Source organism: Malania oleifera, chromosome 10 (assembly GCF_029873635.1).
Source record: "Malania oleifera isolate guangnan ecotype guangnan chromosome 10, ASM2987363v1, whole genome shotgun sequence".
NCBI classification, from domain to species: Eukaryota; Viridiplantae; Streptophyta; class Magnoliopsida; order Santalales; family Ximeniaceae; genus Malania; species Malania oleifera.
The window spans coordinates 22,047,152-22,163,256 of record NC_080426.1 but is presented as its reverse complement, the minus strand read 5'-3'; the positions used below and the strand labels follow the sequence as shown (position 1 = coordinate 22,163,256).

Genomic DNA, 116,105 nt, shown 5'->3' with positions numbered 1-116,105 from the left:
TTAATACTGAAAATTTTCAGTTCCAGGGTATTGATTGGGAACATTGGGAATTATCCCTAAGTTGAGGTAAGACTTTTTAAGTCGAATTTGACTTAATGGTAGTTATAGAAAATGTTGTACGTACGAAAATACTAAACTTTAATTCTGCGAGTTTTTATTTTCAGGGTGTTGAGTTGAGAACCTTGTGGGTACGGGGAAGATTTTCTTAGGGGCTTTTCAGGAATCAAGTAAGGGGATAAATTAAGTTAGTTTTGTTTTGAGAAAATGTATGTATATATATATAGCATCTGGTTTCAGGAAAAATAAATATATTTATATATATGATTTATATTTGGAAAATACTGTTTAAATGATGATATGTTGAATACGTAGAAAATTTGTTTAGTGTGGCATGAGTATAAAAATGTTGTGAAATACTGTTTTTTTTTGGAATGGGGACGATATGGATTTCTATGATGGAAAACCGGCATACGGGCCGAAATATTTTTATATGTATATGTGATTTGCCGGCGTACGGGCCGTGCTATGTGGTTGAGATTTGCCGGCATACGGGCCGTGCTATGTGATTTGCCAGCGTACGGGCTGTGCTATGTGATTTGCTAGCGTACGGGCTGTGCTATGTGATTTACAGGCGTACGGGCTGTACTATGTTAAAATGTGTAATACCGGCGTACGGGCCGATGATTTTCATGATACACATATATATGTGAAATGATATGATTGATGTGAAAATAAATGATATGAGATATTTATGTATTACGGTTTTAGTATATGTATATGATATCAGAACCTGGTTGGCTTAGTCTAGGCTAGCACTTGCACGGTACCGTTGCTATGTGTCCATGGTCCTCGTGATCATGATATTTGTGTTAACGCCGCTGTACGGAGTGGTGTGAGATTGGATGGTCGATGTGGTTATTTTCAAGAAGTGTGCTGTTATCGCCCCTGGTGTACGGACCAGTCTGGGTAGACCCATCGGACCTACAGACTACTGTTTGACTTGGCAGTGGTCGGTCAATCGTTGTCAAGTCCAGCCTTCGGGCCACACAACCTAGTCACGTGGGGCTAATACATGACAACAGCCAGCTAACCTACTAGGATTGTTTTATGTTATTATTAGTGTATGAGATGAGATATGTTTATGAAAATGCAGTATATTCTGCTATGTGTTGATATATATGTATGTTTTCCCAAATTTGATAAACAGTATTGAATATGTTATGTATGGTATATGTAGAACACAGAATACTCATGTTGCCACACACTGGTATTAGTTTATTTCCCTTACTGAGAGGTGTCTCACCCCTAAATCTTATTAACTTTTCAGGAGCCCTGGATAGGAGAGCGGGAAAAGCCCCGCTGATATAGTACGGTCTATCTACCCTTTTTGAAGGGTAAGTTTTGTAGGGATAGTTAGATTTTGTGGGAAATGTCCCTAGGTTTTATTTTTGGGATGTATATATAAAAATACAGTGATTGTAGTAACTTTGGTATATTGTGATATATGGTATTGAGATGTACATGTTTGTATATTTTCTGCTGCTAGGGCTTCTTCTTTATGCTTTGATATAACCCTGGTTCCCACGGGCCTAGGTGGATTGTGACCTGCTGAGTTGGAATGTATGATGTGATGATAATTTATTTATATAAAAAAAAATATGTGAAAAAGGAGCAGGTCGTTACAACCAGTCATTAATACGATAAGGCCCGCCCCCTATTATCTGGTCTAGTTGGAGGAGGAGAGACGCAGTGCTCCCTGGCAGGCTCGGGTTGGGGCGTTACAAAAGCAGAGTACATGGCAGCTTCAGAGGCAATTAAGGAAGCTATTTGGTTGTAGGGTTTACTTGAAAATTTGGGAGTTGTTCAGAAGCACATTGTTGTGTTCTGTGATAGTCAGAGTGCTATTCATTTGGCAATGAACCAAGTCTACCATGCACAAACGAAGCACATCGACGTTCGATTTCATTTTATGCGGGATATTATTGATGGAGGCAAGATACTTCTTCAGAAGATTGCTACAACTGAAAATCCTACAGATATGTTAACCACGATTGTGACAACAATCAAGTTCAAACATTGTTTGGACTTAATTAATATCTTGCAAGTCTGGATATTTTTGGAAGGCGCCGATGATGTGGAACTCCAGAAAATGTTGATGATTGAAAAATTTGTTGAATTTATTGTCAAGGTGAAAATTTTTTATTTTTTGTCCCACATTGGTAGAATAGTTTCACATTGGTAGAAAAAGTTGTTTTGAATTTTTTCTTTATTTGTCTCACATTGGTGAGAAGTGTTTTTTGGACTTGAGGTTGAAGCTATATAAAGAGCTCAACTCTCTATTTGTAAAGCACACCTCAAAGTTGTGCTTTGTCAACAAGTAGTGGATTGATCGTCAGCGTTCGAGGACGTAGGTAATTCTATACCGAATCTTGTTAAATTCTTGTCTTGTTCTTTTTACTGTTTTTATTATTAGTGTCTGCATTTGCTTTAATTCTTTATATTTTCAATAACATTAGTTGTAGTATTAGTGTTTGGCACAAGTGGGGTGCTCGACACAACATATTATGTGTTGGAATAATCCCACATTAGTTGTGGAAGAGGCTGATGGTCAGTTATTAAGTGTGAGAAAAAGTATCATCCCACGAGTTAGCTTTTGGGATTGAGAAGACCCTAAATCACCCAATACTGGTATCAGAGTTGTGGTTCAACATTCTCCTCAGGATGCCGGGTACGTGGGGCTGCCGATTTGGAGCCCAATGTGTGAGGGAGAGATTGTTGGGGTTATCCATTATCGGTTGTGGAAGGGGTTGGTGGTTAGTTATTAAGAGTGAGAAAAAGCCTCATCCCATGAGCTAACTTTTAGAGTTGAGAAGATCCTAAACTACCCAACATTATGTGGAATATATTATGTAATATATTAGTAATTCATATAAAAAATTATTTCTTCAATAGGAGTTTAAAACTTCGATTGGTGAATTTTATGTCAATTTTTTTTTTCCAGAATTAGAACTTGAATCATGTTATTAATCTAATTTAGGATCCTGATTTAAAGTTTATAACTCCATGAATTGTTATTGGTGCTTGAATAAATTTATAAGCCTATCATAAAGGATTAATTTATAGAAATTTTAAGTTTTAAATTAGTTTCTATGGTTTGATTTAGTTTGGTTAACTATTGAATATTTGTCTGAAAACTAGTTAGCTAAATTTCGGTTAATCATTTGAAATGTTTTAGATTCGATTCGCATTTTCCGACAAATCGAAACTACAATTTAGTCAGCAGATCAAACCATGCCTAACCTAATTTCAATGATCAAGATTTTTTAGATTGAACTAGAATAAATGTTATTAAATTATCATTACCATGCATTAAGGATTGACTAATCATTTAAAAGATCAAAATGCCCTCAAATTAAAAAAAAATAATCTAACAAAAAAATTGAGTGATAATTTAATCTTTTTATTTCTCGGTAATTCTTAACCCATGAAGTATACTTGGTCTACATTTGAGATGTATTTTAGGACTTAGATTTGGATATTTATGTGAATATAAAATAAATGTAATAAAATTTTATATGGTATTTTGTCTAAATTTACACTAATCCAAATTCAAGTAACAAAATTTATGCCCTCATTTACTACCTTAGTCCAACCTAACCTAACCTAACCTAACCAAAGTACTAAAATAAATACACCCTCAGCTTCTTAGCTTATGTAGGCCAGTAATGGTGGGATCGACTGGTTCCATCCCATGTGAAAGGGTTAGGGAATTTAATAGAGAATTTATTAGTAGTAAAATTAATTGTATTAAAATTGAAATACAATTCAAATTGGCAATAATTGAATATTGTATTAATGTGATAAATTTATCGTACATTAGTTCTAAAACTCACAATAAAAACATAAAAATATTTTACTATATTTAATAACAAATTTGTTTTTGAATATTTTCAACGAACTCTAGGATAATTTTTTAATGTTTAAAAGATATGCTTTCACTCGTTCAAGTGCTCTAAAATTTTCAGTGTTGACTCAATGATACTTTTTTCTAATTATGAAGTTTTAATATCGAGATTACTAAATTTTAAAGTACAAATGTTCAAATAAATAAGATTTTGAATATATTACAAATATATTCTTACCAATTGCAAATAATAAAAAAAAATTTCATGCTTCGCAATTTGTTCAACTTTGTTGTATAAAAAATATTATAAATGCAATTGTTTTCGTGTAAGGGTAACTTAGACTTTGCTTCCTTCCTTTTTAAATTTAAAGTAATCAAGAAAGTCACGTTCTATTTTTGAGACTAATCGTATCAAAAGTTGAGATATGTTCATTTTGTGCTGGAAATTTTCAAAAAACAAAAAATTGAAGAGTTTTTCAAATTTATATTACGATATAAAATATCCACACAAGTTATTCAATTGAATTATATGTGTTAATAAAGTGCAATTGATATTTTAAATTCATTTTAATCTATCAACCATTTAAGATCCCTCAAATAAAAGAACTATTTAAGATCTACAATATTATGACTAAAAAAACTATTAATTTATCAGTCATTCAATATTTTTTTTTTGTTCAAAAATGCTCAATGACATGGGCCCACATGATAGAGTTGCACCGGGTAAACTAAGGATCCTACATTGGTTCACCCAATGAAGTTTTGCAACGTGGGCCTATGTCATCACGGACTTGTATTGGTGTAGCCAGACTATTTTTATTGGGGATAATTAGATTAAGATAATACCTTAAATAAAAAGTTAGTAGTACACATGCCATGCAAAGAATGAGCTAGGAATTACACTAGGCCCACACATGCTTTGTGTCACTGTATTAAGCATATTCTATGAAAAACTTGGTCAATACGTTTTAACACGTTGCGAGTGATCATTTGTGAGGTAAAAATGTAAGTCTCAATAGTCGAAATCGATAGTTATTCACCAAAATTGGATTAAAATTGTTATATTTAAGATGACAATTGCTTAGGAGGTATTGTCGTTTGAGTTAGTCTCACACAAATGTGTAAGTTAATTTGGTAAGGTATTAAATTTTATACAGAAAAACTTGTCACATTCTATAATATATATTTAAGAGCTATGCTAAAAAGTCATTCAAGTTTGGGTTGGTGCAAGCTTAAAAAATGACTATTCCAAATCTAAACCTAAAATTATAATACGGAGCTTGCATCCAATGTATCTTTTTAAGGTCTATTAAAGGTTCATTAAACTTGAGCACTTGGGTTAAATGCAAATAGTCCCTTTTTTTTTTTTGTATTTTTTTTAATTACACTCAACATTGGAACATGAAATCTCAATATAAAAGTTTCAATCTCTAATTATAGAGATGTTTTTGTGGGACAGGAGAATAATAATGCTTAATAGTTAGTAAAAGTTAATTGCAACTTTTTTTCCTTACGTTGAACAAGGAGTTAAATTTTGTGATTAGAAATCGCCATAAGATCTCAAAATAAGTTGTTTATAAAAAATCTAAATTTTAATTTTTTTTTCAATAATTTCCTATCGCAATAGAAATATCAATTATAATTTGAATAGCAAATGTCCAGTGGACGACAAGTATCAAGTGTAACAATTACTACAAACACAATTGTAATACCGACTAGACCCTAAATATGATGTAATGCTTAATTTTATTAATATAAGCACCCCTTTTATAAAAAAAAATAAAAAGAAAGAGAGAGGGGATTTGTTTTATAACCAGTTAATTAACTATATTGTATTTTTGTACTCCCTACTTCTCTTTTTCTAAAAGAGTAGGAATTATATAAAAATAATTAGGGTGTAATGGAATAATAATGTGATAGTTAAAAGTAATTTAATATTTAAAATTAAATTGTTTTATTAAATTAGTTATGCATTTATGATTTATAAGTTCCGTAAACAAATTGTGGAATATAAATGATATTTTAGGAATAACGAGAAGAAGAGAATATCAACAGATATCTACTTCCTTCTCCTTTAATTAATCTAGAGATTAGAGACATTGTAAATAAGTAATTAAGAATATTCAAACATAAATACTATATTAAATATTAATTTTTTTTTTCTAAACAATTAGGTAGGGTTGAATTTAGAAAACAAAAAGGGGCGAAACCGTGTATGTGCACGCGTATGCATATATATATATATATATATATATATATATATATATAAAAGAAGGGAAGTTTTGGATTCAAAAATAACATGCACGAACGTGCATATTGTTTCTTTGAATTATAAAATGTTTTCCTTTGTTCGCATGGAGTGCAAGTCTGCAGTATTTAATTTGAATATTTAAATAAAAAAAGAAATGGATGAAGGGAAGGAGGGATGGTGTTGAAAGTCAAAAATTCTTCTAGCATTAGGTGCGTTTCATTTGGGGCAGGAGAGAGTAAGACAAAGGAGAGGAGATGCTATCCTCCTCCTGTGATGGAGAGGAGAGGAGAGGAGAGGAGAGGAGAGGAGAGGGGCCTTCTCCCCGTTGGAATATTTGACTTGAGGGAACATCCCGCAAATCGCAATTGCGTTTTGAAGGCGCCAAAGGCATGCCAAATGTTGAAAGGACACTTACCCATTCACTATTCTATATAGACTTTTACAATCATATATATATATATATATATATAGAAAGAGAGAGAGAGAGAGAGAGAGGGGGTATAGTCGGTAAGGAGAAATTATAAACTGGTGTAATTATAATAAGTATATTGCTTATTTTATAAATTTATATTTAAAAATATTATAATTACTATTGATGTATGTTACTTATTATTTCGTTTAATCGTGTAGTAAGAAAATAAAAAAAATATTTTTTTCATGAAATTATGAATAATTTTTCCTTACATATTTTTTTTTCTAATGAACTGACACAAAAAATTATAATATTATTTATTTTATAGCATAAGAATAATTAATTATAATTTATTTATTTTTAAAAATTAAACCATCTAAAAGTCAAATTTAATATAAGAGTTGGAAAGATCTTAGCCACCCATCCAAAATTCCCATCATTATATATATATATATATATATATATATGTGTGTGTGTGTGTGTGTGTGTGTGTGTGTATGAAATAAGATAGGTAGGTAGGGTAGAGGGAATGGAATTCATTGGCTAAAGATAGGCGTGTTGGTTTCTCCCACACCCCACACGGTGAAATGAATCCGCACGCCACCTCTTTCCCTCCTCCTACATTTATTTTTTTTTCTCTCTCCCCTCTCTCTCTCTCTCTCTCTCTCTCTCTCTCTCTCTCTATATATATATATATATATATATATATATATAGCTTCTACACGTCCCTCCCTGATTGGTGAGAGAGGGTTAGAGGTAAGTTAAGTAGCTTAATTAATTGGAAATGAAGACCTCGTAGTACAAACGGAGAGAACTATTGTAAAATTCTTTCTCCCGTTGTACTTCTGTCCAATGAAATTGCAAGTATTGAGAATTTCACTAGTTGGTATAAAAAATTGAATAGATAATATGTATTCATAAAGATGTGCAATTGGTCGGTTCGGCCAATTAACCAAATTAATAGAATTTTTTTTTTGTTAACCCCACCCAATAATCAAATCGGCCGAATTGAGCTCTTTAACGAAACTGTACCCTATCAAATTGAATTATGCTCACCCCTAAGTGTTCATATATATAATTGACACAAAATTTAATAACGTTAAACTTTTGAATCAATATGATATTCACCCATGAAGATTATTTTGATTCTAATAGTGAGTGCTTAATGTCGTATAATTTATAAATACTAGTGAATGTTTCTTGAGAAAAGAATACTCATACATCATTTATAAATATTGCCTGAAAAATATAATAACAGTGAGTGATTGGTTTAATAGTATTAGCTAATTGATCTTATATTTGGTAGAGACATTGAATTTGAATTTGTGTGAATCTAAATATATATATATATATATATATATATATATATAAATTTGTGTTCAATTTTATGTAAATACACGTAAATTTAAATGTGTTGTTTGAAATCCATGCTTGCAACACATGAGCATGAATGTACTTTGAACTTATATCTATATCTATTTATTTTGATTATATCTTGTATTTTATTAAGTTCATGTATAATGAAGGTACCTACAAACAAACCCCCTTATGCATTTTCACGCCATTCTTATTCCAACTTAATCTTTCACATTGCTGCAACGTATTATAGAAGGGTCCAGAATGGCGAGGGGTAATAATAATAAAAGTTTGATGAAGTTGCCACTAACATGTTTTTTCCTAAATTTGGTTAGTTTACCTAATGATTACTTGTTAATTGCTCTCTAGACTAATCTTAAGACCAAGGAACCAATAGTCTTGATCTGTATTTACCAAAGTTAAGATCGGGAATATAATTATGTGAGGGGAAGGTACTAACACCCCCTACATACTCGTTCTACGAATGATACATAATTAATTATGAATTATCTTTAAATTGAATTGAATGGTTCTTAATTAACTTCTTAATAAATAAATAAATTTTAAATTTTTAAAAAAAATAGAAAATAAAAGTGCAATTTAGGAATGTATAATAAGACTTCTAAAATAGGCGATCTTATTAAATAAATTCCCCTCAAAACTAATATAGACAAGATCTAAAACAACTCTTTACCCTTTGTGTTTAATCATTAGGACGCACAAACATACCAAATAAAATATACACATATATAATATATGAAATGATAAAAAAAAATCATTAAACTCAAGCAAAAAGTCTTTAAAACATTCCCAAATTTTTTTCAAAATTTTTCAAGAACTTTTTTTTTTTTGAATTTTTTAGCATTTTCCTACAATTTTCTGGGATTTCTAAAGAAATCTCTCTCTATTATATTTATTTTTAGTAATTTATTTTTCTATTTTTTTGGTATTTGAGTTAAAAATAGCATAAATAATTTTTATTTATTTTTTATTTTTTAAATAGATTTTCTTCTTTTTTTTTTAAACTATTTTTTCCAATTTTAAAAAAATAAAAATGAAATTTTAAATTATAAAAATAAACCAAAGGTCCAAAGGGAGTCAAACTAGTTCAACCGGTCTGAACTAAGGTCAACGGATCAACTCAAGTTGACCCGGTTCAAGAAGGGACTATCATGTGTTAGTCAATACTGGTGACAAATGGCACCAAATCGAGTTAGTACGTCTCTTGGATTTTTAGGACTATGGTACCAACTTTGAATCTTTTCTTAGAGATTAATTGCTACGGTATCTTTTCTATGGATTTCTACCTCAAAACTAATTTGAACCTTGAATTGAAGCACTTTTTTTTTTTTCTCGGTTAGTATTTTTTAGTTTTCACACTCTTTTAATTTCGATGGTATTTTATGGGCAACATTCAGTTTTCTTATTGTGGGATAAGAGTATTTCAAAGACATCTCAAAAGTCATAGTCTTTGGGCTTCCATAGAAGTTATGTTGAATGCTTGATTCATTAGACCGTCCTAGGATAACTAAAACTATATTTCCTGTGCTTCTTTATATTGGTTGGATTTTTTTCTCTAGAAGATTTCAGGAGTCTATAGAATCTGATAAATCTCATTCACTTTCAATTGTATGCTATATCTATAGAGCACTGTAAGTTGTTAATTTAAGCTTTCATTTCTTTAATCATTTCCTTCATCACCCTATTTCAACTATCAATTTCTGTTAGTAAGGTTGGTATATTGAATTTTGGATGTACAAGTGAAAATTTTAATCTCAAGATGATAGGTTTTTCTAGTCTCAAAGTTCTTATTACTTTGTCCTAATTTGGTTGGTTGCTGGTGTTGATTTTTTTTTGAAGGGTTTTTCCGTACTCTCCCTTTTGTTTTATCTTGTAATTACGGTATTCCTCCGTCAAAAGTAAGGATATATTAATAAATAAATGGAGGTGCCGCCCTCTTTTATTAAAAAAAAAAAAAAAAAAGTTCCTATTACTTTTCTTTGTGTTCATATTGAGTGTTCCCACTGGTAATTTGTCTACAATTGAGCTCCACTCAAAATGCTGAAATATTGGAAAATCCAAAACCTTATGGTACAATTTAGCTAACTAGCAAATCAATTGTAAGCTTGATATTCTCTTATTAAAACCTAAGCATATTAAATGCAAAACAAATAAAACTTATGTCAAACATGATCTTAAGTTATGAAGTATTTGTTGACTATATTATTAAGACCTATTTTAATTTGTTTAAGATGGTCTAGATCCATTTTGGGAATTCTTTTTCCCTCTCTTTTTTCTCTTTTCCTCCTATTCCTATTGACCAGGTTGACTTAGGATGGTCCATAACTTATTTTACAATTTTTTTTTCCTAAATTTTTCTACCATCCGTGATTTTTTTTTTACACTTTTTTAGGGAGTAATCCAATGAGACGTTTCTTTTAAGAAAAGCAAGAACCCATCCAATGAGACATTCCATTTAAGAAAAATAAAAACCCAAAAGAAAACCAAACCATGTTGTTTTGAACATTCTAAATAGAAGGCAAATTTGTGTTGTTTAACCCTAAAATTAAATCATTTTGCAACTATTTCCTTTATACGAAAAATGAAAGCTTAAAATGATGTCATTTTGAAGTATATAAAAAAAAGAAAATAAACAATGGATCACATGTAGATACTATTAAGGAAATTGCTTAATTTTCTAGCAAACTATTGACGGTTTCAATATACCATTCGACGGCTGCTTCGACGAATTAAGACAAAATGGTTGCTGTGATTCAATCGTCGACGATTTTACCACATCGTCACCGGTTACACTTGTTATTGAATTGTCAAGATTCCTAACAGTTGAAGATTTGCTAATATTCGATTGTATGCGACAATCTGGGATTCCTTAGTTGTATCACTTCAATAGTTGTTTGTATTTGATAGTATAAGATCTCTTTAATTTAGTATTTAAATACTTTTGAATGTGTAACAAACATACCTTGCACAAATCCTATATATAGGACATCTTTACATCAAATGAAAGTAAGTTCTGCATTTTCTATATGGTATCAGTGCTCTTTCTCTAACGAGTTTTTTTTTTTCCTTTTCTAATGGTTGTTTCCTTTGAGTCCGTTGTTGTCACCACCCTTAACACTCCTAGCAGTGGCAACTCTCCTCTTATTGCCATTGATGCCGGCTCCCAGCTTCCCTTGAAGCCTACTCCTTCCAACTTCCATTCTTGGCACGCCCAACTGACATCATTGTTCATTGGCTATGACCTTCAGGGTTATCTTGACGGTACAACCATTTGTCCATCACGAACCCTTTATATCAGCACCTCCTTTGCTGGCTGATCGTCTACAAGTGTCTCCATTTCGGCTTCATGGCATTGGCTTCGGCAAGATAAGATGATCCTTCATGTCATCCTTGCATTTGTCTCCAAACTAGTTGTAACGCCCCAAACCCGAAAACCCAGTCAAGTGCGTTATACCTGAATAAACCATGCTTCGTGGCACCCCGAACCCGCTTGGTGAGACCCGGGTGCCACATAATCCATTCTTTTGTACATGTTATTCCATTAACAATTATGCCGCGGCAAACATAACTATAATCCTCAATCAGTATAATACTAGAGTTTCCTACATCTATCTACATTCCAAAATAAACCATTCATCCACCTGTATCCACATATATACATATCTCCAAAAATATAATCCATAACTTCCAGTATTCATAACTTAGAAGACTTAAAACATAAAATATAAAACATAAACTTATACATCCTAAAAGTATCATCATAGTTTATACCCTCTTTCTTTCTATATCCAAAAATGCTAGAATAACTCCGAGCTCTCTAAACTCGATCATGTGGAGGTCCTAAAAAAGATAAGTTTGCATTCGGGTGAGGCACATCTCAATAAGGGAAAAAATAATATATTAAATCAGCACGTGGCCAACATGAGGTTTGTAAATAACATATATATATATGTATTCATCATTTACAAATCATTATAATTTCTAAAATCCTTTCCTGAACTGATCAAACATATGCAAGAAATTTTACCCGCGAGATTACCTAAGGATTGGGGTGATTACCCGCCCATACAAGTAGCACCCCTATGCTCTGATACTTCAGGCAACCAATGGTCACAACTAAAGCATATCAGGGCACTCACCTTACTCAGTAAGTCTTCAGGTCAAAAAGTAATCTTGTACTCACACAGTTCATACAAAAGTTTACCAAAAAAGGCTCCCAAGAATAAGGAAATTCACCTGCCCATACAAGTAATTTCCCTCTGCCCTAATACGTTATGCAACCTATTGTTACATTTGATACCTACTAAGGCACTCGCCTTTCTCAACAAGCCCTCGGGCGAAGAGTTTGCCTCGCCCATAACACGTACCATGTTATACTAGCATATATACTGAGACTACTGTAATACATTATTCTATCTATCATTATTCTATATCTCTCATCTGTTCTTGTTCTTAGCTTTGACATTTCATAACATTTCACTTTACGTTGTTCTTTCCAATTTTACATTGTTCACACTTCACATTTCATTTTCATTTCATTCATATTTCATTTCCTGCATTCGTACTACAGCTCCTTTTAGCTGTACATCAGTTAGTCCACATAGATATGCGCTAATCTACTACTACAACTCCTTTTAACTATTCACCAGTTAGTCTACAGCTCCTTTTAGCTGTTCATCATTATCCATGGTTGCATTAACAATCACATGCAGCATAATCCATATAACATTTTCATTCTCATTTCATTCCTTGTATAACCTGTATCTCATACACATAATATAGTTCAACATAGAATTTTCATTTTACTCATACCACACAATTTAGTAATATATATTTCAAACATTTTATGTAAAATAAGTCAACCCTCATTTATCATTCTTATACTAAAAATATACATTTAATTTCTGACACAATTAACCTGAAAAATCTTTCTATTCATTAGTCTAATTTCACATATACATATCTAATAAAACAGCTCTAGGCTGAGAAGTAATAATTTAAACGATTGGCATTTTTAAACCCCTTCGGAAACATATACATATATAAATAATATAATCCATTTATCCGTTTAATTCATAAAAACCTGGTTTAATATATATTCCCCCTTACCTGCTTTCTTGAACTACGACAATAGGAACTTCAAATGATGCCTGTGGCGCTCACCCGAACCCTGAATCAAAAACCCTAGTTTAATCAGATAAACCCCAAATAACTTACTATTTCTGCATTTTCCTCAACCTATAAACCTCCAATAAACATTTAAAATCCCAAAACTAAGAATCTTAACCCTTACCTCAACTTTGGAGCATTTCCCGAAAAGCCCAGTTTATAAATTAGCTGCGCTAGCTATGTAGGGAATCTTACCTAGAACACCGTAGTGGTCTCCGTTTGTCAATTCAGGCTGAATTAGGGCCAGATTTGAAGAGAGAAGGCAGATGAGACGTTTTAGAGAGAGAAAAACGGAGGAAGAGTGAATTTCCTTGGATCTTTTATACTCGATGTTGCCACGTGGTTTCATCGACGAGAAGACAGGATTCGTCGACAAGTCATAGAAAAGACTTCGTCAACAAGAGGGTGCGTTCGTCGACGAAGCTTAAAATATAAAATTTGCTCACTCAGGATCTCTTCGTCAATGAAGGACTGAACTTTGTTGACGATTTCTAGAAGAACACTCGTTGACGAAGACAGGATATTTGTCGATGAGGTCTGCTGTTCTTCCTCTTTTAAATCTTCCTTCTTCCCTTATTCTTTATTTATCTATTCCATTTATTATTTTCTTAATTATTTAATCATTATAATTTTTTGGGTCGTTACATTCTTCTCTCCTTTATAAAATTTTTTCCTCAAAATTTCTTTACTAATCAATCATTTCCTCATTTCAGACATTCATTAATTCACTATATCCCAATATTTATATCAAAAGAATTCCTACCTTATCCACAACGAAATAAAATCATCATATAAACTTCTCAATCATCTATAGCCAAATTAAATCATTATTATCTTAATCATAAACCCATATCTATGCCCCTGAGATTATCTGACTTAGGCTGAATCAACGAGTACACTCGTGCTGGACAACCTCTTCCTAGTGGTACTTGCTGCTTCTGTGATGCCCCGATTTTCGTACAATTTTTTTTCAATAATAAATAAATAATTTACACGTCATCGACAACATCCAAAAATCAGTCACGTCAACAATCCTACTATCATTCATACAACCCGACCTGCACTGGGTACTAGGTAAAAAAGTTATTTTATTTATATAACCTAACAACGGAAGACAATATATTTATATCATTCAAAATACAATACCCAGAGTATCTACATACACACATATACATCATTATCACAAACTCAAAAACTACTCAACACTAGGGGAATTACACCTCCCCTAGTCCAGAAACTCACCTTGTGTGTTAGGGTGTAGTAACCCGGAAAATAATAGAATTTAAAGAAAGAGGGAGAGAAAATAGAAACAGAAACAGAAGGAGGTCATAGACGACGAAGGTCTTTAGAATTTTGTCGACAAACACAGGGCTTCATCGACGAGAATATACCGAGAGAGGTTTCTGGCTGCTCTGAATTTCGTCGACGAGGTGACGTGTCTCGTCGACGAATCTGACAGTATAATAGGAGGGAAACCGAGATATTTTGTCATTTTCACCACGTCTCTCTCTCTCTCTCTCTCTCTCTCTCTCTCTCTCTCTCTCTTCGATTCCGGCCCCACCAGTCGCCGAATTGACGATCCGAAGCTACCGCGACACTCCTGGCAGAGTTCTTTGCAAATCTGTCGGAGCGGATCGTCGAAAAATAGAGTTGGATTTCATCTCAAATTCAGGGTAAGACCTTTTATCTAGTTTTTGGCTTTCTGACAGTTATAGGAAATGATATAGACAGAAAAATGCTGATATTTTGTTCTGGCATATGTTGGTTTCAGGGTATTTTGTAGGAGGCCTTGCGGGTGTTAGGCTTGTATTCCCTAAGGGCTTTTCGGTAGTCAGGTAAGGGAAATATGTTATGCTAAGCATTTCTTAAAATATGATACATTTTATTTAATTACGAAAATTATGTATTTAGTATGGTGTGGCTTGTGAATATGTATATGATACGGGGATATGTTTTACGAATTTAGTTTCATGATTTTATGAATTTCAGTATTATGATTATTCAGTTCTCAGTATTACGTATGAATTACAGTTACAGTTTATGCAGCATCATGATTATTTCAGTACTTCAGAATCATGACAAATCAGAAATATATATATATATATATATATATATAAATATATTATATGATATCAGACCCTGTTGGACTTGTAGCTACAGAGCACAGTATCGTTGCTACGACTACTATGTTACTTATTTAGTGCAACCACCTATTTAGATAGTACATGGTAAGGTCGACCACCTAGGCCCTTGAAGATGTTAGGCTCCCAATCCAAATTTTGGTTGAGGTAGGCAGGTCGACTGACGGAGTTCAGTGATTTATTCCTAATTGGCCAACCAGGGTAAATTTAGCCTACGGGTCGCACAACCCTGTCATAAGGGGGGCAAATCATGACACACAGATAGCCACAGGGAACAGTTTCAGTTACTATTACATACGTACGGATTTACAATAACAGGGACTATACTTATGTACACTAGAAGTATTTGAATTATAACCATAATACTGTCATATTAAGCAATAGGGAAAAGGGGTGGTGTATTCTATTATTTATACTGTACTTTTGTACTTAGTTATTCATGTGTATATGAAAACAAATTTCATGATATATAGTAGCTCATTTGCCACACACTAGTAATAGCATATTTCTCCTTACTGAGCGTTGGCTTATCCCAGTGTTGATATATTTTTTTCAGGTGATCCAGGTAGGCGAGCAGACTAGGCTCGCAAATAGAGGGGCTTCAGTAGTGCCCTGCCAGAGAGTGGGTATGTTTTTGGGAGTGTTTTTGTACATCCCAATATAGTTGAGGGAATTTTTGGGAAAACAGATATATGTGTATATTTTGGGAAAAACATGGTAGCACTCTGGTATTGATATTGTATGATATAGACATGTTTATTCAGTTTATGCTTTTCGCTGCTTAGGTTAATAATTGGGTTTTTCTACAATATGGTATCAAAGCATGTTAGACATCATGGTATAAAAAAAAAGAAAAAAAACCCAGTTTATTTAGCAGGTCGTTACATAGGGTCTTAGCTCCTAATGGTCACGGAGCTCTATCGCCTGGCCTATCTCTGTCCCCTGAAAAATTTAAATAATTTGGGTGAAACACATCTCAGTAAGAAGGAATAAATTATTTACAGTGTGTGACCATATGAGTACAATTATAATACACTTTACTTTTCAAATCACCATTTCACTTGAGAAAATAGACTGGCAAATATATTCTCATAGTCATATAGATATACAACACAAGATTTTATAAGCTTTAAAATCATTTCTCAAATTCAATGATTTCTAACACATATTTACCCGTGAAGTTCCTGAGAATAAGGAAGATTACCCGCCCATACAGGTAGCTTCCTTCTGCCCTAACACGTTATGCAGCTGAGTATGACCACATCTGATACCTATCAGGGCACTCACCTTACTCAGTAAGCCCTCAGGCGCAGAGTTTCACTTCGCCTCAATTATTTATGTCATTACCTCACATAGTTCATTTCTTATATTTAACATTCTTTATTTCTCAATTTCCATTCTTTCTTTCATTTCTCATTTTAGCCAATTTTATCATTCTTTCGCTTTCCATATTCATTTTACTTTCTGGCTCATAAGTATCCTTGGTATCAAATACCAACATCGCATCTGTAAATCATGGCCACCCTGAGGATCTTTCTATCCACGCCATGCTTCCCCCTATGGTCAAGGTTGTGTGGCCCAAAGGCTGTATCTAACCGTAGTTGGCCGACCCGGTTAGATCAAAGTATCATATTACATATCGCGTTTGTAATACGATTGGCCGACCTATAACCCTGATCCAGACTCAGGGGGCCCAACAACCCTACAAAATGGCTCAGTCAACTGTCACATCACACGCTCCAAGAGTCTCTGTGGTTGCATTAACATCACTAGCAACGGTACCGTGCTCAATATCATAACCATCCATCAGGGTTCACTACCACATACCTGCAATCATTATGCGATATTGGCATTTCATCAATCATATTCTAGTATATCACAATTCAGTTTAATATAAATATTCCCGTCATTTTCTATGCACATTTCATCATCACGTAATAACATATATCATATTTCACGTATTTCACATTTTTCCAAAATACTCATACCAGTAATTTGCACAAACTCATTTCTCATGCAAATAATTTTCACTCACATATAAATACCACATTTCATTGTTTTTCACTAGTCACATCAATCATTCTCATTTCAATCTTTTCTCAGAAAATACCCATCGTTATATTTCACACTTTTCAACACATGTAATGTGCCACACAGTTTTCATCTAATATTCATAACATATTATTTTCACACTCAAAAATATCACAATTTAAAATCACTCAAATGCCACACAATTTATCTGATATTTATATCGTAACAATTTCCAGACAAAATACCATAAGCACATTTTCATATATTAATTTAAACAGTAATTTTAAAAATACAACTATAATTTATTCCCCTTACCTGACTTACTGAGAGTCTCGTTAGGACCCAGATTCTACGCCTTTGGCGCCCGAAACTCAAATCCTAAATTTCAAATTTTCCTAGATTAATTAACTCATTTCTCCCAAAACAATACTCAACTAATCTTCCCTAAACTCCATATACCCCAAATTATCATTTAAACTATTATTTAACATCACCACTAAATTTTCTGAATTTTGTCTACAGGTCCCAAAATTACACCCGCAGCGCTCACTCGGGCCCTAAATTCTGAACATTTTACTTCAACTCCAGATGCTTAACATTTTAATATTTCTAAATTATTCCTATTTAATTAAAAATAAGCCCCTTAATAACCCCCGTACCCCAAATTTGGGGTTTTACCCACGATGACTCCACAAGAATTCCGTTTCGCTAGACTTGTAGATAGTCATCCCTAGATTCTCGTGGTAGTGTCCGTTCGTCGATTGGGCTTATAAAGATAGCAAGAAATTCACTAGGAGATACGCTAGGAGATACGCCTACGCCGCTCCTACCACCGATCCGCTCCGGTAGAAATGACGGCAGCGGAGAATGGAGTCCAACGGTATCTTCCGATTTTCGATCGGGCAAAAATCCGTCACGAAATTGAGGAGAGAGGGAAAGAGAAAGAGAGGAGAGAGAGAGAGAGAGTTTGTCACGCGCAGGACAGGAGAAAGAAGAAGAAAAGAATAAGAAGAAGAAAGAAAAGAAAAGAAAAAAATAAAAACCAAAAGAAACAAAACAAATTTCCTGAAGCTAGAAGCTTCAGGAGAATAATAATAATAATATATTTAATTAATATTAATTATAATATATTTTATTTATAAAAATAAAAATAAATTTTAATTATTTTTTTCTTCTTTTTTTCTTTTTTTTCTTAATTCCGATTAATTAATTAATTAATTAATTTTTTTTTAGAACCACTGTGCTAATCTTCTATATCCGTTTTTGGGGTTATTACAGCTTCCCTCGGTCCTGGTTTGGTACAAGTACAATAGGCAACGGCTCCTGACAATTTTTTTTTATATGCTCTGATTTACCACACCTGAAACAATTAGGAGTCTCAAACCAGCATTCACCCCTATGCCTCTTTTTACATTTCTGGCATTCGGAGTAAAACTGATTACCCTGATAACCAGGATAGCCCCAATCTCCTGTCTCCTACCTCGAGCCCATAGCATTTTTCCCTTTCTTCCCCAATCCCTGACTGATCTTAGCCTGAAAACTAGATGGTGCAGGCCTCTTCTTTTGCTTGTAGGCTCTGTATTGCTCTGGATGCTCTTTTCTAGCACCGAAGTCTTATTACCAAGTCTAAGAAATTCTGGACTTGGAATCCCACCACCAGCTCATAAATTTTGCGTCTCAGGCCTTTTTCAAATTTCCTGGCCTTCCTTACCTCGTTCAGAATCAAGAATGGTGCAAAGCAAGATAGCTCCATAAATTTTGTTGCATACTCCCCAACAGTCATATTCCCCTAGGTCATGTTAGTAAACTCTTCAATCTTTTCCTCTCTCATAGATAAGGGGGAAAACCTATCAAAGAATAGCTCTTTAAATCACTCATAGGTTAGTGCTATCTTTACCAGTCTCTGCTCCTCTAGTAGCTTCACAGAAAGCCACCTGTGTTTTGCATCACTGGTCATCTTAAATGCGGCATAACCTTCTGCTCATCTGTGCAGTCGAGTACAGCCATGATCTCCTCTATCTCCTGTACCCAATTCTCTGCAGCCACTGGCTAAGGTCCTCCTACGAAGGCTGGAGGGTTCATTCTCATGAACTCCTTAATACTGCAGCCCTGAGTTGCAGGTGGACACTTCTGCTCTCTCATATTCTTCCTCATTTCTGCCTTGACCTGTTGGGCTATACCCATCAGCATCGTGGAGGTATCAATTTATTTTTCACTGGAAGTCTCCGAATCATCTCTTCCTTCAGCCTCTACATCCTCATCCCTAGGATCCATCCTAAAAATAGGAAAGGAAAGAGATAAGAATTCCATTATCATAATCCTAACAACACAATCATTAAATTTAAATCCAATATACATCCAAATTCTTCATATAAGGACCAGTCTCACAGCTCAAAAACAAAATTATCTAAGGGTTACCGTGGCCTTTCTATCGCTGTCAATTGCTTCAGAAAAATCACAGGAAATCGTCGACGTATTTCCGCCTCTAAACTACAAAACAAAATCCTATACTTCTCAACACCTAACCTATTCATCTAGTATCCTCATCCTAACTAATTCCTATACTCTGGTATAAATCATCTCTAAGTTTGCAGAACCCAAAACCTATTGCTCTGATACCAATATGTAATGCCCCGAACCCAAAAACCCGATCCGGTGCGTTATACCTGAATAAACTGGGCTTCGTGGCACCCCAAACCTGCCTGGTGGGACCTGGGTGCCACGTAATCCATTCTTCTGTACTTGTTATTCCATTAACAATTACGCAGCGGAAAACATAACTATAATCCTCAATCAGTATAATACTAGAGTTTCCTACATCTATCTGCATTCCAAAATAAACCATTCATCCATCTGTATTCACATATATACATATCTCCAAAAATATAATCCATAACTTCCAGTATTCACAAATCAGAAGACTTAAAACATAAAACATAAAACATAAACTTATACATCCCAAAAGTATCATCATAGTTTATACCCTCTTTCTTTCTATATCCAAAAATGTTATAGTAACCCCGAGCTCTCTAAGCTCGATCACGAGGAGGTCCTAAAAAAGATAAATTTGTATTCAAGTGAGACACATCTCAGTAAGGGAAGAAACAATATATTAAATCAGCATGTGACCAACATAAGGTTTGTAAATAACATATGTATATGTAATCATCATTTGCAAATCATTATCATAGTTTTTAAAATCCTTGCCTAAGCCTGATCAAACACATGCAAGAAATTTTACCCGCGAGATTACCTAAGGATTGGGGTGATTACCCACCCATACAAGTAGCACCCCTTTGCTCTGATACTTTAGGTAACCAATGGTCATAAATGAAACATATTAGGGCACTTACCTTACTTAGTAATCCCTCAGGCAAAAAAGTAATCTCGTACTCACACGGTTCATACAAAGGTTTACCAGCAAATGCTCCTAAGAATAAGGAAATTTACCCACCCATACTAGTAATTTCCCTTTGCCCTAATACATTATGCAGCATACTGCTACATCTGATACCTACTAGGGTACTTGCCTTTCTCAGCAAGCCCTTGGGCGAAGAGTTTGCCCCGCCCATAACCCGTACCATGTTATAACTAGCATATATACTGACATTTCATACCATTTCACTTTATGTGGCTCTTTCCCATTTTGCATTGTTCACATTTCACATTTCATTTCCATTTCATTCATATTTCATTTCATTCTCATTTTCATTTCATTTCATTTCTTGCATTCATACTACAGCTCCTTTTAGCTATACATCAATTAGTCCACATAGATATGCACTAATATGCTACTACAGCTCTTTTTAGCTATTCATCAGTTAGTCTACAGCTCCTTTTAGTTGGTCATCATTTATCTATTGTTGCATTAACAATCACATGCAGCATAATTGTAACGACCCCAATTTAAAATGAAATTTAAATAATAAGGAAAGGGAAATGGAAACCAGAAACAGAAGGAGGCCGTAGATTTCGCCGACGAACGCAGGAGATTCGTTGACGAGAAAATGCCGAGAGTTTAGCAGGATTTCGTCGAAAAATACGTGGGATTCGTCAACGAAGGCTTAAGATATTTCGTCGACGAACACAGGGCTTTGTCAATGAGAAAATGCTGAGAGGGGTTTTTGATTCGATTGAATTTCGTCGACGAAGGGTGGATTTCGTTGACGAAATTTGTGAAGGACTCGTCAATGAAGGTCGGACTCATCGACGAATCCAGCGGGTTTACAAATATGAAAAATCCGATTTTAACTTAATAATTAAGAAATTTTCATTCTCTCTCTCTCCTCTTCGGTCTTCTCTCCTTCTTTCATTGATTTCGGGCCAGATTTTCGCCAGATCGACAATCTAAAGTCACCACGACGCTCCTAGGGAAGTTCTCTCCAAACCTACCGGAGCGGATCGTCGGTGAAAGCAAAGAGGAAACCATCCCAAATCCAGGGTAAGGCTTTTTATCAATTTTTGGAGTTTTAATAGTTGAGATAAGCGTTCTACGCATGGAAATATTAAAGTTTAATACTGGGGATTTTCATTTCCAAGGGTCTTGATTGGAAACGTTGGGAATCATCCCTGAGTTGAGGTAAGGCTTTTAAGTTAAATTTGACTTAAAGGTAGATATAAGAAATGTTATACACGTTGAAATACTAGGGTTTAATTCTGCAAGTTTTCAATTTCAGGGGTGTTGAGTTAAGAACCTTGTGGGTGAAAGGAAGAGTTTTATTAGGGGCTTTCCAGGGATCAAGTAAGGGGATAAACTAAGTTAGTACTGTTTTGGAAAATGCTTATATATATATATATATATATATATATATAGTTATCATTTGATTTATGGAAAATGTATATGATTATATATATATATATATATATATATATATATGTCTTATATTTGCAAAATACTGTGAAAATGATTGTATGTTGAACATGTGGAAAATTTACTATGTGGCATGAGTAAAAATGTTGTGAAATGTTGTTTTCTGGGAATGTGGATGATATGGATTTTTATGATGGAAAACAGGCATACGGGCCGAGATGTTTTACATATATATATATATATATATATATATGTGGATGTGATTTGCCGGCTTACGGGCCGTGCTATGTGATTTGCCGGCTTACGGGCCGTGCTATATGGTTTGCCAGCGTACGGGCTGTGCTATGTGATTTGCCGGCGTACGGGCCGTACTATGTGACTGTGATTGCCAGCGTACGGGCCGTGCTATGAGATATGATTTGCCAGCGTACGGGCTGTGCTATGTGTAGCTGGCGTATGGGCCGAGCTATGATAAAATGTGTAATACCGGCATACAGACCGATGATTTTCATGATACACGTATATATGTAAAATGATATGATTAATGTGAAAATAAATGATATGAGATATTTATGTATCATGGTTTCATTATATGTATATGATATCAGAACCTGGTTGGCTTGGTTTAGGTTAGCATTTGCACGGTACCGTTGCTATGTGTCAATGGTCTTTGTGATCATGATATCTGTGTTAACGCTGATGTACGGAATGGTGTGAGATTGGATGGTCGATGTGGTTATTTTCAAGAAGTGTGCTGTTATCACCTCTGGTGTACGGACCAGTCTGGGTAGACCCATCGGACCTACAGACTAAACTACTGACTTGGCAGTGGTCGACCAACCATTGTCAGGTCTTGCATTCGGGCCACACAACCCAGTCATGTGGGGGTAATACATGATAACAGCCAGCTAACCTACCAGGATTGTTTTATGTTATTATTATTACGACATGAGTTGAGATATGTTATGAAAATGCAGTATGTTCTGCCATGTTGATTTATATGTATATATATATGTTTTCCCAGATTTGATGAAACAGTACTAAATGTGTTATATATGATATATGTTGAAGACGAATTGCTCATGTTGCCACACACTAGTATTAGTTTATTTCACTTACTGAGAGGTGTCTCACCCCTAAATTTCATTTAACTTTTCAGGAGCCCCAGATAGGGGAGCGAGAAAAGCCCCGCAGAATTAGTGTTGTTTATCTGCCCTCTGCGAAGGGTAAGTTTTGGTAGGGACGGTTAGATTTTGAGGGAATTGTCCCTAGAATTATTTTTGGGTTGTATATACTGAGAGTTAGTGGTTGTAGTACTTTGGTATGTGTTGGGCACATTATGATGAGATGTATATAATTTTATACTTTCTGCTGCGTAGGCTTCTGCTGTATGTTTTGTTATATCCCTGGTACCCACGGGTCCAGGTGGATGGTGACCTGCTAAGTTGTGATGTTTGATGTTGATATTATTATAATATATATATATATATATATATGTGTGTGTGTGTGTGTGTGTGTGTGAAAAATGAGCGGGTCATGACAATAATCCATATAACATTTTCTATAAAATAAGTCAACCCTTATTTATCATTCTTATACTGAAAATATACCTTTAATTTCTTACACAGTTAACCTAAAAAATATTTCTCTTTCATCAGTCCAATTTCACATATACATATCTAATAAAACAGCCCTAGGTTGAGAAATCATAATTTAAACGGTTGACATTTTTAAAGCCCTTTGGAAACATATACATATATACATATATACATAACATCATCCATTTATCCGTTTAATTTATAAAAACCTAGTTTAATATATATTCCCTCTTACCTGCTTTCTTGAATTACGCCAACAGGAACTTCAAATGATGTTTGTCGCACTCACCTGAACCCTGAATCAAAAACCCTAGTTTAATCACATAAACCCCAAATAACTTACTATTTCTGCATTTTACTCAACCTATAAACCTCCAATAAACAGTTAAAACCCAAAACTAAGAATGTTAACCCTTACCTCAACATTGGAGCGTTTCCTGAAAAGCCCAATTTAGAAATCTGTTCCACTAGATGTGTAAAGAATCTTCCCTAGAACACCGTAGCGGTCTCCGTTTGTCGATTCGAGCTAAATCAAGGTTGGATTTGAATCCGTTGCACCCTACAATTAAACTCGTTGGTTGCAAATGGGTTTTCTGTATCAAATGAAATCTTGATGGTAGTATTTGTCGTTATAATGCACGACTGGTGACCAAAGATTTTCATCAATAGTTTGTCTTTGATTATAATGAGACCTTCATCCCTGCTGTGAAGTCGGTGACTATTTGAGCTTTCCTCTCCATCACTGTTAAGAAAAATTAGCCCCTTTGATAGCTGGATGTCAATAATGTGTTTCTACATGTTCATTTTCAGGAGGATGTTTTCATGGTTCAACCTCCGAGTTTTTTTTATCCTATTATTCCTTCTCATGTTTGTAGGTTAAAGCATTCTTTGTATGGCTTGAAACAAGAACCTCGTGCTTGGTATCAAGCTAGAACTGAGTTGTAAGAACCCAACCCGTGAGATATGGAATAAATAAATAAGAAAAGGGTAAAACAATAATAAAGCAGGCTTCGTCAACGAAGGCCCTTCTATTGTTCAGCGACAAAATGCAGAGGTTCGTTGATGAGGAGAAGCCGACAGGTTTTGGGAAATCCTGAAATCTCAGGCTCGTTGACGAGGCCACCACTACGTTGATGAATTTCCTTTGCTGGCTCATCAACGAAGACGCCACATCATCGACGGGGTTGGCCGGGTGAAAGGTGCAATAAATATTATTTTGGGTTGCTTAGAAGTTAAGATATCTGAATTTCTCTCTCTTTCTCTCTAGAACTCGAAGCCTCACTCTCTCTCTATATTTCTTTTCCGTTCGTCGTTAGAATCGACGAACCGACGTTATTACGAGGATCAGAGAAAGAATCTCTACATGTTTTGTGGAATGGATCTTCGTTTTGAGGTCTTCAGATTTTGACCCAAAAATCGAGGTAAGGTTCGGTTTTCATTTCCGTTTCGGTAGATCTGTAGAGAGTAAGATTGTAAGTAATTATTGTACTGTGATTTATAGGTTTCAGGAACTTGGTTCTCTGTTTAGGAGCCGTAGAGTTTGTGTTTGGATTTTCGAGGAAAGGTAGGCAGATTCTGTTTATATAGGTTATTTTTGAAATCAAATTCGGTAGAACTGTGGTTCACGATCCTGTGTGTGTTTTGGTTAAGGTAAAATTATGGGTTTTTCATGCTACAATTTTGGGAAAAAGGGGGCATTGGGTTGCATCTCTGGTTTCGTAGGAAAATCGTGGATATATTGTGCTATATATTGTGTTATGAAGAGGTAGTGCCTTAACTTATTTTAAACTATATTTTGAAAATCATGATTTTGTGATTACCAAATGAGTGTGGAATGAATTGTTATATGAATATGCATTGAGTTGTGATTTTCTGAAATGAGATATAGGAACGTGAGTTCTGAATTGTTCCAAGTTGTGAAAGAGTGTCCGGTTCTATATTCGAGAGTGTGAAATACCACTTGCTAGTGGCAAGAGTGTGCGACTCTATATCCAAGGGCGTGAAATATCGCCTCTTATTGACTGATCACCGAAGGATGTGGATCCACCATATGTACCAGTACGATGCCATGGGAGCCTGGGGCTACGCTATGTGTGGGGGACGTTGTGTAATGCGAGCCGACTTTGTGCCGAAGGGTGTGACGACACCGAGTTGATTGATCATGTGTGTGTTGAAAACTATACTGGAACTGTTTTGTGGAAATATTGGAATTGAACTGTGTATGTTTTATATCATGATAACACTTATATGCCACACATTGATATAACCTGATTCTGCCTTACTAAGATGTGTCTCACCTCTATCGTACGTACATGTTTTCAAGTCCTTCAAGTAACCGGAACTAGCGTCCTTGTGTTGGGAGTGAGGTGGTTGGTTTACTGCATAAAGTACTTGTGTAAGTACTAGGACTATAACAGAGTTGTCGTTTTGGGTATTGCTAGCACCATGGGTTATGTTTTGTAATATGGAGCTTAGACTTTGTTTGTATAGACTCTGATATGGTACGATGTATGTATGGAATGAACTTTTTCGCTGCGTATATGTCGTGTATGTGAATGTGTATAGGGTGTATGGGAACCCCACAGGGTCATACCTCATTCATTATAGTATCAAGTGTGTTTTGTATGATACAAGGACAGGTTAGGTTACTACATCACCCTCTGAGTCCCTTTACCGGGTTCGGGGCGGGACTTGAGTGCTTGTCTTCTTCACTCGATTTTCAGAAGTCTAAATTTGATCCCTTTCTATTTATCTACACTTATGCTGATGTTACTCTCTGTTTTTTGGTATATGTGGATGATCTCTTAATCACTGGGAGTAATTTTGCTGCTATTTCTAAGGTTGTTCAACAACTCGGTCATCGGTTCTCTTTGAAGGATCTTGGTCACTTGCATTATTTTCTTGTTGTTAAGGTGATTTCAGTTACCCATGGACTATTCCTCTCCCAAGAAAAGTATATTCGTGATTTTTTTTCTCACACTAAGATGGATGGTGCTAAGGTAGTGATGACTCCACTTGCCACAAAGGATTTTCTTCAGCTCCACGATGGCTCCTCTTCTATTGATCAGACTGAATACCGCCGAGCTTTAGGAGCTCTCTAATATCTCACTCTAACTTGTCCCGACATTGCCTTCCTGGTCAATAAGTTGGCTTAGTTCATGCATAAACCATTTCAACTCCATTAGACCGCTGCCAAACATGTTCTACGATACTTAAAGGGCACTCTTCATCATGACATCCTCCGAAAGCACACATGGATTCTCACTCTTCAAGGATTTTCTAATGCTGATTGGACCGATGATAGGCATACCAGATCCCACACCTCTGCCTATCTTATTTTTCTGGGTGATTGTCCTATTTCATGGAGCACGCGCAAGCAACGTGCTGTGGCTCATTCCTCCACTAAGGCGGAATATCGAGCTCTTGCTTCAACCACCTCTGAGCTTGTTTGGATTCGCTTATTGTTTTAGGAACTCGGTGTTCCGATTACTAAGCCCTCATATCTGTTTTGTGATAATATTGGTGCTATCTAGTTGAGTCTTAATCCTGTTATGCATTCATGGATGAAGCATATTGCTATTGATCTTCATTTCGTTCATGATATGGTTACCAAAGGTTTGCTGTAAGTTTTGTAGACCTCTTAACTAAGGCTCTATCCTGTCACAAATTTCACTCTTTATGCTCCAAGATTGGCTTAACTGATGGCACACCTATCTTGCGGGGGTGTATTAAGGAAATTGCTTAGTTTTCCAGCAAACAATCAACGATTTTGACATACCATTCGACGGTTGCTTCGACAGATTAAGACAGAATGGTTACTGTGATTAAACCGTCGACGGTTTCACCAAACTGTTGCCAGTTACTCCTTTTACTAAATTTTTGAGAATCCTAACAGCTGAAGATTTGCGAAAATCCAATTGTATGCAGCGATCTAAGATTCCTCAATTGTATTACTTGAATAGTTATTTATATTTGATAGTTTAGGATCTCTTTGATTTAGTATTTAAATACTTTTAAATATGTAACAAACATACCTTATACAAGTCCTATATATAGGACATCTTTACATCAAATGAAAGTAAGCTCTTCATTTTCTATAGATTCATGCTCTAATTCTATCCCAACCCCAACCTCCCAAGTCCTGGCCTCCATGTTTTATATTGGTGGAAGGAGGTAGCAAGTCAAGTTAGCCACAATCGCATCCCTTATTTCCCCATGCCCTCCCCAATCACCCTCATGTTTTTTCCCCCACTTTTACACCCCTAAAAAATCCCTTCATGGCATGGCCAAACCTTACTACATAAACTTTAAACAAAATTTGGCAATGTCACACTTTAACTCGAATATTAGAGTATCCACTATGCCTTGTGTTTATTTATGTGATATACACACGCACCAATCCTTCTATTATCCTACATGGCTTCACACTAACATTTAAAAAAATAAAATTAAATCACAAGCATTGTAACGACCTGCTCATTTTAATTTTTTTTTTTTATTATCAACATTATAAAATCAATACTACATATCCCACAATCCAGCTCAGTAGGTCACCATCCACCTGGATCCATGGGTATCAAGGATATAACAAAACATACAGCAGAAGCCTACGCAGCAGAAAGTATAAAATTATATACATCTCATCATAATGTGCCCAATACATACCAAAGTGCTATAAACACTAACTCTCAATATATATACATCCCAAAAATGGAATCTAGGGACAATTCCCATAAAAACCTAACTGTCCCTACCAGAAACTTACCCTTTGCAGAGGGCAGATAAGCAACACTACTTCTACGGGGCTTTTCCCGCTTTCCTATTCGGGGCTCCTGAAAAGTTAATAAAATTTAGGGGTGAGACACCTCTCAGTAAGGGAAATAAACTAATACTAGTGTGTGACAACATGAGTAATTCGTGTTCAACATATATCATATATAACACATTTAGTACTGTTTCATCGAATCTGGGAAAACATATATATATCTCAACAAAGCAGAACATACTGCATTCTCATAACATATTTCAATTCATGTCAAAATAATAATAACATAAAAATCATCCTAGTGGGTTAGCTGGTTGTTGTCATGTATTACCCCCACATGACTGGGTTGTGTGGCCCGAAGGCAGGACCTGACAATGGTTGGCCGACTACTGCCAAGTCGATAGTCTAGTCTGTAGGTCCGATGGGTCTACCCAGACTGGTCCATACACTAGGGGTGATAACAGCACACTTCTCAAAAATAACCACATCGACCATCCAATCTCACACCACTCCGTACAGCGGCGTTAACACAGATATCATGATCACGGGGATCATGGACACATAGCAACGGTACCGTGCAAGTGCTAGCCTAAACCAAGCCAACCAGGTTCTGATATAATATACATATACTGAAATCGTGATACATAAATATCTCATTTCATTTATTTTCACATCAATCATATCATTTCACATATATACATGTATCATAAAAATCATCGGTCCGTACGCTGGCAAATAACATAGCACAGCCCGTACACTGGCAAACCACATAGCACGGCCAGTACGCCGGTAAATTACATAGCACAGCCCGTACGCCGGCAAATCACATAGCACGGCCTGTACACCGGCAAACATATCCACACACACACACACACACACACACACACACATATATATATATATATATGTACAAAAACATCTCGGCCCGTACGCCGGTTTTCCCTCATAAAAATCCACATCATCCACATTCCCAGAAAACAGCATTACACAATATTTTTACTCATGCCACACAGTAGATTTTCCACATACTCAACATACGATCATTTTCACAGTATTTTGCAAATATAAAACATACGTATATAAACATATACATTTTCCATAAATCAAATGATAACTATATATATTTATAAGCATTTTCCAAAATAGTACTAGCTTAGTTTATCCCCTTACCTGATTCCTGGAAAGCCCCTAATAAATTTCCCCGCACCCGCAGGGTTCCTAATTCAACACCCTGAAAATGAAAAATCCCAGATTAAAGTTCAGTATTTTGAAGCATACAATATTTTCCTTAACTGCCAAAAACTCAAATATTGGGTAGAAATTTTTCACCCAAAAGCATTCAAGTTTAACACCTGAGCGGTTTCCTGATCAATACTCCGAAACTGAAAACCCCTAGTATTAAATTTCAGTATTTTCATGCGTATGACACTTTTCTCAACTATCAAGACTCCAAAAATTGAGTAAAAAGGCTTACCCTGAATTTGGGATGGAATCCAAATTCGTTTCCCTGACGATCTGCCCCGACAGACTTGTAGAGAACTTTGCCAGGATCGTCATGGTAGCTTCGGATCGTCGATCTGATGACTGGTGGGGCCGAAAACGTAGAGAGAAGGGAGAGAGAACCGTAGAGAGAGAGAGAGAGAGAGAGAGAGAGAGAGAGAGAGAGAGAGAGATTTCTAAAAAAAATGATATTTCTCCCGGATTTTCGTATATATATAAAACAAGATTTCGTCGACGAGCCCGACCTTCGTTGACGAGTCCTTCACAAATTTCATCGACGAGACCCTGTATTCGTCGACAAAATTCAAGCTACCACAGAACCTCTCTGGGTATTTTCTCGTCCACGAGACCCTGTGTTCGTCGACGAATTCTCTTAAGCCTTCGTCGACGAATACAGGGGATTCTTCGACAAAGTCTACGGCTTCCTTTTGTTTACGATTTCCATTTCCCTTTCCTTATTATTTAAATTTCATTTTTAAATTCGGGTCGTTACAAGCATCCTCCTCCAAGTGTCAACTGATTAGTCATATGCCATTTGCCTCTTTTTTTTTTTCTTTTTTTGTAAGTTAACTTTTTGGATTACCATAGTATCACTTATTTGATGTATTGATTTGGAGAGTCTAAAATTTAATTTATCAATTAATAAACTAATTTGCATTGAGTTAAGCATTTGTTCAGGTTAGTATTCTCGGTGCATAGTTTGATCAACACCACACTATGCTTAATAGGATTATAAGTAGACCATAACTCATAGTCTTGAGGAAACACCAAAGATGTGACGACCCGAATTTTTTAAAATGGAATTTAAATAATAAAGAGAGAGGGAAATAGAAACAAAAACGGAAGGAGGTCGTAGACGATGTATCAAAGACGGCTTTCAGGACCAGGTATGGGCATTATGAGTTTTTAGTTATGTCATTTGGTCTGACGAATACTCCTGCAGTATTTATGGACTTGATGAATAGAGTCTTCCACCAATACCTCGAACAGTTCGTGGTTGTTTTTATTGATGATGTACTGGTCTATTAGATGAGCTATGAGGAGCATGAGACACATTTGAGGCAGGTTTTACAGATGCTCAGGGAGAAGAAGTTGTATGCCAAATTTAGTAAGTGTGATTTCTAGCTTGAGAAAGTTGTGTTTTTGGGGCATGTCATCTCAGGAGATGGAATTTCTGTAGATCCCAGTAAGATTGAGGCGGTGGTGAACTGGGCTAGACCGAAGAACGTTCAGGAGATCAGGAGTTTCTTGGGGTTAGCCGGTTACTATCGTCGTTTTGTCGAGGGGTTATCAGTCCTATCAGGGCCTCTGACACGACTTACCAGGAAGAATTCCAGATTTGAGTGGGACGACAGCTGTGAGCAGAGTTTTCAGGAGCTAAAGCAGAGATTAGTCACAACTCCGGTATTGATCATCCCATCTGGAGGTGAGGGTTATACCATATATAGTGATGCGTCCTTAAAGGGACTTGGCTGTGTGTTGATGCAGCATGGTAAGGTGGTAGCGTATGCATCTAGACAGTTGAAAGAGTACGAAAAGAACTACCCTACTCACGATCTTGAGTTGGCTGCAGTGGTACACGCACTGAAAATTTGGAGGCATTATCTGTACGGCGAGCAGTGCGAGATTTTCTCTAACCATAAAAGTTTGAAGTATTTCTTCACTCAGAAGGAATTGAATATTAGACAGAGAAGGTGGTTAGAGTTGATTAAGGATTTTGACTGTACGATCAGTTACCACCTAGGAAAAGCAAATGTGGTAGCTGATGCCTTGAGCAGGAATACCACGAGTCCAGTGTTAGCAGCTATGGAGATCCAGCATCCGATCATGATGGATCTGGAGAGACTTGGCATTGAGTTGATGGAGAGTAACACCCCAGTATGTATTGCCAGCCTAGTAGTACAGCCTACTCTGCAGGAAAGAATTAAAGTCGCCCAGAAGGAAGATCCAAAGTTAGTAAAGGTGATGGATAGAGTGCAGAGTGGCTAGGGAGAGGAATTTTGCATCTCAGATGACGGAGCCTTGCGGTTCCGTTCCAGACTATGTGTTCCTGCAGATGCTGACATTAGGAGGATGATTTTAGATGAGGCTCACAGATCCTTGTGTACAGTTCATCCCGATAGTACGAAAATGTACAGGGATTTGCGAGAGTTTTACTGGTGGAGCAGAATGAAGAGGGAGATTGCCGAGTATGTAGCCTAGTGTTTGACGTGCCAGCAGGTGAAGGCTGAGCACTAGAGGCCGACAAGGCAGTTGCAGTCGTTATTTATCCCAGAGTGGAAGTGGGATCATATTTCTATGGACTTTGTTTTAGGATTACCGTCGGCATTACAAGGCCAGAATGCCATTTGGGTGATTGTTGACCGTTTGACGAAGACCACCCATTTTCTCCCTATCAAGATCAGCTATTCCCTCAGTCGATTGGCAGAGATTTATGTTCAGGAGATAGTTCGTTCTCATGGGGTGCCTGTATCCATTGTGTCAGACCGAGACCCACGATTCACGTCACGATTTTGGAGGAGCTTGCAAGAGGCTCTGGGGTCTCAGTTATCGTTCAGTACGGCATTCCACCCTCAGTCAGACGAGCAGACCGAGAGGACGATACAGATATTAGAGGATATGCTCCGTGCATGTGTTCTAGAATTTGGGGGTAGCTGGACTTAGTTCATGCCACTGGTAGAGTTCGCGTACAATAACAGCTACCAGTCCAGTATTGGCATGGCACCGTTTGAGGCACTATACGATAGGAGATGTCGATCTCCTTTATATTGGGATGAGATAGGTGAGCGGCGAGTTGTGGGACCAGAGTTAGTACAACAGGCATATGATAAGGTTCGGCTTATTAGGGACAGGATTGGTGCAGCACAAAGCTGACAGAAGAGTTATGCCGACAATCGCTACAGGAACTTGGAGTTTGACGTGGGTGATCATGTATTTTTGAAGATAGCTCCATTGAAAGGAGTTATGAGATTTGGTAGAAAGGGTAAACTTAGCCTTAGGTTCATTGGTCCATTTGAGATTTTAGAGAAAGTGGGACCGGTGGCCTACAGGCTCGCTTTACCACCTTCATTATCCAGAATCTATGACGTATTCCACGTATCGATGTTGAGGAAATACGTCCCAGATCCTTCCCATATTATCAATTATGATGAGTTGGAGCTTAGTGATTCACTGGGGTATGAGGAGGTACCAGTACGTATTCTGGATAGGAAAGTACAGGAGTTACGTAACAAGAAGATTCCTCAGGTGAAAGTTTTGTGGAGGAATCATGCAGCAGAAGAGGCTTCTTGGGAGTTTGAGGAGCAGATGAAACAGAAATACCCGTAACTATTTCAAGAAGTTTAGATGTGATCTGATATGTGAGTAAATATGTGATGTAGTTTTCTTTTGGTAGTTACATGTAATGTTATAGATAGTATGAGGTGATTTTTAGTTTTGGGAGAGTTTTCTTTTGATATATGTAATCTCCCAGAACTTGAGTTGTAACCACAGTATTCCTCCGCCATAAGTGAGGGTGAGTAATAAAACGAGCAGACCATTTTGCTTAATAAGGGATGATGAATTGTGTGAATAGTAAATTTCGAGGACGAAATTTCTATAAGGAGGGGAGGATGTGATGACCCGAATTTTTTAAAATGGAGTTTAAATAATAAAGAGAGAGGGAAATAGAAACAGAAATGGAAGGAGGCTGTAGACTTCGTCGACGAATGCGGACATTGCATTTTGGAAGGAAAAGAAAAGGGAATGGAAACAAATAAAATAAAGAAGGAAGCTGCCAAGCTTCGTCGACGAACACAGGGATTCGTCGACGAATGCTTAAGATAATTCGTCGACGAACACAGGGTTTCGTCAACGAGAAAATACCGAGAGGGGTTCTGGGGCAGCCTGAATTTCGTCGAAGAATACAGGGTCTCGTCGACGAAATTTGTGAAGAACTCGCCGACGAAGATCGGGCTCATTGATGAATTCTGCTATTTTATAAGTATGAAAAATCCGGGGAAAACTTCATTTTTAAGAAACCTCCCTCTCTCTCTTCTTCGGCTCTCTCACTCTCTCTCTTCGATTTTGGGCTAGTTTCCCGCCAGATCGAAGATCTGAGGCTACCACGACGCTCCTGGCGAAATTCTCTGCAAGTTTGTTAGAGCGGATCGTCGGGAAAACGGAGTTGAAAATTATCCCTAAGTTGAGGTAAGACTTTTTAAGCTAAATTAGACTTTGAGGTAGTTATAGAAATTGATGTACGCATGAAAATACTGATGATTAATACTGTGAGTTTTGAATTTCAGGGTATTGAGTAGGAAATCCTACAGGGGTCAGGTTAGGAAATTTGAGGAGCTTTTTCAGTAGCCAGGTAAGGAAATAAACTAAAGAAGATATTTTCCATACAAGTTATTATTATTTATGAGCACATCTATTTTCAGAAAAGCCTATGTTATAATTGTTTATCATATATGAAACGTATGTTTGGAAAATACTGCCATTATGAGAAAAATGTATATGTATGTATGAGATGCCAGAAAATCATGATTTTAGTATGACTTTTAACAAGAGCATGTGTGGCATGAATATGATTTTACGTGAAATGAGATAAGATATGAATGCTTTTACAAGTAAAACACATTTTCAGGTGTTATGAAACGATGAGTTATATTGTGATGGTTTTGACGATTATATGATGAACGATGTATTTTCAGAATGTATATACCTGAAACGATTTGGCATGAGGCCATATTTTATGTTATCGGAACGAGGCCCTATTTTATGCTATCGGCACGAGGCCGTATTTTATGCTATCGGCACGAGGCCGTATTTATATTATTGGCACGATGCCATATTTACTATGATTTTGGTGCGAGGCCATAGGTATGATTTCGGTGCGAGGCCGTATCTATGTTTTCGGCACGACGCCGTAATGATGTTATATTATATGTTTTCACAACCAGGATGTTAGTTTAGTTTAGACCAGGAGCTCGGTACCGTAGCTATGGGTTGATTTTGGCATGAGACCTTATTAGTGCTACCGTCCCACGAGGGGATGAGAGATGGATAGTCGATGAGGCTTTCAGTAGAGTGTAGACGTCCACCTGGCAGTCCGGACCAGGGTGCGGCGGGCCCATCGTACTTACAAACATATTTGATTTGGCAGTGGTCGACCAGCCATTATCGTGTCCCGCCTTCGGGCTACACAACCCGTCATGGGGAGTAATACACGACATTAGCTAGCTATTCATCCTGGGTTCATTTTCAGTATTACGAGTTATAACAGATATTTATGTATGTCATGATTTATTAATATATATAAAAGTACATGATTATCCAGTATGATATTATGATTATTTCTAGAGTTATGAAATGTACTGTATACGTATAAACACTTTAAATATTTATATTGCCACACAACTGTATTTAATTTATTTTCCCTTACTGAGAAGTGTCTCACCTCCAACATTATCAAATTTTTCAGGAGCCTCTGAGTGACTGGCGGGTCAAGGCCGCCGTTGAGATTAGTGAGATTACCCCGTGAAGAGGGTAAGATTTTGTATTAGGGTTAAAATTATTTTGTGTTTGACCCTACAGATATTTTGATATATGTGAGGATGTATAGTAGTACAGTATCATAATGTTATAAAAGCTCTGGTATTATGTTTTATGGATGGATGTATGGATTTTTATGTTTACTACTATGTAGGTTTTCCGCTGTGTATGACAGGAGTCCCCGTTACCCACGGGTTCGGGTCAACCATTTGATTTATTTTGTTATATTTTAATGAGGGACGTTACAAAAGATCTGCGATAAGAACAAAAGATAGAATTATTATTCCTAGAGCTTGTGCATCCATACTTCTTTTAGATTAGGGTAATTAGAATTGCATCCATATGGTCATGTCTGAAAATAGTTGTCACAAAATTAGTCGCTCTTGTCTATACATTGTGTGTGTGTGTGTGTGTGTGTGTGTGTGTGAGAGAGAGAGAGAGAGAGAGAGAGAGAGAGAGAGAGAGAGAGAAGTTATGAAATATGTGCATATAAGTGTTCATATTCAAATTATATTTGCATTATATTCGATACTCGATTAATGTCACACACTTTTAGATAGGAGTCATAATTTTAAAATATTTGAAAACTAGAATATAGATATCTTTTACTTTAAAAATGTTGAATATTCTTGAGCTTATAGCTAGTAATTAAATCACATAAACAAAAATGATAACCATTAGCCATATGTTAAACAACTTTAACTCGATCTATTCGAATTAAAAGTCATGCCATTATATCTAGTGAATTAATGAATTCAATCAAGTAAAAAAATAATAAATAAATAAAAAATATTAGCATCACTCATCAATACTGCCACTCAACATACATTACCATGTCCTCTCTTTTTTGTTTGAATTTACATTTGCCATATATTATTTTAGTTTATTTCTACAGTAGAGATCAAAGGACTTGGCTCTAAGATAGTGTTTGAAAACATAGATTTTAGACATTGGATTTAAACTTGGGTGAATTTGGATAAATTTTAATACAATTTTATGCATTATCTTATCCAAATCCAATACAATTCCAAATGCAAAACCTATCTTGGGTAAGTACAATTTAACAAAAAAAAAAAAAAACCTTCCATATAAAAGCCAAAAAGAACTTTCTTGGAAAGCAATTCTCTCTAAACAAATAAAAAAAAAAAAGAACTTTTAAAAACCACTGCTTTCCATTCAACCAATCATCTTCCTAAACCCTAAAATTTTACTTGGCTCTTAAACTTCTTTATTAAAGGAGAAAAAAAAAAAAAAAAAACTCTGTTGCTGAGCCCCCGGCCCATTGTCATATATTGGGAGATAGATAAAATTATTATTATTTTTTCCTTTTTTGGGGTATTCTCTCCTCTATTCATGCAATAATGAGATGGGAAAAAAACAGTAATAGTAGTAAAGGTGATGATAGAAAAAAGAGTGCACTTAATTATATAGACCATAGAGTGGGCGCTGCCCTCCTTTCGGAGAGTGCCCCCCATGCCCTCCTTTCTTATCCTCTTTAATTTCTTCCTTAGACCAACCAACCAACCAACCCTTCCATGTACGAGAGAGAGAGAGAGAGAGAGAGAGATTTTCTTTTACCTTCTCTCTCTTCTTTTCTTTTCTTTTCTTTTCTTTTCTCTTTCAAAAAAGGCTCTTGCTTTGACATTTGGTGCCGACCGAATTATGAGAGAAATGTCCATCAGCAAATTTAGCAATCAAAATGCATTCATGCCCTCTGTATCATCATGTCCATGCCAACATGAATTCAAAGTCCAAAATTTGATCAAAGTTTCTTCAAATTTAATCACCATAATATGATAACCAAGGATATGATACGATCCCATATCTTTGTTATGTCATTGTCATATATATGGCCTAATTTATTGAATGAAAATGACTTCTTCTTCTTCTTTTTTACTTTTTTTCCAAGTATGACTAGAAAATTGTGATGAAAAGCAAAGAATCGAATAATTACTGATATGATTATATGGTATTAGCGTGCACCCATTTCTTGAACAACTTTTGTAGAACTTTATAACTTTCCTTTTATCTATACGTAAACATGTAAATTCTAGTGCATAATTTCGATTTCGTATTGGTGTGTAAACAATAATTAAGAATAATATGATTGAAGTCTTAACCCCAATGGAACCATTAGATGTTGAATTTTGGAAATGATCGTTAATATATTTCGAGAATGACTCGAGGGAATGAAATCCCTTACTCTTCTACGAAGGAAGTATTCTCTTTAAATAGAAATGCTTATCCAACCGGTTGTTAGTAGTTTTTCACTTATGGTTCGTTAGATAAGATGGAAGAAATGAACTAAAACTATTATTAATTAATGGGTCAATAGTTCTATTAGTTCATTCGAAAAATAAAAAAATAAAAATCTCATCTTCGTTTTGATCGGTTAAAAAATTCCCATTTCAATATATATATATTAAAATATATAAACACCCTAATATGCAATTATGATGTACTTTGGAACATTAAATTAAGACTTTTAATCTAAAATTTGAATATTTTTGTTTATTTTTTTTATAAGCATGAATAGAAAATTTCGATGAAAAGGAAATGACCAAATAATTATTGTTATGACCGTATGATATTAGCGACAACTTTTGTGGGAATTAACAACTCTATTCTTGATACGCACATGCAAATCTCAATGTTTAATCCTATTTGTCGAGTAAATAATAAAGAGTAGAATGATCGAATTGCTTAAACTCTGATAAAACTTAGAAGGTGAATTTCAATAATGGCCATAAACGAAGGGTTCTCATTGAATAGTTAAATAGATAAGATAGAAGAAATGTATCTAACTTATATTTCAAGATCTCACTACAATTGATTAAAAATTTTCCGTCTCAACATATATATATATATATATTCAAAGACTATACTTTGCAATTACGATCTACTTTGGAGCATAAAATTAAAATTTTTAAATCTATAATTTGAAAAATTTTGTTTGCTTTAAACAACAAAACAAAAATCTTGAGTGGCGTGACCATATTAAGTTTGCTCTTGAAAATATTGGAGGTGATTGTGAGAGAGAGAGAGAGAGAGAGGCAAGACGGTAGGAAGGTAGGAAGGACTCCTTTACTCAACTTATTCCGAATGAAGACCGAGTAGCAGTAGGCAGCAGCTGCAGCGGCTGCAGTAACTCTGTTTGGTTGGATTTGATTTGAAGCGTTGAAGCAGAGGCTTTCTAGGTGAATTAATTGCTTCCATTTTTTATGTGATGTGATTTGACTTATGCTGACCCTATCAGCCTTCAGATTGCGATATTTATCAGACTCCCATCGCTCTCCTCTCTCTCATTTGTCTTCACTGGGCTGTTCCAAGACCCGTTCAAACCTTTCAATTCGGCTCCATTCAAAAAATCGATTTTTAAAAATATATGAATGAATCCGTTTGAGAGTTCAATTTATTAATATATATATATATATATATAAATTGAGTCACGGGTTTAATGTATAATTATCATTCATATAAAATTATATAGATTAATTTCTGATTATGACCACTTGCAACGGGAAAGGTTTGCAAGATTGGAAGTGTATTTCGGAAGGATTGCTTTAATGCCTAAATCAGAAAGTTTGGAATGATAAGATTGCAATCGTAAAAAAGAATATATGAGAATGAGATGCTACTTATTTTCTCTTGAACTACCCTTTTTATAATAGTGGGAGGTCATAATTCTATTAAATTCAGTATTTATGATCAATTATTTGAAGGGTAGTGGTTTTGATTTAATTTAAAAGTATTTATGTACCGTTTTAATTTTGACTATACCAGTAATAATAATAATAAAGGGACCTAAATATAAATGTCTAATTGGTAATATTATCTTTTAAACGAGAAACTCAACATATAGTTTACCTTAACGATCCTATCACACTAAACAAACATACATTATTATATTTTATAAAAATTTTTAACCCTACATATATTGGTTTGTGTTATTTTATCATCTTCATAGAAGTTAAACCGTCTACTCAACTTAATCGAACCCATTTAACATAACTCTCGTAAAAACATACTAAGTGGACTTGAAATTAAAAATAAAAAATATTTTTCACAACTAAACAACCCTTAAATTTTATTTTAAGTGAAAAAACTCCCATAAAAGTTTAATTTTTTTAAAAAAAAAATGTTTTCTTTTTCTCACCCATAAACACATTCACAGAACTCTCTCTCTCTCTCTCTCTCTCTCTCTCTCTCTCTCTCTCTCTCTCTCTCTCTCTCTCTCTCTCTTCCAAATTAAGAACAAGATCTGCATGTATCTTTTAGTTGTTGGGGCGTACAAAATGAACCAAAACATTGGAAGCATTATAGATTTCTCCACATTCCATTAAGACCGACCCCATAATAATTATCAAATCCACAGCCCACTGCACCCCCAAATCTGTGAAATTTTGGAGCTATTACACCTAGATTTTCCCTCTCACTTAATTCATTCCTTCCTATCTATTAATTAAGTGATTAAGAATTAATTAACACACGAGAATTATTACTAATATACATTATTATTATTATAAAATCCAAACCCTAGTGCACGTCCAAATGACCTAGCCAGCACATGCAGCCCAATCAAACCCATGTAGCTTGCTAGCTTTATAGGGAGGGATATTCAGTGATTGCCTCCAATAGCATTTGAACAGTATAACTCTTTTGGATCTTTCAGAAATTTTGCTTTCACAAGTTGAGAATTCACAATCACAATGGGCCTCTCCATTGTACCTAATCATTGCTGTTCGGCGCTGCCTTCCCTGCAGCACCACCTCCTTTCCTCTCACTACTTCTTCCTTTTTTATATAGTTAATAATGTTGAGGAGCATTTGAATTGGGTTGAGGAATGTTTTCATTACTAAAATCTATATTGGGAAACATTGGTGTGAGGCAGGCATTTGATTTTGGGTAGTGAAAATAATTGGCTTGGCCCCTTGGCATCTCATTGGTATACATTTAATGTCCTGTTTACTTTATTTTTTTTGTCTCGATGCATGGAGCTTTCGGTAATTATATTAGATAGTGCATGATTTTTTGAGTGAAAATAGGTATTTTACCTCAAATGGCCATTAATTAACTAGACCTATAATATCTGAAAAGTATTGGTAAAAGTATACCAAAAAGGTGTTTGATATGAAAATATTTGTTACGAATAGAAAGGGAATACGTAGCTGACGATGCAAAAGCAGAGGAAGAAATGGAGTGCTGAAACCTAGATAGTTAGTTGGTTCTAAGTGCCCAAAGGCCAGCCAATACCCATTTAAGACATAATAAAGGAGCTCATGTCACCAAAAGACTAGCCCTAAAATATAAACAAGCATACCCACATTACTCGTTGTTCATTTCTTTTCGGCTTAACTTAACTCACTTAGGCATCAAAGAGAATTTTCAAAAGTTCATGTCCTCTTGAATCCTTTAAGCACTTCATTTGTTTGTGTCACCCAGAAGAGCAATAGCCTGACACACTATTGATTGATCTCTTTTGGAAATCTACATCTTGGCACCATTTGGGTATTGATCAAAGGGCTACAAAAGGAATAAGAGAAATAAAAAAAAAAAAAAAAATAGGACTTATTAAGTTGAGATCCTAAGTTCAAACGCAACAATCAAGAGTCATGGGTCTCTTGATCTCAATTGTTTTATATTATGAGTATGTAAGAAGGTAATTATAATCCATATTGAAGCTTTAGTACTTTTTGAGATCAATAAGCTGAAAGGAGTGATCTACTAGGTTGATATACCATCTTGAGTGGCAATGGACTAACTTGTTAAAAGTAAGTCTCAAAAATATTCTTGAGGTGATTAGTTTAAAGAAAATGGATGTAGCCTTAATAGAAGTACTAGTGGAGTCAATAAAGGAAGGGATGTTGTGAGGATGAATTAGATATCCAAGAGAGGCTCTCCTAGGCCCCCAAACATCAATGCAAAGCCACTACCAACAGGACTTAAGATACCACACATTATTTTCTATAATGAGACCTTGAACCCAATTGATCACTTTCATTCTTTACAATCCCTAGTGCATTTATATATATGGAGCATCAAACTTAATTATGTGAATTTTTGTCATTTTATATGGTACTCTTGGCACCTTGCATTGAGCTTAATTTCCTCTTCCAAACAATTTGGCACCTCACATGCTCTAGAAGTAAAAGACCTAGACAATATTCCCCTCTTAGTATTTTTTTTTTTTTAGGTGAAAAAAGCCACCAAGGACTTCTCCAAACTTATGGTGAGGACAAGAAACCCTAAAATCAAAGAAGAGATAGGAAAAGAATTCAAAGAGATACAAGAAATAGACTTGATCGAATAAGACCTCAAATAGAGACTAAAAAAGGCAAAAAAAATTAAAAAATTAAAAAAGGCACCCGCAACCCTCACATCTACTTGATACTTCACTCCTCTTAACATGCCATGAAAAGAGATTTTGATGCAAATCATGTCAATGATCAATAGTTGTCAGAAAGGACAAAGATAGCTTCTCCTAGACGACATGGTATAAGTATTTTGAGTTTCATAGGGACAACAAATATAGAAGACCGTAAGGACTTCAAAAAAAAAATTAAGAACCTAATCAAAAAGGGTTTTGTAGGATGATTTATGAAATAACATAAATAAAATAGGGAAAAGCCATGGAGTAATGTGTAAACCAAGAAAATTAACCAACCATTATGTAATGCATGCTATGCCTACATGCCCAATGTGAGGGAATAGCAATTGAGTTGGAAGGATTCACCTTACAATATATGGACATTGAACATCCATTACTTAAGACCTCAAATGGTAAATAAAGCAATAATTAAGAGAGACTTGAGTTGAGAATTTCACTTGTAAGTTTCTTCTACATTGAGAAAATAGAGTGGATGATGGGTGCTTATATACATGGTTGAGCCCAAAATACAATAGGCTTAAGATTTTTGGTCAAATTGGTGCTAACCCTTGTGCACCAAACCTGCTGATGGACTCCCTCGAATCTAGCAAGTGCAATTAGAATCAATAGTTCATAACTCTGAGTAAGCAACATCGAAAAGTCGATGTGTGAAACTAATTCTTCTAATGCAATAACAATAAGAGGACCAAGTGTGTGGCCAAAGATTATAAGAAATCATCTAGATATGAAAGATGGATTCGAATGGGGTCAAGATGTGGAAGGTAATATTGGTTTAGAAGCATGTGGAATGTAATTTGAGGCATATAAGGTGCAAGAGTAAGGCCTACTTGAGTATATATTGGAGAATTGTGGATACCCCCAAAAGATAAACAATTTCTGCTCAAGGGGTAGAGGTTGAATCAAGCATATTAAATGATCAAGGATGCTTCCATTTAAAGGGGGGGGGGGGTGGTTAGAATTCACAAATGGGGAGGATATTGTTGATTATTTCACTTATGAGTTTGTCCCGCATTATAAAAGTACATTGGAGATGGGTGCTTATATACATGGTTGGACCGAAGACCCAATACACTTAAGCTTTTGGGTCAAATTGGCACTTACTCATGTACATCAAGTCTGTTCATGAACTCCCCCCGATCTAACAAGTTGGGTGGCATTTGCACCATCGCAAGTAAAAGAACATATGTCAAGCTCTCATCATCCACAAATTCCCTCTCTAACTCATAATTAGCTACATTAAGAGAGATGAACAATGCATCATCTTGATGCAAATGTATTGTATCTATTGCTTGTATTTTCTACTCCCTAAGCCAAACTTAACATCAACAGAGGGAGTAGGGCAAGTCGATGTTGAAATATTTTCTAAAATAATCGATTTATGGATTTTAAAAGTCTTCCATTTGTGAATTTTCTAAAGCATTCATGAGGAGTATTTAATGTTATGTGGGTTTGTCCCACATTGGAAAGAGTGGAAAAGGAAAAGTCATTAATAAATGATAAGGTGAAATAATCTATTAAATTTAGTTAAGAGATAGTGTTAGTGTGTACTCTAGTGCACCCTAGGACGCACCGTCCATGCGCATGCCCGCACGTGGCGTGGGTTGTAGGGCGCTAGTGGCGCATTTTGTTGGAGCACAAGCATTGCGAGATCGTGACCGTTGATCATGATCGAATAACTTAAAATTAATCTTATATTTTTTATAAGATCAAGTGGTGCGCTCCAAACCGAATAAATAATCTAATAATCAAAATAATTGATTTTCTAGAATTTCTCGATCAGGGCGCAACCAGAAGACCCTGGAAGTGCGACTAGGTCTACTGAACACAAAGAAAGAATTAAATATATGACAGACTGTGTCGACCAACGCTTGACCAAGGTACAACTAGGTCGACACCTAGTCGACTTCAGAAATCTGCTTCGCAAATGATTGTTAATGAAACAGATTTGAACAGATGTAACTTTTCGAAAAAGGCATAATTCTGTATATTTAAAAAAAGAGATTACTCTATGAAGATATAGGAATATTCAATCTTTTTCTCTTTCTCTTTCTCTCATAAGGCTTTCACAAATTATATTTTTTTCAATCCTAAGTTCTATTTTCTGCAGAAATAGAATTCCAAAATTTTGTTTAGATTCCTCTAAAGGTGTTTGTGATCAATTTTTTGTTTATGTATAACGCCAACTGATATTAAATTATATTATGAGTTTCATTATATCTTGAAAACATATTTTCTAACTCAATACACACCAATCTGGTTTGGGCAAATAACGTTTTAAGGAAAACAACATTACAACGTGTCTTAAAACATTTTCTATTTGTTAGGTGATCTTGCCTCACACTTAATAGCTAACCACCAGCCCCTTCCACAATTGATGTGAGATAATCCCAACAATCTTCCCCTCACACATTGAGTTCCAAATCGGCGGCCCCACGTATCCGGCATCCCGAAAAAAATGTTGAACCATGACTTTGATATTAGTGTTAGGTGGTCTTGGCCCTTCTCAACCCCAAAAGTTAGCTCATGGGGTGAGGTTTTTCCTCACACTTAATAATTGACCACCAGCCTATTTCACAATCGATGTGGATAACCCCAACACTATTCTGCAGCATTTTATACATTTGTTAGTCTATAATTGATATGAAAAAATTCATTGCCAATTGAAAAGGTGAAAACGCAAACCCAAACAAATGTACTTGCACATATAACTAATGCAAACTCAATAGATAAAATTGGGATGTTGAAGTTAATTGAAATTGCTTAGAGGCCAGCGAACACCCCATTTAAGGCCAATATATGGTCTCATATAATCAAAGAGCAAATAGTCATAAAGTGGAATACGACTCCCTCAAGAGGCAAGCACCCATTGCTTAATTACTCTTGTTCTTTTTCTTTTATGTATGTTCTCAATTCAACTTAGCTAACTTGGGCGTGAAAAAAAATTCCCCAAAGCACACGCTCTCGTTGATCCTTTAGTCTAAGATATAAACACACTCTAAGATCATATTTTAGTCTAAGAATCAAGCTGCAAATCAGAAGAGCAGGAACTTGAGTATTTCATACCATACTAGAAGTTGCAGGCATAAACTTTCATTTGATGGTGAAAAATAATTTAGAATTGAGATAGATTATTTTGTGGTTCTATAGCCCAATGGCGCTTTTGGGGTTGGGGGTAAAGGAATATAGTTGTTCAATGATATCATCAATCCATTGTGCAGCGTAAGCATAGCATGCACCGTTAGGTGAACTAATGAATAATATAGATAAAGGAAGGGTATAGATAATTAGTTGTGTTGTTCAGGGGTGCAGTATGAATACTTTGTGTTTTTTTCTTCCCCCCCGAACTTCTAATTTGAAAAATATTTATGTTCTTATGCAATCTGTCATCATCGCAGTAGTTTGGTTTGAAACTTGAAATATACCAAGGGGGAAAAAATAAAAATATGCAAAAAAAAAAAAAAAAGTTACTCTTTTTATTTGGCTATCAAGAAAAGTAAAATATAACAAATTAATAAAAAAAAAAAATCTTTAGTTTTTATTAATTTTTTATTAGAATAAATTTTAATTCTTGAAACATTCAAGAGGGAGAACAAATTCAATGGATTTTTTTTCTTTTTAATTTTTTCCCGCTCGTAAAACTCTTAATCCAAATAGAGAGCCTAATCCAGTATCTTAGAGCTGAAATTTTAAATACTGATTTAAATTTTGTGTGAGTTTAGATGAAATACAGTGTCAAATCATATGAAATTTTGTCTAAATCTTTACTGATTTAAATCTAAGACTCAAAATTCTTACTTGAAAACATAAGACAAGGGATTTATATTGACGAGCGGTGTGCAAAAAGACCCCTGGCCCAACCCATATTATGATGATTTGTCCGCAAGTAGGATTGCCCTGAGGTAGTCGGCCCATGCTCAGGCTTCCGCTAAGGACTCCTACAAATCAAAGGCAAGCTGAAATGTTCAGCATGAATTCAAACAAGTTAATATGGAAAATTTACCAGGCGCTTTATTAAGAGTTGATAATGTGATGATTGCAAAATTAAGAAAACATCAGGCTCTATTTGTTTGGTTTAGTTGTGGAAGAAAACATTTTTATTTTATTTTTTAATTTATAGGAGAAAAAAAAATTGAAAAAACTTATCCATATACTTTTCTCACTTTTCGTACAAATTTCTACACATTAAACTAGAGGTAATTGTTCTTGTAGAAATGAAGAAATAAAAATTGTTTTTCAACTAAATAAGCCCTCAAATTTCAAATTATAATGGCTGTATTTAGTCGAAACATAGGTTTCAAATTCTAGGTTCTATGGTTGGAAGAGGCCTGAAATTTGAATGTGCTAAATTTTATCTGAATTCATCAAAATTTAAATCAAAAGCCTAAAATGCACACTCAGATGCAACATTAATGCAATTTTATATTATCTTTTTTCACAAATACACGCAAATAGTATTTGAGAGCATGGACATAAATACAATTCTGTACTAAATTCAATTTCACATAAATTCAAATCCAAAATCTCAATTTCATTTTCCCAAATGTAATGACAGTTAAATCCAGAACTCAGATTTCAAACTCACAAACATAATGTAAAAATAAATCAAAATCCAGAACTCAGATTTCAAACTCACAAACATAATGTAAAAATAAATCAAAATCCAGAACTCAGATTTCAAACTCACAAACATAATGTAAAAATAAATCATATTAGTTCAATCAAAGGAGGCTTTCCTGAATCATCATCAAAAAGAAATTTCATGACCTAAATCCATTCGCACCAATTCAATCGTGGAAATTTGTAATCCCACCATAAATATACTTCAGATATCATGTCTTCGACTCCTGGTGCATATAACTCTCGTGGGCAAATTCATGAAACGTACTCTTCACAAGTTATTTTATTAATATAACAATGCCTTTCCAGCCAAACAAAAAAGGGAAAAATATAACAATGCATTTTTTTTTCCCAAACACATTTACATAAAAGGTAGGCTAAATATGATCCAACCATTTGGGCTCGAATACCCCTCTTGTTCTGCAAATTTTGGGAGCACACAAACTGCACGCCTATTTCATGAAATGCACCCTATGTATTTCAACCCAAAGAAAGATTTGATAAAGAACAAATTGTATAATAAGCAAACCCAAAATAATGAAAAAAAACTGGTGCATTCCTATTTCTTTCTGATTTTTGTTTGGGTCCTGGCAATATAATCTTAAGCTTCTATGTGCTATGCACATGAAAATGAGAACGATGGCACTCAAGAAGTCATCAAGTCAGCAAATCGCACATAAGAGCATGCAACTTCATATGAAAGCAGTCCGACCACCCCTTCGGCTATGCCTGTCGTACGCAGTGTTGAACTTGTCGACCAACTCATTCATTGTGCTGGAAGGAAAAATGAAACAAAGACATTTCTTTGTTGAATCATGGATGGTAGGTAAAGTATAACATGAGCAGTAAATCAATTATAACCTAGTGCAACCTAACATGTTTATATGTATATATAACACCTGATATGAAAGATGCTTAAACCTTCCAATAACTTTTTGTGCGGTCCACATTTTCACAAATAGTATTCTTTGATAACTTTGATTAGATGTACTAACTATGCTCATCATCCTTGCCAAATATGAAGCTGATAAAATGAAACTTCTATTTTCTGTAAATAAATAACTAAATTAAATTGCTAATTTGAAGCAATGTTTGGATATAGCTCCCTGACTTGCATGACAATAGTAGGATGACAAGGGAGCTTACATAACAATAATAGGATGACAATATGTGATCTGTAAGTAGGGTTTTCAAAAGTGAACCCTACAAAAAGTTGGAATAAACATTACAAGTTTTATGCTAAGTGCAAACAAAGGATCTCTCTCTTTTTTCTCACATGGGCGTGCATGTGCACGCCATCTGACACAAAATCTAAATTCCTAACCTGAATAAGTTTTTTTAAAAGTATCCACCAGCCCACCAGACATAGTTGTTACAGGCCAAGGTCGCCATTACGGGAAGATCTAGGACGTAGAAGATCATAACATGAGTGATTTGGCAGATTTGGATTCCTATATATCCACTCATGTGGTACTTCATTCTACGTATGATATATATATAAGATCCATCTATATAGACATCATCATCTACATCCAGAAGCAGGACCCCACCACCTCATCCCCCCCCACCCCCACCCCAACCCCCTGAACGATCCCTCGCATGATTATCTTCACTGGTGGTCTGCAAGGATTCTCACCGAAGCCTTAGCTACTATCGTGGTTTTCATCAGTGAATGACTGATTTTTTCAATCTTTTCAACCTTGGCTCCATAGGAGCACGGAAGCAAAGCACTGGCAATGATATTGACAGGAGCAGCCGCAAAATAAGTAATTAGAAGGCTCAGTGGGAGCGGTCAGCTGTTAACTGACTGGTCATAGGTTCAAATCCTACTTGGGGAGATTGGATTCAACATTCATTTTTGAAAACTTATATCCTTTAATGGATGACCTATAACTTTCAAAATACACAGCTTCGATTAGGCCCTATTCATGGTCAAATAGTTCTCTAACTTGATTAAACATGAAAGATACAAGGAAAATATTTGATTCAACTGCAGAAATTCATTCATCTCATCCCTTGTAGATCTCATGTCTTGGCTCTTATACGAGAACCTGACCAACTGGGTTATTAAGCAGGCACACACAAACTACATAGTTGCCACAATTACCTCTCATCTGAGTACAAGCAAGAAATATCAATCCCTTCGCCAATACCATCAAACAGGTACTCGGATGTAATAAGCCAAGGTTGCTTACACCACCTCTTCCACAACAGGAATAATAACAGTAACATTTAAATCCATCCACAATCCGCATATCAAGAGCTCAATGCATTTGTGAAAAGCATAGCAAGAAATCAAATTTCTCAAGAAAGCACCCAAATATCATACCTTGAGCAGTTCGTGAACATAGCTAGGTAGGTGATCAATAATGTATCATTGTACTCCTATAAAAGAAAAGCCAAAAAAGAAGTCAGCAATGAATTCAATAATTCAACAACAATAAAAAGACACAATACTAAATATACCATTTTAACCCCAAACCATAGTTATGAACCAGAGACCACAGAAAACTATTTACAGTGCAGATGAGACAACTTGTCATAAATACTAATAAATATTAAAGAAAAAAAGAGGATAATTCAGGAATTTCCTCAATCTTCAGAACCACATCCTTCATTCCTAAGAACCACAATTTCATAATAACCATCAACACTCCTGACTTCACCATCTTCTTCTCACCATACCAGTTTCACATGCTCTAAGCTACTCCCCATCAAAATGTATTCTCCTAGCAAGAATCACAGCAGTAATTCACGATCCTTAATTTTCACACTTTTAAGTCCAACCCAACCTCACCTTCACACCCCCCCCCCCCAAGGCCCCAATCCCTTGGTATTTAGTTTTTATTGTGCACTTAAATTTGCCATAATAATAAGTAATGTCTCCTAGAACGCTGAGCATATTTGTTTGTGAGACAGGAAGAGACTTGTTGTCCAGCAACTGTTCAATATATGCAGTACATTAGGGATATACTCATATAGATATATTGGTGCAAGATGTATAAAGATACTTGTATATCTAAGAGATGATGTTGAGGTGTTTTTAAATGTAAAAGAGATTTTCTTCAGTGAGGTAAATTAATAATGAATAAAAACAATAATATAATTTGATAATGCCCAACTTTTTACAAGAAAAATATTGAATTTAAACTTCAGATCGCCAGATTTAGAGCTTCAAAACGAAAATATACCAAGTTTCAGAATGTTTGCACCAATTTGCAGTTCGCTAAGGATGTTAGTATTTCTAGTAAACTTCGAATAATTGTCATGAAAAAGCTTCACCATAGGACACATTAACAGCCTTCTCAATACCACTGCAACATGCAAAATGTTCACACTTTTCACAGCTTGGGAATCAAAAGCAGCCTTGCATCACCTTAAGAGAGGCTACTAATAAAAAATTAGGCAATTTAAATGTTGTGGATCAAGGCTTTCTACAGTGGTGAAGAAAAGGATGGTCGGGGTGGGAGGAAAAGAATTGTTGGTCAGCGGCAGTGATGGAAACAAATGACAAGCAGAGGAGCCACACAACAATTTAACATTAAAATCATGAATCCTAAGACTTCGAGAGAAAACTCACAAACAGTGTTAAAGAATAATAGCCATGGTGATTTAAGTCGAAATCATGAACTCTGTTAAATAACACGAACAGCCGTGTTCATCCAGTCTCTCCTACTAGATGCAAGGCAATGTGCCATGCAAAACCTTAATTCAACATAGTGTAAAACTAGTAAATAGGAACCTTTTATAGGCTTTCAATGCTTGGGGAATGGCAGGCTAAATTTAGAAACCTAAATTAACTAAAATACTAATTTCTTAAATAAAAATATTCTAGAATCTTAAAATATGATCCTAATGAAATACCCTAAGTCCTAAATAAAAAAGAGAAGTACAATAAAAATTAGGAAAGGGGAATAGCTCTTGCTTACATGCTGCAGCACTACTATCCACTCAATAGCTAATTCCAGCTCCCATCAACTGTCTCGAATAAATTCCATCGACCGACAGTTCAGAAATCAAATCTGTAACAGATTTAGATTTTTTAGGTGAAACATTTGTTGACTGTGTTTTCATGGTGGTAATGGTGATATCTAATAGCTAGTACTAAAGACTTGAATAAATTTAAGGTTAGGCTCGGTGAAAAAGGTCAAATATAGGTTTTGGTCCAGTGTGTTGGCAGCTAGAAGTCTTAGGTACCAGTGACTGACGAGTGATGTCATCATTAATAGAACATTAAAGGAGATCGTGCGAATTGGTGTGGAGGAACAAGAGCTATGTTTCCAGATGAGCTCGAAGGTCCTTTCCCCACTGACATTACCACTAATCATCAATCCATAATCTTTAAGCAGGAGAAAAAACACAACGGGGTAAACAGTGATTAATTTGGCCTCTTCAATAGCCATGGAGAAGTTCAATTCTTAGATAAGCAATCTTGCCTCTATGCTTTGCACTCTTATAGCGATCGTTGATCATAATTATTGCGAATTAAAACCTAAGGGAGAGGTCTTCCTGTAAGCCCATTTAAGACAAGGTAGCCTAGAGAGAGGAGCTGGTTGAGGACGCTACTGACTAAAATAATCGATAACATGATAGCCCCAGTGGCTGAGCCCCATCCTCTTGAATTCATCATTCCAGAAAAATTTGTCAGATGCTGCTCCAACGGCTCTCTTCCATCATAAAATTCTCTCTGTTTTGAAGCTTGACTAATTGCATCTTTTTAACTGAGAGTTCTGCAACATTCAAGCAAGAGCTAGTCTACTTCTCTAATTTTTTTTCCAAGGATTGAAAGCCCAAGCCCCATAAAAGGCTTCTACTAACTAATTTTAGGCAGAGTACAACTATTATATGCTGGCCATTGGTTCTGCATCAGTTAGGTTATGAAATCCAAGATGCATGGTAGGTGAAAATAGAAAACAAAAACCCTGACAAATAAGAAGTAAGAACTTTAGTTTCTCTCTCTTATTTATTTTTTTCCTTTTTCTTTTTTCAATTGGGAGGCCCATTCAGCTGAAGCTACACAGAGGAGGGTAGCCCATTCCCCATACCAAACTCATTCCCAAGATTAGAAGTCGAGACCTCCAAAGTAGAAATCCCCTCTAGCCATTGGGATATCCCCTTAGGAGTATTTTTAGGAGTCCAACTGGACAGTGGACCCATTAGGCATGCACTGGGATGGGTTTCTTAACCATTTCATTCAACAACCTCTTTCTCATTCAGTCATTATTTTAAATTTTGATGATATGCCCATCATAAGGCGAGATTCTCTTTTCTTTATCCACATGATCCAGATATATTCTTATCAGTTTTTGGTCCACTGGGAGGTCTACTTTCACCTTGGCTACGCAATGAAAGCCTACTTTGGACCCAAGCCCCTTCTCACCACATTTTGAGTCCCTCCCATCCTAAGGTCTCAACCTAAGACCACCAACATTAAAGTCCAACCATGACTTTAAAAGTCATAACCAACCCAGTGAAACCACTGGGTTGGTTGGACATGTCGAACCGATGGGCCGACCCAGTGGTCAAACCGGTGATATTAGGATCATGTGTGTGTCTTACAAAGAGAGTTTGATGATGGTGATGGTGATGGTGATGGTGATGATAATAATTACTGTCATGATAAGTCAAACAAATATTAAATAATAATGAGGGATGATTTAACTCAATTAAAATTTACTTAAGGTTGTGTTTAGGAGCATGGATTCCATGCCTGGTTTTGGATTTGATTGGATTGGGATGAAACCTACTACAATTTTTTATCACATTATACAAATCCATACAAATCCAAATCCAAATCCAAATCCCCAAAGATGGCATAAGGAGTACTCAGATAATTCATAAATTATTTAGTTTTTTGCCAAAATGGTGTGATTTCAAATTTAAATTACTAAGATAGAGAAGATCTACAAATATAGGGCAATATGTACTTGAAGATGTGGACAATCCAAGACCACTCTATTCCAACAACATCAACCAAAGACCACCCTCAGGGCCTCAACGTGGATATGAGCAGCGTCCTCGTTGCCAATGTGGCATCCTCTTTGGCTTAAAGAGGGTGAGCATGACCAGCGTGAGACTGCACCAACGTTCAGATATTCCTTGACAATCTCGCTTCCCTTGCTGTCAACAAAACCCTAGTCGTCCCTCTACATCAACCATCAACTCCTAGCCACTCGATCTCTCTCAAGTGTCCTTTTAGAGCCTGTTGCGGATGCCTAGCTACAGAAATTACGCTGGAGAATGCAAACTCGGATGACCAGACCAAAAGAAAATATTTCACCAACATTGTAAATCACAAAGAAGTCACCATTTGCCACATAGTTTTGTAATTGGCAAGTCGGCGAAGAAGTGAAAAGGACCAACATTACTATAAGGTGCAATGGAAACAAAACATAACTTGCCAGTACATTTGGCCCGACAAGCCGAAGCGAGGTCACAGTCCAGGTTTGATGTTGTTGGAGTATAGTGGACCTAGATTTGTGCATCTTCAAGATATGGATTGCCCCATATTTGAAAATAGTTTCAAATCTCCACTATTTTAGTAAGTGTTTTTAAAGGCCTTTTTGAGGCGTGCCTTGAGGCGTTTTAAGGCAAAAACGCACCAAGGCGTAAGTGAAAAGGCGCAACTCCATGAAAGCGTACACATCAGGTAAAAAGGCGTGCGCATCAGACAAAAGTTCTCGCTTTTTTATGCCTCACCGTCAAGGCGTACGCCTTTCGGTATTGCACTGAAACCCTATCCTCCCTCTCTCTCCCTCGAAGCTTCTTCTCCTCTGCTCTGTTGGCGAAGCCTGACAAAGCCTCTGCCCTCTCTTCGAAGCCTCGACGAAGCTCAACAAAGCCACTGCTCTCTCTCAAAGCCTTGATGAAGCCACTGCTCTCTCTTGAAGCCTCGACAAAGCCTCTGCTCTCTCTTTCAAAGCCTCGACAAAGCCTCTGCTCTCTCTTGAAGCCTCTGCTCTCTCTTACACCTCGACGAAGCCTCTGCACGAAGCTTGAAGCCTCTGCTCTCTCTTACGCCTTAATGAAGCCTCTGCTCAAAGCTCGAAGCCTCTGCTCTCTATCTCTCAAAGTCTCTGTCTGGCGGGTCTGACCATATTATTTTTACAATCAACCAGAGTTGACTAAATGAATATTAAAAAGTATTCCCATTTTCTCATGAAAGTTGGGTTCAAGGCTAGAGAAGTTTCAGGCGTCTCCCAACCAGCCCCTTAACAGGCTGGAGAAAATTGTAATTTGGCTTTTTCTCATCTGTTTGAAAACTTATGGCTTATTTTTAATACTTAAGAATTATGTTTTTATTTTTTTCTCCATTATTCTAACATTTTTCTCATTTTTATACTCTTATCTAATTTTTTTATTTATTAATTATTTTAAAAAATACAATCCCAAAATGCTTACACCTCAATGCCTTGAGGCTTACGCCCGCCTTATGCCTTCGCCTTTTAAAACACTGATTTTAGTAATTTAGGGGTTGCCTGGTATCATTTTTGTTTTTTTTATTTAACAATGAAGAAACAGATTATGAAAATGTGTTTGCTAAAAACTCTAGTTTCAACTGTTTTGAAAAAAAAAAACCCTAAAAACCAGATTAAAAATGTACAAAGTGGAGAATAAGATATCCAATTAGAAATTATGCAGAACAAAAACCAGAAAGGAAATACAAGTATGTGTGTGCACGCACACATGCACATGCATGCTAAAATGAGTACACATAGGTACACTTGTATAGGGGTCATAATTTAGAACCCAATATAACAAAGCATACCAGTTGAAATTCATAAAAACTTCTCAAAGCAAAATTAACACTTACCATCAAGAAATCATCTTGAAATTTTTCGGATTCAATGGCAGGCAATCTTCTTAAAAGACTTGAAACTTGCCTTAGCAGCGCATTCTCACAGGGGATTTCACCTGCAATGAAGATACAAAATCGATTAAAGTCAAATATGGAAACCCGAATCCACATAAACAAAACAAGAAATATCATTTTTCCTTGACAGCTCAAAAGCAAATGCATATGAAGCAAATGCATATGTCTTCAAGATAATAGTACGGTATATGCATGTGCGGTGATAGGGATACAATATTGAATAATAGGATGAAAAGATGGGATGGAGGACCTTGGAGAGTTGGAGACTAACTTTAATCTATTGAAAGAAGTAGATAGCTCCTTTTATTCAACTAACTTTAATCTATAGAAAGAAGTAGATAGCTCCTGTTATTCTCTTTTGCTTGATGGATATTTGTAGAGTCGGATAAATCAAATTGGGTCTCAAAGCTATCCAGCAAAATCAGTAAGATTCAACTCTCTCCTCAGAATAGGAGTTGTAAGGCACATTAGTTTAGTGAGACATTCTAAATACACATGGACACTTATAATATGAATATAAAGCATAGAATTTTCTATATATTGGAAACTTAGTTGTTTTCATTGCTTGTTTTTCTTCAGCTACGCAAGAATACCTTCCTTTCTCACACTTCATTCCAAATAAATTCTGCTATATAGCAAAACGACTAATATACCTTTCTGCATTGCAAGAAGATAGTGATGAAGCACCCTGATTCTGCTGTTCAGCATCTTGATGGCACTGTGAATGCCTGTAAGGTGAGCAGCCACTGCACAGAAGAACCCAAATTATATATATCACCCTAAAAATATTCTGCAGAACCAAATATTAGCTGGTTCATAGTTTAAACAGTAAAAGAAGAAGAAAAAGGATAGAAGGTGTAGGGAGCAGGGCACTTACACTGGGTTGCTGCTGAACCTCCGTCAGATGGTTTAAGATGTGCAACATGATCAACTGAGATCCTTTCTGCTTCCACTGTCTTTAAAGCAGAAAAAGAATGCAATTCAATGCCCTAGTTGATCATAGTTAGATATATAACAAACATTAAAATGAACTGGACCAACCTCAATAGTGTAGCTTGAACGTACAAAAATAAGTTGTGGAATCCCATCAATGACATGCAACTCTTGTGTTGTAGCGATACAATGTAGAAGAACATAAGCATCATCATCTCATTATAAGTAACAAATGAAAAGAAATTCTAAAAGCAAATAAACAAATTATTCTACCACGGAATACCAAAAGCATGTCCAACCCATAAAAAATGTAGCCATAGAAAATTATGATAGTCCAGAAAACATAAATAAGTTCACCAACAAAGGATACTGCATTACAGGTCCGCTCCAAATCATTTGAACGTTAGAATGAAATTAAAGAATAATGAATTCAACATGACACTAAGAAAATCAGCCAAATCTTCATTTGTGTGTACCCTATCTTCGAAAGAAGATATAAGGGATGCATTGTCTTGCCCAGACATATTTCACATTCCTCACAGTTTTCCAGGCATCACTTGCCCAGGCAACATCCATTAAATTGATAATTTGCAACATCAGAGAAATCTTCATTTGTGCATACCCTATCTTCAAAAGAAGATACAAGGGATGCATCGTCTCACCCAGACATATTTCATATTCCTCACAGTTTTCTAGGAATCACTACCCAAGCAAAATCCATTAAATTGAAAATTTGCAACATCAGACCTCGATAAAAACAATGATAACCCCATGGGGAAAAAACTGTGAGGAACTAGAAAAGATAAAGGAGGTGTTGCTAAGAAGAAATCCTGGATGTCACACCTCCCTGAAGATAGTATGTTCAGATAGGCAGCTAAGAAACATGATTTGCACTAACACTGCAGCATATACTATCATACCAAGGAGAAGACACTTGGGAGCAAAGGTTACGTACCACTTTCATATATAGTCACTGGCAGATCCTTTTGTGCATGATTTATTGAGGGATTGAGAAGAACATAAACAGGGCTTTCATTAATATCCATTAACTGTTACAAAAATAATAATAATAATAAATCATTATGTCCTATTGGTAATTACATATGCAATTATTGCAACAAATGAGAACAAACAATAATTGACGCATCAAATTGATGAAAAATACCAAAACACCATGCATTGTGAATGGGGATTGAATTATATGTGCATTGAATGAGCAAGCATGAACACATGTATGCACGATTATATGGATGAACCCACCATCACTTGCATAATATATTCCTCCAATATTGTAAGATAAAATCAAAATCAACTGAAATAAATTCAATTTGTTCATTTTCCAGGCAATGCGCAACAAATTGAGAAGTTTGTAGAGGTCAAAGATCAGAACATAACTACAGCTAGTAGCAATCATTAAGTCCTCAACAGGAAAAGCAAACTGCACTCAAAGTAATGCCACCATACAAACTTCCAGCATTCTGAGCAGTCAAACTAGTCAATTGCCATCTCCTAGCAGCCTAGCATTGTGATGTGCAATACCAACAAAAGGAGCAGAAAAAATATTTCGACCAGGTAATCATTACTAGCCCTGAAGACCAGTAATCTGATTCATCCTTCTATCCCTTACATTATACACCATACCTCCTGAATCAGAATTAAATCTATTAAAGCTTTTGAGTGATCTTTTCTTGTGTTCTATTTCCTCTATTTCATGTGAATGTATATAACATTCATGTTCAGATAACACCCGCTTGTCATAGTTACAAGTACTGTATGAAGAGGACATCATGGTAGTTAACTATCACAAGTGGCTGAAAATTAATGAACCTTTATCTTTATATTACTACAAATACAAGACAGGCATATAACATCACTAAACATTAAGTAGCAATGATGTTCATATAACACACAAATTTTGGCAATAGAGAAGAATGGTCCTGGATTCCCATAATGCAATAAAATATAGCTTACACTTTGTTTGTGTAATAGAATAAGGTAAGAATGAAATAATATTGAACAGGAATATAATAGTTGACAATAAAAAATAATGTTAAAGTGAAGTGATGACCATACAAGATATGAGTAATGCTATACACCATGAGCCTATGACCATCATAGGCCCATGTGGCTAGAGGAGAGAAGGAGCCAGGAGCTAGCAGGCCTCGTGATGTTAAAGCATTTCCCTACAAAAGTTGGAGTTATTCCAACCAAAATGAAATAGAAAAGGAGTAGAAATCCCTATGGTGAAATTTATGAATACCCATACCTAGTCCATTCAATGTTGATTTGAATAACACAACCTTTGTATGTCATTCACTTTGAAAGGACACCACTTTGTTTTGGAAAACTATGAATTTCTATACATCCACTATTTAATTCCTACTTTATTCAACTCAAGGTCAACAAATCGAACATAACATTAGTTTTTCTTAACCAGTCACAGCCTCTTTCCTAAAATTTCTCCACGTGATATTAATATACAATAGGCATTTTCCATTCTACATGTCTACCATCAGCATAAGAACTTGAGAAAATAAACACTGCATTTTTTTTTACTGTCTTGTATGCCGCATCACAAAAACAAAATTAAAACTAAAAGATGACTGCATAAATGTCGTACATGGAAAATGAAGCTGCCCTTAGAAGAGAGGAGTTAGGATGAACCCTAATGTACAAATGACATGTATAAATAATCACACTGTATTTTAGAAGCAACATAAGCAGATAATTGCATAAATGTGGTCCATGGAAATCAAAGCCGACTCTTAGAATAGAGGACTAAAGATTGAACCCTAATATTCAACTGAGAGACATAAATGTAAGCACATTTTTAAAAATTTTAATAAAAACAACATAAGCATTGGGAATAGAAGCATTGGTAATAAGCTCGGAAGGATGACGAGCAAGCAAACATACAGCTTTATGAATATGCATATCAGATTCCTCGGCGTCACTACCCGTGGAGTACCAACCTAGGATGTAGAAGTGAGGAAAAACCTTCTTATCTGGCCCACACAATGCAAGTATAAAATGGATTAAACCCTAGGATACCAAACGAGGCGAAGATCACACAGGGGAAGGAAATAGAGTGTGTATTACAGAGCTCTTGCTTCTTCTCGAGGAAGGGGCGGTCGAGGGAGTGCGTGGAAGGATCGTAGAGAAGCTCGAAGCTGTTGAAGATCTCGACGGTGCGTCCCCTCTGCACTCCAATCACGCATCCGTACACCCTCGGGGATGGAGGCGCCGATGCAGCAGCCCCGTCGGCGCTGTTGCTGCTGCCGGTGGCGTTGCAGGCGAGCAGCGGAGGGTTCGTCTGTGATTTGACCCTCGTGTAGTGATCAGATATGTTAACTATCACAAGCGGGTGCAGCTTGAATGTCAGCCCGCTACTCGAGGACGACGCCATTGTCGGATTCGTATTCAACTTCAATTCTCCAAACGATTCTCTGCCTTCCCCCTTCTCTCTCCCTCTCACTCTCTGTCTCTCTCTGAGTCGACGTGAAATAAAGATTGGGGATTTTGGTTTAAGCTTTTTTCTCTAGTCTGCCAGCCCCTCTCTGCAAAGACGAGGGACAGTGAACCGGCGGACGGGCCGGTTTATATACAATGTAATTTTATGTTTTGTTTAATAACAAGGCATGCATATGGATTTTTTAAATATATTTTAAATAAAAATAGTAATTTTTAGTGATATGTATTTTTTTTAGAAAATATATATTCGTAGAATTGTCAATTTAATTTATTTTATTTTTCCTTAACATATTTTTAGGTTTAATAAGACAAATCTTGTTCTGATAGATATTTGTTTGATTCCAATCCAATACATCGTGTAATTTTAAAAACTGTATATCTTATAATATTTTATGAGAAAATAAAAAATCAAATTGTCCAATTATTTTTTATTTTTTTTGGTGAAATGTAATTTTTTAGAAAAACAAAAAAAAAAACGTATTTGTAAAATTGTCAAATTAGATTTTTTTTTTTTTTTTTTAATCTTGTTAACATCTTTTTTATGTTTAACAAGGCAAGCATTAGTTGATTGATATATTGGTTTTAATTTTAAAAAATTTTCTTTTTTCCTTACAAGAAACTCAAATTTATTGAATAAATAAAAAATACAAAATCTATAGATGGAGGCCTTTTTTGGTTTCAAATTTTCTTAAATTTAAAACAATGTAACGTGGTACTCAATTGACCGTCTTCTCCACTTTTATTTTAATTAGATGGTAACATTTGATCCATATTACATACTGTGAGTCAATTTATTTTTGATGTCAAATTTCTTTTTATACCTAAAGTTTAAAATTAACGTTCTATTTGGATCTCAAAAAATATTGAAAAAAATAAAAAGAAAGTATTAGGAATCCACATTTTTATATTTGGTTAAAAAGAAAAGAGAAAAAAAAAATATATATATATATATATATCAACTTCATAAACAAAATTTCTATTTTACACATAGTTAATGTTTAGTTTTTCTTAATTTTTAATCATATTAAAATCTTTTTCCCAAATAAAATCTTTGATTTAAATGTACCCTTAAATGTTTCAATCTTTAATCAATATAAATATCTATTACAAGACACCATCCTCTCTACTTAAATTCTCATTACTTTGTTCCAAAATTTTCATTTTTAACTTTAAATATTATCTCACACTTTACACCAAAATATTGATAGTCTCTTGTAGATGGATTATTTTATTAGCATGTAAAATAAATAAATTAAAATTACAGGATGCTAAATTGTGCATAATATTTATATTCAATAAATAATCCATACTAATATTTTGTTAATTTAGTAAATAGATTGCCCTGTCATGAGGATAGATTGATAGGCCCAATCAAAAAAGTTGATTGGCATGTGGAGAAAACATTTGACCTTTTATGGTGGCTGACCCAAACCTATTATTTTTGGCCTAAATATATCACTTGCAGCCTAATCAAAAGGGGTATTGGCGGCTACAAGCATATGTACAAAATTAGGCAGAAAATAGAGAAGAGTAGAGAAGCAGGGCAAGAGTTTTCAAGTCAAGGAAAAGTGCTGCAATGTTGAGGTGATTCAAATCATTCTTTAGCTATCTTGCTCCCTAATAACTGGGTTCTCTTCATTATAACTAGATTTGTGCTCTTCAAGTAGGTAATTCACTTGGGTCTTGTTGAAGAAGCTTGAATCATATTTTTCTTGTAGTTGGACACCTCATATAGCTATAATTTCGTTATTGTTCCAAATCTCTTGTTTCTTGTAGTTGGACACCTCATATAGCTATAATTTCGTTATTGTTCCAGATCTCTTGTAACTCTATTCAGTGTAAGTGGATCCATTTTATGCCCCGTGATTTTTACCTTCAAATTTTGGAGGTTTTTTGACATTAAATCTTGGTGTCACTAATTGTTATTCTTGATTGCTATTGTTGTAAACTTGTTGGAGTTGTATTGCTACTCTTTTTTTTTTTTTTCCTCAAAACGTGGCATTAGAGTTGACGGTTCATAACTGTAGACGAGCAACATCGTAAAAGTTGAGTCGTGAATTTAATTCTCTTGACGTGCTAATAGTTAAAAGACCAAGTGTATGATCGAAACTAATAAGGATTATCTAGGCCTGAAAGATAGATCCAAATTGGATCAAGACGTAGAAGTATGATTGGTTTGGAGGCACATGGAATGCAATTTGAGATATGTAAGATGTGGTGGTAAGACCCACTTAAACAACTATTGGAGAAATAAGCTTGCTCCCATGAGGGAGATGATTTTGGTTTAAGGGGGAGTAGTTAGAACTCACAAGTGATGGGAGATTGTTAAAAATTTCACTTGTGAGTTTGTCCCATATTTGAAAAATATAGTAGATGATAGGTACTTATATACATGGTTGGGCCTAAAAACCTAATAGACTTAAGTTTTTAGGTCAATTTGGTACTCACTCATGTATGTCAGGTCTACCATGATAATTTCCCCCAACAATAACAAAAACAAATAAATGAACTCCAAACTCTATATGCCCTCTAAAGCGGGAAAAAAAAAACATAAGAAACTATTAATAACACATTCCCTAACTTCCTTACCCTCTATCTCTCATTAATCACTCAAATTTGCTCATATTTTTAGAGGAAAAAGAGAAAAACAAAACTCTTTGTATCATAACTTTATATTTGTTTTGAAAGTTTTTGTACTCTCACATGGTATTTTAAATTGAATGTTAATTTTTATAAGGAACTTCTTTATTTGTATTTAAGATTATGGTGTCCTTACTTTTCTGGTGTATAATTTGTGACTTTACCTCAATTAAAAGCAAGGACCGATAAAGTGTCACTTGAAAATAACGAAACCTCAAGTGGTTAAGACTTTTAAGAGAATAGACATATGTTTAACAAAGTCAAATCATTATGAAAAATAAACTTGCATCTCTCTTTCCTTACCATTTTTATTTGTTTCTCTTCTCTAATACTATAAAAGGAATTTTCCTCTCAGTGTCTTCTTTTAAAAATGTTAAATTTATCTCATAACTACCAATGATTATCCAAAATATGCCTTTAATGTAAGAACTCGACCCGAGAAATGTGAATTAAATAAATAAGAAAAAGGAATGAAAAATTAAAAGGTGAAAACAGTCGGGCTCATTGACGAGGCTCATTCTCTCGTTGACGAAGTCCCTTCTACAGCTCGGTGACGAAATTCAGAGGCTTGTCGACGAGTGAGTACCAAGAGATTTTGGAAATTTTGAAATCTCAGCCTCGTCAATGAGGCCACGCCGTCATCGACGAACGCCCTTCTTCTGCTTGTCGACGAGCGCTCCACTTCGCCAACGAGTTTGGCCGAGTCAAAGGTTTATAAATATCCTATTCACTTGCTTAGTTGTTAAGAAATCAAAAATCCTCTCTCTCTCTCTCTCTCTAGAACTCGAAGGAGACTCTCTCTCTAAGTTTTTGAGTCGTGTGTTACCCGAATCAACGATCTGACTATTAGATTTGGTATATTCCCTAGAGGGGGGTGAATTGGGTGTTTAAAAGTTCTTTCTTAGGTTCAACTAGTTCAGCAACAGTATATTCACAACCTAGGGTCAGTTTACTTAAATGCATCGATAAGTATAATATGTGGAATTTAAATCATGCGCATCATTCACACAATAACATATACATACGGTAAATATAAAGTGCGGAAATATAAATAGACATATGATATGTTATCGAGGTTTGGCCAACTATGCCTACGTCCCCGTCTCTAGCTCGCAAGCCCGGGGATTCCACTAATGCTCACTTAACGGGTGGAGCGACACCTACTACAACCAGGTCAATTAGCACAAGACTGACCTCAACCTTTATAAACTCTCCTTGCAGGGCGAAGAAGACCCTAGGTTAAATTCATAGGGCTGACCCCAACCTTTACACAATCCTTACCGGACTGGATTACCTCCCCCTCAGGCCACGCTTGGAAATACAACAATATGTTCACTCAAATGGTACAGTGATTATGCTTTCATATAAAGCAGATATGTACCCAATACACGTAATCACATACACATCAACAATGTAGGTCATGTAAGCTCAGTGATGCAAATAGTTGTGCTAACAACACTCCATATGGTATAATCAATGATATGCTCAAGAGTATTCAAAACAAGTAGTATCTTTCAATCTAAGCAAAGCACAGTTTAGTAGCAAATCAATATTCCAAATATATGAATATGATAATCAAACTAGTTTAAGAAGATTTGTCTCAATGAAATAAACACAATAGTAGTTTAAAAATATTTTACTTGTTTGAAAAATCTTTGCACAATAAAAACCAAACTATTGGACACTTACAATAATAATGCAAATATCCTAAGCTTGCTAGTTTATCCCAACACAAGATTTATAATATTTAAATATATGGGATAAAATTAAGCCAAACTCCCCAAAAATAATATCACTATCAACCAATCAAATGGGAGTATTAGCACTATCTAATAAACACAAGACAGCTCAATAAACTCTCACAATATCAAGATATATCAAGGGAATAAATATTTGAGAGTATTTTGGGCAAAATAGGATTTTGAGATAAAAAAGATTTTTACTAATTATTTTGGCTAATCTCCCCATAATCCTTACAAATGAACTCATATTTATAAGCAGGGGTAAAATTATAACCATTTGGGACTTGTTGGGAATTATTAGAAAAGATTCAAAATGTTTAAACACACTTAACCCAACTTAACCCAATTTACCACAGTTAAAACAATTTTAACCCGCCGAGGTTCGGGTGGCTGAACCGTAGTTCGGTCGCCTGAACAGACATAACTTTAAAAGATATTTAAATAAGTTCGATCGCCCGTGTCATGCTTCGGCAACCCGAATCAAAGTCTGTAACCTTTGTTCGTAACTTTGGGTGCTCGATCATAGGGTTGGTCGCTCAAACTCATGTGGTCGGTCGCCCGGGGCTCTTTTTGAACTATATCTCTTGGTAGCCAGAGTTGGTGGAATGTCCCTTTCGAAGGGTTTGGGCACCCGTGGACAGTACACACAAATGGTTTGGTCACCCGAGAGCCCAAGTCAACTGTTGACTCTTCAAAAGTTCGAGCGCCCGAGGAGTTTTGAACTCTTGGGGTTCGATTGCTCGAGCTCTCTCAAATTCCTTAGAAATATTCAATTTAAGCACATTTTTAACACTCTTGTATTTTGTATGATATATGTGAGAGTGTTGGGACCTAGAGACATACTAGGGTCTTGCTGAGGCCGTTTTGAGATAGTCCCAAAAATCCAGCCTCAATCGACCGTGCCCTAAGGTCATTCGGTCCCTATGGTCATTCTACGGTCATTTTGAGCTTACGAAACTTACATGCATGACATGCAAAGATTATTACAGACTGATATCCTAATTACTATTGCAGACTCAGATATAACATTAATTGAATTTACAAAATGAAAGAGAATCCTCAAGGTCTTTATGCTTTGCTTTCATGTGCCATCAATTGGTTTACTAATATAAATGCTTTCATGTGCCATCAATTGGTTTGCTAATATAAACCTGCACACAAACTAGATAGACATTAAATACCAGAGTATTTGTCATAATCAAAACAGGGAATGGCCCATAGTTTAACAACCTCAAAATTTCTCCATATATATATATACTGTAAAATTTATAATGCTCTGGTACCTACTAGACTAAACCAACCCATCAACCTAAGCAGCGAGAAGCGGAATCCATATAAACACAATCAAGAAAATATACAATACAGAGTGCTAAAATGTGTCCTCAAAATATATATATATGATTGTTTTCCAAAATACCCTCAACTGGGCTAGGGCTATACATATATACTCTAAAAAATACTCACTCTACTGATAGGGCAGTATTGAAACCCTTTTATCTGCGAGCCTGATCTGCTCGCCTACCCGGATCACTTGAAAAATGTTAAAGTAATGGGATGAACCAACGCTCAATAAGACGAAATATGTTATTGCTAGTGTGTAACAAATGAGTTACAATACTGAGAAGATCTGTTTCTATATAATCACGTATAACTAAATCGGTAAATATAGTACAAATAATATAACCATCACCTTCCCATGTTGTTTAACATATCTATATTTTAGGTTTTTATACATAATATTTTTATCATAGATATACACATATTCTTTGTTTCTTTGAAACTATACATACATAATAATAGCTGAAAACTTCCCTGGATGGTTATATGTCATGATTTAACCCCTCATAATAAGGTTGTGTGGCCCGAAGGTGGGATCTACCTTGGCTGGCCGACTAGGATAAACTTCTATACTCAATCAATCTGATCAGCCCTCCTCAACCCATATTTGATGAGGAGCTTGTCCACTCGTGGGCATTTGATCAACCTACTTACCACGTATTATCTAAATAGGTGGTTGCACTCTATACTGAATATCTATATATAGCAACGGTACCGCGCTCTACTGAATCTAATCCATCAGGGTCTGATACTAAATTATACATTATTATATACAGTCTATCTATTTTACCATGATTCTGTAATATTTGTATTAACCATGACACTGTAATAAATTGTATCTATATTAATTGTATCTCTGAAATGAACTGTAAAACTATATGTCATGGTACTGAAAACTGTATAATCATAGTATTGTGAAAATGCTATAAAACATATTCTTGAAAATACTATAAAAACATGTTTCTGTACTATATCCATATTCTCATGCCACACAATAATTTAAAACATTTCAAACATATTTGATCAACTATATAAATTCCTACTGTGAAATAATAATCTGGTAAAAACATATAATTCATACTGAAATCATACTAGTATTACCTAGCATAGCATATTTCCCTTACCTGATTTCTGCTAAAAATCTCCTACTATGACGGGTCCTACACCCGCAGGGTTCTTCGCTCAACACTTGAAAATTATATATCCCAGAACGAAACATCATTATTTCTACGTCTACTGCATTTCCTACAACTGCTAAAAAGCCAAATTTTGCTTAAAAGACTTTACCCTGAATTTGGGATGAAATTCAATTTCGTCCCACCGACAATTCACTCCAACAGACTTGGAGAAAACTTCCCCAAGAGCGTCATGGTGGCCTCAGATCATCGATCCTACAACTAATGGGGCTGAAATTGAAGAGAGAGAAGGGAGAGACCGTAGGAGAAAGAAAATGAGAGAGTTTTACTAAAAAATTATGCATTTAACCCGAATTTAGGCTATTTATACTGTGAGATTCTTCGACGAGCCACGTCACCTCGTCGACGATTCCTGTAGAAAGTTCATCGACGAACCTATACCCTCGTCGACGAATTTCAGACTTCCCAAAAATCCTCTCTCGGTATCTTCTCATCGACGATAAGGGACCTCGTTGACAAGATCCTAAAGAACCCTCGTCAACGAAACCCCTGTGTTCGTTGAGGAGGCCTGAAAAAATTTTGGGATTATTACATCCAAAGTGCAACGTCGTCGACGAAGTCGGCTACCTCCTTTTGTTACTGCTTCCATTTCTATTCCTCTTTATTATTTAAATATTTTTATTCTTCAAGTCGTTACATATAGGGTCAACATCGACGTTGCTACGTGAATCAGGAGGAGAATCTCTACAGTTATAGCAGATTAGATCTTCGTTTTGAGGATTTTTGGGTTTTGTTCCAAAATAGAGGTAAGGGTCTAATTTTGTTTTCGGTTTGGTAGATCTATAGTGGTTGGGATTATATTGAAGTATTATTCTTCAGTTTTTAGGTTTTGGGGATCCCGTGTCGTTGTTTTGGACCGATTAAGTTCGTGTTTTGATTTTCAGGATAAGGTAAGGGGTTTCTGTTTATATTAGTTATTTTATAATCTAAATCAGTAAAATTGTGGATGATTATACGAATGTTTTAGTTACTTATTTGGGAAAATCTATCAAGTAAAATTTCGGGATTTTTGGGTTACAGTTTTTGGAAAAATTTAGGGTATTAGGTATTACCTTCGTTTATATTGGAAAATTATATATATGATTAAATTGTAATATAGAGATGATCGTACCTTTGATTATGTTAAAATGTATTTTCAGAGTATTTAATATGAGATTATTTATTTATCCCAATAAGTGTGGAATAAACAGATGTATTGAATGATGTGTTTTGTGAAAAAGTGTGCCGGTTAACTACCGTAGGTTGTGAGTTGTTGAAATGAGATATAGGAACGGGAGTTCCAAATTGTTCCAAATTTTGTGAAAATGCTGAGTCAGTTAATTACCGTAGGCTGCCGAGTCGGAATCAACCCGAACGCCAAGGATAATCAAAGCGCGTCTGCTTATCCCCAAAGGCTGAGATGTGGAGGCGGGTCGGAATAATACTGTAGGTGAAGAGTGTGAAATATCACTTTCTATACCGGTTGATCACCAAAGGGTGTGGGTTCACCATGTTAGCGCTTGTACAATGTCGTGGGAGCTTATGCTATGCTAGGTTACCAAGGGTGCCGTGTAATGCGGTCGGCTTAGGCCGAAGAGTGTTACGACACTGGATATATCGATTATGCTTTATGAGATATACTAGAACTGTATTGTGAAAATACTGGAATTGTGAAATGTTTATGTTTTACTATTGAAATAATACTCATGTATCCACATACTAATATAACATGTTTCTCCCTTACTAAGAGGTGTTTCACCCCTATCAAACAAATGTTTTTAGGTTATTCGAGTAGCCAACACTAGCATCCTAGCATTTTCAGGAGCGTGATTGTTGGTTAACTTTGTAGAAGTATTTGTGTAAGTACTAATCTTTGGCTGAGTTGTTATTTTGGGTTATATAGACACCCGGGGTATGTTATGTATTATGAGAATTAGATTATGGTTTTGTATAGACTCTGATATGGTATGATGGTATGGTGTTATGATTTAATAGGTTGAATTATTCCGTTGCGTATAATGTGCATGTGATTGTGGATAGCGTATATGTGAACCCTACGGGGTCGGACCATTGTGTAGTATTATGGATGGTTGTATGATATAGGGACAGGTTAAGTTACTAAATCACACTCTGGGGCCCATTTTCGGGTTCTGGGCGTGACATTTAATTACTCACAACTACCCAAAATACCCTTATAATTATGTCTCTAATAATATAAAGATTCTCCATTTGATGTTTTTTTTTTTAAATGTCAAAATATTTTTTGACTGCACATAACTATCCCAAAATATCTTTATAATTATGTCAAATTTGTCTATAAAACTACTCATAATTATTCCAAAATATTCTTATAATTATGTACAACTATCCTAAAATGACTTTATACTATTTTATTATTTGATATTTTCTTTATAATTTTTAAAAATTTTAGAGAATGGAGAGCCATGAAGCACGAACATAGTCTATACCCATTGAATTAATGAATGAAAGTGGGAGAAATGAAGTTTAACCCCCGTATGTAGTTCATATTATATGTCGGTTTGTTGTATTTATTCAATTTATTTTAAATCGATGATTAAATACTTAATTTTAATTAGATGCTCCACTCTCTCTTGGGTTATCCTTTGAGACAATAATCCGATGTTTTTCATAAAAGAAAATAAAACTCAATACAATTATAAATTTCATTTTTCTTTTCTCAAATCTATACAAATTCAAATCCATGGTCGGAATTAAAACTTCCAAACACGATTGATTATGCTATAACAAATCTTTCCCATTAACACATTCCACTAATTAATCTTATTTATTTGTTTTTAGAAAATATATAAAATTTATCTTATATTACTAGTTTAATTACAATATCAATAAAAATAGGCTATTCACTCTTTAGAAAACACTCTCCTCTAATTTTATCTTTGCAAGTGAAAAAATATTAAAAAAATATATATAGAAAAGATAAGATTATAATTAAAATTTAAAAGTAAATGGAGTGTCTTTAAAGTGCCTCATTCACCAAATCAAACATAAAATTTTTAAAGTACCCCATTCACCACATCCAACTTAAGTCTTTAAAATTCTATTATCCTAATTATTTTATCTATGATTGGATTATCATAATTATGATAATAGGTCTATTATTTGGATAAAAAAATTACTTAAAAAAAGGAAAAAAAAAGAAAAATATGAAGAAATATTTTTTTATAATATTTTCTTTCTTTAAATACTACTAAAAATAACAATTTATTTTTACTAAAAAGTTCAAAAATTAAATATTAATAATGTATAAAATTAAAATTTTATTTATATATGTTCATGTTTTTTATTTTCTAATCCTTTGATATTTTTCCTTAATATTGTTTTCAGCTTCCAAACCACGCCTAGAAATTGGAGAAGAATTTAATCCATTTGTGGAATAAAGATATGTTATGGCCGGCCGTATAAGAACTGATCTGGTTATAATAATATTTGAACTAGAGACTTGTAGGGCTTTACCCCATTGGGGAGCCCTTCCAGAAATTCTCGAAGGCCAGGGGCAACCCCAGGCCTAAGAGGGGGTTTGGAAATAGTTTTCAACCAGCAATTGACGCGCCTCGGTTAGTACCTCACTAGCTGCGTCATTGCCCCAAGCGCAAAGATAGTTTTGCCTTTTCTCTCCCTTCTTTTTTTATAGCACTACCCCTGCTCTCTCACTTTCCTCTCCGCCGATGTGGTACATGTTTCTCTTCAGATCAGATCGCAGCTTCTGCCCTACTCTCACAGAGAATTCACCAACAAAGACAAGCAGCTTCTGCCCTACTCTCGCGTGCTTTCCAAATTTTAATCTCTCACAGCCACATTTCACACCCAACACAAAAAAATCACCCCTCCAGAATGAACCTGAAATCCCTCTTCTTCTCTTTCTCGTCTGTCCTTGTTGTCTTCCTCGCAATCTCATTCGGTTTCACCAGAACAAGCTATTACAAAGCCCGACACCTGAAATCGACACTCTCGTCACATCCCGCATTCTTTAAGAGACTTCCATGGTTTCTTCGCCCAACCCCAAATCCGAAGCCGACCCCAATGACGGAACTCGGTTCTGTTCCGCCTTACTGTGTCCTTTGGATGGCCCCTTTTCTTTCAGGTGGTGGGTATAGTTCTGAAGCTTGGTCTTACGTCTTGGCCCTTCATGAACACATGAAAAACCCTAGATTTAGGTTGGCTATTGAGCAACATGGGGATCTACAGAACTTAGAATTCTGGGAGGGTTTGCCCCAGGACGTCAAGAACTTGGGTGTTGAGCTTTATCAGACAGAGTGCAGAATGAATGAGACTGTTGTGGTGTGCCATAGTGAGCCTGGAGCTTGGTATCCCCCATTGTTTCAGACCCTTCCCTGCCCACCATCTGGGTATAGAGATTTCATGTTTGTAGTTGGTCGGACGATGTTTGAAACCGATAGGTTGAATATCGAGCATGTAAACCGCTGCAATCAAATGGACCTTGTCTGGGTTCCTACTGAGTTTCATGTTTCTACATTCATTCAAAGTGGGGTTGAACCCTCCAAAGTCGCCAAGATTGTTCAACCCATTGACATAAATTTCTTCAATCCTGAAAAATACAGGCCATTGGATCTTGCTTCTGCAGGGAATTTAGTATTAGGTAAAACTTCCGGAGGCTCGAGTTCAGAGAAAAATGAGTTCGTATTCTTGAGTGTTTTCAAATGGGAGTACAGGAAGGGATGGGATGTGTTGTTGAAGGCATACCTGAAAGAATTCTCTTGGGTTGATGGGGTTGCTTTGTATCTGTTGACAAATCCATACCATTCTGATATAGATTTTAGTAATAAGATAGTGGAGTTTGTGGAGGATTCTGATATTGACAGACCAATCAATGGTTGGGCTCCAATTTATGTGATCGATATTCACATTAGTCAAGCTGATCTGCCACGAGTGTACAAGGCAGCTGATTCATTTGTTCTTCCTTCAAGAGGGGAAGGGTGGGGTAGGCCCGTTGTGGAGGCAATGGCAATGTCACTGCCAGTGATTGTGACAAACTGGTCTGGACCTACAGAGTTTTTGACAGAGAAGAATAGCTACCCTTTGCCCGTGAATAAGATGAGTGAAGTGATGGAAGGGCCATTCAAAGGTCATCTTTGGGCTGAACCTTCTGTCTATAAGCTTCGAGTTCTAATGAGGCAAGTCATGACTAATATTGAAGAAGCTAGAGCCAGAGGAAGGCAGGCGAGGTTGGACATGGCAAACAGGTTTTCCCCTGAGATTGTTGCTGGGATTCTTGCTGATCATATAGAAAACATTCTAAACAAGAGGAATTGAGAGGGTTTCGGTTCTTTCCTGAAGATGTTAAGCGTAACATTGCTTGTGTTCCTCGAGTTTGTTCTGTTTATCCATTCAGTGAATAAGATGAGTGAAGTGATGGAAGGGCCATTCAAAAGGTCATCTTTGGGCTGAACCTTCTGTCGATAAGCTACGAGTTCTAATGAGGCAAGTCATGACTTATATTGAAGAAGCTAGAGCCAGAGGAAGGCAGGCGAGGTTGGACATGGCAAATAGGTTTTCCCCTGAGATTGTTGCTGGGATTCTTGCTGATCATATGGAAAACATTCTAAACAAGAGGAATTGAGAGGGTTTCGGTTCTTTCCTGAAGATGTTAAGCCTAACATTGCTTGTGTTCCTCGAGTTTGTTCTGTTTATCCATTCAGTTTTAAACTCCATCTCAAATCTTGGTGAGCTTAGGCTGTTGAACGGAGTTGCTTAACTTGTAGAACAGATCCCAAGCTGCCAATGACCTCTTCAATCATCATCTCTATTTCCACACAGCACGTCAGTTTTACCTAATAAATATTTGTATGAATACAGGGAGATGACATATATATGTAAATTACTTCCTCCACAAAAAGTACAAGTGAGTTTCTGAAATAACCTGAAATTTTTGGTCCAGCAATATTTAGGATATATTTTTTTAAGAGCATTTTTCAATTTACTTGTTTTGAATCCTTTGCGATATTCATATGGTTTACCCAAGCTCCAGAAGTTCATGCAAAAATTGGAAGTGGTTGATGCTCTTTATGAATTACAATTTTCAGTAATCTTAAGTTAATTGTTGCAGTGGCCAAAACTTATGTTCTCTTCCATAATGTCTAGATTACTGAATGTGGGTGATCTTGACATTGCAAAGGCTGCTTCGAAGGCATTTAATTGAAAATTACAAGCTGGCAGCAAACCGTAGACAAGACAAGAAGCAGTTCACTCGCACAATAGGGGCCTGGAATAAAAGGGCTGCTGTAAAGTGTCCATCCCCCCCTCCCCCTTTGAAGAGCAAACGTCAACAGTATATACCTAAATTATTCAAAATATTTCAAGTTGGGGTTTTGGGTGCATCAGGATGTCATTCAATTTTACTTGCAGAAAATGGGTCACTCTCAGCCTTTAGAAGTTATGGACTTCGAAATGCAATGAAGATTTTGTTGTGGGTATCCAATGAAGAAAGAGGTTTCTTGCTCGGCTCATTTATTCAAATTTAGTGAACATCTTTAGGCATGCATTGGCTGCACTTCAACCCTAGGGTGTGTTTTTACCATTCCATCTCATTTGATGTTAGACCAATGTAACAGAGAAGCAAGGAGTAGGATTACAAAAGTGGAGTCCAAAGAGCATTGGTATAATATTTTGTTCCATGTAGTGATTTTCAAACGGAAGCTACATGTTTGTTTGCATGCTTTTGATGAAGTTCTGGAACAATGTTGGTGGCTTGTATTTTTCAACTGTGAAGTTGGTAATATTGTTGAACTATTTCCCTTTCATGTGTTAACTAAACAGTCAATCCATATGTAACATATGTACTTGTTTAATGCAGTTCAAGTGAGAGATATTTAATGACACGCTGATGCTATCATAAATTTATCATGTTCAAGTTATTGATAATATTTATTATTACTGCTACACAGCTATACTTCTTCCACCAAGATTTTGAATAGACAATTTAGGGGTCTTAGCACAATCCACTCAATCTATTTTTCAAGGAAAAAGCAGATTATGTAAACTAATTTGGAAGCATTTTCCAGTATTTAGTTTCAAATGGAATTATAAACCTTTTTGTAATTGGAGGAAGAGCCAAATATCTGCGAGGACTGAGATATATACATTAGCTGGATTGACAAGAAATTGAAATTTTTGTTTTTCAGTGATGCATATTTTTAACAAAATAGTATAAATATTTTATTCCGGTGAAACCGAATTCGATTGCAAGGAAGAAAACAAGGACAGGCGAGAAAGAGAAGAAAAGTGATTTTAGGTTGGTTCATTCTTAGAGTGTTTTCCAAGTTGGGTGTGAAATAACTTGAGATATTAAAATCTGGAAAGCATACAAGAGAAGAGAACCGACTCATGGAAATGCTTTGAGAAGAGGGCAGAACCTACAACCAAGGAGAGAGAGGAGAGCGAGAGTCATTAAAAAATGAGTTTGATTATCTCCAACCAGCAAACGCAAAAAACACCATAATCCCATTTGAAACTAGAAAAATATGAGAAAAAGGAAAAAAAAAATAAAATATATATATATATATATATATATAGAGAGAGAATTTAATTTTTCACGTTTAATTATCAAGTGAAAGAAGAAAAATATCATATCAATGAAAAATTTGTTTTGTACATCATTGATATTTAATTTTTCTTAATTTTAATAATATTTGATATAAAGAAAAAATATATAATAAAAAATAAATTCCTTCCCATTTTCAATTCCTTTTCTTTTCCCCTCCAAAATTCTTGATTCAAAGGGATGCTATCTAAATCAGAACCCAAAGCAACACCCAAAATGTTTTGATGCAAAAGTAAATACACCCCACATAGTCCTTTTGCAAAAACACTTAGCAAACTCAAATCAATTGCAATAGAAGACTACTGGTTTTCACAATAGCATCAATATTATTTTTTGACCACTTCAAAGGAATGGGGTCTTCTAGCTAAGTATACCTAAGTTCTTCAAAAGTAGCCTCATCCAATAAGCATGAGCTACCATTGTTTTGCTTTTCAATTTCTGGCTGTTATCTCATTAAGGCCTTATTATGCATCTGGGAGAAAGTGGTAAATCGTCTCTATCGAATATAAAAAATGCATTACACAATTCATATAATTAAACTGACAGGTATTCAAAGTATTTGTGCATATGGAAAAATTAATATATATATATATATATATATATATATAATATTTTTATTTAATCAGTATCGTTTACTCATACAATTTCAGGTACAAGGCACTTTTTCATGTACAATGTACATGACAAATTGACCAAAAGCTCTAATATTTTTGGGTGTTCACAAGATAGCCAAAGAGAAATAATGCTTTAACAATGGTTCATATTGAAGGAAGCACTTGCAGAACGACTACATGTGTGATTAGGAACCACACCATTTTCCCTTTCGTCATTGAGCTTACTTCTCAAATACCAACACAGATACAAAGAGAAATTCAAGCAGTCAATGCTTCAATCTTGAAGATGGGGGCTGAAGAACTTCAAAACTTCCTTGTAAACAGGCTTCTTGAAATCCACCGCCTACACAGGAAAGAAAAATGCAGGGAATGAATGTAAAATATTGACTACCAAAATCAGAATGCATGTTGTTGCTATCGTTGGACACATATTAAATGAGTAGTTAACAAAAGCTACCCACAAGCTCAATTACTCTTTCCGGTGACATCCACGTCCACTCGCCAAACTCAGCCTTTTCTGTCCCATCACCCAAAAGATTGATTTCGTCCTCCTTTCCAGTGAGCTTAAGAAGAAACCTGCATTTTCATATGAAGTAAATTTAAAGAAACAAGCTTAATGTTGATGGCATAGCCTACCAGGGGTTCTCCAACTAATTTAGATAATAAAACGGGGAAAAAAATAAACAGAGAAACTGAAAAGGAAGGAGAGAGAAGATGGGGAATATCTCAACCATCACCTCTATTGAACCTTATTACATCTTATGCTGACAATCCCAAAAGCAGAAGGATTCATGAGAAAAGAAGAAGAAGAAGAAGAAAGACCTTTACCAAGCTCTCCATCTTTTCTTAACATCCTTTTCAGCTTTCTTCATCTCTCTATTTGTTATTTAAATTTGTTAAACATGTGCAAGCACACTAGTGCACATGGAGTAACATGCCAAAATAAACAGAACAGCACAATAAGGTAACCTCCCTTTAGTCTAGTAAAAGTAATATGGACTAACATTCAACTTTCCAAAAACCAAAATCCATGGAGCTCCCCTGATGTTGAGTTTTGGGGATCCTTATTCCCCTCGTCTACCATTGATAGTTTAAATGGAATATAACAATGCAAGTCATCACCTCTAATTTTTCAAACATACCTTTTAACATCCTTCAGAATAATAGATAATTCTTTAAAAAAAAACATAAAATGACATTGCTTTGAGGCATGTTCCAAACATAAAGTTTGGAACTCCATTTAACACTCGTAAACTACCTGCAACTCCTACACTAAACACATCTCCACAATACTAGAGAGAGTTTTATAAAGAGGAAAATTCAATTTTGAATTTTTAGAAAGAGAAATAAAAGAGGTTTAATTTAATGGTATATTAGTCACAAAGAGATGAGATTGGGATACATGGTCTGAAAATTTGGTGGCTGGAGATGAGGGCTATGGTTACTGAGATGTTTATGAAGGGAGGCTATGGTTGTTTTAAGGTTGGAGCAGCCACAGTGGAGGTGACTTGATTATGCATGATGGTCAGTCATAGGTATCAGGGTGCTTCATGGAGGTGGCTTATGCATTGAAGATGGTGGTAAGGTGCGAACAGTATGGTCGTAGAAATCACAATCTGGATACTAGGATCATACGATCATAAAATCCTGCTTTGCCAAAATGATCTATATCCTACATAAAACCGCAAATTGTTAGCATTGTAGGACTGTTGGATTGTAAGATCCTGGAATTCAGTCACATTTTTTTCCTCAATTTCTTGTACCATAGACATGGCGTTTGTCGTGTACAACTTGTACAGAGAAGAGATCAACCTAGGAGTAATTCTGTTTATTTAATATTGAAGAAATTATGAGCTCATAAATTTCTTTATAGTCATTGTTGTCCAATAGGTGATTAACACATTTGATGATGATAATTATGATGGTGATGACAATTTTAATGATGGCCTTGATGAAGAAATTGACTATAATATGAATCAAATTGTTGCTTTGATGATGACACTAATGTTGAAGGGCTAGCATTGTAGTCTACCTTTTGCTATTTGTTTGCCAAAGCATCTTTTTGATTTTAGGTATTCATGTTGTATTTGTTTGTTAATTTATCTGTGTTAACTATGTTATTATTTATGAAAGCATTTATCCCTCTTTCGCAATAAGTTGGCTGTTTTCTGAGTGTTTTCTTAGTTTTGAATACCTACTAACCAAGTTTCTAGGCTAATATAATTGAAATTTATGAAAATATAGCATATGAATGCATATTCAATGTTTATATAATATGATTAGGATACTCTTATGATCCTCATTCTGATCTTACAATTTGATCCTGCTAAACCCTAAGGTTACGATTGGTTTGCGGAATGCCTATTCCTAGGAATAGATTAGTTTTAGTAGGTTAGTTATAATTAGTTATACAAGAAATTATGTTATTATAATAAAGCAAATAACAATGTAAAACATTTCATGAGTCCATAATAAGGAATAACTATTCTCAAATTTGAAAGGAAACTTAGGCGCAATGGTAAGGTTGTCGCTGTGGGACGTGGAGGTCACGGGTTTGAGGCGTGGAAACAGCCTCTTACAAAAATACAAGGCTGCGTACTATAAACCCATTGTAGTCTGCCCCTTTCCGGGACCCCGCATACACGGGAGCTTTGTGCACTGGGCTGCCTTTTAACTATTCTCAAATTTCATCATGGGGATGTTTATTCCTTTCTCATTACATGTTGAATGAAATAAATAGGAATATAGAAGGAATAACTATTCCCTTGATTCCTAAAATTTAAACTATATTCCATCTTATTCTAGGGAATAGCTATTCTGCTGGACAAACAAGCTGTAAAAGTCCATTGTAGGATACCAATTTTAACAATCTACGTGGTGAGGGAGCCAGCAGGTGATGCTAGGGCTCACCGCAAGTTGTCTTGGTGAAGCATCATTTTTTTTGGATGGAAGTCAGGTTTTTTTTTTTTTTGGGGGGGGGGGGGGGTGTTGACAGTGCTGGGCAGCATGGCTGGTCAGATAGCCATGAGTGCTGGTTTGGTGCACATGGTAGCTTAATCAAGGCACAGGTGGTGGTGATGCTTTTCTGGTGAGGTTGCTGTAGGTTTGACCTATTATATCACCGGTACTTGTCAGTGAAAGTGATAAGGCATGGTGATGGCTGTGGAGTTGGTGCAGTGGTTTTGGGTTGGGCAGGGGGTGTTGATGTCAGTTCCAACTGCAGGGACGGCTTGGTGGGGCGGCTAAATAGGTAAGAGTGTTGGAGACTCTGGCAGCTAAGAGGACCTTCTGATAAAGATGTTCAAGGTAAGACGCTAATTAGGAAGAATGGGAAAAAAAAAAAAGATGTTGAAGGTTGCTGCCACAATCTCCAACACTGTAAACTTCTTTAGCCGCCTTCTGATAAAGATGTTGAAGGTAGATACTGATTAGGGGAAAAAAAAGAAAAGAAAAGAAAAGAAAATATGTTAAAGGCATGCAAGCATATTTTTATTTTTCATTAAATTTGAAGTGTTGAGTTCCTGCTAATACTTGACCATTTGAAGGTCACAAGGACCTTACATGTGTAGAGCATGGGCTATGAAAATAAATCACGGTTCATATCATTCCCTGACTTTTGGGCATTTTAAACGCTGCTAAGACAGAAAGAACAAAGTTGAAAAGGGGTTCTCAAGGTTTTTCCATACCAATGCTTCCTTCCAAATTTCAACCATGGTCTGTCATACCTTTCATTTTCACCACGTCATAATGAAGAAGAACATGACCAGGAAACATGATCATTTGGGAAAGCATGGAACAGAAGAGTAACATGAGGTTGAGGGCATGCATGGATTGGTAAGGGTTGGGGAATCTGACAGAGGAAGAGGATGGTCATAAGAGCCTAATGAAAAAAAATGGAAGGTCGGTCCTGGGGATCATAAAGATGAGATTAATTGTGATGCTTGAAATTCAGAAAACAAGGAATGAGGAACAAACAGTGATGCTATATGTTGCAAATGATGACAAGGTGGTATATATAAATTGATTTTTGTTACTTGCACATTCTTCTAACCTTACCACCAGGGTATATGTACTCTTAGAAAGTGCATATCTTACCCAAACAAAGCCAATCAATCCCACTAACAGTCTGAGAAACCAATCCCACTAGAACAACAAGAAGAAAATGCCCAAAGAGAAGCAAGGAAAACAATATTTTCCTAAATCAATGAAAAGGGCAGGGAACAATGGTTGAAAACAAGAGCATTGCTCTCCAACCAAATACCCCAAAAAATCACAATATGCAAGCACCCTTATGCCCTCCAAAGCCTCAGAAGGAAATCAACAAAAAAGCCTCCAATGAACTCACAGTCACACACACTCACCAAACAATTGAAATAACTCATTCCAAAAGACCAAAGCTGCTGAACAATACAAGAATAAATAAGAATGAGACCCATTGCTAATATAACACCTCACATACACATTTGATGATAAAGCCCTATACAGCCTCCTCTTCCTCCTCTGCAACAAATTGTTGGTGTTAACTCCTTGACTCTACTAGTTATGGCTAAGCAAACAAAAGCCTTAACCTTTGAGGGTATTAGGCTTTCTGCATAAAATTAACAAAGGACAAAATGAGTAAAGGAAGGGATCAAATAAGAATAAAAAAATTTGCAAGAAAAATGCTCCAAATCATCCAAAGCCCAGATCCTATAATCCCTTGTGGTCTTAGGGCAAAAAGAAACTAACAAGTAACAAGGAAAGTTCCCTAATCTCCCGATCATTAAATTTTCTATGAAAATGAAATAGATACACTATGAACACCAGTGAGGCAAAAAGAGAGAAGAGAAACCAACAGAAAAAGGTTGCTCCCCCATCCAAACATCCTCCCAACGTTGAACTTTAGAATTACCACCCATTTTCTGTTTAATAGATGGAAAGAGCAAGAGCAAAATCTGATAAATGAATTTCCAAGGAATTCCATGTGTAGCTCAACTGTCAATATTAGCAGCCCAACCATTTGCCTGCAAACCAAATTTACTTGTTTGACACCCATTAATTGAAGCATGTTATTACATTTTATCCAAAATTGTATTACATCTTCAATATTGAAAGTTGAAACCATATCCAAAAATTATATTTTTGAACTATGGTAATTAAATTCTAGAAATATGCAATAAATACTTTCCATGAGCTCCATGAACTGAATCTAAGCTAATCAATCCACACAACAAAAGCCCACAATTATCCAAGATTCTAACATCAACTGCCAAAAAGAATGCTCAAAAACACAATTCAACATGAATAAAACTTGAAAGTGAAAACATGTTCTCTACCACTTTTTTTATTCTAAAGAAAAAATCTAGCCCATAGAAAATCTTTTGCAATAGCATCAATTTGTGTAACATCTATGCTGTTCCTCATGAAGCAAATAAATTCAGCCGAAATCCATGATCCAATTTGCTTTGTATGAGTGGTTTTTTAGTGATGTAATTATGTAAACACAACATAACTCAGACCAAGTTGCAGCCTCAAATCCGATTCCAATCGTTCAATGCCACAAGTTTGTATCAGTGTATTTTTTTACTCACCATTTTTGTGCTTGACCATTCCAGTCTGATCCCCACCGACGATTAAGATCTTCCCTCACTTTGGGTGGGAAGTCATATTTCAGCCAATATGGCACCTGCATCAATAACAGTCAGAAAACCAGTTCATGGATGCATGCACTGGGGAAGAAAAACACGGATGAACTTTTCATTGGGCAAGAAAAACATGGCTAAACTTTCTACCTAAAACAAAAATTTAACAACTGCTGGGCATCTAGAGTTAATTTTTATTGAAAACATAACATGCTAACTCATTAACCATTATTTTTTCTTTTTTAAAAGTTAAATAAAACAATAAAAATGGCCCTGGTGGAACCAACCCAAGTACACACAGGTATGACACCAGAGAAATCAACTTCAAGAGAATCTGTCCATAAAATCCAAAAAAGACATAAGAAAAAAAAAGCTAAATTAGGGCCACTGTGAGTGCAAGAAATTTGAGAAATATAAACTTTAAATTGGGAACAGGATCTCAGCATAATAAGAATTTTTACTATTCCTCTCCTTCAACACAGTCAACAAGAGGCAAAAAAGGGGCTGCCCTCTAAAACTCTTTCCTGGACTGCAAGCTATGCTGCATTCCAAATCCTAGCCAACTTGAAAAACTCACTTATTGACTGAGGCATCACCCATTTCACCCCTGGAAAAAATGAGAATCCACTACTCATAAAATATGATAATTTCACAGATCAAAAAATTTGGGGAGGATTTTATTTTACCACATGATCTAATTGTCCAAAATTAGAATTTCCCCCTCAATCGTTGTCCAAAAACTAAACATTATATCTATTGCACTTCACACAAAATCCACAGTGGCCGTGTCTATTTCACCACTGAAAGGGTAGATGTTCAAGCAGCATACCACCATCAAAGCATGGTGCCATGAGGAATTGCCATGAAGATTGTTAAATCTATTCTGAAAGATTGCAACTCAATAGTAACAAATCTAAAAGCCAAACCTCAGCTAGAAGCTCAGCTGAATTAACTCCAGTTTCTTCTCTTAATTCTCTGATTGCAGCATCTCTTGGGTCTTCACCCTCATCAATACCACCCTGTTCAACGCGGGCATATAAATTACCTTTTTGCATTTAAACAAAAATAATAATTGTAACAATACATCTTCAGTAAAACACATCGCATATAAAATTTTACAAAATATACAATAATAATTATTACTAACAAATAGAAGACAACTACAGCTTCTAGCTCCATTCTGAATTTTAATATTGGCCCCTCACTAAAATAGTTACCCAAAAACGGGGGAAAAATACAGGGCTTATTACTATAACCTATTAATATTACAATAGTTTCATGTTACAATACTCTTACATAATTAAACAGAGATGCAAATTATGCAATGGACAATGTATTATCAATTATTTTATTTTATTTTATTTTTATAAATAATAGTCATTTGAGGCTCAGTTCTCCAAAAGAAAGTTCAGCATTTTCGGAGGATCACTATGGTTCAGACGGCAGGCCAGAATAGGCAAGTCACCCTTGGTGCCACAGTAGAGTTGTCACTATGTGACCGGTCACAGGTTCAGGGTGTGAAAAAATTCTGTTACAAAAATGCAAGGTTAGGCTGCGTACTATGTTGGAAATTATTTCAATATTGAGCACATTGAGTACAAATTATAATTATAAATAAAAAGGAAATTATAAATAACTTAAAAACAATAATACTCAGTAGTAGAATTTTTAGGCTAAAGAACAGTGATCTGTTGTCCCAAAAACCGAATTTGCCACCACTTCAGCGCAGTTGGAACTTGGCATCCAATCTCCAGGATTCAACAGCCTATAGCTTTTGATAAGCTGCACACTAAACAAGCTGCCTCTGAACTGAACCCAATCTCAGCTAAAGTAAATAAATTAAATAAGAAAGTCATTGATTTCTCTTTATCTATTTTCATCTCTGTTCTCATATCTCTGTCTCAACTCCTTTATATAGATGTAAGAGTAGTCATTGTTACTGAATAAATTCAAAGAAATAAATGGGACATTAAAATTAAATAACTGAAAAATAATAAATACAATCTATCGTTTTGCAAATAAATCACATAATAAAATAAAAATCGTTATATTTATTTTAAATCGCATAATTAAATATTTCAGTTATGAAATTATAAAATATCTTTATGTTAAAACAAACTAACATTCAAAAACTGCCCAAAATTTTGAATCATAAAAAACAATAGTTTCAACAATCCCCCATTGTTTCAAAATCTTAAAAACAATATGAAAACTACTCAAGCTGAGTGAAATGGAGTGCATTAGCCCTAATGTTTTTTGGACTTGAATCAAAACTATGTGTTAGAGGACAGAATTTGCAATATACAAGTAAAATAAATATTTTTTGAACGTGGACCCTTTATTGCAAACTAGCTATCTCACCAACACACACTCAACAGCAAAATTGGGTTTAAGTTCTTTCAGGTAGGCACATTTTCTCAGCAATGCGCCCTGCTTGGATAACTTATAAGTGCTTTAGAGACTTCACCAAGGTCCCATAGAAAGTGGCCCACCTTGACAGCCATATGGGTAGACTCCATCAAGTGTACCTTGCAATTAAGTACACTACCAATTTAAGCTATGGATCTATAAGTAAGAACTTTGCTCAACCTCACACATTGCAGTGAGCACTATATACACCATAGGAAGGGACAATGATAATGCTCTCACCAGCCACTCATGTAACTTGATTCCCCATTGAACCTAGATCTAGGGATCTATTCCCATAGGTTGGGACTGTTGGGTGGCTGCTACAAGTGGCTCATCCAATTGGTTTGAGTCCATTCTCCTCAATGTATTTTCTATTAGATATCTATCTAATCCCTTCAGTTAAAGGGTCTTGTATTTTCAAAAGTTGTTTCACAACTACTTAGCTCTCATTAATTTTATTAAGCAGGTATTAAATACCGCCAACATTTTTGTGGTCACTCTCCAATAATATGACATGTGCCTATTATCCATTATGGATAACGCACCACATAATTTACACATCTACGAGTGCTTATAATTAACATGCTTTAATTTTTCCTGTCATTCTGTGGCTGGTAAAATTGGTGACTCTATCATCACACTACTGCTTTCATGCATTGTGCTTCATTTGCATCTATCAATATGTTTCTCAAAGACAAAAAAATCATTAACAATAATTATGAGCAAATATATTTATTTGGATATTTATGATTCAGCACATATTTCATGTATGAACACAAACACAAACACCAAAAACCACATTGTATATCCCCCACAAACTAAAGATAGTAAATTTGTGCGGCTCACAAAAAATTATCCTCATTGTATAATTGGGAAAAGTATATAATATTCAATTTTATGTAATGGAATTAAATGATAGAATATCATGAGGTTGTCTAGTGCCAATAACATAAATGATCCATTGATAATGCTAATGCCATAGTAAAAATTTTACGTTTAGATACCTACTAAGGAAACTATATCCTGTCCATGCACGTGGCTCGAGCACTCATAATAAAATCAATTCAAGAATAATGTTAGCTCATTTATGCACACATGCATCTATCACTTAAAAAAGAAAGTCATAACAACAGTGGGGAGTGCATAAAAATATTTCTTGAAATAATTTTTTTTTTAATTCTTAGATCACAAAAACACCAATAATTCTTATACACTTAAAAAAGAAAGTCATAACAACGGTGGGGAGTGCATAAAAATATTTCTTGAAATAATTTTTTTTTAATTCTTAGATCACAAAAACACCAATAATTCTTATACACTTAAAAAAGAAAGTCATAACAATAGTGGGGAGTGCATAAAAATATTTCTTGAAATAATTTTTTTTTTAATTCTTAGATCACAAAAACACCAATAATTCTTATACACTGTAACCCCCACTATTAATTAGGTTCTGATTGATAGAAAAAGCATCACAATCACAAGATCCCCCCCCCCCCTTTTTTAAAACAAATTTATCATCACTCCAAATAAGGAAAATAGGGTCCAAAAGAAATCCAAAAATTTAAGAAACTCACAAGAGTTATGTAACCATATTTTTTGCCCCCCTTGAGATGCTTCACCTATTGAAGGTTATAATATCCGAGCTCAAGGATTACTCCCTTTTGCACTATGCAATATTGGATAAAGTTCATTTACATAACCAGCAAGTATTTGACACTATCAAAGCATCAAAGACTTTTATAAATGAACTTGGATTTTGTTTACAAATTATGCATGCATCTTCAAATAAATCAATCCAAACGATAGGCATGAAGGTTTTAACAATTCACTAGAAGAGAGTGAGAATGCAAATAAGTTGGAGCAATCAAAAATTGAACATGTTAATAAAGGAGATTGGAGAAATCACACACATTTAACCAAATCACTTACGCATCCCAAACCTCAGGCAGCGCCTATAGAACAAAATGAAACCAGCCAACACACATCAAATTCAAAGCATTTGACAAAATAAATAAACTAAATGCAATTTCACTAAAATGTCTTATCAGATTAATAATATGAAATTTCTACAACATTGATGAAATCAATTGCAATTGATTGTGACGTCAAACCCAATGTATCCGTTTGGGTCCACCAAAGCTTTGCAACACAAATGGAAAAGAAAATATCATTCTAACAAATATAAAGAATATAAATTTAATAGGCTGCAAAACAAATTCAAACCTTAAATAAAATTTAAACTACAAGTGGCCCAATTTAATTTAAATAATAGGGAAAGAGATGGTGATTATTTCATGGTATAAAGTAAAGGAACAGACATATCACTTTACCAACACATCCCTTGGTCCACACATCTCTTGCCAACTTTAGCGAATACATTGAGGGGAATGGACTTAAGCCAATTGGATGAGCCACCCATAGCAGCAACCCAACCTTTGAGAATGGAGAGCCCAGGAACTAGGTTCAATGGGGAAGCATGTTATATGAGTGGTTGGTGAGAGCACTATTATTGTCCCTTCCTATGGTGTATATGGTGCTCACTGCAATGCATGAGGTTGAGCAAAGCTCTTATAGATCCATAGCTTAAATTGGTGGTGTACTTAGTTGCAAGGTACACTTGATGGAGTCTACCCATATGAGTGTCAAGGTGGGGCTGCCTTCTATGGGACCTTAGAGAAGTCTCTAGAGCACTTGTGAGTTCTCCAAGCAGGGTGCATGACCAAGAAAAATGTGCCAACCCGAGAGGACTTGAACCCAATTTTGTTGTTGAGTGTGTGTTGGTGAGACAGTTGGTTTGCGATAAAGAGATATAGGTTCAAAAAATATTTATTTTACCTATATCTTCCAATTCTATCGTCTTACACATAGTTCTATCTCAAGTCCAAAAGGCATCAGGGCTAGTGCACTTCATTTCATGCAGCTTGTGTAGTTTTCATTTCGTTTTTTAAAATTTTGAATCGATTGGGGATGTTGGAACGATTATATTTTACAATTCAAAATTTTGGGCGGTTTTTGAAAGTTAATTTGTTTTAACACACAGATATTTTATAATTCCATAATTGAAATATTTACGAAATTTAAAACAAATATAACGGTTTTTATTTTATTACGTGATCTATTTATAAAACGGTAGATTGTATTTCTTATTTTTCAGTTGTTATTGATTTTAGTATCCTATTCATTTCTTTAAATTGATTCAGTAACAACGACCACTCTTACATCTATATAAAGGAGTTGAACTATAGAGAAATGAGAATAGAGATGAACTAATACATATAAGAAATCAATGAGTTTCTTATTTAATTTATTTACTTTAGTTGAGATTGGGTTTTCTTTGGAGGCAGCTGGTATAGTGTGCAGCTTACCAGAAGCTATAGGTTGTCAAATCCTGGAGATTAGACGCTGAGTACCAACTGCATCATGGTCTACCCCTTCCTTGGACTCCACATTATCCTATATATTTGGCGGGAACCCTAGAATTTGAGTTGTGGTGTTGTTAGCATTATCAATATATCCTCAATATCCCATATAATGATGTTCCCAATAATCTCATTCCTAAGAATGGAATTCCTACCTCATGGGAATATTTTTGTTTGGTTCTCCTAGGAATGTGGGATTCCCATGTCAATATTTGGTTGAACATGGAAATCCTGACATGCAAGAATATAATCATTATACCCTTGACGTGTGTGTAACTAATATATGAAGAATAATTATATTTTCAACACAAAAACCTACTAAGGGTACATATTTAATTAAATCCATGTCCTAAAATTTTCAACAACCACAAATTTAAAAAATTCAACACCTAAATAATCACAGCAAATGTATCGTTAAGGAGGTGTTGGTTTGCTACATAAAAGATATTCTTATATAATGGCATTCCTGAGAATCTCATTCCTAAGAATGGGATCCTACCTCATGGGAATATTTTTGTTTGGTTCTCCAAGGAATGTAGGATTCCCATGTCAATATTTGGTTGAACATGGGAATCCTAACATGCAAGAATATGATCATTATACCCTTGATGTATGTGTAACTAATATATGAAGAATAATTATATTTTCAACACAAAAATCTACTAAGGGTACATATTAAGATAAATCCATGTCCTAAAATTTTCAACAACCATTAATTTAAAGAGATAGACTCTTAATAATTAAATAACTGAAATAATTAAGGACAATATAGTATCTAAATATTAACCATTATATAATTATAATAATATTACTATCATTTTATTAATAATTTATCATTTTAAATATAATAATATAGTGTCATAGCCTATATTATAGATTTATAGGGGAATGGCTTTGTTGTCCAACCCGCGAAATTAGCATGGCCAACTTGGTCCAAAAAGGAGGATTCCATGGGAATGGAAATCCCATGAAACTTACCCATGGGGAAGGGTGGGAATAGGATACCCATGTTATGTTGAGACTTGAGAATCCTTCCATTCCGAGGAATGTAAGCATTTTTGCCAAATCAAATTCGTATACTCAAACAAACATGGGAATGAAATGCCATGGACATCACATTCCTCAGACTCTTATAAGATGTCACAAGCCACACCCTAAAATTTCAAAAGCAAAAGCTCCAACACACCAATCTAACCTAAACTCCTCTCAAAAGTCTCTTAAGACAATATAATAATAGCTAGACATAATCCTAGGCAACACCTCTTGAGGGTGAGTTTGACCCCAAAGTAAAAGTTGGATATACCTGGTAAACATTTTTTTCAACTTTTTAAAAAAACCAACTTTTTCTTTTAAAAGGAACTTTTAAAAGGTAAAAGCTACCTTTTTTCCCCAACACACTATTCTATTTCACTGTTGTCCTTAGTTTTTTTTTTTCCAAATATTACAAAATTATCAACACATTAACTACATTTTCTAAAAAAATATATAAATTTTAATCATTTTAAATACTTTTAGGCACCTTATGACTTTTTCATTAAACACTCAAAGCTAACTTTTTTCTTCTAAACAGCTCCTTTTTGAGAGGGGGACATCAATTAGCTCCTTTTCCTCAATTCCTTTTTAAAAGTTCCTCCTCAAAATCCTTTGGGGGGCGGGGGGAAGTAAGCCTAAGTCAATTCAAGGAAAGCATCCTTTCTCTAAGTCGTAATAAAAATCTATCAATAATGGTAGCTAGTAATCATTCCCCCACTTAAAATGAAGCAACTAAGGGGTCGCTTGTTATCATTTTTATCCATTAAAGATAAAGAAACAAGTGACAACAATGTGATTGCCATCATTGCTAGTTTTCAGGTTGCGTCATCAGTTTTCAGCTACTTGGGGAGGGGGGGGGGGGGGGTAACAAAAAATCATATTATGTTTTCAGTTGTTGTAGCAATTTGTTGCCATGGTACCAAAATCAATGTTTTTTAATAGAAAAATAAAATAAAATTGCAAGTGAGTTTAAATAAAATAAAAATAGAAATATTAGTAAATTTTATTTTAAAAAATAATAACAATAAAAGTATAACAACAACAACAAAACCAAGCCTTAAGTCCCATTAGGGGAGGTCAGCTATATGAACCCTTTTCCGCTAATTTATGCGATCATGGACCATTTCTTTTGGCAAATTCAGGGTTATTAAATCCTTACTCATTATCTCATTTCAAGTTATTTTAGGTCCTACCCCTACCCCTTCTGCTGCTCCTCACAGTAACTAACTTACTCTTCCTCGCTAACACATTATGTGACCTATGTTGCAAATGCCCAAACCAACTGAGTCGTCCTTCCCTTATATTATCTTTTCTATAGGAGCTACACCTAACTTATCACGAATATGTTCATTTCTTAATTTATCTTTCAGTGTTATGCCACTCATCCATCTAAACATTTTCATCTTCGCAACTTTTACTTTTTAGATATTCTATTTCTTCGTTGCCTAACATTTTGATCCATATATCATAGTTGGTCTAATAGTCGTCCTATAAAACTTCCCTTTTAATTTTAAGGGTATTTTACAATCATAGAGCATACTTGAAGCATTTCTCCATTTTATCCAACTTGCTTTCAATCTATGTATTACATCCTCTTCAATTTCTCCTTTAACTTGCATAATAGATCCATGGTATCAAAATCTACAAGTGTTTTTTATTTTTCATCATCAAGTTTAACTTTATCTCCAATATTCCTCTTACTATTACTGAAACTACATTTCATATATTTTTTTTTAATTTCTACTTATCCTAAAGCCTCTAGATCCCAAAGCTTCTCTCCATAATTTTAACTTAGCCTCTACTTCATCCCTAGTTTCATCAGTCAATACAATATCATCTACAAACAACATACATCATGGAATCTCATTTTGGATATTCTTAGTCAATTGATCCATCACTAAAGCAAAAAAATATGGGCTCAAAGCAAATCCTTAATGTACACCTATGGTGATTGGAAATGTTCTAGTCTCTCCATCTATAGTCCTTGCACTAGTCATTACTCCATCGTACATATCCTTAATGACATCAGTATACCTACTACATACACCTTTTTTTTCGAAGACTCGCCGTAGAACTTCCCTAGGTACCCTATCATATGTTTTCTCTAAGTTAATAATACCATATGCAAGTCCCTCTTTTTTCCCTAAACTTTTCCATTAATCTTCTTAACAAATATATAGCTTCTAAAGTAAATCTCCCAGGCATAAAACCATATTGATTTTCTGAGACCTTTGTTTCTAGCCTTAATCTTTGTTCAACTACCCTATCCCACAGTTTCATCATATAACTCACAAGTTTAATTAAATGATAGTTATTACAATTTTGAATATCTCCTTTATTTTTGTATATAGGTATTAAAGTGTTTTTCCTCCAAACATCTAGCATTTTCTAAGTTTTTATAATAATGTTAAATAAATTAGTAAACCATAATTTCATTATCACTTACGCATTTCCAAACTTCAATCGGGATGTTATCCGGTCCTATAGTTTTCCATTTTTCATCTTTTTTGTGCAAACTTAACTTATTTAACTCTAATTTTGCGAATAAATCTTATATTTTTAGTCTTTCCCTCATTTGTCATTTTTAAGTTTAAGTCTTCTATTTGGTTTTCATTAAACAACTTACTAAATTAACTTCTCCATCTTTCTTTTATGTCTTTGTCCTTAACCAACACAATATCATCTTCACTTTTTATACATTTCACATTACCTAATTCTTTACTCTTTTTATCTCTAGCTCTAGCAAGTTTAAATACATCTCTTTCCCCTTCTTTTGTATCTAATCTATCATACAAATTATAAAATAATCTATGTTTAGCTTCACTAACGGCTTTTTTGCATATTTTCTCACCTCTTTATACTTTTCAAAGTTATCCATGTTTCTACATTTTTGCACGTTTTACATCACATTCTTTTTGTCTTTACAACTTTTTAGACATCTTTATCCCACTGCCAACTTTCCTTGCTACTCAAAAATATTCTCCTTGGTTCAACTAAAATCATTTTTGCTATCTTTTTAATAGAACTAGCTATCCTACTCGAAAGAGTATTTGTACCCCATCATCTATAGTCCAATCAGCATCTTAGATCAATTTATTTTTAAATTTTATTATATTTTCTCCCTTTAGGTTCCACCACCTAGATCTCTTACATTGGTTTATTTTATCCTTTCTCTTCCATTCTTTAATACATATATCTAACACTAGGACTCTATGTTGTGTGCTTAAAGCTTCACATACAAATTTTCAAACTTCACATACAATAGGTATCAATCTTGGAGTACTAGAAAGTGAGTAAATAATAATTTATTTTATCTTTTTCTATAACATTTCCTAATTTGTGCTCTTTTTCATTTTCATTATTCTAATCGCAATTTTTAATTTATTTGATTGCTGAGAAAATGGGTTTCTCATTTATTTTTAGTTTGAGAATATTAACCAAACATGTAGTCAGCATCCAGTTTTTATTTTAAATATATATATATATATAGAAGAACAAGTTTTATAAAATAACAAGGGAGAATAGGTGGCCCTTAAAGATTCATCGAGGGAATATCAATGACCTAAATATCCCCAACTCCCTAAGCTTCTCACTGGAATATCTAAAAAAATTAAATTCTCCAGCCAAATACCGATTTGCATGACATAGAAACAACCCGATAAATGGTTTTTGCAAAAAAATCTGTTTGGTTGCTGAGAAACCCAATGTAGCTGAGCCAGAAACAGCAATGTAAAGCTCAGCTGTGTGGAATGGAATCCCAGATAGTATAAGAACATCCAAGATTCAAAACTTCAATTACTCTTCTTTTTCTAACGGGTTATCAGCACCCAAATAAATCATCAGAAGGAACTTCAAAAAACAATCTAAAAACAAAGTGAGACGTTGAAAAGTTTACATTACCTGCGGCATTTGCCACGAAGATGGTCTATCGAGCCTCGAAGCGGCAAAAATCTATAAAATTCAACCAAAAAAACTACTATAAAAAATATCGAACATGAGACAGAGAGAGAAATACAGGACATGGATGCAAGACCTTCTTAGAGGGATTGATGAGACAAATGCCCACATTTCTTCTATAGCCTTGGGGAGGAGTTTCCATAGACAATGAGTGAAACGCACAAAAGGGTATAATCAGATGCTTTCGACGCAGAAGTAGCAGGTTGGTAAACTTGGGCAACCTGGAGGTTTGAAATGGGAAAGATAAGGTAGGGTTTGAGAGAGCCGGCAACTGCCGCGTGTTGAGGGAGAATGGGAAATTGAAGGAAGCGAATCGGCTCACAGCCATCAGATTGGAAAGAGATCCTTAAGCTTTCTTCGCGTGTTAACAGTCACAGATTCCGAAAATACCCCTGTTATTTTTAAAAACCCCTGTTACCCCTGTTAATTTTATTTTATATTACATCTTAATAAAATTGAATACAAATATGAATCTACTGAAAATTTGTAAAATAATATTAATTTATATTTTAGCATGGATTGTTTTGATATTTTAAGATTTAAATTAGTAGCAATGTGTTACAAATCAAGAGAACATTTTACACATTTTATTTAGTCGTGCCTAGGCTCAATTTGTACCTCAATGTGCCTTACTCTTTTGACCATTATGCTCTCAATATGAGAGAGAGAGAGAGAGAGAGAGAGAGAGAGAGAGAAGATATATTCATTGAAAAGGAATGAATGTGCAAAGAAGATAAAAAATCCTCCTATAAAAAGAATAAAGCAAAATATAATAGAAAAATAATCAAAATAAATCTAAACCACCTTCAATCTCTTTGAACATTCGAGAAAGGCAGAAATCCTTTTAAAATTGCCAGCGAAAGACCAAAGAGAAACCGAGTTCTGAATCATATCCCAATGCAAGTATCAAAATTCCTCTATCTAAGAGAAGATATGAGCATTCCTTTCCATCCGAACTTCCCATAAAACTGCAAAGATATGACAAGTCTGCAAGAATAAATCATCATCGTTTTGTAAAAAGAGGTATACGATTTCTCTACTAAATCTGGGCAAACTTAATTCTCCTCAAAACCCCAATAGCTTATTTTAGACCACTCAAGAGAAAGGGCAATGCAAAAAAGTAGCTTCGAAGCAAACTCTGAGCTATCTAAACACAAAAAACTGACATCCAGAGATAATGTCTTCAAAGACCTTCCACTGTGCAACAGATTGTTGGTGTTAACTCTATTAATAATAACCAAGCAAGCAAATGTCTTGATTAAAGGGGAGTTTAGTTCTCCATATGAAACAATGAAAGGGGAAGGATTAAAAATATTTGGTCAAGTGCTAAAATATTTTGAAGAATAGAAACACGAGGAATCCAAACCCCAAATTTTACCATTCCTCACACATAAGAAATGACAACCCTTCAATCATAGTTTTAAAACCTAAATTGGTAACCAACCCGGTTGTTACCCCAAATCCTACTATTTCTCTCGCTTGAAAAATGACAACCCTTCTACCATGATTCTAAAACTCAGACCGATGACCAACCCGGTGGTCAAATCGGTTGGACGGGTGGGTCAAACCAATGATTGAGCTAGTGTTGTTAGCATATTATAAATACACACACACACACACACACATATGCATAATTTTTATTATCATCATCATCATTAAAGATAATATTACAAATATGTGGTTAGACTCATATATTAATTATAACAAAACTATAAATAATTTAGATAAAATTTATAATTTTCCATTTTGTAAAATATTCTTGAATTTTGCATAATAATGAAAGTACCATATTAAGTGTTAGAAATTATTTAATGATAAAAAAAAATTGGATCACATTAAAGAAAAATTTATTTAAGTTGTGCTTGGGGTTAGCTATATATGGAAATGGAAGAATAGCTAGATAAAAGGAATAAATTAAGTATATATATGATGTTGAGAAAATGTTTACAAGCTGATTATATTCAACCCGGAGGTTTTGGGTTCAACACCAGGTTCATGCAAAATTTTAACATTTATTTTAACTATTAATGAGAACCGGGTCAACCTGCCCAGTTCAATGGGTATGACTGGTTTGGTCTGAGTAGCTTGATTTCTACCGATTTGATTATGATTTGCTGCAATCCAACTAATGAGATCACCTGGACCCAAAAAGTGATCTAGTTTCGGCCTACCTAGGTCGGACTGGCTAAGCTGATCTGAGTTTTAAACCATGCCTACAATAACACCAACAAACAAGAGAGTTCCTCCACCTAAACTGTTATCATCTAATTTTTATACGAAAGATATGGGTAATACAGATGTGATTCTAGGTATTAAAATAATTAGAAATAATGATAAATTGATTCTCACTCAATCACACAATATTGAAAAATGACTGAAAAAGTTAAATCATTATGACTGCAAACCTGTTAGCACCCCTTTTGGTGCAAATTTGAAATTATATCCTAACACTGGTAGAACAGTAAATCAGTTAGAATATGCTAGAGTTATTGGATGCTTGATGTATGCTATGACTTCTACAAGACCTAATATAGCATTTGCTGTTGGTAAACTTAGTAGATATACTAGTAATCCTAATAATATTCATTGGCATGGTATAGATAGAGTATTAAAGTATTTGAATAATACTATGGATTATGGCATACATTATGAAGGATATCCTACTATTTTAGAAGGATTCACAGATGCCAGTTGGATAACTGATCGTAATGATCTTATATCAATCGGTGGGTGGATATTCACCCTTGGTGGAGGAGCTATCTCCTGGGGGTCAAAGAAGCAAAGCCTTATAACAGATTCCACTATGGCATCAGAATTTGTAGCTTTAGCTTCTTGTAGCGAAGAGGCAAAATGACTTAGGAATTTGTTATTAGAAATTCCATCTTTGCATTGTGACAGTGAGGCAACTTTGTCATGGGCATATAGTAATATATATAAAGTTAAATCCAGACATATTGGCCTAAGACATAGCTATGTGAGGCAGTTAATTACTGATGGTGTAATTACCATAGATTTTGTGAGATCAAACCAAAATTTGACTGATCCATTAACAAAATGACTTGCAAAAGACATGGTCTGGAAGACATCAAAGGGGATGGGACTTAAATCCATGACCCACAGTCACCAATGATGGAAACTCGACTCAATACTTGAAAATTTCAAGCTCTTGAGTTCAATGAGTAAAGTACATCATATGTAGTGACTCAAATCACTAAAATGTATATGTTTCACATAATCCATCCCAAGGAAAATAGTGCTTTGTACTTGTAATGTGAGAAGGTGAAGGTTGAGCTTAAGCTCTTAATAGGTTTATAACAACATCTGTGAAGCACTTTAATTACAAGGGTACCTTTGATAAACCTACCTATATAAGTGTCGGAAGTGGTGCTGCTTCCTATGAGAAATGGATTTATCTCTAGAGCGCTCATCAAACAAGGATATAGACGCAAGGCCAATCCACGCATCCGCTTTTGGAAACACCCAAAGATCTGATAATTTGTGTGTGATACGTATCCGGTTAATCAAAAGAGGATTGCTAGTTCAAAGTTCGTCTACTATGTAATCCTAACTAATTTTGATATGTATTCACTAAGTAAAGGTTCAAGTTCTAAAATCACCTTCATTTATGCATAAATTATCTCTTATCCGAATAAATTGTCTTTCATCTATATTTTGAAAATGGTGGGGGAATGTTGAAATTTTTTGTAAAATATACGATTTTTTGGTGAGTTTTCAAAGTCTTCCTTTGATGAATTTTCTAGAGTACTTAAAGTTATGTGAGTTTGTCCCACATTGGAAAAAGTGGAAAAGGAAAGGTCATTATGTATGGACCCGAAGAATTGTAGAAATTAAGTAAATAAAAGAAATGAGAGAAAAATATTTTTCTAAAGGGACTCAGTAGGGTCTCGTCGACGAACGCAAAGTGCTCGTCAACGAGAACTTACTGAGAGGGGTTTTGCGGAGCCTGAATTTCATCGATGAGAGTTACAAGTTCATCAACAAACTTTCTTCATGGACTTGTCGACGAGGTAACGTGTCTCATCGACGAATCCGCATTTTATAAATACCCCAACCTTGGTATTTTAGCGAAATTTTCATGCAGCCATTCTCTTTGTCTCTCTCTCTTTCTCTCTAAAATCATCTTCTCTACCTCTTCTCTAGATTTATGGCTTCGTTCTTCGTCGGTTCGACGATCGGAAGCTACCACGCTACTCCTGGGAAGATTCTCTTCAAGTTTGCTGGAGTAGTCCATTGGTTAGGCCAACTTGGGCACCATCCCAAAATCTAGATAAGTTGGTTATTTTAAGTTTTATAAGGTATTTGGTATTTTTGGACTGAGGAAAGTATAGTAGATGGAATAATACTGAAGTTTTATTTGGGAAAATGTAAATTTCAGGGTGTGTAGCTAGGAACACCGTGGATGTAGGTTTAGATTAAATTGAGAGCATCTCAGTGAGCCAGGTAAGGGGAATAAATTATAACAGGTATTTTTGTGAAATACTAGGTGAATTATATGTGAAATGAATTATTGTATTTTCCCATAAATTATTATGATATGATTAATAAATGAAATTTGTGTGGCATATGACCATATGAAAGTGATGAAATGTTAATTGCAATTACTGGATAATAATGAAATGGGATAAAAGGATGTATGGAAATGATTTTTATGAAAACAATGAAAGTATGAAATACTGATATTTGTGAATATAGAGAAATGTGGAAACATGTGAAATATGGAAAAGGTTTTATGAAATGGGGGAAATATGAAATATTGATATGTGCATACTGGAAATGACGAAACATGTGATATGTAATATATATATATATATATATATATATATATATATATATATGCATATTGTTATGAAATGAAATTGGTATTGAAATACTAAGAATGTATCGGTAGACAAATATGAATTTACCGGAAATATTGAAATGTGAATATTGATTGGTAAATACTGAATTGTGAATCGTGATTATGAACGTAACAACTGCAATGAATATTGAATTTGGATATGCTGATATGAGAAACATGAAATAGTGGAAATGAAAACCCTAATGGAATGGATATGTAAACCCCAGCGATGGGTTATGATATCAAGCACGATACTAATGCTAGCGAATGAAAAGTGCAACCACACGGACTCGTGGAGCGTGTGGCGAGGCAGTACGAATGGGCCAGAGAAGGGTAGTATATTGCCCCCTAGATTCCAGACTAGGGTATGTGGCAGGCTATTCATTACTACAAACACGTATATGGTATTATTTGATCTAACTGGGTTGGCCAACTGTGGTTAGATCTAGCCTTCGAGTCGTACAACCCTGACCATATGGGAAAGCATGGCGTGGAGAAGAATCCTGAGGGCAGCCATGAGTTACAGACATGGGTGTATGGGCTACCAAGGATACTTATGTGCTAGATATGGAAATGGGAAATGGAAAATAAATGGATGAAATGAAGATGAGAAATGAAATTGTGTGACTAAATAAATAATTTAAGCAAAGTAAGACACACCGCCTGAGGTGTGACAACCCAAATAAAAAATGGAATTTCAATAATTAAGAGGGAGAGAAATAGAAACAGAAACAGAAGGAGGCCGTAGAATTCGTTGATGAACGCTACGCGTTCGTCGACGACATTGCATTTGGGGGATAAAAATAATTTTAAGAGATTGCCTGGATTCATCGACGAATACAGGGGTTCGTCAACGAGTGCAGAAGAAAATTCGTCGACGAATACAGGGATTCGTCAACGATAAAATACCGAGCGAGGTTTTTGGTTGCTTTGAATTTCGTCAACGAATATAGGGTCTCGTCAACGAATTTAATGAAGGACTCGTCGACGAGGTGACGTGTCTCGTCGATGAATCTGGCCCTATAAATAGCCAAAATCCCGATTTTTAACTTCATTTTTTAAGCAATCTTCGCCCTCTTTCTCTCCTCTTCGTCTCTCTCTCTCTCTCTCTCTCTCATAATTTTTTTGCCAGATTTACGTCGGATCGACAATCCGAAGTCACCACGACGCTTCTAGGGAAGTTCTCTCCAAATCTGCCGGAGCAAATCGTTGGTGAAAGCGAGTTGGAAATCATCCCTAAGTTGAGGTAAGACTTTTTAAGCCGAATTTGGTCTTGCAATAGTTATAGAAAATGATGTACGCATGATAATACTGAAGTTTAATACTGGGAGTTTTCAGTTTCAGGGTATTGATCAGGAAATCTTACGGGAATCAGGTTAGGATATTTTAGGGGCTCTCTCAGTAGCCAGGTAAGGGAACAAACTAAAGCAGTTACTTTCCATGCAAATTATTATTAATTATGAGTAAATTTATTTTCAAAAAAACATATGTTATATTTGCATAATATGGATGAAACGTATGTTTGGGAGATACTGTTGTTATGTTGAAATGTATATGTATATATGAGATGCCAGAAAATTATGATTTTAGAATAATAAGAACTATGATTTTATACAGCGCATGTGTGACATGAATATTATTTTACGTGAATGTCTTATGATATGAAAGATCTTATGAGCAAAGTACGTTTTCAAGTATTATGAAAAGATATGTTATGTTATGATGAATTTGACGAATACATGATAATTAATTTATTTTCAAAATGTATATACCTGAAATGATTTCGGCACGAGGCCATAATTATGTTATGTTCGGCACGAGGTCATAATGATGTTATGTCGGCACGAGGTCGTAATTATGTTATGTTCGGCACGAGGCCGTAATTACGATATATTCGGCATGAGACTGTAACGATGTTATATATGATCATGTATTATATGTTATTAGAATCCAGATGTTAGTTTAGTTCAGTTCAGGGGCTCGGTACCGTAGCTTATAGATCAGATGTTTATGATCAGATTAGTGCTAACCACCCTATGAGAGGGTGGGAGATGGATAGTTGATGTGGCTTTCAGTAGAGTGTGGACGTCCACCTGGCAGTCCGGACCAGGGTGTGGCGGGTCCATCGTACTTACAGACATATTTGACTCGGTAGTGGTCGGCCAACCATTGTCGGGTCCCGCCTTCGGGCTGCACAACACATCATGGGGGGTAACACATGACATCGGCTAGCTATTCATCCTGGGTATATTTTCAGTATTACAGTTATAACAGATGTTTTATGTATGTTATGATTTATTAACAAATATGAAATTATATGATTATCCAGTATGACATGATGAATGTTTACAGAGTTATAAAATGTACTGTATACGTATAAGTGTCTTAAATATTCATGTTGCCACACAGTTGTATTTAGTTTATTTTCCCTTACTGAGAAGTGTCTCACCCCTGAATATTAAATGATTTTCAGGAAACCCAGAGGGACTGGCGGGTCAGGGCCGCCTTTATATGGGTTTAGCTTCCCTACTAGAAGGGTAAGCGTTGAATTGGGATTAGGAGATTTTTGTTGTACGATCCTAGTGTTATTTTGACTTTTTGGAAAATTGTAAATAAATACAGTATTTTGGGAATGTAAATAACTCTGGTATTATGTTTCATGGTTGAATGATTGAGATTTTATTTTACTGCTGCTTAGGTTTCCGCTGTGATTGATAGGTGTTCCCGTTACCCACGAGTTCGGGTTGACTTTTCCATTTATTATGTTATATTTCTTATTAAGAAATTGAGAGCGCTACATGAGGGCTTACTAAGTAAGGTGAGTGCTCCGATAGGTATCAGTTGTAACTGATCTCGGGTTAATCAGGCTAGGCTGCAAATGATTTAAGGGCAGAGCAAAGTTACTTGTATGGGCGGGTAAGTTTCCCTATTCTCAGGAACTTCTCGGGTAAACTTGGATTATGAATGAATGGATTTGGAAATGGAAGTAAAGACTTATAAAAGTTTGTGTTGTATATCTATACAATTATGATTATGGAAATGTTATATTTTCTTAGAAGATACTATCACTGATATGTTATATGCTATGAAACAATGAATCTCATATTGCCATACACTGTAAATAATTTATTCCGTCTTATTGAGATGTGTCTCACCCAATCATTTAAATATTTCAGGGAACCGAGATCGTGTCACGCCCCGAACCCAGTAGTGGGACCCAGGGGTGAATTAGTAACCTAACATGTCCCTGTTCCATACAAAACATTCATACACAAGACAATGAAAGAGGGTCCGACCCCGTGGGGTTCCCAGGCACCCTAGACACATTCATATACAACAAAATATACGCAGCAAAAAATGGTATTTCTATACACATCCAGTACCATACCAAAGTCTATACAAAAGGAAATCCAGGTCCATAATACAAAATACAACCCGGGTGTCAGCCAAAACCACAAAAGACCACCCAAACACAGTCCTAGTACTTACCTAAGTACCTCTCGCAGTACATCGACCACTACGCTCCCAACTCAAAGGACGCTAGTTTTGGTTACTCGAATGACCTGAAAAATATGTATGTACAGCAGGGGACACCTCTCAGTAAGTGCAAATACATGTTATATCGGTGTGTGGCATTTGAGTGTTATCATGATACACAAAACATATACAGGTAAATGCAATTTCAGTATTTTCACAAAATGGTTCCAGTATAGTGCATACACACACACACACATGATCAAGCAACTCGATGTTGTCACACCCTTTGGCCCGAAACCGATCCGCATTACACGGCGTCCCTGACACATGGCTAGTCCCAAACTCCTGTGGCATTGTACCGGTACAAACTGGTGGATCCACACCCTTCAGTGATCAGCCGGTAAGGCTCACGCCCTCTGATATAGATATAGAGCCAGACTGTAACACCCCGACCCCGAGGGGCCTGGGATATTAACTTTTTACTACTAATTTACAGCGGAAGCAAATAAACTCAATTTTTATTAAACCAGAGCACTAATATTCCATATTACAATCATTTATTTCAAAAGAAGGAAAATTACACAAACATAAATATCTGAAACCATACTAATATTTTTAATCAATCTTTATTTTTCTAATCCCCACCCGCATGCTTGCTAAGCCTGATTCCCGACATGTCATTTAGAGTTATCTGAAATAAAATATGATTGGGATGAGACGACGCTCAGTAAGTAAATAAGATTATTATTAGTGTGTGGCCAAAATGAGTTTTTAAAGAATTTCGTAAAACAATAATGAATACTATAACTTCAAGATTTCTTTTTGAATAAACATAAATTTAACAATTTCTGCATAAAACTTTTGTCATCAATTTCAACAGTAAATTTTTAAATCATATACTATAACTGCTAAATTAAACTTTTAACTTTAAAACTGTAAAAATATTTAATGATAAACATGCATATACTTTTCCTTATACGTTTTCCTTAGATCGTCATATAAGCACCAAAATGATCCTTTTCACGTAAACTTACACTTTTCCTTCAAATTATCAGTAACTTTGTATACGTAATTAAATATGTATAAACATATATTGTAAAAACCACCCTTAGGCCTGTTTGCCGTAAGTCATGTTTACCCCCATGACTGGGTTGTGCGGTCCGAAGACTGGACTTAGCTGGCTGGCCGACCAAACTAAATCAACGTACGTAAACTTTAAGTGAGATTTTCCTTATTAAGTCCTGGACTTAAACCAGGTGTGCACTCAGGAGAAATCCACTAACATAAATAACCACTCTGTAAACAGTGTGGGTGCACTCTGATCCGTATAAACTTTAAGCTGCGGTACCGAGCATCTGTAACTTTGAACTTTCGTTGCCATAAGGGGTTTGAAAATCATCTTATTATGATTTATGCAATTTAAAATAATATCGTGAAAATCTTATCTTTACTCATATTTACATAAAAAATGTAACGTAAAAATAAACTCATGCCACACAATTTTTGTGTTAAAAATATATATATAATTTTATTTTTGAATAGAAAGAAATGCTGAAAATTTACCCGAAGGGATTGGAACATTTCTTAACCCAAAAATAGATGCAAGTATATTAAAGATAGAACTGGTATAATTAAATATGCGTGAAAATAAACTCATGAAAATTTTGTGGAACTAATTGACATAATTAAAATTTACGTACAAAATAAGCTCGGGTATGAATTTAAAATAAAAAGAAACTAACATAATCAAAATTTACTTACCTTCTTCTTTTACCGTGTGCTACGAACACAATAATTATCTTTAAGAAATGAGATCGGAAAAAGTGGGTGATTGAGAATTTATTCAAAAATTCTCTCTCCACCACAAATTCTTTCACTCACTAATCCTTCTCTTCCTTGGAAAATTGTTGTGAAAAATGAAGGTTGAGAGCTCCCTATTTATAGGAAAATTTTGGGGAAGAAATGGAATTTGTAAAAGTGTGGGGAGATGGGTGAAATTATAATTTTAAAAATTAAAGAATGGGCAAAGGATGGGCAAGGTATGGGTTGAATATGGGATGGGGATGGAGGCCATGTGGGAGTGCTTGCCACCATTCCCATTAAATAAATTCTTAATTAATTACTTACCTAATTAATTAATCAATTAGTTAATTAATTATTTTATTATTTTATTATTTTTCTTAATCATTATTATCATTGTTATTACTTTTAAACTATTTTTAGTATTTATTTATTTTATTATTTATTTTTTAACAAGAATTTAATTTGAATTTTGAAAACTCATGTGAGCCCCACACGGTCTTGTGGGCCCCACACAACTTCGAGACCCGAATGGATCCTACGTAACTCGAATAATTCTTATACGATTTTATGCATCCTAAATAGCTTCGAGACTCGTGTAAACCTCCATACGGCTTCGGGACTCATGTGGGCCCCACACAGTCTTGTGGGCCCCGCATATGATACTTACATTATTATTATTTTATCATATATTTCTACAAATTATGTCAGTCAAAACATTATTTTATGTACATATTTACGTATATAAACAGTGTCTACCCTGTTTATCCTATGAAATTCCATTTTGACCAGGCCGACCTCCAGGGAGCGACTGAGCCGCAATGGTCTCTGAGCACTCGCTTAGACAAGGTCTTTCTTAGGCATCAAACATGGAATCAAGGATCCTAACAGAGAAACACTTTCTTTTTTTTTTAATACTAACTATTATTATTATTATTCATTTTTTTTTTCTTGGGTTATTACACAGACACTCTTGCCAAACATGGCCAATGATTTCATACGCCCTCGAATATAGAGTCAGACACTCTTTTAGTACCTGAAAAAATTCGGAACCCAATTCCTATTGCATTTCAACAAAACACAACCATGCATGCTCATATAACCAAACAAACCACACCCATTTGGTAATCTAAAATCATGATTTTCTAAACACATACAGTTTAAACAAGTCAAGGCACGACCATTCCTATAACACAATATATATCACAATATGTTTACAATTTTCCAACAAAACTAGGGATGCAGCCTATCGTCCCCTTTTCCCAAAACTGTAATCATGAAAAACTCATAGTTTTACCCATTAGATCCTCCCAAATGAGTAACCAAAATACGCACAGAACCGTGGACCACAGTTCCAGTCTGATTTCAAAAAATAACTGACATAAACTGAATCCCCTTACCTTTCCCTAAATGGTCAATTCCGAACTTTACGACCCCTAAACAACGAACCGAGTTCCCAAAACCTATAAAACACAATACAGAAGATACTCACAATCCTATTCCCTACATAACTACTGGATCAGAATTGAAAGCCGAACCTTACCTCAATTTCGAGCCAAAACCCGAAAATGCCCGAAGCGAAGATCCAATCCATAGAACTTGTAAAGAATTCTTCCCTAATCCTCGTGGTAACGTCGGATCAACGATTCTTACTATGAACTGTGAAGAAATCTAGAGAGAGAGAGAGAGTACGTTGAGTTTCTAGAGAGATAGAGAGAGAATTTGAGATTTCTTAGCTGAGAAGTAATGAAAATATCTATTTATAGCCCTTTGACTCAACCATCCTCGTCGATGAGCACTTGAAATTCGTCGTCGAGAAACGTAGGGCCTTCGTCGACAAACTCTGGTTTCATCGACGAAGCCTGCTCAATTACCATTTTACCCTTCTCTTAATTAATTAAATCCATATACCATGTTCGGGTTCTTACAACCTCCCATCCTTACAAAAATTTCGTCCTCGAAATTTGCAATCTCTCATTCATAAACTCATATACACAACCAAACACATCAACGCAACATTAGAAAGAAAAAGAAATCGGCGACTGCTACAATGCAGCCCCATCACAATATATATACATACCCTCACTTAGGGGGAGGAATACCGTGGTTACATACATAAACCGTCTTAGGAGTTCATAATGCACACACTCCCCAAGACTAACCACCTATTCCAATAAAAAGTAGGGTAATGTACACATATTCAAAACAACTGTGGATACTTCCGGCGTATTTCCTCTTCCAATTCCCAAGAAGCTTCCTCAACCTCGTGATTTTGCCACAATACCTTTACTAACAGTATATACTTGGCACGTAACTTCTGAACTTTACGGTCTAGAATCTGAACAGGTATCTCCTCATACGCTAAAGTATCCACAATCTCCAAGTCCTCATAACTTACAATATGCGATGGATCCAACACATACCTTCTCAACATGGATACGTGAAACACATCGTGGATCCTCGAGAGTGCTAGGGGTAGTGCAATCCTGTAAGCTACCAGACCCACTCGCTCAAGAATCTCGAATGGCCCGATATACCTCAGGCTCAGCTTGCCCTTCTTACTGAATCTCATCACCCCTTTCATCGGAGCGATCCATAGAAATACCTTACCCCACACCTCGAATTCTAACTCACAGCGACGAACATCTGCATAACTCTTCTGCTGACTCTGAGCTGATTTAATCCTATCTCAGATTAAACCCACCGTCTCAAACGCCTGTCACACGAGTTTAGGTCCTAACACCTGACGTTCACCAACCTTATCCCAATACAGAGGAGATCGATACCTCTGACCATATAGAGCCTCAAATAGTGCCATCCCAATATTCGCCTAGAAGCTATTGTTATAAGGAAACTCTACCAGTGGCATAAACTGAATCCAACTACCACTGAAGTCTAACATACAAGCACGTAAAATATCTTCCAAGACTTGTATCGTCCTCTCCAACTGTCCATCCATTTGGGGGTGGAACGTTGTACTGAAAGTAAGTTTCGTCCCCAATGCATCCTGCAAGCTCGTCCAGAATCGAGAAGGAAACCTTAGGTCTCGATCCGACACAATGGACACCGATACCCCGTGCATCCTAACTATCTCATGCACATACATGTCTTCTAGCTTACTCAAAGGGTAGCTAACTTTCATCGGTAAAAAGTGAGCAGATTCCATCAACCTATTCACAATCACCTAGATAGCATTTTTTCCGTGAAGTGCTAGCGGCAATACGGTCACAAAATCCATGGAAATATGCTCCTATTTCCACTCCGAAATAGCTAAGGGCTGCAACGGCCCTGCTGGCCTCTAATGTTCAGCTTTCGCCTGCTGACACGTCAGACACTACTCCACGAACTGAGTAATTTGCCTTTTCATACCACTCCACCAGAAGGTCTCGCACAAATCCCGATACATCTTCGTACTACCAGGATGTATAGTATATAAAGAACGATGTACTTCCTCTAGAATCGTCTTTCTAATCTCATCGTCATTCAGAACACATAGCCTGGTCCCAAACCTCAACACACATCCCTCGGAGATGTTAAATTCCTCATCTAACCCTTGCTGCACTGTAACAACCCAAAAAATAATGGTATTTAAATAATGAAGAGAGAGAAAAATGGAATTAGTAATAGAAGGAGGCAGTAGACTTTGTTGACGAACGCAGAGTGTTCGTCGATGACATTGCATTTTGGAGAATATAATTTCAAGAATTTCCAGTTTCATCGACGAATGTCTTCAGGATCTCGTTGATGAGGTCCCGTTTCATCGATAAGAAAATATCGAGAGACGGATTTGGGCTACTTTGAATTTCGTCAATGAAGGGTAGGGTTCATCGACAAATTTATTGAAGGACTTGTCGACGAGGTGACGTGTCTCGTCGACGAATCTGGCCTTATAAGTAGTGAAAAATTAGATTTTTATCACATTTTCAGGCTTCTCTCTCTCCTCTCTCTCTCTCTCTCCTACGGACTCTCTCCCTTCTCTCTTCGATTTCGGCCCCGCCAGTCGCTGGATAGATGATCCGAAGTCACCACGATGCTCCTAGCGAAGTTCTCTGCAAGTCTGCCGGAGCAGACCGTTGGTGAAACGAAGTTGGAATTCATTCCAAATCTAGGGTAAGGTCTTTTATTCAGTTTTTGGCTTCTTGGAAGTTGTAGGAAATGATGTAGGCAAAAAAATATTGATATTTTGTTCTGAGATTTATGGTTTTCAGGGTGTTGAGTAGAGAACCTTGCGGGTGTTAGACCTGTTATAATAGGGGATTTTTAGCAGGAAACAAGTAAGGGAAATATGCTTTGCTAGGTTATAAGAATATGTTTTCAATATGAAATTATAAATGTTCCACCAAAGTATTGTTTATAGCAGAGATTTATACATTTTATCAAATGTGCTTAATATGTTTTAAAAGTACTGTGTGGCTTAAGAATATAGATATAGTATAGAAACATGCTTTACAGTATTTTTAGAGATGTGTTTTACATAACATATAGATAGTGAATGTATTTTACAGAAATAATAGAAATACCATGATTATACAGTTTTGCAATACCATGATATATAGATTTACAGTTAATTACAGAGACACAGTTGATATAAATACAGTTTTCTACAGCGTCATGGTTTATACAGTTATTACAGAATCATGGTAAAACAAATAGTGGTATATAGAGATGTATTATATAGTATTAGACCTTATTGGACCATATAGTTACAGAGCACGGTACCGTAGCTACATACATTTTATAGAGTGCAACCACTTATTTAGATAATATGTCGTATAAAGGTCGATCGCATAGAGCCCACGAGTGGACAGGCTCCCCGTCAGATATGGGTTGAGGAGGGTTGATCAGACTATGGAGTGTAGTGATTTATTCCTGGTTGGCTAGCTAAGATAAATCCCTCCTACGAGCTGCACAACCCTGTCATGAGGGGTTAAATCATGACACATAGTTATCTACAGGGAAGTTTACAGTTATTATTATGTTTATACAGCCTTACAGAAACAAGAAAACATATACATATATTAGCAATATTTTGAATAGAAACCTAAAGTACAGAAATGTTAAGCAACAGGTAAAAGATGAAAATTATATTTCTAGCATTGTGCTTTATAGATCTAGTGATACATAACTATATAATAATAGATTTTCTCAGTATTGTAGCTCAATTGCCACACACTAGTAATAGCATATTTCGTCTTACTAAGCGTTGGCTCATCCCAGTGTTAAATCATTTTTCAGGTGATCCAGGTAGGCGAGCAGACCAAGCTCGCAAATAGAGGGGCTTCAGTACTGCCCTATCAGAGAGAGAGTGAGTATATTTTTGGGAATATTTGTGTATACCCCTCACCGGTTGAGGATATTAGGGGAAACGGTGATATCTGTATATTTTGGGAAACATGTTAGCACTCTGGTATTGTATTGTAAATAATTATATATGGATATGTTTATTTGATTTCTGCTTCTTGCTGCTTAGGTTAATGATTGGGTTCAATCCACTATGATATCAAAGCATGTTAAATATCATAGTATAAAAAAGAAAAGAAACCCAGTTAAATAGCAAGTCGTTACATGCACTTTCTCCACAATCTCAGCTAACTCTGCATCATTACCCTACGTAGCCTTAATATGCTCAAATAAATTCGGCTGGACTACCAAGCTAGCAATAATAGCCTGATGATCACCGGCCACCAATTCAATACCCGAGCTCTCTAGATCCTGTCTGATACGATGCTGAGCTACAAGTGCAGATACCGTAGCATGTTCTAACTTCCAACTCAACGCATCGGCTACCACATTAGCTTTCCCCGGGTGATAACTGATGGTGCAATCGTAGTCCTTGATCAACTCAAGCCACCGCCTCTACCTCATATTCAATTCTTTCCGCGTGAAAAAGTACTTGAGGCTTTTATGATCAGTGAAAATCTCGCATTGCACACCATACAAGTAGTGTCGCTGGATCTTTAGTGCATATACAACAGCAGCTAGTTGCAGATCATGCGTAGGGTAAGTCTTCTCCTATTCCTTCAATTGCCGAGAAGCATACGCTATTACCTTACCCTGCTGCATAAGCACACATTCCAAACCTTTCAGAGACGCGTTGCTATAAATCACAAAACTGCAATCCCCAGAAGGAATGGTCAAAACCGGAGTAGTAACCAGTCGGTGCTTCAATTCCTGAAAGCACTGCTCGCAATCGCTGGTCCACGCAAACTTCACCCCCTTCCTGGTCAATCGAGTCAAAGGCCCAAACAACTTAGAGAAGCCCTCCATGAACTGACGATAATAACCCGCCAGTCCTAGAAAACTCCGAACCCCCTGCACATTCTTCAGCCTCTCCTAGTCAATCACAGCTTCGATCTTACTAGGATCAACTAAGATACCATCCTTAGACACCACATGGCCTAAGAATGCAACTTGATTCAACCAGAATTCACACTTCTTCAGTTTAGCATACAACTTCTTCTCCCATAAAATCTGTAATACTAACCTCAGATGGTTTTCATGCTCTTCCGAACTCCTCCAATATACCGGAATATCATCAATGAACACCACTATGAACTGATCTAGGTACTTTTGGAAAACTCTATTCATCAGATCCATGAATACTGCCGGAGCATTCATCAACCCAAAAGGCATGACTAAGAACTCATAGTGGCCATATCTGGTTCGGAAAGCAGTCTTTGCAACATATTCATATCGAACCCTCACCTGATGATACCCTAACCGTAGGTCGATCTTCGAAAAGACCTGTGTCCCCTGTAGCTGGTCAAAAAGATCATCGATATGAGGCAACGGTTAATGATTCTTCACAATTACCTTGTTGATCTCACGGTAATCAATGCACATGCGCATCGACCTGTCTTTCTTCTTCACAAACAAAACTGGAGCTCCCAGGGTGAAACACTAGGTCAAATGAATCCCCTGTCCAGTAATTCTTGCAATTGCTCCTTCAACTCCTGAAGTTTTGCTGGAGCCATCCAGTACAGAGCTTTATAGATCGGTGCCTTGCCAAGCAACAACTCTATCGCGAACTCCACCTCACAATTTGGAGGTAAACTGTATAAATCTTCTGAAAACACATCTGTAAACTCGCTGACAACTCGAATATCCTCGAGCCTTAACTCGTCCCACCACAGTTCCCTCACACAAGCCAGGTACCCTTAACATCAGTCCAAAAGTAACCTCCTTGCCTGTAGTGCCGATAGAACCTGTGGCGTCGAACACACACACGATCCTACAAACTCATATTTCTGCTCCCTAGGAGGTGTGAACACCACCACCTTCCTACAACAGTCGATCACAACATAACTGGAGAACAACCAATCTATCCCCAATATGACATCAAACCCCGAAATATCGTACACCACAAGATTCACTGGTAGTAACCTCCCCTGAATTACCACTGGGCAGTCTTCTAACATCCTCCTAAAGAATAATGCACTCCCAGTTGGTGTAGCTACAGACAATCCTTCATCCATGACTTGGGCCTCCACCCCAAATAGTTTTACAAAATTAACAGATATAAAGGAGTGGGTCGCACCCGAATCAAATAAAACCACAGCTATATTTAAAAGCAACATCATAGTACCTGTCACCACATTCCTCGCTTGCTTAGCATCAGCTGGAGTAAGCGAGTACACTCGTGCCGGAGTTGTGTTCGCCTGATACGTCCTCTAGGATACCTGATTACTTCCCCGATTCTAACTCGAAGAAGGCGTACCCCAATTCGGTGTGTGATAATCCCGAGCCATGTGACCTGACTAGCCACAGTTGTAGTAGTTACCCCCAAATAGCCGGTAATCACTGCTATGCCATTTGTGGCACCTGGTACAACGATCACCTGACTGGCTCATCTGGGAACCCTGATGCTCGGTATTCTGGTGATAACCCGAGCCCCTATTCCTCTTCTTCCATGATCCCTGATGAGATCCAGACTGAGAACCAAAAGGTATTGGCCTCTTCTTTGGCTCCTGATCCACCTCATCCTCTCGCATACCGGTATCGATCACAGTGGCCTTATCCACCAAAATCAAGAATTCATGGATCTAACGCATACCCATTAGTTTGTGGATGTCCTTCCTCAGGCCCTTATTGAACCTTCGAGTCTTCTCGTACTCGTTCGAGATCAAACACGATGCGAACCAGGTTAGCTCTATGTACCGAGCCACATACCCTTGCACTATCATACTATCATGAGTCAGCACAGGAAATTCATCTACCTTAGCGTCACGTGTGGAAGTCGGAAAGTATCTGTCAAAGAACACCTCCTTGAAACAATTCCACGTCATCTCTGCAGAACCGACTCTTTGTGTAACGACCTGCTACTTAACTAGTTTTTTTTACTTATATACTATAACATTTAAAATGCTCTTATAAACCTAATCATTAACCTAAGCAGCGAGAAGCGAAAATCAATTAAACATAACCATATATAATTTCATACAATACCAGAGTGCTAAATTGTTTCCTAAAATATACATGTATCACTGTTCCCTGTAAATATTCTCAACTGGCTAGAACTATACAAAAATACTCCCAAAAATACTCACTCTAATATCAGGGCAATACTGAGGTCCCTCTATTTGCGAGCCTGGTCTGCTCGCCTACTTGGATCACCTGAAAAATGTTAAAGTAATTGGAGTGAGCCAACGCTCAGTAAGACGAAATATGCTATTACTAGTGTGTGGCAGATGAGTTACAATATTATGAAAATCTATTTTTATAAAATCATGTATAACTGGTTCTGTAAATACAATACAAGTAATAGAAACCACCACCATTTCCATATTGCTTAACATATCAGTAATTTTAGGTTACTAGTCAAAATACTTCTAACGTACATAAGTATATTCTCTGTCTTTGCAAATCCATATATATATATAATAATAACTGAAAATTTCCCTGTGGATAACTGTGTGTCCTGATTTAACCCCTTATGACAGAGTTGTGCGGCCCGTAAGCGAGATCTACCCTGGCTGGCCGACAAGGGTAAACCGCTATACTCTTTCGGTCTGATCTGCCCTCCTCAACTCATATCTGATGGGGAGCCTGTCCATGTAAGGGCACTATATGATCGACCTACTACCACGTATTATCTAAATAGGTGGTTGCACTCTGTAAACTGTATGTAGCTACGGTACCGTGCTCTGTAACTGTATGGTCCAACAGGGTCTGATACTATATAATATATTTCTATATACAACTAACTATTTTACCATGACTCTGTAATAACTGTATAAACCATGACAATGAAATAAACTGTAACTGTACCTGGAACCAGACACTCTTTCAGTACCTAGAAGAATTCGAGACCCAATTCCTATTGCATTTCAACAAAACACAACCATGCATGCATGCTCATATAACCAAACAAACCACACCTATTGCATTTCAAGGCATGACCATCCCTATAACACAATATATATCACAATATGTTTACGATTTTCCAACAAAACCAAGGATGCAGCCTGTCGCCCCCTTTTCCCAAAATGTAATCATGAAAAACCCATAGTTTTACCCGTTAGATCCCCCCAAATAAGTAACCAAAACGCACACAGTACAATGGACCATAGTTCCATCGAGTCCGATTTCAAAAAATAACTGACAAAAACTGAATCCCCTTACCTTTCCCAAAATGGTCAACCCCGAACTCTACGACCCCTAAACAGCGAACCGAGTTCCCAAAACCTATAAAATACAGTATATAAGATACTCACAATCCTATTCCCTACATAACTACTGGATCAGAATTGAAAACTGAGCCTTACCTCAATTTCAAGCCAAAACCCGAAAATGCCCGAAACAAAGATCCGATTCATAGGACTTGTAGAGAATTCTTCCCTGATCCTTGTGGTAATGTCGGATCAACGATTCTTGCTATAAATGATGAAGAAATCTAGAGAGAGAGAGAGAGAGTACGTTGAGTTTCTAGAGAGATAGAGAGAGAATTTGAGATTTCTTAGCTGAGAAGTACTGAAAATATCTATTTATAGCCCTTTGACTCGGCCATCCTCGTTGACAAATGGCGTCCTCGTCGATGAGCCCATGTAGACAACTCATCGACAAAATGGTGACCTCGTCGATGAGCCTAAGATTCCAGATTTCCTGAAACCTCTCCGTTTCTCGTCATCGACGAGCACTTAAAATTCGTCGCTGAGAAACCTGGGGCTTTCGTCAACAAACTCTGGCTTCGTCGACAAAGCCTGCTCAATTACCATTTTACCCTTCTCTTAATTAATTAAATCTATATACCATGGTTAGGGTTTTTACAGATCGAGCTGGTGATAGAGCTCCCAAATAAAGTAGAGCTGGTACGCTGACATATAGGGTGAGTACGTAAACTAGGGATGGATGATTCCCCTAGAGTTTTGTTATTTTGGGATGTATGTTGATGTATAAACTTTTGATTAGTTGACACTTTGGTATGTGTATTCATTGTGATGCATATATATTGTGACTTCCGCTGATAGGAATATTGGTATGATTGTTTTATCTGGTACCCACCCTAGGATCGGGTAATGTTTAAATGGTATTAGGGTGGTGACGTGGCTGATATGTTATGTCTGCTAATATGTGGGGAAAAAATGGTGTGAAAAATCGGGACGTCGCACATTAATAAATGACAAGGTGGAATAATCTCTTAAAATTGGTTAAGAGAAAGTGCTAGTGTCTACTATAGTGCACACCGTCCACACACGCACACTCACATGTGTGCGTGGTGTGGGCTATAGGATGCTAGTGACACATTTAGTTGGCGCACAAGTACTTAGCATTTTGCACGCTTACATCATTGCGAGATCATGATCATATGGTTAAAAATTAATCTTATATTTTTATATAGATTAAAGGACAGACGACTGATGATAAGTCATTAGGCAACTGTGGTGCTTCTGTGTTTGAAAATATTCAAATCGAATAGACACAGGAGACTGACCCTATCAGGCACAGTCGACTGACCTCATTCTAACTTTCAGAATACGCTGATTTTAAAATAGCACAGGAGATCGATTCCTTGAGTTCAGGCGACTGATGCGTTAAACATCGCTGAATGGATTCAACCTTTCAAAAGAGATGCAACCTATCAGAAAAGACATGATTTTGTCTATATAAAGACAAAGTTAGCTCTACAAAATATATAGAAAATTCATCATTCTTTCCTTCTCTTTCTTACATAAAACTTACACAAATTCTATCTTCCTAAAATTTGGATTCTATTGTTTGTAGAAATAGAATTCAAAAAAAAAAAGTTGTTCGGATAACTCTAAGGGTGTTTTGTCGTTTGTGTATAATGCAAATTGATATCAGATTATAATATGGGTTTCATTGTATCCTAGAAACATACTTGCTGACTCAATACACACTAATTTGGTGGGGGCAAATAACGTTTTAAGGAAAACGATACTGTAACGTGTCTTGAAGCAAATTTTAGTACTACAGCATTTTCCTATCCTATTCTTACAATCTTAAAACGTTATTTCCGAAATGGCTGGTTCTTCAACTTTGAGAGAATTTGCTATGAATTTTGTCAAACTTGAACAGCTCGATGGAAGCAATTTCAGGTGTTGGCAGAAAAAGATGCACTTTCTACTTGCAGGTCTCAAAGTGGTGTATGTTCTTACCACCCCAAAACCTACTGTAAACGAGAATGAAACTTTGGTTGAAGGATGTGCAAGGCTTAAATGAGAGCAAGATAATTATATTTTCTAAGGCCACATTTGCAATTCAATTCCAGACCATCTGTTCGATCTTTATCAAAATATGGCTACTGCAAAGGAGTTGTGGGATGCACTTGAAGCTAAGTATCTCACAATTGATGCAACCAATAAGAAATTTTTGATTGGTAAATTTTTCAATTATACTATGGTTGATAATAGGTCTGTTGTAGAATAGTTTCATGAAATTATGCATATCCTTAATCAGTTTAATCGGTATAACATGAAAATGGTGAATGCCTTTCTGTTTCATCTATTATTGATAAGTTACCTCCATCATGGAAAGATGTTAGAAAATCTCTGAAGCAAAAGAAGGATGATTATGTCTTTTGAACAATTGGGCCAACATTTCCAAGTTGAGGAAGTATTTAGGTAGAACCAAAAAGGTACAGAAGATCATACTTCCAAGGTGCATATGATGGAAGAAGGAGGCAGTTCTAAACAACCCCAAAATCCCAAGAAATGGAATCAAAAAATGAAGTACAATTCTGTCAAGAATCAAAAAAAAAAAAAAAAAAAAGGTTCATGCTTCCATTGTGGAAAACCTAGACACTACAAAAGTGAATGTCGTCTTCTCAAGAAAAATCAAGATGAAACAAACTCTAACAAGTTTGTGGCAATGGTTTCTGAAATCAATGTTGTTGAAGATGGTTGTGCATGGTGGATTGACTCAGGTGCAACAAGACATGTTTGCAAAGACAAGAGGCCACTGCTAAAGTCAAAGGAAAAGGAGATGTCACTCTTGAATTTACTTCGGGGAAAAGTTGGACTCTCACTGATGTATACCATGTACTAGAAATTAGAAAGAATCCAGTTTCTGGAAGCCTGCTTAATAAGTTTGGCTTTAATTTAGTGCTTTAATTTGACAAATTTGTACTCTCCAAGGGTGGAGTTTTTGTAGGAAAAGGCTATATGTATGAGGGTATGTTCAAACTTAATATCAATAAAGTGAATGTTTTTGTTTATATGGTTGATTCACTCTCTTTATGGCATAATCGTTGAGGACATATTAATATTACAAAACTGCATGATATGACTAATATGGAATTAATTCCTAAATATGTAAATGACATGGCTGATAAGTGCAGTGTATGTACTAAAACCAAAATAACTAGAAAACATTTTCCTAACAAAATTGCTATAATTTCTTCTTTACTTCAATTAGTGCATAGTGATGTATGTGACTTGCATGGTACACCTATCATAGGAAGCAAAAAATATTTTGTAACATTTATAGATGATTTTTTTAGATTCTGCCATGTTTATCTTATGCACACTAAAGATGAAGTAATTGATAAATTTAAGATTTATAAGGAAGAAGTTGAAAACCAATGAGACACTAAAATAAAGTGTGTTAGATCAGATAGAGGAGGTGAATATCACTTCCTTGCCTGTTGTGAATCAATAGGTGTGATACATGAAATTTTAGTAGCATATACTCCACAACAAAATAGAGTGGTAGCAAGGAAAAACTGAGCATTGGTTGAAATGGTCAATGCCATGATGTCAAATTCAGGACTAAGTAAAGGTTATTGGCGTGAAGCCTTACTAACTACCTGTCATATATTAAACAGAGTTCCTTTTAAGAGGATTAAGACTTCTCCATATGAGTTTTGGAAGAAAAGAAAGCCTAATTTAAAACATCTAAAGATTTGGAATTCTTTGAAAAAAAGTTCACTTCCATACAAAAGGTTAGTGATAAAAAAAAAATCAGTGGAAACTTTGAAATCGCTCTATACTAGTGATGAATCTTCTGAACCTAGTGAACGTAGGAGGAGTAGGAGGAGAAGAACAACAAAGTCTTTGGACCAGACTTCATAATCTACCTAGTAGAAGGTACTAGAGAATTACACTCTAGACAAACTATAATTTCACCAAGTGTGAAATCAAATCCTCTTACTTATGAAGAGGCAATGAAGTCCCAAGATTCTGTATTTTGGAAAGAATCTATAAATAATGAAATGGATTCTATCTTGGGTAATAAAACCTGGAAATTGGTTGATTTACCTCTTGGTTCAAAACCAATCGGTTGTAAATGGATCTTTAAAAAGAAGATGAAGGTAGATGGAACAATTGACAAATTCAAAGCAAGGTTAGTAGCTAAAGGATTTACACAAAAGGAAAGCATAGACTATTTTGATACTTATGCTCCAGTTGCTAGAATTGCAACTATAAGAGTCTTGTTTGCCTTAACTTCCATCTACAAATTCGAAATCCATCGAATGGATGTAAAAACTGCATTCTTGAATGGAGAAATTGGATGAAAAAATTTACATGGAACAACCTGAAGGCTTTGTTATGTCAAGAAATAAATTTGAAGTAAGTAAACTGGTTAAGTCTCTTTATTGACTTAAACAAGCCCCAAAACAGTGACATGAAAATTTTGACCAAGTTATTCTTTCTAATGGCTTTAGAATACATGAATATGATAAATGGTATATAGTAAGTTCAATAGAAATAAATGTGTAATTATTTGTTTATATGTTGATGATATGTTAATTTTTGGTATTGATATTGAAAGTATTGAAAGTGCTAAGAAACTGTTATCATCGAATTTTGATATGAAAGATATGGGTAATGCAAATGTGATTCTAGGTATTAGAATAATTAGAAACAATGATAAATTGTTTCTCACTCAATCACACAACATTGAAAAAAATATTGAAAAAGTTTAATCATTATGACTGCAAACCTGTTAGCACACCTTTTGATGCAAATTTGAAATTATATCCTAACAATGGAAGAGCCGTAAATTAGTTAGAATATGCTAGAGTTATTGGATGCTTGATGTATGCTATGACTTCTACAAGACCTGATATAACATTTGCTATTGATAAACTTAGTAGATATACTAGTAATTCTAGTAATATTCATTGGCATGCTATATATAGAGTATTAAAGTATTTGAATAATACTATGGATTATGACATACATTATGAAGGATATCCTACTATTTTAGAAGGATCACAGATGCCAGTTGGATAACTGATCGTAATGATCTTACATCAACTAGGGGGTGGATATTCACCCTTGGTGGAAGAGCTATCTCCTGGGGATCAAAGAAGCAAAGCCTTATAACAGATTCCACTATGACATTAGAATTTGTGGCTTTAGCTTCTTGTAGCAAAGAGGCAAAATGGCTTCGGAATTTGTTATTGGAAATTCCAATTTGGCCAAAACCTATGCCACCTATATCTTTGCATTGTGATAGTGAGGCAACTTTGTCACGGGCATGTAGTAATATATATAATGGTAAATCCAAACATATTGGCCTAAGACATAGCTATGTGAGGCAATTAATTACTAATGGTGTAATTACCATAGATTTTGTGAGATCAAGCCAAAATTTGGCTGATCCATTAACAAAAGGACTTGCAGGAGACATGGTCTGGAATACATCAAAGGGGATGGGACTTAAATTCATAACCCATAGTCACCAATGATGGAAACTCGACTCAATACTTGAAAATTTCAAACCCTTGAGTTCAATAAGCAAAGTACATCATATGTAGTGACTAAAAGCACTAAAATGTATATGTTTCACATAATCCATCCTAAGGCAAATAGTGCTTTGTACCTATACTGTGAGAAGGTGAAGGTTGGCTTAAGCTCTTAATAGGTTTATAACAGGTTCTGTGAAGTACTTTAATTACAGGGGTACCTTTGACAAACCTACCTATATGAGTGTCGGTGGAAAAGGAAAGGTCATAATAATTGATAAGGTGGAATAATCTCTTAAAATTGGTTAAGAAAAAGTGCTAGGTTGTACTCTAGTGCACACCGTCCACACATGAACACGTGCGCGTGCTCGTGGCATGCGCTGTAGGGCGCTAGTGGCACATTTAGTTGGCACACAAGCACTTAGCACTTTGCACGCTTGCATTGTTTCGAGATCTTGACCGTTGATCATGATCGAATGGTTAAAAATTAATCTTATGTT

General features: G+C 35.7%; 3 protein-coding genes and 1 non-coding gene across 5 annotated transcripts; 1 reads left to right on the top strand and 3 right to left on the bottom strand.

Annotated features, from left to right (window-relative positions):
* Positions 1 to 46,752: 46,752 nt before the first annotated feature.
* LOC131165274 (COP9 signalosome complex subunit 6a-like) lies at positions 46,753 to 58,907 on the bottom strand. Of its 2 annotated transcripts, none has more exons than XM_058122909.1 (9): positions 58,404 to 58,907; positions 58,221 to 58,309; positions 56,260 to 56,353; positions 55,413 to 55,474; positions 55,249 to 55,327; positions 55,025 to 55,117; positions 54,312 to 54,412; positions 48,828 to 48,883; positions 46,753 to 47,272 (listed from the first exon to the last, which is right to left on the bottom strand). In XM_058122909.1, exons 1-9 carry the CDS (start codon positions 58,708 to 58,710, stop codon positions 47,191 to 47,193), a joined length of 963 nt encoding a protein of 320 aa, XP_057978892.1. In that variant the 5' UTR covers positions 58,711 to 58,907; the 3' UTR covers positions 46,753 to 47,190. The 2 variants fall into 2 exon arrangements, with proteins under 2 accessions (XP_057978892.1, XP_057978893.1); XM_058122910.1 differs by having other exon boundaries at positions 58,221 to 58,276; positions 58,404 to 58,890.
* A 10,250-nt stretch (positions 58,908 to 69,157) lies between these two features.
* On the bottom strand, positions 69,158 to 69,309 carry LOC131167192 (U4 spliceosomal RNA). Its single transcript, XR_009140049.1, has one exon. It is a non-coding gene; the product is annotated as a U4 spliceosomal RNA (small nuclear RNA).
* Positions 69,310 to 69,324: 15 nt separating this feature from the next.
* On the top strand, positions 69,325 to 72,546 carry LOC131165273 (uncharacterized). Its single transcript, XM_058122908.1, has 2 exons — positions 69,325 to 71,572; positions 71,812 to 72,546. Exon 1 carries the CDS (start codon positions 69,544 to 69,546, stop codon positions 70,981 to 70,983), a length of 1,440 nt encoding a protein of 479 aa, XP_057978891.1. The 5' UTR covers positions 69,325 to 69,543; the 3' UTR covers positions 70,984 to 71,572; positions 71,812 to 72,546.
* A 1,296-nt stretch (positions 72,547 to 73,842) lies between these two features.
* Positions 73,843 to 90,695, bottom strand: LOC131165272 (nudix hydrolase 26, chloroplastic). The gene is made up of 6 exons (XM_058122907.1): positions 90,399 to 90,695; positions 90,266 to 90,316; positions 80,432 to 80,524; positions 79,455 to 79,549; positions 74,346 to 74,460; positions 73,843 to 74,227 (listed from the first exon to the last, which is right to left on the bottom strand). Exons 1-6 carry the CDS (start codon positions 90,648 to 90,650, stop codon positions 74,159 to 74,161), a joined length of 675 nt encoding a protein of 224 aa, XP_057978890.1. The 5' UTR covers positions 90,651 to 90,695; the 3' UTR covers positions 73,843 to 74,158.
* Between the last annotated feature and the right edge of the window lie 25,410 nt (positions 90,696 to 116,105).

Bases quoted from the DNA above. Each gene is read 5' to 3' on its own strand.
- LOC131165274 (XM_058122909.1), bottom strand. From the start codon at position 58,710: ATGGCGTCGTCCTCGAGTAGCGGGCTGACATTCAAGCTGCACCCGCTT. The intron at 56,354-58,220 runs GTATGTTTGCTT...TTTTTGTAACAG, and splicing joins ATATGCATATTCATAAAGCT to TTAATGGATATTAATGAAAG. The intron at 47,273-48,827 runs GTATGATATTTG...TTTTCCTTCCAG, and splicing joins ATGTTCACGAACTGCTCAAG to CACAATGAATGAGTTGGTCG.
- LOC131165273 (XM_058122908.1), top strand. From the start codon at position 69,544: ATGAACCTGAAATCCCTCTTCTTCTCTTTCTCGTCTGTCCTTGTTGTC.
- LOC131165272 (XM_058122907.1), bottom strand. From the start codon at position 90,650: ATGGCTGTGAGCCGATTCGCTTCCTTCAATTTCCCATTCTCCCTCAAC. The intron at 79,550-80,431 runs GTTTGGCTTTTA...TTATTGATGCAG, and splicing joins CAGCTGAGCTTCTAGCTGAG to GTGCCATATTGGCTGAAATA. The intron at 74,461-79,454 runs GTGAGTAAAAAA...ATGAAAATGCAG, and splicing joins AATGGTCAAGCACAAAAATG to GTTTCTTCTTAAGCTCACTG.